We start from the raw sequence: 115799 nt of genomic DNA on the forward strand, positions 1-115799 counted from the left end.
ACATTTTCTAACACACCTTCAAGATTTATACACGACCTATCAGCCAATTGGATCAACACCCTAGTGTTTGACAACTTTACTCACATTTGCCTTTTCCGGTACATGGACTGTAGATGGGAGTTTCCCTGAGTTCCCTTTCATTTCGCCCACCGAGTTAGCGAGCTGGGCCAACTGCCTGTTCATCATATCCATATTTGCCCTATGCTCCTTCTGGGCACTTTGCATTCCTTGCATTGTTTCATTACTGGATTGCAAGTCATTTTTAATGCTTTGCTGCGAGGCAAGCATTTCTCCCATCATGTTCTCCACGGACCTCCTCGACCTGTTTGGGTGATGGAATTGGCTCGAGCTCTGATGCCGGGTTATACTGAGGTGGTGGGTTTGACTGGTAGCCTAAGAAATTTTGTTGGTTTTGGTTCGGTGGGTACTGGTTATATCTGGGCAGGAGGGTTATACTGATCGTGGTTGTGCTGGTACTGACCTTGGTTTTGGTGGTGGGTGTTATGTTGAGGCCCTGGGTTAAATTGGTTCTGGTTTTGGTTTTGATTGTGGTTTTGGTTTTGGTAGTTTCGCTGATGGGGTGGCACATAGGTAGGGTTCGGGTTCTGGTTTTGAGAGTTTTGGTTCTGAGGATGCTGGTTTCTTCCTACCCAGTTAGACTGGTAGTCAAGGTTTGTTGGTCCGCGGTTGGGATATTGGTTCGGTTGGGGGTTGGGTTGATTTGGAGCCTGATTTTGGTTCTGATTCTGATTCCCATCTCCCCATCGGAAATTTGGGTGGTCCCTCCACGGTGCATCTCTTTGTTTCCCCGGAATCCAATTGCCGTTGGAATTGTAGTAACCTGCGGCATTCGCTTGCTCCACATCCGGCGAGTTGTCCGGCTGATCATACGGTAGTGTTGGGGCTTCTTGGCCACCAGTTGGAGAAGGTGGTGGAGTGTTCTGTTTGATTGCAGTCAGCAACTCCTTCTTTAATTCCTCCATCTTCAAGTCCATCCGTTCCTCCTGGTCAGTAGCCGAAGCACTCGCTACCCTTTCTCTGCTGTACCCATCTCTCGCGTTGTCGTACGTCTTCTTCACATTCAACAGCTTGCGTAGCACCTTTTTGGCTTCAACAGGTCGGACAGTGCTGTCGACAGGCCAGCACGAGTGGTAACGAGTATTGTTCCTCTGGGAAGTATCCTTGGTGTCCACTGGCCAGGAGCCGAGCCACTTCTCATAAACTGAAAATAAAAAGAAAAGAAAAATTATAAACAGTATGTACACCAAAAAGATTACACACAATAACAGGTATGAACGCCATCCATCCCCGGCAACGGCGCCATTTTGAAGTCCACGGTTCTTTGTCCTCGATGGTTTCGAATGTGAAATTGGAGTGTATCCAACTGATCAGGAAGAGATTCCCAACCCAGCTGAGTCGTTGATACGACGACCGAGATGTGACTTCAAACAAATTTCCTCAACCCACTTCTACTGATTTGTATAGCGGAGGTAAGGGTCTAATCCCACGAGGATGGACACGTTTAGATAACTGTGGTGACTTTCCTGGGTGTTTGGTTAGCTACCACGCTTGGGTTGAGATTTTACCTAGACAGGAAATAAGGTAGTACTCTACTGACTAGTAGGCGGGAAAATAACAGACATGTGGGAGTGTTCGTGAGAATAGGGGACAAGGTGTATCAGAGACATATGGAAAGTAGACAGTTACTAAAAGAGGAAAGTTAGACAACAAGGTGTATCTGATGGCTGGGGCTTTCTGACAGATCTGGGCAGTACCTCTGAAAAGTAGGGAACAAAAGTAAAAAGTAACTTAAAAGTAAAAGTGGTTCAAACTAAAGTTGATTTTGACGTTTTCTTCTTCACCAAGTATTAACAGAATTCAGATAAACACAAACACCATGACTGAACTTCAGATTCACAAATTCAAACTCAAGATCCATCGATTAAAATGTTTAACTTAAATTAAACGGTAAACTGCAACTTTTACTTCTACTGACTGACATGCAAGGTGGTAATCACGGCGCAGAAAAGAACTCATGCACGAAAACTTGACTAACTTAGCTACAACTTCAAATCAACAACTCCCGATAAGAAAACACTTAGAAATTGAAAGCAATAACTAAATCTAACTTCCCTAGGCAGAATGAAGCAAACTCAAACCAAAGTGACATGCGAAATAGAAACTTCATAATGTAAAAGCTGAAAATTAACAAGGTACTTCAAAAGAGCAACAACGATGAGTGTTTGCAGAATAACTAACGATGCAAACAAGTAAAACTTTAACTAAGAAAGCGATTAAGATTGTTTTTGCCACTCCGGGCGATGATACTACTATACTACTACGATAACTGGCTGGAAAGGCGGACTGATGACTTCTCCGGCAAACTCTTGGACGTCAAGTGACCATGGCTGTGGCGAGGAACGAGAGGTAGGATAATGCTGAAGGATTAATTTTCTAGAGGAAATTCTACTAAGTATGACTGTCGAGCTTGGCTCACTCTGCGAACTCCTTCTCTCTCTCCAAATGGCTTCTTTTATAGGGAGGCTTGCCCTTGCTTTTAGGGTAGACTTCTCCCGCATTTTGACCTTTTTACCCTTGTAAAATAATCATCCCAGCTATCCTCCTTCTCCATCTCGAGCCTTTTCTCTCGGCATGCATTCTGGTCAGTATCGCACCCTTCTAGTGCCCTTTTCACTTGCGTCACACGAATCGTCACCTACCGACTTGGATCCTTCAATCCCGCACACTTAAGCAACTGTTTTGCAGATAATACATGTATTTCACGACATACTGACCAGTAACCAAGGCTTAGAATACGACTTATCAAGTATACCAGAATATCATCAATGAAGACAATTACAAATCTATCTAGATATGAGTGGAAAATCTGATTCATCAAACTCATAAAAATTGCAGGCGCATTGCTAAGTCCAAAAGGCATCACTATAAATTCATAATGTCCATAACGTGTACGAAAAGCAGTTTTTGGTATATCATCCTTCCGAATTTTGAGTTGATGGTACCCAGACCTTAAATCAATCTTGGCGAATACACCTGATCCTTTCAGCTGGTCAACTAAGTCGTCAATTCTGGGCAGTGGATATTTGTTCTTGATAGTTAACTTATTCAACTCTCGATAGTCTATACACATCCGGAGGGTGTCATCCTTCTTCTTAACGAACAACACAGGTGTTCCCCATGGTGAGATACTGGGCTGAATATAACCTTTGTCGAGAAGTTCTTGTAGTTGCACTTTTAACTCTTCTAACTCTTCTAACTCTTGGAGTCATGCGATACAATGCTCTTGATACAGGAGCAGCTCCCGGAAGCAAGTCTATCGTGAATTCAACTTTTCTATCTGGAGGCAAACCTGGTAAATTCTCTGGAAACATATCTTTAAAATCTCGGACCACAGGCACGTCATCTGGTGTCAGCTTCTCTGACTTGCTCATTATCAAACTCACTAAAAAAGATTCATATCCTCCCTTTTTGAGCATTTTCATTGTTTTCATTGCAGAAATTACCTTTACTTTAGTTTCTAACTTTATCCCATGAAAAGTAAACTCTGGTTCCTCTGGTTTTTGAAAAATTAACTCTTTCTCCAAGCACTTGATTGTAATATGGTTAATTTCAAGCCAATCCATCCCTAGAATAATGTCAAAATCTCTTATATCTAAAACATGTAAATCTGCTCTTAGTGATTGAAGCAAGTGCTAGACTAGATTGTGTGCACAGTAAGGAATATCAAGCTTCCTGAGTCCAGTGAATCCACTAGATCACAGGTTCTAGGAACTCACGGAACGTTGGAAGATCTCGGTCATCGGACACACAGAATACCTCTTCAAAACCCTCAACCACGTATACTAAAATTAGCACAGGGAAGTAGGGATCGATCCCACAGAGATGAATGCGCAAAGAAACATGTTCAAAGACTCGGGAACTATTTTTGGGTTGGCTGCTGCCACGCAATTTGGGTTGAGGAAATTAACTAGACTTGGTAATTGAGATATGCTATTCTAACAACTGGATCGAAAGAACTACTTCCTAAATTTAACTAGACCTGGGAAAACATCTGACGGTGGGGACCATTTACTGAAAAGGTAAAATACGGATGAAAAGCTGGAAAACAACTAACTAAAGTACTAACTAACAGCGACATCATCTTCTCCAACAATTGGCATGAAACATCCAGTAAAACAGAGTGAGAACGTAATTCAAAACGAAGCAACAGAAATTAAAGCGACAAAATCGAAGAACAATTAAAACTAAGGCAGATCTAGGGCTACTAGACGAAGTAAAGTAAAAAGAAAGCAGAAAGTTCAAAATCCATGCACAACTCGGTTTCCCCTGTCCAGATCCACACTTCGGATGCTAAATCCACTCCGGATCCAAGCATCCAAAACAAACTCCATCCAAAATTATACCCATAACTACAGATTTGCCGATTCACCACAGATCAACAACAACAGCACAGATCCACAACCTATTTCCCAGATCAAGCACAGAAACATCCAAAACAGAGAATAACATTCAACCTCTAAAATAAAACCTCAAAACACAGAATCAACGTAAATCAACACAAAATAAACACCATCGTGACGTAAACTAAATGCATATATAACGGTAAGTAGCAAACAACCAATCGACTTCAGAAACGTTGAAGTTCGATGGAATAACAACACAAAAACTGAATGTAAATAATTGTATCTTCGCCCTTCGTGAGGACGGTGTTACCACTGACTTTCTCCCCAGAATCCCCATTTTCCCAAGTGTGTGTGAGTGTGTGAGCTGAGAGCTAAAATCATGTATATATCGTGTGTTGCATGCTCCTCTATATATAGGTCTTCCTTGTGTGAATAGTCTTCCTTGCCCTCAGCTTTTGACTCCCTTCGTCCAGCCATTTTTTTTCTCTTTAATTCTGCTCACTTTCCTTCGCTTTTCTTCGCTGGTCCGCTGCCTTCAGCTCTTCCTGGACCTAGTGATTTCCTTCACACACCTGACTTAAAAATTGTGTTAGACCCAATAAAAAGGTGACTTTTCATCACATAACCGATGCATGAAATTAGCCTTATCAGTGATCTACAACCAAGGTCCAAATCTATGGATTTGCATATTTCATCCGCAATTAAGATTCTTCCTAAAGGTATACTTACTTCTAGGGCATCACTAAGTTTTTCCTTAGTCAGTTTTAGCTTAGAGCATAACGTGGCAGATATAAATGAATGTGAAGCTCCAGTGTCAAATAAGGTAAGTACAGGCATGTCTGATATACTAATCATACCTGCTATATTTCCAGAATCATTGGCCGCATCCTGTCGATTAAGAGCAAAGATTCGAGCATTTCTTGCTGGAGGTTTCCCTGGATTGGCTACTTCTGTTCCCTTGCCCACTGGGCAATTGAATGCCATGTGTTCGGGTTGCCAACACCTATAACACACATTTTTCCCCTTCATGCAGTCACCATTATGATTCTTTCCACAAGAGTGACATAATGGTTTTCTTTGTTGTGGTTTAGGATTTGAACCTTCTCCCATCGAAACCTTTTTACTGAAACCACGCCTCTTGTTCATGTTATCATTCCACTTTCTTTTTTCCTTCGGCTCATCTATTCTACTCTCATTTCTGTGAAGTGAGGATTCCACATCTTGAGCTCGTTCGAGAGTTTCAGCATACGTGGTCATGCCCCGACCTGCTATGATGCTGCTAATCTCAGTCCGTAATCCTCTTTTGAACCTATGGGCACTTTTCTCATCAGTATCTGTCAGGTGTGGAGCGTACCTTGATAGTTAGTTGAACTTTCGTTCATAATCATTCACTGTCATGTTTCCTTGAGTCAAATGCAAGAACTCAGTTTCTTTCTGATCCCGATAGCACATAGGCACAAATTTCTGCATGATAGCTTGCTTCAAACCCTCCCAAGTCATATTCGCAAACTGCTCAGGAGTCATTGACCTTCTATGTGTCTCCCACCAATGATCTGCATCACCAATGAGTTGGAAAGTAGTGCAAGCAATACGTTGAGCGTCAGTATACACCATGTACGCAAATGTGCGATCCATCATTCGTAACCATTCTTCAGCCTCAGTCGGTTTGCCCTGACCATTAAAGGTCGGAGGTTGGTACGTTCTGAACTGAGCAATTACACGTGCAGTATCTTCTTGTAGATGATTTTGTGGCTGATTATTTTGTCTTCGTGGCGGCATCCTAGACCTGTATCTTATGTGACTATTTCTATGATAATCAAAGACTCTTAAAAGTTCTAAATAATGATCCAACATGCTTAAATTCCAATAGATCATGGGACCTGGAACTAAAGAAGCTCTAAAGTCTTACAATATACCTATGTGCATTGCTTTCATGTCCAAATCTAGCTAAGTTCTGCTCTCAACTAGCTCACGGAACTTTAGATATGCTTTATAAGATATAACTGTCACAATAATATAAGAAATTCCTTTCACCATACTTTAACTCGTATGTAAAGCTCATCATACTGTTCATAAAAGCAAGTAATTCAAAATCACCACTTTAGTACCTCTCTGGAATCAGCTCGGCATAGACGATAACTGTTGGATTATGGTGACCATTTAAAAACACTCAAAACAATTTAATTTTGACAATATCAGAGGTCAACAATCACGTAGACCCGCTGACATACTTGGATATTACATGGTTTTAGAGGGTGGTTATGTATGAATTTGATCATATTTTGTCTATTATTGGACATGTTTATATCTACTTCTCTATTATGTTGGTATGTTGACCATTTTGTTAAGAGTGTGTAGAAAAGGTACAAAATATGTGGATGTGCAGTAGCCTTGGTTTGAGACAATATTTACTGGAGATTTTGAAGTCCAATCAGCCCCTAATGCATATCAATATCTTCGTCTTCGAAAGATCTTCGCGTGGGTATCTCGCACACCTCAATCGGAGTTCGGTAGAAGAAGTTATGGCCGTTACAAGAATACTGCGCTGTCCAGAAACTTTCACGCGGCCAGGTGAATTTTTACCTATAAATTCACCCGGCCGGGTACAACGATTCTGCGCGAAAAGGGTCAGAAAGTGGTCGAAAATGACCACCCGGCCGGGTGAATTTTGCTCTTTATAATTCCACCCGGCCGGGTACGCTATTTTGGCGTATTCTCTTGCATCATATTATTCTTCACCTACCGCCTCCATCACTCACACACCCCCCCAAGAACACTTGGAGAGAGAGAATTGAAGATTGAAGACTCCAGATCGGAAGATTGAAGACTTCATTCCATAGATTTGTTTCACAGGAGTTCTTAGTATCTATCTTTCATGTTTTTGTTCGGATTCTTTGTGTTAAACTTAGTTGTCTTCATGAACATGAGTAGCTAAACATCTTTTTGTAGAATTCTTGGTGAAGATGCACTAATTTCATAGTTTTTATCCAATTAATTTTGTTCTTGCCTTGCTCTTGCAGTTATTTTTTATTATTCTTGGGTTTATTCCTTTCAATTGCTTGATCACCACTTGATTGTATAGGATTAATTAGATTAATCGGGAGATGAAATAATTAATCTGGAAATAAGAATAATTCACACCTTAATGCAATAAAACTCGGGAGAGTTGAGGTTTTGAGTGAGGTCTTTGACCTAATCGAGCTTTTGGGAGTTAGGGGTTTTAGGATTAGAAGGGGACTTCAATCCTAGCACCTAATCTACAGGTTTCTCACCTCGGGAGGGGGTTTAATCTATAATTGTGGTCGACTTAGTAACTCTAGAGACACCAAAAGGTAAGGCAATTTGATTGGATAAGAGCTTGGAATTGTGCATCGGATCCTTGAGTTCTACAATTTTTCTCCATATTATCTTTTCACTCTGTGTTTACTTGCTTTTAATTGTTTATTTTCTTATTATATGTTTTTCGTAGTGTTAGAAAACAATCAAACTTTTCCCGATTCTCTAGATAGTAGTCAACGTTTGTTCGTGGTAGTTAAGTTGATGCGAATTTATCTCTGTGGGATACTATACTCTTGCTTGCTAATTGCTACACTGGCCCCGTACACTTGCGGGTATCACTTGTGTTAAAATAAGTTGAGTCAAGTTCTTGGCGCCGTTGCCGAGGACAATTTTGTGTCATTATAGCTTAATATCGTGATAATAATTGAGATTACTAGCCTAGATTTTATTTGCTTTATTTTTATTTTTATTTTTATGTTTGTGTTCTCTCTTTGAGTTCTAATCAGTGTTATGTCCATGTTTGCGAGGTACACACCTAGAGGCCGACCCCCAGATAAGATGGATCTATTAAAGGAGCAGATGGCTCGAACTCCCAAACTCATAGGCCAACACAGTGGGATGCAAATAACTGAACCTGAAGATGTGTGTGACGATATGGATTATTTACATCTAAAGGACCAAGGCTGGAGCTACAGTGATTACCACCCTAGTCAAGGTGGTTACAATTACTACACCGAAGGCCACCCACCTTCTATCTTCTTAGATAAGCCGTTATATGGAAATATGAAGCCAACCCTAGAAGAGGCTCTAGCCACCTTGATACGCTCGGATTTTGCACTATTTTAAGGCCATTATTTGGTCCGTTTTTTATGTCAAAGTCACTCTACACGTCCATTATTTGTATATTATGTCTATTTTGGTATTTTTACGTGTTTTGTGATAAAATGTGCATAATTGAGCCGAAAAAGGGAGCCAAAACGCCAAGTTTGGGAATCTGGAGTCAGACGGCGACCGGCGACCGCCGCGGATGTGTGCGGCGACTGCCGGTGCACTGGGGGCAGATCAATGTAGTGGTCCGCCTCGGAAAAATGTGCTTGGAAGAGAAGTCTCATCCGGCGACCGCTAGAAGATGTGCGGCGGTCCGCCGCCGAGGGAACAGACTCTCTGGACTCCAATGCGGCAATCGCCGGCCAAGGTGCGGCGGCCCGCCGGAGAAAGGCTGCGAATCCGAGAAGCCCTAGATTTGCGCCCAGTTTTACCATATTTTGGAGATTTTTTCCTTCTACAACAAGGCATGGCTTTTCCCTATAAATAAGGCCTCAAGAAAGAACTTCTAATTGCAAAATACTTCATAGAGATCAAGGCTTAGAGTACTTCACCGGTGCAAGGAGTTGGAGCAGGATTTCAAGAACATCAAGAACGACAAGGATTCAACCTACGGGTTTTATTTGCTTTAGTTTTATGTTCAAATTGTCTTCCCTTCAATCTATGTTTTTAGCTTATTCAATTATGTGTAACTAAACTCATAGGATTCTAGGGATGTGTTAGTAACGACTTTGGTTATACAAGTTCCGTTTTCTATTTAATATCCGTTTTGTTTGTTCTTTGTTTCTTCCCTAAGTTAATCTTGATGCTTCATGATTGAGTGACACAATCGTGTATGATTTAATATAACTTGCTTCATAAGCTGTGACAGAGTTCTAGCGAGTTAGGTCCACTTAGTAGACACTACAGTTAGCTTCCTTTAAAACGGCATTGTTAATTGAGAGTGGGGACTTTTCAAGGGTCTTAGGAGCTTTTTGGAGTTACCTGTTAGGATTGACAACCGTAATCTTGTAATCAATGTTTGTTTCGCATGAGCATAATCTAGGTGACTCGTTCTATCAAAGTAATAACTGTGCTAGGGTATTGTAGTTGGAATTTTGTATAGCCATAATTGTGAACACACATCCCTGGGATTCCCTTATCTCTATTGTCTTTCTCTTGATTTATTTGCTTTTAGTTGAACTATGCTCTTATTTGCTTTTAGTTTTTCAAAAGTTTACAAAACCCAAATGTTTTTCCAAATAGTAATTGAGTCTCAGTAGAGGATAGACAATTTGTGTTCGTCTTCCCCGTGTTCGATATCCGGTACTGACCTTTAGCTATACTAGATCTACCCTGTATACTTGCAGGTTTATTTAGTGCTAATAAAAAGTGCATCAAGTTTTTGGCGCCGTTGCCGGGGAGGACAATTCACTTTGGAGTGATATCTTCAAACGGATAATTTTGCTACTTTGGATTTTTATTTTACGATGGATTTTCCTGTAGGGATGGAGGATCCATATGGCTACAAACAACAGTGGGGGTTTAGCAATAAATACTATAACTCCGACCATGGGGAATCATACTACGACCCAAACTGCTTTGAATTTTCCTATGATGCACAAGATTACTGCTCTGATAACTCGTCTGAATTATGTGCAGATTACTGCTCTGATAACTTGGGAGAATCTGCTGGAAATCTGCATCGCAGAAGTTTTCGAACATAGAAATGTGACGAACCAGCGGTTGGAAAATCTAGAAAGAAACACAAGCACCTTGGAAAGAGGGTTGGCAACCCTAGTTGCTCAAGTTGAGATGCTGGAAATTAATCTTGGGATCATAGCCACGACCATAGGAAGCAGGAACACCCCAGGTACCCTTCCTAGCCTGCCAGAGGTTAATCCGAAAGGAAGATGCCACGACGTACAGCTGCGCAGCGGAACTACATATCAACCTCCAGAGGAAGGAGATCTAGGAATGAGAAGAAGAGAGGCAGAGAAGCCGCCTGGGAATGCATCTGACGAAGCAGTGCGACTGTCTGCCGCACCCCAACACGGCGGCCCGCCGCCTATACCTCAGCAGGTCGAGGAGAACTTAGGCTTGGCCACTGGCGGAAGTCCGGCAACCGCCACACCTCATCGCGGCAGCCCCCGGCTGGACAGCAGTAGCCAAACAGACCCGCACAGAACAGTATCGCTGTCCCGTATCCTCAGGTTGCCAAATTCTTGGAAGCAATGAGTAAAGTCCACATCAACATTCCACTAGTAGAAGCCCTGCAACAAATTCCCAATTACGCCAAATTTCTGAAAGGTGTGGTGGCAAGAAAAAGGAAATGGGGGAAATACGAGACAGTAGGCCTAACAGAGAATTGCAGTGCTATCATCCAAAGGGATTACCCACTAAGCACAAAGATCCAGGGAGTTTTACTTTATCTTGTGGTTTGGGGAATGATGTAAAGGGTAGGGCGTTATGTGATCTAGGCTCTAGCATTAACTTGATGCCTTTGTCTTTTTACTTGAAACATGATGTTGACAGCATCCGTCCCACCTCAATCACGCTGCAAATGGCAGATCGGAGCACAACAACACCAATGGGGATAGTAGAAGATGTCTTGGTAAGAGTTGGAGAATTTATTTTTCCAGCTGATTTTGTTGTTCTTGACATGCAGGAGGACAAGAAGGTTCCCTTGATACTTGGAAGACCGTTTTTAGCTACTGGGGGAGCCATGATAGATGTACAGAAGGGAGAGCTTACATTAAAGCTACATGATGAGAGAATTACATTCAACATCTACGACGTCCTGAAATTTCATGGAAAAGAAGGGGCAGAAGGCTACCGAGAATGCAATGTCATCCAAGTCGTCACCGATTGTGTTGGAGAAGTGGAAGTCACTTATCACCAAAACCAGGACCCTCTTGAAACTTGTCTCAAAAATTCTTTTACTCCTAACACTGATTTATCTTTTTGTGATGCTAACGTATGTGCCATCATTGCAGAATTGGAAGTGCTACCAGAAAGAATCCCCCAAATGGGGAATGCATTCTTGCCATTACGCACTCCCGAAGAAGAGGCAGAAAGGAGAAGAACAGTGGGAAAGCCACGGGGACCGCCCAAAGTAGAGCTTAAACCTCTTCCCGACCATCTCAGGTACGCTTTCCTAGGGCCGGAAAATACTTACCCTATTGTTGAATCCGCGGCATTAAGTGAGCAAGAGTGTGAGAAGCTTTTATGCATTTTGAACAAGTATAGGTCTGCCATAGGATGGTCTATTAGTGATCTAAAAGGAATTAGCCCTACCACATGCATGCATAGAATTTTACTTGAGGAAGGGCATAAACCTCGTGTGCAAAACCAACGTAGACTTAACCCTATCATGCAAGATGTAGTAAGAAAAGAGGTGATAAAGTTACTAGACGCAGGGATTATTTATGCAATATCTAATAGTGAGTGGGTAAGTCCTACGCAAGTAGTAGCTAAAAAAGGGGGGATGACAGTAGTACCCGGCCAGGATGGAGAGATGATAGCCACTAGGGTAGCCACAGGATGGAGAGTATGCATTGATTATAGGATGTTAAATGCAGCCACTAGGAAAGATCATTTCCCTCTACCTTTTATTGATCAAATGCTTGATAGACTAGGGGGATACGATTATTACTGTTTTCTTGATGGCTATTCTGGGTATAATCAAATTGCAATTGCCCCCGAAGACCAACATAAGTCTGCTTTTACATGTCCTTATGGTATTTATGCTTATAGAAAAATGTCTTTTGGTTTGTGTAATGCCCCTGCCACTTTCCAGAGATGTATGATAGCCATGTTTCATGATTTGATTGAAAAGGTGATGGAAGTTTTTATGGATGATTTTTCTGTGTTTGGTAAATCTTATGATCATTGTCTTGACAATCTAGCTAAGGTTTTGCAGAGATGTGTAGAAACTAACCTTGTTCTTAATTGGGAGAAATGCCATTTTATGGTGAAAGAATGTATAGTTCTAGGGCATAAAGTGTCTTCTGCATGGATAGAGGTAGACAGGGCAAAGATTGCAGCCATCGAGAAACTCCCACCGCCATCCAATGAAAAGGGAGTAAGAAGTTTTCTAGGACATGCAGGCTTCTACCGAAGATTCATCAAGGATTTTTCTAAGATCTCTAAACCTCTTTGTAAATTGCTTGAGAAGGATGTGAAATTTAATTTTACTTCCGATTGTTTGCAGGCTTTTGAGACTTTGAAGAAAGCTCTAGTCAGCGCTCCTATCCTCATCACGCCAGATTGGAGTCAACCATTTGAGATCATGTGCGACGCAAGTGATATTGCAGTCGGCTCAGCTTTAGGGCAGAAGAGGGGAAAGATTTTTAGAGTCATATATTATGCTAGTAGAACTTTAGATTCTGCCCAAGCTAATTACATGACTACTGAAAGGGAGATGCTTGTTATTGTCTATTCCTTTAATAAATTTAGGGCCTATCTTGTTGGAACTAAGACTATTGTTTATACTGACCATGCAGCTATTAGGCATTTGTTTGCAAAGAAGGATGCAAAACCAAGACTTATCCGATGGATCTTGTTACTCCAAGAGTTTGACGTGGAAATCAAGGACAGAAAAGGGTGCGAGAATGTGGTATCAGACCACTTGTCAAGGTTGGAACACCCGGTGGAGGGAGAAGACTTGTCTCAAGGAATCAACGAGGACTTCCCAGATGAGCACCTGTTTTTCACTCAAGCCAATTTTCCTTGGTACGCTGATATTGTCAATTATTTGGTGGCAAAGGTACATCCTCCCGATCTTACTCCTTATCAGAAAAAGAAATTTTATAGAGATGTACGATCTTACTTTTGGGATGAGCCCTACTTGTTCAAAAGATGTGCAGATACTATACTTAGGAGATGTGTCCCTCAAGAAGATTGGGTGGCTATAGTCGAAAGGTGCCATTCGTCTCCCACTGGAGGCCACTTTGGTGTGTAAAGAACCGCGATACAAGTCTTGCAAAGTGGATTCTATTGGCCTACCATTTTTCGCGACTCCGCTAGTTTTGTTCTCCAATGCAATGAATGTCAACGGACGGGTGGAATTTCTAAGAAGAAGGAGATGCCGATAAATACCATCATTGAGGTAGAATTGTTTGATGTATGGGGGATAGATTTTATGGGACCGTTCCCGAAATCAGGAGAGTACCAATATATCTTACTTGCAGTAGAATATGTTTCTAGATGGGTGGAAGCAATTCCAACCAAAAGTAACGATTCTAAAGTTGTCATTGCTTTTGTTAGAAAAAATATATTTTGCAGGTTTGGTACGCCCCGCGCCTTTATTAGTGATGGAGGATCTCACTTCAACAATAGATGGTTGGACAGCGTGTTGGACAAATATGGAGTCAAGCATAGAGTAACTTCGCCCTATCATCCTCAAGCAAATGGGCAAACTAAGTTAGCAAACAGGGAAATCAAGTCAGTCCTTCAAAAGACGGTGAGTGTGAATCGTAAAGATTGGGCACTCCGGTTAGATGACGCATTGTGGGCATATCATACCGCCTACAAAGGCCCCATAGGTATGTCTCCTTATCAACTTGTGTTTGGTAAGACTTGTCATTTGCCTCTTGAGATGGAATACAGGTCATATTGGGCAATCAAAAAGTTGAACCATGACTTCGCAAAGCCGGTGAAGAAAGACGTCTTTTTCTAAATGAGATGGACAAATTTAGGATGGAGGCTTACGACAGTTCATCAATTTATAAGGAACGAATGAAGGCTTACCACGACCGTATGATCAGCCCGCGAGAGCTCACGCTGGGGGATGTAGTTCTGTTGCACAATTCGAGACTTTCTCTATTCCCCGGAAAGTTGAGGTCTAAATGGACCGGCCCGTACATGATCAAGAAGATATATGATAGTGGAACAGTGGAATTGCTAGCTCCGGATGGACAATTATTTCAAGCCAATGGCCATCGTGTGAAAAAGTATTACAGTTCGGACAAGATAGTGGAGGAGGAGGTTGATCTAGAGAAACCACCCAAGGAGTAAAGAAGGGGTAACGCCAAGCTAATGATAAAACAACGCTTATTGGGAGGCAACCCAACCTTGTTTTTGACAATTTTTGTTATAAGTTAAGTGTTTTTGGTGTTAGTTTTAATTTTTGAGTTTTGAAAATTTTCGCAGGTTCTGACCTCTCCGCGGCGACCGCCGCATGTGCTGCGGCGGTCCGCCACATACTCGCTGGAACATTTTGATGTCGCGTGGCGACCGCCGGACAGCCCGCGGCGGGCCGCCACCTGGGCGTATTTCTCCAGCGTAATTTTTTCAAAGATCTTCAACTTTCGCTCGGTCAGGCCTCAAAGCGAGAATTTTCTAGGTACGTTTTTTTTTCAATAGTCCACTCACGTCCCTACCAACTCTGCAAACTTATCTTACACTTTGTTGTACATAAGTTTGGGGGGATGAAGTGGTGGACCGTGAGTTTAGGATTTTTCTTTTTGCTTTAAGTTTTTGTTTTTGTTTTCAATAACCCCGTAGGTGAATTTTGTGTTCTAAAAAATGTTTTCTTGAATCCATGTCGTGAACTTAACATGAAGAATTTAGAAACACGCATGCTTAGGGACACACTTTAGATTGAGTTGTCGATGATATTACATTCCATCTATGTTTAAGTGTGGCTTAACGTTTTGATTTGATGGTTTGGTGAAAAGGTGCATAATTAGTGAATTGCTTGTTCGCCTTGAATCATGCTTATACCTTGTGAGGATTTGAGCCTATTATCTCAATCTTGTGTGATTTATCTGCATTCATGTATTTGTTTCTAGAACTTGCTCCTAGTCTTGCCTAAGTTTACATAGCGATTAAGTTGATTTAGGAGGATGATTGGCCATCTTTTCTTAGCCTACTTTTATCCAAAATTTTGACCCTCTCAAAAATTCAATTTTTTTCCCTTTGGAGCCAAGTTTGAGTATTTAAGCCTTTTCTTTGGAAGCCAAAATAATGGGGACAATTCCTTGGGTTAGTTAGTTTTCGCTATCTTATTTGTAAATGAATTGGAGAGATAAGGGGAAAGTATTAAAGTAGTGTGCTTAATGTAAAGAAAATACAAGTTGTGAAATTGAGAAAGAATGCAAACATGTGCTTGGTCTTAGAAAAAAAAAAAAGAAAGGATGTGTAAGAAAAAAAAAAGAAAAAAAAAAGAAAAAAATGTGAAAGGTTGAAAAAAAAATATAGAAAGAAAATCAAAGGATTGGAAAGTGAGTTGAAGGAGATAAATGAAGTGTTAAAAGTGCCTTGGGTTTAGAAAAGTGGAGTTATCTTTACTCTACTTGGGATATTTTTATTTTTAGTCACTTTTTAACCAAATATTCCTCACCTACCAAAGAGCCTACATTATAACCAAAGATAAAGACATTTCGGACTTTTGAAGCTTAATCACATTTAGTAGAGGTGGGAGTAGACTTTGAGCAAACCTATGGTAAACTTTGCATGATGTATGATTTAAGTGCTTATGTACACATTACCCTTATACACTTTGAGAGTGAGAGAACACTTCCCATCTTTGGAAGTTTGCCACATGTGAGGGCTTGAATTCAAGGTGTTCCACGAGTTAGTAATGAAAGTGCACTAATAAGCCTTGCTAGATTTCATTGCGTTAATACATGTTTAAACTGTTCTTCCATCTTTTGAGGCAATTATGATGTCTAGTCCTTGTGCATTCCGTGCGTCTTTTTGGTGTCTTTATTGTTTTGTTTGAGGACAAACAAAAATGTGAGTTTAGGGGAGTTGATACGCTCGGATTTTGCACTGTTTTAATGTCATTATTTGGTCTGTTTTTTATGTCAAAGTCACTCTACACGTCCATTATTTGCATATTTTGTCTATTTTGGTATTTTGACGTGTTTTGTGAGAAATGTGCATAATTGAGCCGAAAAAGGGAGCCAAAACGCCAAGTTTGGGAATCTGGAGTCAGACGGCGAACGGCGACCGCCGCGGATGTGTGTGGCGACCGCCAGCGCCCGGCGGGTCGATCAATGCAGCGGTTCGCCTCGGAAAAATGTGCTTGGAAGAGAAGTCTTGTAACGACCCGCCCATCTAGGGTATAATAAATGCGGCGATCGTTAACTAGGCGGACTTAAATGCATCAAAGGTCATAGGCTAGGGTTCCATTTAAAAAGGGAATTTTACCAAAGCATTTAATGAACAATTAAATAGGAAAAGAATAATGCCTTAGCAAAGAAATCCAACAAAAGGCTACCACAATAAATGCTTATCAAAGTTTCCCAAAATATTCTCAACTGTTCCATATCCAAAATATTCCCACGAATTTAAAAGTATTCAACCCAACCAAAAGATCACAATTCTTCATAGATAGCGGAAGCGACCAAGAAAGAAGTGAGGCTATGTATGGAGACACAACGACACTTATAGTTCCAACAGATCATGATATTATTTCCTACTCAACACCGCCGCCCGCTCGCCACCGCTCAACCTGCACATAGGGAAAACATATGCAGGGCTGAGTACATATAAACATACTCAGTGGGCTCATTGCCGAAAACAGTTTTATCAACAGTAGTAATTATCATGCCATTTTCAAGTGTCCATCGGGGTTTTAACTTTAGAAAGACCCGAGGCACCAAAATATATTCTTTATCAAATATCACGGTCGCGCAACCATTTTTCACATCGACGTTTACCATATCCTCATTCTACATGACAAGGAATGCGGCCGCAATCCAGGTCACTAGACCGGCCGACCCGTACGCCAGCACTTGGTCTAACATCGGTGTACACTAACCCAAGTAGAGTTTGCGGCTCTACAAGGATCCGAATTCGATTTAATCAATAGTGGCATAGCCACGAGGGATAGGCACGACAAATCAAATCAAGGCATGATAACACAGATTTCATTCTCATCAACATCAGTTTAGGACAATGTCCTTATTTTAAAAGAAAGCCCACCTCGACGGCTTAGATTGCAAGTATTCTCTTCTCCTCGTTTATCACGCTGAGAGCGCGAATTATCACCTTTAAATTAGGCGTATCACAAATCAGTTTCAATCATTGATCTCAAATCATGCATGTCTCCCATATTTCCCTTTTTCCCATCGATTATTTTCAAAATCATCAACCAAAATCAAAGTATGATTATCATATCGTTTTTATTCAAATAACAACTCCAAATTCACCATTAAATCGTGTTACGCATGAGTGTTCCACCCACACAACACACGCACACGATCACAACACATGTGCACTCCTCCCGAGGCGTGCACGCGCACGCATACACGGCCACACACACATCCATGCATCCCAAAATTCATCAATTTATTTCCCCTTCACTCAATCTAAATGCATGTGGACTCAAGAACACCGATTGATCGGTAGAAGAAGAGGAGATCAAAATTAAAGTACCTTTTCCAAAAGAACAAACGGTAGAAACAAGTTATAGCCTTGATTCTTCAATAAAATCTTGAACTTCAACTTGGATTCTTCTCAATTGATGAAGAATTCTTGAAGAAAAGTAGAAGAAAATTTGGAGAGAGTGGGGAGAAGAAGTTTCGAAATTTTTGGAGAAGTGGGGCGCCGGTTTTGTGTGCTAGGGTTTGATCTCTCTCTTATATTTATAGAGTGCCAAATAATAATATCCAATAATTAAATAAATCAAGATTTGGAAGATTTGGTAGAGATATAGTAGAGATTGGCGTTAATTTGGTTGAGAAGCATGGGGATTTCGAAAATTATAGGCTATTTAATTAGCCTATAATTTAAATTCAAATATTTCACGGAGTAGAATAATATATCACGGAGCAAGAAAATAATAAAATCCCCTCCAATAAAAAGGAAAATAGGCGTGTATTTTTCCTCTTCCAACAAGGAATAAATTCAAATCCTAATTTAATTAGGATATGGCAAGATCTTCTTAGATTTGGCAAGATATGGTAAGATATTCTAGCATATTTATATTTATTCATGGAAGAGAATAAATAAGGGATCAAATAATATAATAACAATTTCCTTTTTCCCAATAATATGAGATTTTCGAAAATCTCATGAAGAATAATTCATGGGGGCCGAAAATTATGAAATAATTAGGAATAATTGGACTTTGGATTAAATTCGGATAATTATCCCAAGCAAATAATTAAATCCAAGAAAATATGAGTCTTCTCCAAATATAGAGATGGTCGAAAATTCCACACTAATTAAATAATGCTCCTATCATTTTCTCACTCATCCCTTAGGAAAATAATTCCCCACAATTATATTACTCCGCATCAAATATTCACACCCAATCAATCATTTCTTCACTTCCTCCTCTTTTCTCAACGCATTGACCTTTCAATAGCCACGTCATACTTTCAACAAGTTGCCTATTCAACTAAATCTCTATTCTCATACGCAATTAGGTCACAAAGACACATGTAATTAATTACTCATCAAATAATCCACATATCATAGCATTTAAGGCATTTAATGCAAAAAGTTTATAACCCAAAAATTAGGGTTTGAAAAAGTGGGGCGTTACAAGTCTCGTCCGGCGATCGCCGGAAGATGTGCGGCGGTCCGCCGCCGAGGGAATAGACTCTCTGGACTCCAACGCGGCGACCGTCGGCCAAGGTGCGGCGGTCCGCCGGAGAAAGGCGGCGAATCCGAGAAGCCCTAGATTTGTGCTCAGTTTTACCATATTTTGGAGATTTTTTCCTTCTACAACAAGGCATGGCTTTCCCCTATAAATAAGGCCTCAAGCTTCATAAAAAAGATAGAATTTCTAATTGCAAAATACTTCATAGAGATCAAGGCTTAGAGTACTTCACCGGTGCAAGGAGTTGGAGCAGGATTTCAAGAACATCAAGAACGACAAGGATTCAACCTACGGGTTTATTTGCTTTAGTTTTATGTTCAAATTGTCTTCTTCAATCTATGTTTTTAGCTTATTCAATCATGTGTAACTAAACTCATAGGATTCTAGGGATGTGTTAGTAACGACTTTGGTTATACAAGTTCCGTTTTCTATTTAATATCCGTTTTGTTTTTACTTTGTTTCTTCCCTAAGTTAATCTTGATGCTTCATGATTGAGTGACACAATCGTGTATGATTTAATATAACTTGCTTCATAACTGTGACAGAGTTCTAGCGAGTTAGGTCCACTTAGTAGACACTACAGCTTAGCTTCCTTTAAAACGGCACCGTTAATTGAGAGTGAGGACTTTTCAAGGGTCTTAGGAGCTTTTTGGAGTTACGTGTTAGGATTGACAACCGTAATCTTGTAATCAATGTTTGTTTCGCATTAGCATAATCTAGGTGACTCGTTCTATCAAAGTAATAACTGTGCTAGGTTATTGTAGTTGGAATTTTGTATAACCATAACTGTGAACACAAATCCATAGGATTCCCTTATCTCTATTGTCTTTCTCTTGATTTATCTGGTTTTAGTTGATCTATTCTCTTATTTGCTTTTAGTTTTTCAAAAGTTTTCAAAACCCAAATGTTTTTCCAAATAGTAATTGAGTCTCATTAGAGGATAGACACTTTGTGTTCGTCTTCCCCATGTTCGATATCCGGTACTGACCTTTAGTTATATTATATATACTCTGTATACTTGCAGGTTTATTTAGTGCTAATAAAAAGTGCATCAATCACATGAATACTTTACGGTTACTTATCTAGACATTTAGTCACAAAGTAAACCGTCTATGCTTGAAATTCGGAATTCCTCTTGCCTGAAGTCTCAAATATCCAATCATTTTTTAAAAAATGTTAAAAACACATTTAACACATTTACATGGAAAATTTAAAACATGATTGTGAGTTATAGAAAAACCCACCTTGACAATATCATAGTACATGCAATATGTGTGAAAAGTTCCTATCCTGTTAGCTCGTCTCGACCCACAAAGTTTGTAATTCTAACTTAGGATTCTAATGTAGGTCCATAAATGACTTAAGTTTAGATGGGATCATTTGTAACTAAGCTTGTCTCGAACTGCAGAAGAGAGATTGACAAACTAAGTCAAGCTACTGACTTGATTTGAAAGTTTAGAGTGCTCAAAAAAATCAAAACAAAATAAAAAGGGATTTACTTCTTTATTATAGGACACAGTGAACTCTTAAAAGGGAGTCAAATTCTAAATTTTATTTTGGGCATAACAAAACTATTCCCTTCCCTTTTTTGCAACTTTCGACAGCAAAACGGTAAATCAAACAATATCAAAATGAAGACCCGAGACAAGATTCTCGAAGCCTATCAGAATAGGTTCAACGTGATATAAAAATTACACCAAAAGTCCATGATTTCACATCAGGAAAGGGTCAAACAGGTTGTTGCGTCGCACAGCGGCGAACCGAAACAACAACGACCTTTCCCCTTTCTTTCCCATAATTTTAGACCAAAATTCAGAAATAGAGAATACTTATCTAACCTATACAGCCAGAGGAAAGAATTGTGGCACAATTTTCATGGGATTTAACTAATTTGTTTGGCAAAACGATGACCACTTTGTGAAGAAATTATAATCCATATCTCTTAATCTTTCTTTTTCTTCCCCTTTCCCTTTTCTCCTTCTTTTTCTAATGTTTTGATTCTGATCTCTCTACTAAACACTCACGTCTCTACATATGTACACTCATTACACTAATCTAAGTTAGAGGCCTTCCAAATGTTAAAAACTAATTGGTAGCTTGAGATAAGTTTGAGCAATTTCTAGAATTAATATAAAATTGGGCCTAAGGTTTAGAAGAAATAAGAATTAAACCAAATGGACTTCAGTTGCAACAATATATCAGACCGAATTATCATGAAATAAACTTTAGTCAATCCCAATGAAGCAGGATTTGAAAGATTTTGTAGTCCAAACGATCCCAACAATTCTTCCTTAAATCTAAATTCTACCTTCTAACAAAGATCATCAACTAAGGTCATGACTTTTCTTATGAATGAGGTGTCTCTAAATGCATAGAACTTACCTAAAAAATATATATATACTTTGGTTCTAAGTTCACAAAATTTTCTTACTATATAGTATTTTAAATACTATATTTTCCGGAGTGTTACACGAGGTGAGTCTCGTTTGATAACATCCTCAAGAAGCGCTTGAAATACGGTTTTATTATTCGGAACATAGCTAGTTGGAGTGTGATTACTCTATGAATAATAAACAAGAATTTCTTGTCGAGTCCACTCTTGGAATTAATAAGATATTAATTAATTAAGTCCATAGCAGACAATAATTAATTAATGGATGTTTCTATCTTAAGCGCGAGAAATAAATATCAAGGTGCAATATTAGTACAAAGCAAATTGCAGGAGCCCATATCCAAAACCTTCCATAGATCCCTGTCTAACCCCAATATGTGACTTAATATAAATAGGAGAATAAAGGAGACAGAAAATAGACTTGTTTTCTAATAAAAATTTTCGTCCCCCTCTCCTATACTGTGAGGGACGATTTTTCTCCTCCGTGGGAAAGGTTTTCCGTCTTCTTTATTTAAGTCCTAGTATACTGGTGAGATCAGCCCACCCTGATATCAGTTTACAGTCCGGGAACCAAACAGAAGATCTGTGGTTTAGTACTGAAGATCTTCATGTGGAGAAGACGCTAGCTATCTTCAATTCTTTGGAGGATCATCAAGGTAAAATAGCTAATCCGTAGAAAAATATGTTTTAGGTTTTAATTAATTTAAAGCATGATTTATTTGAGTTATGAGCATCATACATGTGATAATTGCGCGAATAGAATTTGTCTAAATAATCGACTAAATAGACCAGGATTATTATGTAATCGATTTAATGCACGCTTCCGCTGCCAACCCCTTCAGCCCCCTCCGTTGCCTCCGACGTCGCCCCGTTGACTGAAAAAAATAACCATTATCGCCCCAAGCTCAATTGAAATAAAATTTTAAAACTCAACTCAAGCCCAATTAAAAAGGGTTAAAAGCCCAATTTGGTATCTACCTTTTCAATAAAATTAAACTCTAATCATGAATAAACTTGAGCCCTAAATAAATCCCCAAATTCCAGCAATGAAATTTGTCAAGATTGACTTGCGGAATAGGATGGGAGATGAGTGGTTGAATGACAGTTTGATAGTATACAATGAAAGATCCATCTTTGCTAGTGTTTCTAATGAAAGAATCTTGAAACGTTTTCAAGATATGGATATCCGTAGAAATCAGTTGTCTCGGTTAACAGATGCTAGAGCTACTTGAATTGTAATAGACTTTCATTTTGCTAAAAAGATATATTGAAGTATTATATTTAATATTTTGTTATTTTAATATTTTATTATTTTATTCTGCCCTCTCTATTTTTTAATCTTGCCGCTGAATTGAACCGCATAGTATCAAATATTTACAAATTTTTTGAATAGTGTGTAATCACGTATTCATAGTTAAAACTTTACTACATATTTACAAAAGGGAAAAGCTATGTGGCCACATTATGGTTGGCCATAAAATGGCATTTTAGTAAATTAAGATCTCATAGATATTAATTATTTAAATATCTCATTTAATGCTCAATTAACTTTACACTATTACCCTTTTTGTTTAATTGTAGTTATTTTTTTTATTCCGTTTCTCTAATCCAGTTCTAACATTTCTTTTATTTACGTAGGTTTATTTATTTTTTGTTTTCAGCAATTATTATAATATAATTTCATAAATCAATAATTATTATTTTATATACTATGATATAGTGGTGTTTGCATAATTATATGTTTCTGTATTTTAACACAGTATGCCACTTAGTTTCGAACTTTTACTTTAGAAATTATTAAATCTTTAAAGTAGAGTAGCAGATATAATTACCAATAAGAAAAAGTAGAATTTTAATTTATCTACAAATTAATCAACTTAGGACTCAACTTAATTTAGAGATTAACGAGATCTATAATTCTAAAAATTGAATTAAAGGTGAATTGAAATATTCAATTTATCAAATTTGAAAGTAAAATCAATTGAACCAATTTGAGATAGATTAAAGTAATATTTGTTGAATTATATATAGGGATATTGGCATGTAATATCATGAAATTTTCAAAAAATTGGGTTTTTCCCACGAACTTTAAAATTGACAAATAATATCACGAACTTTACCCCTGGTTTGTTTTTTCCCACCAATGAAAAAATTCCCACAAATAATATTATGATATGAATTTGTTTTCGTACTTTCTCGACAAAAATTTTGAGAGCTTCATGTTTTTCAATCTTTGAAGATAGTTTTTCTTGAAGCACACCCTACAAAATTGTTCTTCAATCTATGAAAATAACATGAATTTTTTCATTCGTGGGAAAAAACAAACCGAGGGTAAAGTTCGTGATATTATTTGTCAATTTTAATATTCGTGGAAAAAATCCAACTTTTTAAAAGTTTCGTGATATTACATGCCAATATCCCTTATATATATTAGAATCATATTTTATAAATCAATATGGAATCAAACTATAATATGGTTAATCATTAAAATTTTAACAAAAAAAGAAAATGAAACCGATGCAATTTTACGAACTATGCAGTATAATAAATTAAAAATATATATACAACAACAATGTTTACTTATATTTGCATAAAAGATAGTAGGAGTTGTATATTTTAAGTGAAGGGCACAATAGTCTCAATATGTTTACTATTTTTGAGGTGTATCGATTTTGTTGAATTAGCATTAATTATACAATTTTTTATTAATATTTTAAATTTATGGCTGGCCATATTATGGCCATTTAGCATCACTCTTTACAAAAATTGATTCACAAATTACAATCTAGATTTTGAACTCTCCAGTTCCCAAAACAATTAATGTTATTGTTGATGCTTCCATTCTGCCCATCACTAAATTGAGAAAGATATGTAATTGGGTTGAGAACATGGACTCATACTATTAGATACAAACCAAAACTATCCTAGCCCAACCACTAAAAGTACATGGGAAAGTCCAATAGATATTCATTTTTTTCATTTTAGATCTCCACTCACAAACTCACACTGTCACACACGACAGCATGGCCCACAAGAGTTATGTCGCTGGATAGAATAAATGGGAAAGATAGCTTGGCCCACAGTAGTTATGTCGTTGGATAGAATTAAGGTCAGATGAGGAAATAAATGGTGATTGCTCCTCCTATTTCATTCCTTTGCTTATACTAACATTTTTTTTAGGAATTCATTTCATTTAGTATAATCATTTCATTTCATTCTCCAGGGTAATAAGCATACCTTCCATCTATTATGTAAATGATCATTTCATTCTATTTTTATTCCTTCTTATGTTATATTTTGATAAAATTATACTCCTGCTCCATTCGTGTTGGAATATATATTCCTTTTTGGTTTATTCAATTTTAATTTGTAGTCAGGTCATTTTTTTTTTAGCAAAATACATCATATTTTTCCCTTTTATTTTATTTCCTCTCTTACTTTACTTCTTCAATTTTATTTCTCTCTTACTTTGTTCTCTCACAACTTTCCTATTCCACTTTATCTCCTACTATATTTTTACTACATTCAACTCATCAAATATTTATTTCTTACTCTCCATGTCCAAAAGAAATGCTCCAACATTAATGAAACGGAGGGAGTATTATACTAACTCTATCCAACAAACAAATGACATGTTTTCCATCTTACGTAGTCTCATGAAAAATGACACATTTCCTAAAATGAAAACTATATCATTTATGTTTTATTCTCTCTCCACTTAACTCACAAAATAGCACTTTATTAAATTTCATGCCAAAAAGCAAATACTTCAAATTTAATGGGATAGGGGGAGTAAGTATTATACTCCATCTGTCCATTAAAAATGAAACATTTTCATTTCAAGACAAATTTCCTACCTTTTCTTTCATTTCAGGAGTTGTCCCATTAAAATGAAATATATCTAAAAATAGAAACAACACTTTCTCTATTTTTTTCTTTCTCGTACTTTACTCTATCTTTGTTAACTCACAAAACAACACTACGTAAAATCTTTTGCCGAAAACTAAATGTTTCATATTTAATGGGATGGATGGAGTATTATACTACCTTCGTCCCAAGGTAGATGCCATACTTGGGTGATGATATGATATTTTTGAAGATATCGTTACGTATATTAAGTGGAGTAATTTGATAGAAAACACATCTTTTGTAGAACAAGTTAAAAAGAAAATTGTGACATTTACTTTGTGACAGATGGAGTATTTATATTATATTTTGGACACATCCCAAACAAATTGCACACACACACTTATACACACAATACATGATATGTTACTTGCGCACACTCGTGCACAGTGAACACACAGAAGACACACACACACCATTATACAATATTCACAAACTTGTATACTCTATTTTTTTCGTTACATTTTTTGTGTAGTCAGGTGTGTTATATTACTAACTCACACTTAAATTGCTAACTACAACTAAATTATAGGCATTAGAGCATTAAATTAAAGCACAAGATCATTTAACTACGAGTATCAATACAATGCTAATGCTAAATTTTGTTAACATATTCAATTAATCGTATTGATATGTTTAATATACTATATTGATATTTTGATCCAAAACCCTAATTTTGATAATTTTCTTATATTTTTAAATTTAAATAATAATAAAATAAAATTAAATATAACAATTTATAGACTAATAAATCTCTATAAATCTTGTAGTTTTAAAATAGGTATAATAAATAATTAAAGGTTGAATTAGTAATCCATTATGTACTCAAACTTGAGAGTGATAGTAAACATTTTCCATGAGAATTTACTAAAATTTAAAATTTTAGAAGGTACTGCATGCTGGAATTCGTTGTAGTAATTTATTTATTTATTTAGACATTCATTGTAGGAGTATTAATAACGTTACAAATTCTTCCCAGCCCAACTGTAATGAACTTATACTAGGACCACACTAGGTCTCGAGTTCAATTTTTGTCCATTGCACTAGAATAATGAAATAATTAAGAGTACTCGATTAGGTAGCCAAGGAGTTATTGTAATTAAGAATGAAATTACTAAAATATTTAAATCTTGTGCTAATGTCAAAGAAATAATGCCCCACACGCATAATGAAGAACTTAAAGGAGTCCAATTATAACTAAATACTTCCTCTATCTATGAAAAATAGCCTCATTTTGCCATTTCTGAATATCCTCAGAAAATAATCTCAATTCTATAAATGGAAAGTCTCTCTTATACATTACCTATTTTTCCTTCTTCTTTCTTACTTTATCTACGTTTTCTTCACATCTCTCTTACTTTACCTACTTTTTCTCTTCTCTCTTACTTTACTAAATTTTTCGTTAAAACTCGTACCGTCCACAAATGGGACTATTTTTTGTGGACGGGGGGGGGAGTGCGAGATATTTTTTGTGGACGGAGGGAGTGCGAGATACTTATGATATTGATAGCCATTAGTGATTAGTTATACAAATATAGAATATGGTTAGGGGTGGATCGGTACGGTATACCGTACAGAGAGTGTCATACCGAAAGTAGCGGTATGACAAAATTCTATACTGATACCTTACCGTATTTTCGGTATACCGAAAATTCGGTATGATAATTTTCAATACCATTATCATACCATTAATGCGGTATATCGTAATACGCCGTACCGTATTACGGTATACCATACTTTTACGGTATATTGTAATACCGTTATACATGTTATAAAAAAATATACTATTATAATTTTATATCCAAAACATTTAAAATAACATTTACAAGTGTTCAACTATTTAAAAAAAATCCAAAACAATAAAACTTCAACAATTCAAATCCAAAAACAAAACAACCAAACCTATACCCAAAATATTTAAAATAACAATTAAACTTAAACTCGATGAAACCACCATAATCTAACTATTGATATTAATATTAAATATAAAATGAGACACGGTTTAGGTGACTGTTCAAATATGCGCCAAATGAAACTAAAGTAAAATAATGGCAATATGTGCAAATGAATCTGCGTGAGATGTGGGGGCGGAGGGATTAGCCCTAAAAGTAATGTTTGAGGTCTTTTATATAGTATTTAATTAGATTATGTATATTAAATATTTTAAGTTTATACATATAGCATATATACTGAAGATTCGGCATACCACGGTATACCGCGGTATGGGATATTTGATACCGTTACCGTATCGAAAACTTTCGGTACGGTATGATACCGTATGGAAAACTACGGTATACTGAAAAATCGGTATTTTTGGTATTTTTTCGGTGTGGTAAGTCCGATATTTCGGTATGCCGGTATATTTTCCCACCCCTACATATGGTGTGTGATTATCGTCATAAATAATTGTTGATTAAATGCAGAAAACAGCCACATTTGCCTGCTTTCAAATGGAGGTCTATTGTTGTCTCAATATTAAAAGCATGTTGGGCCCTAAACTTATCCTAACCTTAGCTTTCTGTGGCCCACTATCCCCAGTTACATAAGCAATCGAGTGTCTATATATTATTCATTAAATACTTCAAATTTGGGAGGAATTTAATGTGCAACTCAATTATGTAAAATGTAGGTCGTCCCTTTCATCATTTGGGATAGAATTCCTTAAACACTACAATGTGGGGGTGTGTATATTTTTTTCCGGGTCATTTGAATCACAAAGTTTGGTCAAATTTTGGTATGTTTCATGAATTTTCAAATTGAAATATTAAATCGCAAAGTTCCAATTTTTCTCAATTGTCTTATCCATATGCACAAATCGGCATCTTTTGTGATATGAAAAACGACAATATTTCAATGAAATAAGAAGACTAATGAGAAAATAAAGAAATATAAAAGAAAGAAAAAATATTTATTTTAATGAAACACTTCATTTTGATTATCATTATAAGACGACATTTTGTGTATGATTGATACAATTGAGAAAAACTAAAATTTCATGATTTAGTTATCCATTTCCAAAATTCATAAGACAAGACCAGAATTTGACTGAACTTCATAATTTAAGTAACGATTAATTTTTTTTCCTAGCTAATTACTTGACTAGCAACATGATCATAATTTAGTTTCACACCGACATGCGTGTATAACTACATATGTAAATTGTAATGATAATATAAATGCTTTCCCTCAATGTATCATGATGTTAATATAATCATATCTCGTAGTGCTTGCATACCCACATATTCATATTGTAAATGTGATTAATTTATTATACCAATGTTCTTCAATCAGTATGATATACTATGTCAAATTAAATAATATTTCAAGGGCCCATGCACTAACGTACGCATTTTTCTCTCCATATATGATATGCACAATTCTTCAATTCCTCTCCCAAATACTAGTAAAATCCTTTGGCTAATTTTGAGCTTTACTCCCACACACAAATTCATGGAGAAGAGTAAATCATTCCCTTATTACTCTTCTTCACATGCTGATGCAAGATTTGGCTTTGAAGATGTGGCCAAACCGTACAGCTTCAACGGGCCGCCCGACAACCCGGAGGTGAAGAGGAGGAAGAGGGTGGCTGGATACAACATGTATGCAGTCGAAGGGAAGCTCAAATCATCTCTCAGAAGTAGCTTTAAGTGGATCAAGAGCAAATTCATAGAAAACTACTATGAGTATTGAAGACAAAGAGAATTTACTTTCTACGTAGCTAGAGTTGTACGTTTGAAGATGTTATATTTCAAGTTGTTGTGACAAGGTGTTCTTAATTTCCTTTCCTTCATTGTTAAAAATGGTAAAGAATCTTGCTACTTGTGGTTGGGTTTGAGTATATATCCTATTCTCCTCTTGGCCTTTAATTACATCTATATGAAAGAATTAATGTGTTCTTGACTTATATCACGTGACATGATATTACCACTACTATATGATGAAATTGAATTATAGATCAAAGCACAATACTGGTGGTTAAAATTTGAAGTTACGTGACAAAGATATAAATCGAAGATATACAAATTTTTTGTAAGGTATTCAAAAAGGCAGGGCTGAGCCATAGAAACTTTTATTCTCGTCCAACAGAGTAAAATATAGTGGATGAATACCGCGTATTGGGGGGAGAGGGGGGTGGTCGTCCCCTCCGTGCGACTATTTTCCCCTTATCGGGACGTAAAATTACCATGTCCATCCACCTTCCCCCGTTTGCCTCCGGTGTCGCCCCAAACAATGAAAAAAAATAGCCATATCCGCACTAACTCAAGCTAATACTATATATTCCGCCCCCTCCATTTCCGGATCCTAGATCCGCCAGATTTTAAGTATTTCAAGGCTTTATTTTGGTAATCACAAGTTTTATCAATTGATAGAATACAAAGAATGGATAAAATGTCTCACTACATCTCTACATGTGATTGTTCTCTTTTTAGAGTTGTCTCACTGTAAGTGACTGATTTTCATTTTGAATAAACATTTACTTTTTTTCTCTTTCCTATTTTATTTTTCCTATCCTATAGGAGGATAGATACGGTGAGATAAATAATTTAAAAATGAGCATTAAAATTAAAGATAACAATATTACTGTCGAAATAATTGAAGAATAGATTTTTTCAAATAAAAGCATAACTTCAAATTTTATTTACCAATATTAGTAGCATAAGATATCTATGCATATTTATGGGCTAAATAAATATTTTTTTTCTTAGATTATAACAAACATTATTTTGTGATCTTACAATAAAAATATTTACAATAATAAGAAAATAAACAAAAAAAATATACTACAAAATTGCTAGTTAGAGAAAAAAAAACAATAATTATACTCCCTCCGTCTCTAAAGAATATGCACTTTGGGTTCGGCACAGGTTTTAATATAAAATTGGTAAAGTAAGAAAGAGGTAGAGAGAAAAAAAATAATTAAAGTATTGTTAGTGGAGAATGGGTTCACTTCATTAGAGAGAAAAAAAAATTTTAAATTAAAAAGTGCATATTCTAGTGGGACGGACTAAAAAGGAAAGAGTATATATTGTTGTGAGACGGAGTGAGTACAAAATTACTAGTGTAAGAAAAAAACATAAATGATTAATTATTAACTACCGAATTAACTACGAGAATCAGAAAAATAAATTATAAATTTATCTAGCTATAGAAAAATAAACATAAATAGAAATCCACAAAAATGAACTATGATTTAATCTAGCAGCTAGAAAAACAAAAATCTTACTTATGTAATAAAAAATATAGAAAAATAAACATAAATAGAAATCCAAAAAAATGAACTATGATTTAATCTAGCAGCTAGAAAAACTAAAATCTTACTTACGTAATAAAAGTAGAGTATATAGAAAATCCACAAAAATGATCAAATGAATACATATACCACAAAGGCAAACTAGATCCTAGAATCTCTCACACACTAGTCGCACTTAGAAACCAAATGAACCATATAGGTAAATCTGAAATAGCTGGGGATTCCTTGGAACCTCGTGCCCACTTGCCCAAGTCAAATAGGACTCCTATTATGGAACGGGGGTAGTTTTATTTCATTATTATTTTTTTTAATTTCTCATATTACATCAACATAAGTTGTTTAGCAAAATTAACAGATATGACTTTGAATTTTATCTAATTCACAATATGTCAAAAACGTGTTCCAGCAAACTTTAAACAAACAATCCATATCAGATCAAGCACATCAATTCAATGTCTATTAGATTTCATTATAGGGGGTGTTCGGTTGGGAAGAATAAATCTTATGATTAAATATGTATCATGTTTGGTTCATAAGATTAACCCCATCAACTTAATCCTACATGGATAGTCTCATGATAATTAGTTATAGCCTCCCCCTTCAACTAAAATAATCCTACAACTTAATCCTGGATGGATAGTCTCATGATTATTAGTCATGACAACTGAATACCACCTAATATCAACTTCAAATGTAATCACCTAATATCAACTTCAAATGTAATCATTTATAGAATTCTCATTACCTAAAGGCTAAAACAGCTAAGAATTCAGTAGGTATAAAATCAGTAAACCCATACTTGTTGCACCCAATCTATGAGAAGAAAATTTAAATGAATATATCTATATATTGGATATTTCGACACATTCGATGTTTCAAAAACGCAAGAAACTGAGAATCATCAGGACAATACTAGACAAACATAAACATGGGGAGAAACTATGTCTCCATTCAAACTATTTAATCCTTTTCAACTGGGACCTATGCAGTATGCACTTCCAACACCTTTTTTCACACTTCAATTGGCTTCTTTTACACTTTCCCCTTTTCAATTTGCTTCTTTTAGTACCACCACCGTTGTCACCACCACCACCAAAACCATAATTCCATCGCTTTCTCATCACCAGAGGGGATTCTCCGACTCCATAACATACATTTGACTTCTTCAGTAAGGAGAGTCGTGACCTGGACTGTCAGAATGCATATCCATTGATGTGTCGTTGGAACTTGGGTTGGTGTCTCTGTTTTGATTGGTGCTGTTCTCATTATTCCGTATGGCATTGTTAGAGGAGAAACCGCCCTGTGATAAGTGATAGTGCTGGAGAGTCCGACGCACTGGACTAGAGAGAGCATTTGAAAACACAGAATTCTTACTTTGATCTGAATTTCCTACACGAAGTCCTTGTCCAACAGTTGCAGGACCAAATGAATTAGAAGATATGGGAAGTCCTGTTTGAGGTAACTGCATTAAATTATTAGTCTGTGGTTGCTGCAGGGGAAGCCTTGGGGATGGGGGAGGTTCTTCTGTTCCATAATCAAGTTCGTTCTGCATATGTTAAAAATAATAAAACAGTGTCACAACGTTAGTCTATCCGAATTTGCCATATTAGAACTTTGGCCAATACAGAAATTGCAGTACATATAAAAGAAGGAATCAAAGCTTCATGTGGTTCAATGGAAATTAAATAAACTCTGAGCCATCTACCAGCAATGAGATTCATGGTAAGATCAGTGAGGTCAGTGCCTTCTTTCATGCGGTCATTCATGCCACAATCATATTTATTTCAACCATGAATCTGTGAAAGAAAATGATCGACCAGAGCCAACTATGAACCATGACAGATGTACAACACTATTGACTCTGAATTTGTTTTGCGACCTTTACCATAGACATACTCACATGTGACAAATAAACAATGCATATCGAGTAAATACGCCCATCAACATAGTACAGATCTGTATGTGTTACTCTCTGTGCCATACAACAGAACAGTACCACCACAATTGAAAACAAATGTGTGTATTTAGACTACCAATTCAAAGTATACACCAACACAGAAGAAAATGGTTGACAGTAGACTGCGCCTCGGCAGCAACAAATATCATGAGAAACTTCAATACTCCAGAAACGACCATCCATAGTCCTTAGACAAAACTCAAAACACATGAAGATCAAATTATGATATAATGTTTGAAAACTTATCTCTTTCACAGCGTATTGAATTGCTTAGAACATAAGAATTAGCAAAGTGAAAAAGAAAAGATAAAAAACAATGTAATTGCATATGCACGTGTTTCTAAATTCTAATTGAATTTAAAGTAATCAGCAAACACACAGGCTTTGAACTAAAATAGTATGAAAACCATCCAGATCCAATGCTGATTGCTGAGTAAGAAACTACTATCAAAATCACATTCTACATTTATCCAGCTTTGTTGTGACAGAATTCAACAACAAAGACACAATTACACCTCATATAACTGAATTTAGATACACTATAAAATTCTAATTAAGAATGGAAGTAAAGAAAAAGTAACACAGAGATAAATATTGATAGCAATGCCAAGCCACATATCAATGTGAGAAGAACACAAAGAAAATATTCCATAAGCACCAAGAATTGATGAATAAAGTGCTACACTAGTACTAATTAACTAGTGTTGAACACATTTAGCAATTTATTGAGATGAAGAATAAACCTGCAGATATGCGAGTATGTCGCCACTCGTCACTCTAATTCCGTGCTCTTGCTGTCTTAATATCCAATTGTAAAGCTTATCCTACATCGGTAAAGAACAAGAAATAATAAGCATTCCAACAAGTATATAAACTTATAAAGCAGAAAACCTATTATTACCAGTGCTCAATTACTACTACAACAATCAATAAACCTAAAGACCAATCACATTTGGGGCAATCCCTCCAAACCCTCAAAAAAGTAAAACCAGAACCCCTTGATCAAATTCACATACATCTAAGGCGTACCAGCAATTTTTCTTAACACAATTCACACGGATTCATCAGCCCAAAATTGTAAATGACACAGCCTGTGCATTATGCGAGGCGGTATAACTCTCTATTTGCATATAATCATGAATATGAAAACAGAATACGGAGAGTAGCATCAAAATAAAGCGCAGAGACCATCGAGTGGCGTTCACCGGCTTGGAAGGAGAGGCGCTGCTGGTGCATCGCGTGCGTGTAGAGTTGGGAGAGGGAGTTGGCCGCGCTGCAGAAAGTGGTGTACATCCCTCGATCGACCTCATCGAGGCGCGTGGCTTCGGATTTCCTCTTCTTGGCCATTAATTTGGGGGAATTTAAATTAGGAACAAAAACCCTAGATGGATATACAGAAAAGAGGAGAAATTACGATGACAAAGAAAACACATTTTTATACTGGGGAGATAGATAGAGAGGCTGGAGACAGGGCCTTGGAACTTTTCATGGCCCACGTGGATTCACAGCTGGCATTTTTTTCAATTTATTTTTATAGCTTAAATAATTTAATTAGCTTAACTAAAATACTACTCCCTCCATCCATGATATCCACAATAAGGCCGCGTTTTGCGACCGCTGCAAGCTCTCGGTCTTATTGCATGCCGCCGGAAAAAAGTTGAAGTCGTGGGCGGTCTGCCAGGATTTTGTGGGTGGTTTTACGGTCTTATTGCAAGCCTCCCCGTTGCGTCGCGCGTCGGATTTGTAATTTTTATTATTTCAATTATAATTAATTTATTTACCTATTCATCTATAAATACCACCATTTCACACCTCATTTCACCATCCTTTCATTTTGTCTGTCATTACTTGTCACTAGTTTCCTTTCGGCACATCGATCAATGTTTATCACACTTACTTTTTACTATTTTTGATAATAGACTCACATTCTACTAACTCATTTCACTCACAATTTATTGCTCTCCCTGTCCCATAATAGATGACATACTTAAGTAATGGCATGCGATTTTATGAGATGTTATTTTGTGTGTTAAGTGGAGAAAGAAAATAGTTATATTGATGTGAGAGAGGGTTTTTTCTAAAAAAGAAGATATGACATATTTTTTTGGAGCAAACTAAAAAAACGTGTGACATCTATAATGGGATGAATGGAGTATAAAACAAATACTTCATTCGTCCCATAAAAATAACTCTTTTCATTTTGGTCATTCTCATAAAAGTAGGCCACTTCAATTTTTGATAATTTCTTACTCTCTAATTAGATGGTCTCATTCGCCACTAACATACTCCAATAATTTTTTTTTTATATCTTTCTCCTACTTTACAAATTATTGTGTATTAACACCTGTGTCGTCCCAAATGTTTTTATTTTTATGAGAAGGATGGAGTATATAAATTAAGACTCACATTTCACTCACTTTTTTCACCCACTTAAATTTATATTTCTTAAAACTCAATCCGAGTTAACTTGTGCAAGTTAATGGCGGGTGAAGGGAGTATAATGACTCTTGGTGATCCCCCGATGTATATCGATGGTACGCAAATGAGAGTATGTTAAGGGTGTTTCCCTTAACAAGCATCGTCGGCGAGTTTCGCTCGGCGGTGGAGATAAATTTCCAGCGGCCGACAGGCTCGGCAAACGATAGCAGAGTTTCTGTGCGCGGGAGTCACTTCCGTCGGACAGATAACTCGGCGGCTGATAGAATACTCCGGCTTCCAATTACGATCGACGGAGGGAATCCAAAATTAGGATTAGAATACACACGATATCTTTGGTGAAGAATAATATTTCATTAATTGATTGAATAAAATGATAACACTCTATCCAATTTATAATACTAGAATACCTACTTAATGAACAAGAAACAAATATATGAAAAGATATGCAAAAGCCGAATATATCTAAACTAATTAAATGAAGGCTCGTATCAACTCCCCCACGGTTGAAATCCATCTAGTTCTCAAGGTGGAAACCAAGAAGCAACAAAGAGTTGAAAGAAGAAGCTTTGGCGATTTATCTCCTCCCGGATCAAATGTAAATGTGCACGGCCGTTGTATTCGAGTAAACGCAGATCCATTTCGTACCCCATCCTTTATCTCTAACTCTCATTGTATTGGATCAAGAAGATCACCACTCTTGTCATCAAACACAACACCTAGTGAGTCCTTGGAGAATTTTCTCAATGTCGCACCTCCATTTTCACCCAAACAATTCTCAACAACATCTTGTGATGTCACTCGAGCAGCATAGAGAGATACGACGACCTTCTTCAACCTCCTCTTGTTCTTATATCAATGTCTCACCCTCTTCACTAATATCTGTGGGTTGTATGATTGGGGCCAGTGGGGGTAGACCTGTTGGGACTACCGCAGCGGAAGACACTGAAAACAAACAAATCCTTAACGGGTCTATTTAGGTGATTATGCATTCGATTCCAATTTCATGCAATAAACATAGATCTATAGATTACACATCAAATAATCACATTATCATGCATATTCGACATGTATTAATTTGTTACCTCATGATCCATCGTTGGATTGACGTTGCTTGTTGCACCACCCGGAGATCCTTGGTTTATCGACCACGAATCTTCCTTACTATTCCCTTGTCCTTGATCATCCATCCGTGTGGGCGGATCTTGAATAATCAACAAATAGCTTTTGAAGAGATCTAGAAAAACCAAACACAAAACACGAAATTGCCTTGATCTAATCCTATGAATTAGGATAAATCAAGAACAAAACAAGAACCCTAAATATCTCACGTGCTAGGCACGAAAATCGAGCCAAGAGGGAGAGAGAGAGACGCCAAGAATGGCAGCTAGGGTTAGGGTTCAGTGTGTGTTGTGTATTGTGTGGTGTGCTAGGGTTTTCCATACTCCTCACTATTTATAATAGACTTAATGGGCTAGTAAGGGGATCCATTGGATGATTTAAGTGTTGGGCTCGCTCATTAGATAAATTACTAATTAAATCAAATGACCATGATTTAATATATTATAAATGGAATATTATTTTGTTCCACTAAAGAATAATATTGCACTCCCACTTAAATCACCAAATTACAAATAACTTGGGTCCATTTTATTTTATAATATTTCCCGCGTTTAAGATTATCTTGATCCGTCAATTTAATTCTTTTGTCTGCTATGTGACTAGAATTAAATTAATTCTCCAAAGAGTTTTCTAGTTTGAAACTTTATTTATTATTCGTGGAATAAATTCCAACTGCGCAGATTTCTGAATAATAAATTCATTTTTCAAACACCTCATTGGGGATCACCCTTTTAGGGATTTAATCATACCATATCGGGCACGCAAATTCTATGAAATAATATTCGAATACCTTCATGTTATTCAGTTACTACCGCCCAAGATATCATGGTTGAGTTACGTACAAACTCTCCCATATTGATAAGTCAAAGTGGCGTTTGATTAAATAAACAATATTGATATTAATTTCATAGACTAGAAAATACTGAACTTTCTAAAATATATTCTTACAGTAGATAGCAATAAAGAATACATTTCGTATTAGATCCTTTCAGTGCTTTACCACACCGGTGTTACTAATCTCTTCTTAGGTAAGAGAGAATTATCACAAACACCGCAACCATACCATAGGTAGCCAAAGCCTATCTAGGTTGTGAATCCATTTTTCTTCTTACTAGATCTGGTCAAGTCCCCTACTGGTGAACACATGGAAGCCATCATATTCCCCTACTTTAACCTTCTTAGTAAAAAGCCTTTGACTTGTTTATTATATTTCAATAATAAACCATTATATTATGTTATTTATTCTCATAATTAGGTAAACAAGTGGATGTGGCATTTCTTATATACATGCATGAGCTGATTGTACAAAGGCATGTACGCTCGAAGCATCTTTTAGTATACAAACCCCAACAGGGCCATCATGTAGCATTTCGTCCTCTTCTCCTGGTGGAGTTAAATTCAAAGGCAGGACAACAGCTGCAGCGAGCAGCGGTGCCGCTGAACGGTAGTGGCTCATCGGGCTCCAATAGGAGGACGAGCGCTGTGGTGGTGGTGACGGAATTACAGCAATAGTAGGTAGCGAGGGGCTAGATGGATCGTGACAGAGAGAAGGACGCGAGAGGCGCCTGGATTCCGCATCTTGAGGTGGCGGGTAGCTGAGAGGGATTGGTGGAACATATGCCGATGACGACTCCCAAGATGTAGATGAACGCGGTGGCCGGTATGAGGGCGGTGTGGGCTGATATTCCTTCTGCCCCGGGTGATATCCAGCACAGGGCTTTCGCGGGGACTCGTTCAACGAATATGGCGGTTGCCCAAAATTCAAGGTTGTGTACTGCCTCGGCAGCGCGTAGGAGGGATCCATGTCGGTGTAGGGCGGTTGTCCATATAGTGGTCGGTCCCAGCAGGTAGAGCGTCTTGGTTGATCATAAGCCGAGTATCTTTGGGCTGCACAATGCGCCGGAGAATCCCAACCAAAGGGTTGGCGCATAGGTAGCCGAAGCCTCTCAAGTCTTTCAAGTCTCCGGTCGTTCGCTTCCATACGCGACTCCAATTTGTCCAAAGCAGTCCATAGATACTCCAACTTCGCCAGATTGGGGTCCTGTGGCACCGAGGGCAGCTCTAAGGGTCACGCATACCATAGGGCAGTCCCAGATCGAGTGGGCGCAACTCCTTGAATCGTTGTCGTTGCACCTGCTCCAATGGAGTCTCATCCCATCTCTTCTCCAACTTCGTTGTGGCGGCTAAAATCCGATTACATTGCACCAGCGGGGTTTCGCGCCCGCGAGGCCAGATTTCCTTCAATCTTGGCATTGTATTAATGGAGGGAGAGACTTTTGATGAATGGTAAAATCCCTTTAGAGTGATGTAAAAAATGATATTGGTGGTGAATATGTGTAGTTAATAATGGAGAAAAATGAACATAGGATGTTTGCGACGAAGGAGGGGGGAGCTTCTGTTCGAGGGATTTTTTTTTTTGGATGAAGAGGATCACTTTTTCTTTATTGGTGAGACTTCAACGCAGCATGCGAGAATCCTTCCCGTCAGGTGTTGCAAAAGTAGGGTGGGGCGGCTAGAGCTCGGCGAACAGGCTGGACTCGGCAACCAAAGCAGTTGATGTGCGTGGAATATTTTCCGTCAGCCAGCGGTGTTGCTTAGATTCGAGATGATGGGAGGGTGAGAGCACGATGAAAGCACCAGTTGAAGGGTGTTTCCCTTAACAAGCATCGGCGGTGAGTTTCGCTCGGCGGTACAGATAAATTTCCGGCGGCCAACAGGCTCGGCAAACGATGGCAGAGTTTCTATGCGCGGGAGTCACTCCCGTCGGGCAGATAACTCGGCAGCTGATAGAATACTCCGGCATCCAATTAGGATCGGCAGCGGGATTCCAAAATTAGGATTAGAATATACACGATATCTTTGGTGGGGAATAATATTTCATTAATTGATTAAATAAAATGATAACACTATATCCTATTTATAATACTAGAATACCTACTTAATGAACAAGAAACAAATATATGAAAAGATATGCAAAACCCTAATATATCTAAACTAATTAAATGAAGGCTTGTATCAGAGTATGACTTTGGCAACTAAAAATGCCCTCTACATTTTTTGTCAGTAAGCTAGATGGAATCCCAATGATTGCAGCTCGTGGATACCAATCGACAGTGCAACCGATAGCCCCATAAATCAATACCTAGAACACAGCTTCGGAAGCAACGCAGTTGACAATTTTCTAGTCAACATGACAACTATGAGATTTCGGACATGGAGTCATCAAGCGATATGGCGTTAGCATCCCCTTCGAAGGTCGGTTATGGCTAGTGTGTTAAGGAGGAAGGGCAAAGCCAAAGAAAAAGCATGTCATGGATGGGGTAAGAAGTTTATAATTGAGGAGACGATCATGGTGGCTAAGTGTTACATTAACGAGTGTAAGGATATGGTGTAGGGAACTAGCAGGAAGTTTACAAATTCTAGATGCGGATTTATCAGACATTCAACAAGATCAAGCCCAAATGGGCATGGCCTCGCGAATGGGATCACCTCTGCCAGCATTGTGCCAGATTCAAGCAGAGATGTCCAAATTTTCTGCCATCTACTACAACGTTCAAAAGACATAGGGCAATTTGGACGATAATCCCCACAAGGCTTTCAAGACATTCGTTATGGATCACTTGAAGTTCAAGTCGGGTTATGAGTTTGGCGGCCCGAATAGGACTCAAATCAATGCCGACGAAAATACTTTAGCAACAGGGGTGATTCCTTTGACTTAAACCCCATGTGGAGGAGAGTGTTGCACACAGATGTCAACCGAAAGTCGTGCCATGGACCAAAAAGCTGCCAAGAGAAAGGCCAATGAGAAGGGCGTGTCTGCAAGCGGTACGACCGAGCCTAGCCAAGCGAAGTGCATAGATCCCAACGTGAAGGAGATGGCCTCTATGTTGAAGATGAAGAACTGAAAGTCCACAATGAAACTATGGACAGGGGCACAAAACTAGGAAGAGCGCCAAATGCACTACAACTTGATCCAACTGTTTCACTCCAATTTGGGACTTAGGCGTGTTATTTTCTAGTTTTAGTTTTATTAATCTATGTACTATTCATTTATGTTTTTTTATTTTATATAGTTTTTATTATTGTGTTTTTAATCTGTATATTTTCTTCATATTTTGCAATTTTATTTCTTTTCTGACTCAAAAATTACAAGGAAAACATGAAGAAGGTCAAAAGTAGTGAAATAAGACTAACAAGGGAACTACCTTATTACATGTGTTTTGGCTGAAATAAAAAATGTTGACATAGTAGAGGAAAATTGGATTAATTATTGATAAGGCTCGTTTCATGCGTTGGTTTTGGATTAAAATTATATGCTTTTGGGGGAGATAATGCACAAATTTTGAGCTTAAGTGTGCAGAAATCTATTGGATCCGGGAGTTGTGTAAATTGACCTGGCAGATACAAAATAGTTGAGTTTGAAGTAAAATACCAGAAGTCGTCGCTCGGACCTAGGAGAATCAGGAAGTTGACGACAGGAGTAGAAATGGAGCAAAAGTGCAGAAAAAGTCATCTACCTGGTCAAGGAGACATAATGGCGTGATGGAGGTGAAGCGCAGAAAAAGTCATCTACCTGGTCAAGGAGACAGAATGGTGTGCTGACATGAAGATCCTCAATTATTGCAAGGGTAAAATGGTCAAATACCGACAAGAAGTTGCCTTAAGGTTGAAGTTAAAGCCACTCTATAAATAGAAGCTTTCCACAATGAAGAGGGAGCGCTTAACGCTATCGTAGTTTAGGTAGGAAGCTCTCATAGGCGCTTAACGCCACCGCTCTCTTAGTTTAGTTAGATAGTTTGTTGCTTTCTTAGCTTAGTTCAATGGTTTCATCGGAGTAATTGACGACTTCACCGTTGGATCTCGACTCATTTCCAGTTTTATGAAGCTTTGGTGTTTATTTTCATGTTGATGATGTTTTTACTTATGTTTCTTGGATGCTTTTCGCAATTGGTAGCTTAGATGTTTAGATCCATGTTGTTTACATGATTTCCAGTAGTTTAGAGGTTGAGATTTAGTTGTTCACGTGCTCGATTTCTGAGATCCGATAGTTTAGGTGATGCATGCAAGGTAATCTGTGTTCATTTCGTTTTCTGCTTGACCCAGTAGCGTAGATCTGGTAGTTCTAGCTTGAATTTCGTGTTTACGTCTCGTTTTGAAGCATGCTCTGTTTTATTTCGTCAATGGTGTTGAAGCTCTGTTCTATGCTCTGTTTTTACTTGGTTAGAGAATCAGATCTGCTTTTTGCTTTTGCTTTTTGGTTTTCCAGCTTTTCTGTCAGCCCAACTAGTTTGAGAAAAATGGTCCCCACTTTACTTTTACACTTTGTCTGCCTGTTTTAGGAAAGCCTTTAGCTTGGTTAGTAAGTTTCAATTGTTTTCTTTAGTTGCTTTCATGATTTATTAAAATGATGAAAAATATTTTCGTGTTTTATTTTCCTTCCGTACTTCTCCCGTCTCCTAGGTCAGGTAAATAGAGTCCAGTTTAATTCCGCCAGGTCAAGTAGATTAGAGTTTTAACCCACTCAATGAATGCGTGGCAGCAGCCGACCCCTTTTCCGCTTGTGTCATAGAAACGATCTCGAGTAGGTCCATAGTCCCTGTGGTTCGACCCCGCTCTTGCCGCTTATACTTAGTAATATTTGTTGCATTAGTGGGAAAATTATAAATCTTGTTGAAAGGAGGGACACGTGCACACGACACACGTGCAAAAACCCGATCTTCAAATGGCGCCGTTGCCGGGGAAACCATGCATTGAAACGTGCCTTATTCCTTTTTCTTGTCTTCATACTTGAGGGCAAGTATGGTTTAAGTGTGAGCAGTTTGATATGGCTCGTTTCATGCGTTGGTTTTGGGTTAAAATTATATGCTTTTGGGGGAGATAATGCACAAATTTTGAGCTTAAGTGTGCAGAAATCTGTTGGATCCGGGAGTTTGTGTAAATTGACCTGGCAGATGCAAAATAGTTGATTTTGAAGTAAAATACCAGAAGTCGTCGCTCGGACCTAAGAGAATCAAAAGTTGGCGACAGGAGCAGAATGGAGCGAGAGCAGACTATTTTAAAGAGTCTTACTCAAGGGCAGGAGCGTAAAATCACCAGAGGGGATACCCTAGGGATCAGAGCCTCACATATATAAAGAGCTCAACCTTGAAGAACAAGACAGTCGTGGAATAGCCACTTCTACGCTCTCCTAGCTCTAGCTCTAGTTCACTACTTAAAAATTTTCATCTTGGACTGCTGCGCACTTGGACATGGAGGATTCTGGCCACCGTGGTTCTCATCGTCATCGTTGTTATTTTGCTGTGTAACACCGCCTTGTGGAGGCGAAGAAACAATTTTATTTGCTTTCGTTTAGTACCTTGTTGGTTTTTAAGTTTTGCAACTCTAGTTTCTTGCTTTGATCTACTGGATTCAGACCTATTTCTAGTTATTATGGAAGTTTATGTTTGCTTTTGGTTGAATATCTCTGAGTTTATGTTCATCTCTTGTTTTTAGCTTTCGTTCTTGTTTGTTGTTGGATGTTTGGAGCTGAGATCTGTGTTTGTTGTTGGAGGTTGGGAATTTGCATATGAAGATGTTTGGATTTGTTGAATCTTGGTGTTTCGGAGTTGGAGTTTCGCATATTTGGTGCTTGATGTTTACGTTATGCATGATTATGGGTATTTACTTTCTGTTTCTGCATCCTTTAGGTCCAGTAGCGTAGATCTGTTAGTTTAGGCTTTAATTTCTCGTTTTAAGTCTAGATCTAAAGTTTGCTCTGTTTTCATGGTGTTTAAAACTCTGTTTTCTCTGCTATTCTCGTTTGATTCCTGAAGAAGATGAAGTTGTTGGTAGTTAGAACCAGATCTGCTTTATGTCAGTACTTTTCTGCATGTACTTTACTTTTTCTGCATATCTGCTAGACCTGTCAGTACGATCTACTTTGTCTCTTTTACTTTTCTGCATGCTTTTCCAGACCCTGGTAGTTTGAGGAAACTTGTCTTGCTTTTCGCTTTATGCTTGTCTGTCCAAATTAGGAAAGTCTGTCTAGTTAAGTTTACTCCAGTTGTCTTAGAACTTTAAAATATCTCATTTTCTCTGAGTCATGTATGTTCCGTACGCTTTCGTTTCTTAGACCCAGTAAGTAGAGTAAAGTTTTTCTGATCCTTTAGACCAAGTAGGTAGAGTAAAGTTCTTCTGATCTATTAGACCAAGTAGGTAGAGTAAAGTTCTTCTGATCTATTAGACCGAATAGGTAGAGTAAAGTTTCGCTTATCTCTCAGACCCAGTAGTTTTAAGTTCTCGACCCACAAAAATTGCGTGGCAGCAGCCAACCCCTTTCTTTTCCAAAACATCCTCAAATGCAGTTTCGTAACACCTACTTCCTCGTGGGATCGATCCTTTACTTCCATGTGCTAAGTTATAATATAGTGGGTTGAGGTTTTTGAAGGGACAGAGTGCACCCAACGACCCCTTTCTGATAAGTCTCATGATCTTCTAGCCTTTGAAGTCTAGTCGAATCCTCTGGACCTGTTAGATCGAGTGACACATATCACAAGTACAAACTCGCACTGCATTTATGGGACCTGTCAAAACGGCGCCGTTGCCGGGGACTATGGTGTTATCTACTTGATTTTGTTTCTATGACACTGTAAATAGCTTTCGACTTTCTTCAATTTTCTGTTTTTGATCGTTTTCTTTTGTCTAGGCATGACTTCTTATCCAAGGTGTTTCCAAGGTTGAAAAAAACCAAGGCTGAAGTGAAGAAGGAAAGCTCTCCAGTTACATGTGGATGAAAGAATGCCTATGGGGCCAGGGAGTTTCCTCATTCTTTCCATTTTATGTTTATTGGTTGCATTTATATAGTCCTTGGATACTTTAGAAGCTCATTTTGTAAATACTTTTAGCCGAGTTTTGATTCTTGTGAATACTTTTCTAAGAAAATCCAAAAACATTTTAAAAATCAGAAAATTTCAAAAATATTTTATGTTCTTAAAAAAAAAAAAAAAATTAAATATAAAAAAAAGAGTTTTTAGGGATAATTCGGAGCTATGCGTAGTGGAATCCACTACGATTCCACTACGCATGCACCCTATTATTGCCTAACTGGTCAGTTTGCTAAGTACTCTTCGGGAATCTACTGGGTCAGGTAGATAGGAAGGAATTTGAAAATTTTTGTACTGAACCAGTATACTCCCAAGAATACTTGAGCAAAAGTTGTACATAGTGTGAATATGTTTTTCTGAAATTCCTTATTAAAATCCAAATAAAGAAAAAATTTTAATCCCAAAAAGATTTTCGAAATTCTAAGTAAATCTGGGGAAGAAGTTTATAAATGAAAAAAAAAAAAAAATTCTTTTGGATCTTACATCCACTTGACCAGTTTGCTTAAGAATTTCAAGTTTTAGTTTCGTAGGTCAGGTAAAGAGTACAAGGGACCGATAAGGAATTCCAATGATGAAGTTCCCAATTTAAGAAATAAGGAAGGCGACTACCTGACCCAGCAGAATGGCAAGGCAGAAACATGGGAAACAGAGGATTCTGCCCAGTAGTTAGGCAAGCACCACCAGCACCCCCAGGAAGGCTGACTCCAAAAGGAGCTAGGAGAAGAAGTGACCCCACCCCCCAGTGACCAAGTAATTTTACGTTTCAGTTTTTGATTTTCTTTTCTTTTGTCAAGTATCTATGTTTGCATGTTTTCTCTGTTTTAAGCATGCTTGTCGTGTCTGTGTATATGTGTTTTGTGTGCTTCTCCCACTTAGCCCAATCATTGGTCTAAGTGTGAGAAGTTTATGTTAATACGACATGCTTTGGTATCTGTTAGTTTGTTTATCTTCTCCCACTTACCCGATGCTCGGTCTAAGTGTGAGAAGTTTGCTTTTGTAAATATATGTTTTGTGAGTCTGTGATTGTCGCACTAACTTAGCCATGTTTTCCACTTCACCAGAATTGCTTGGGGACAAGCATGGTGAAGTGGGAGGGGGGAGGGAGTTAGTGCAAGTCAGTGTCAAGCATGTGCGTCTGTTTGCTAGGTCTAGTAGCTAGTAGTGTGTCGTTTAGTAGGAAATTTTGTGTTTGTGCATAACTGGTAAATAGAAAGCAAATGCCCCTTAGTGAGAGTAATTGAAGAGAGAATGCATGTCAACTTTGATGCCCTTTTCCATAATAAATCAAAATCGGTTTGGATGAAGTAAGGACGATAGAATATGCCTCGACTGATCTAGTTGTGAAGCCCTCCATAAAAGAGTTATAAGCCTTAAATACTTCATACTAACACAAAATGAGAGGGCTGCCACGTGATGCTTAGGAAGAGAACTTAGAAGGAGAAAAGTTTTGGTGATAGAAGTAACCTCTCGGGCCTAGGGAAAGGGTACTGGAGGTATAAGCTGGACGAAGTCCATGGCCTAAAAAGGAGGAATAAGTTGGACAAAGTCCAGAAAGTCTGAAAAAAAAAAAACCCTGGAGGTATAAGCTGGACGAAGTCCAGGGAGGTATAAGCTGGACAAAGTCCAGGAAGGAAGGGGAGAAAAAAATTATAATAAGAGTAAAGACAGGGGAACTCTCTGACCCGAGGCATCAGTGGTATGGCAATATAAGAGCGAATGATCCTAACATCCCTGGTGTGGAATGAGTGATCGAGCGAATCCAACAATTAGTAAAGTTAGAGGCTATCTTGACAAACTGACAAGCCGATTAGATAGAAGAAGGGAAGGGAAAGATTCGGAGACTGTAGGTTCATGGATTGACCTTAATCTTGTGGGGATGGCTGCTAGAAAATAAACCAGTTTATGCATTAATGTGTCAATGTGTTTTAGAATGTGTGTTTGTGTCTGTTTTCTTTGTCTAAGTCCTTTAGAGTCTAGGTCTAGTGTTTGTTTCATTTCTTTAAAGTCGGTCAAGTGAAAACCATGCATTGAAACTTGCCTTATTTCTTTTATCTTGTCTTTCATACTTGAGGACAAGTATGGTTTAAGTGTGAGCAATTATGCTTGAAAATGAAGACATTATTTTGGATGCCCTAAAGCCCTAAAGGACCAATTTGATTCAGTACGAATTTTAAGAAATTATTTAACTTTGTGAAGAAAAGTGAATCATAAAATTAATGGAATATGGATCTTACTTTTAGTATTTGTTTTATATAATATATTGTAAGTGGAAAAGGTTAGGGGAATGTAGGTCCATGTATTGAAAGTGAATAGATCTTTTTAATCGCGGACATGCCGAAATTAGAGGGTAGAGTTAAAAAGAATGTGGACATCTGAGTGTTCGGAGGGAGAGTTAGATAGAAAATGTAATTAAAGTATTATTATTGGAGAATGGTTCACACCTCAATAAAGAAAAGAGGATCCAAAATTAGAAAGTACACACTCTTGTGGGACAGACTAAAAAAGAAAGAGTGCATACTCATGTGGAACGGAGAGAATACAATAGAATAAAAGAAATAAAATAAAATGGAAAAAAAAATTATGAACGAAAATAAAATAAACCCTACTAGTGCTTTAATATTGAAATAAACATATTTGTGATGTTTTCTATGATTATTTTCTTAAACAATGATTAACAAATACTCCCTCTGTCCCCGATTAAGAGTCACACTTTTCCATTTCGGTTCGTCCCCAATTAAGAGTCACACTCCACTTTTACCATAAATAGTAAGTAGGTTCCACATTCCACTAACTCAATTCACTCACATTTTATTATAAAACCAATATAAAAAAATGGGTCCCACATTCCACTAACTTTTTCTACAACTTTTCTTTACATTTCTTAAATCTCGTGTCCGGTCAAAATGTGACTCCTAATCGGGGACGGAGGGAATAATAATCAAATACAAATGTAACGAGTAAAGGATTTAGATAAAAACTGAAAGATGTTCAACAAAAAGCCTAAATGTCACAACCCGTTGTTTGTGAACTTAAGTAAAACAATAAATAACATAAAGTAAGAGCATTGACAATGCAGCCCCGTTCGAGGTGGCTGCCCAACGAGACTGTATTTCTCTTCAAGGCTGCCCGAAAAACAGCCCCAAGCCCGACTATATCGTCGGCCGCCCGACGGCGCTTGCAACTACATTGCAGCGCAACCGCACATAATTCCTTTTTTATTATTGATTTGATAAATAATTAAATATTGATATCCACATTTTCTTCTCATTTTTCACATCTCTTACTCTCTCTTTTCTCACTTCCAATTTTTGATCTATCTTCAAATTTGTCGGAAATGAATTGAAGAGCTCAAACATTGTTCGTGCAATATGCATACGCAATAGGATGAGATCCATACAATCTGGAAAATTAGATTATGATAAGGAGAGATTCGACGAAGCCAGTTGTTACGTACACTTCCCATTTCTTCGATGTTAAGCGCCTTCGCTTGATGACCAAGTTGATCGAGGAGCTCGAGAAAAAATTGGAAGTTAAAATATATAGTAATTATTATATTTAAATCTATACAATATATGAAAGGGGAGTTTTGAGGGTTTTTAGGAAAATAAGAGGAATTTTAGGGGTATTTAGGGAAATGGCCATTTGAAATAGATATTGAATGAATTCAACATATATAAAACATGTGATTAGTGTTAGTTGGTTATTTAATTTCCATAGTTAGTGGATTAGTGGTATAGTTAGTGGTAATGTTGCACAACAAATTCTATTTATTTAGTCATTGATAGATACGGATAATATTTAATTTGATTATTTTTGGGTGTTAGTAGAGTGATGAAACCCTAGGGATTTAGGATTTCGTTACTGGATTTGATGGTGGGGTTTGATATTATTATGCTATTCCTTGGGGTTCTGTTTGAGGAATTGCTCTGTTTTTCGAGTGGGGTGGTTTTGATTGGATTATGTTGCTTATGTGTTGTTCTTCTTGAACATTGAGGCTTTGAGAAGCTCGGGATATCGACAGTAAATTGCTTAGTGAAATTTGGAAATTTGGATTGTGTGAGTGGAGGTGCTGGTAATTTCGTACTTTGTAGCAGACGGGGTGGCCCCCTTTGTTGCGGCCGTGCATGAACACGGCCTTTTAAAATTCTTCTTCGTGTTGTTTATGTTGTTCTCTTTGCAGGTCTTTATGGTGGAAGTGATTTATGTTTTGAAGTGTCGAGCTTAATTATGTGATTTTTTTCCTTTTCTTTATGTACTATTGTGAAGTGTCGAATGTATAATTGTTTCATGTAGTGCTCTATATGAATATTAGGTTGGTGGCAGCTCTTATTCATTTGTCTTTCCTGGAGGTGGTATGGGTGGTAGCAGCTACACGGGAAGTAGGCGATGCGGGAATACTATTAGGGTATGCAACCAGTTTTTTTTTTCCGGCTAAATGCATGTATATCGGTTGTATATTCCATGCTATTTTGCTGTATTTTTGTTGATGATTTTGATCGATTTGGCTATCTTCTAATATATATTTACACATTATTTTTATTGACATGTGTTCGTGATTAATCTTTTGTAGTATAGATCTAAAAGTGATTTAAATGATATGTGATTTGTGTGCAATTTTTAGTTTATAAACTTATTTGATTATATTGAGTTTAGAACTTTTTAGTTTCTCATTCGGTATATGTGTTATTTTTTTTTCTTTGTTTGATTTTATATTTTTTAATAATTTTTTTATTTTATATATTTATGATTTCAGATTTCATATAATGATATTTTTATGAATTTATAAAATCATTTCACAGTATAAAATAAGTTTAAATAAAAGAGAATGAGTCGTGCATCGCACGTGGGTGATACTAGTTAGTTTAATTTGAAGTAATATGAAGTAGAAATGTAACATCCCACTTTTTTCGAACCCTAATTTTTGGGACGTGAAAATTTTTGCATTAAATGCTTTTAATGCTATGATATATGTGGATTAAATTATGAGTGATTATTGCATGGCTCTTGTGACCTAATTGCGAATTGGAGTTAAATAGTCAAACTTGTAATATATGACGTGGCTATTAAATAGTAAATATTGTGGAAAATATGACGTGGTCGTGGAATGGTCAAAGTCGTTGGAGAAATGTGAAATGGAGGTGAAATTTGAATGGTAGATTTTGTGATGCGAATATGTGAATATTTTGATGCGGGGTGAAATAATATAGTGGTGAATTATTTTCCTAAAGGATGAGTGAGAATTAAATAGGAGCATTATTTATTCACATGGAATTATCGACCCTCCAATTTATTGGAAAGAAATCCTATTTTTCTTGGATTTAATTATTGCTTGGGATAATTATCCAAATTAAATCCAAGGTCCGATTATTCACATTTATTTCATGAAATTTTCGGCCCTTATGGTTATTTCATGGAGATTTTCGAAATCTCCTATATTATGGGAGAAGGGATTATTTTATTTTATTATTTGATCCCTTGTTTATTCTCTTCCATAAATAAATTCAAATATCCTAGCATATCTTGTCATATCTAAGAAGATCTTGTCATATCCTAATTAAATTAGGATTTTAATTAATTCCTTGTGGAGGGAATTGAAATCTACGCCACTTTCTACTTTTTTTTGGGAGAAATATTATTATTTTGCTCCGTGATATTTTATTCTACTCCGTAAAATATCAAATTAAATAATAGGCTAATTAAATAGCCTAAGATTTCGAAATCCCCTTATTTCTCCTAGCAAATCACGCCAACTATAACCACCATATCTCCTCAAATCTTTTATTTATTTAATTGTTGGATTAAATCTTGCACTCTATAAATATAAGAGTGAGAACCTAACCCTAGCACACCAAAATCATGCCCCCACTCCCAAAATCACGTCTCTCTCTTTCTCCCCACTCTCTCAAAATTTTCTTCTACTTTCTCCAATATTTCTTCATCTTTTGGAGAAGAATTGAAGTTGAAATTCAAGAATCTTTGAAGAATCAAGGCTACTACTTTGTTTCTACCGTTCATTCTACCGAAAAATGTATTTTTATTTTGATCTTTTCTTCATCTACCGATTAATCGGTGTTCTTAAGTCCACATGCATTTAGATTGAGTGATGGGGAAATTAATTGATGAATGGGATGCACATGTGTGTGTGTGTGTGTGAAACCGTGTGTGTGTGTTGGTGTGTGTGTGGGTGTGTTTTGAAAACACTCATGCGTGACACGATTTGATGATAAATCTGGGGTTGTTGTGCGAATGAAAGCGATATGATAATCGTACTTTGATTTTGAATGGTGATATTAAAACTAATCGATGGGAAAAAGGGAAAAAGTGGGAACATGCATGATTTTGATCAATAATTGAGACTTACTTGTAATACATAAATTAAAGGTGACACCTCGCGCTCACGGAGTGATAGCAAGAAGAAGAACATACTTGTGATCTAGGAATCGAGGTGGGCTTTATTCTTAAACTGATTTATGTTGCAAATTTATGAAAGTGAAGAAATAAGGGTGGATTAAACTGTTATGTCATGCCTGTGATTGTTTTAGATATTGTGTGTGCCTGATGCCTAGTTTGCGAGTGCGCTCCATTAGGCTATAGGGCTATATAAACGAATCCGGGTCTGAGTAGGGCTGCAAACCCTATCAGGCTAGTGTACACGGGAAATCGGGAGCCGTCCTTGCTAGTCGGCCGGTCTCGTGGGCGAAAGTGTGGCCATACTTCGTCGCACCATGATATTGTTGATTGATGAGAAAATGGGAGGTATTGTTTGACTGGCCAGTCCATGAAATATTTTTGTGATACTCAATGATATTCTTTAAATAAATGCAAAACCTCAAGTTCACTATAGTAAGGGTGGCATAACTATTAAAACGTTCTGGCATGAGTCTACTGAGTATGTTTAAAATACTCAGCCCTGCATGTGTTTTCCCTATGTGCAGGTTGAGCGATGACGAGCGGGTGGCGGTGTTGAACTAATAAATTGAATAATGATATGATCGTTTGAAACATCAAGTGGAGTTGTGTCTTCATACATGTTCTTCACTTTTCTCTTGGTTGCTTCCGCTAAACATGAAAATTAGTATCATCGTTTTTGAATTATTTCGTTATTGCTTAGAATATTGAGACATAATGTGTTTTGTTGGATTTATATTAAACCCTTGCCTTTTGAGCATATTCCATGATGTCTATCCATTATTATTTTCTTGATTAAGCCGTTGACCTATTGCTTTAATAGTGCATTTAATACTTTGGTCAAATCCCTTTAAGTGGAACCCTAGCCTATGTTGTGTTGTTTTAAGTCTGCCTAGGTAGCAGTCGCCGTATTTATTGTACCCTAGAATGTCGGGTTGTTACAAGAAATCTTTCTTTTTTTTTAAGTACGATTGTGAAATTGAGTTGGGGCTAAAATATAGCTAAAATTGGGGTGGGCTACATTGTAGGTGTGAGGGTTGAAACGAGAAAAGCTGATGTGGCAGCTGAAAAATTAGGTTCAGGCAGAATTTATTGAGGCGCACTGTGAATGCCCTAAGGGTGTCCACTATAGTTGGCCAGGCCAGGCCACAAAACGTGGCCAAGCCATAAAATTGTGGCCGGGCCACCAACGCCCATGTTTTACACTATAGTGGACATGCCCAAGCCACCAAATAATTTATTTTTTTTCATTTCGTGTATGTTTTAATTAAAAATGGGTATATTTATAGAATTTGTGTAGGAATGAGGTAAAAAAATGTGTATACTTATGAATTAAAAAAAAAAAAATTCGAAAATAGAGAGAGCCATGGCTAGCCGCGGCCCGTGGCAAATGCAATAGGAGGGCCGCGGCTCGCGCCCAAGAGCCGCGGCCGGGCCACGATCGTGGCGCTCCCGTGTCCACCCCCCCTCGCCGCGGCTGCCCACCCCAGTCACTATAGGGAGCCGCGGCTCGCGGCTCTCCCGTGGCCCGGCCGCGGCTCCCCTATAGTGGATACTCTAAATATTATTTTGGAGAGGATGTCCTCCACTAGAATTCAAGCTAAACGACAATATAAAAGAACTATGGATTTTTCAAACCAAGATGGATCTGACTAGCTTAAATGTCCGACCACCTTCTCATATACAATTAGCCAAGCTTTCTTACAATGACCGAAAATCATCATTCAACGCACCAATAGATCAAGACGCTGAAATGAAAGTTTTTGTTGGACTAATAAAGAAAATACTACAAAAGCACAACAACTATAAACTGAAAGTGCAACTGAAATTGAGATTGAATAAGCATAGCTAATCATATATAGGTCGCGACAATAAGAGTGTCCACTATAGATGGTCGGGCCAAGCCATAAAGTGTGGCCAGGCCACAAAATCGTGGCCGGGCCACCAATCCCCATGTTTCCCACTATAGTGGACATGGCCAAGCCACCAAAAATTTTATTTTTTCCATTTTGTTTATATTTTATCTTTACTACAATAATAATTGAAAAAATGCATACGAACTAAAATTAAAACAAAATCTTCGTTGTATTATACAAAGGGGTAAAATTATACAACGAAAATTTTCGACTTCTAATAAACTACTTTCCCAACGCATATCACGCTCTACGCCCTCCTCCCCTACGATTCCAAACCTCTTCTACCATATCAGCCTGCAGTGTCGTATGTGATGTTTCCCTCCGCATATCGGCGAACCGTTGGATCAAGTATGCATCACTACGCGGTACACCCATCTGCAGTGGGGCGGTTGCAACACCGTGACTCGGACTTGCACCCTCTTCCGGTGCCCAGTTCTCTGCAAAATATCCTTCATCCTCTATTATCATATTGTGCAATAAGATACATGCATACATGATGGAGGCGACATCATTTTCGTGCCATTGTCGAACCGGGCACCGAAGAATGGCCCATCGCGATTGGAGGACACCAAAAGCACGCTCAACGTCCTTCCTAGCACTCTCTTGTTTGGCCGCAAAATAGGATTGTTTCGGCCCAACCGGCTGCCGGATCGTCTTGACAAACACGGGCCAACGAGGGTATATCCCATCGGCTAAGTAGTATGCCCTGTTGTACTGCGTCCCGTTGGCCATGAATCTGACCGTCGGACCCTCACCCCGACACTCATCATTGAAGAGATGGGACGAATCTAGTACGTTGATGTCGTTGTTCGACCCTGCGACACCAAAATAGGCATGCCAGATTCGCAGTCGGTAGTCAGCAACAACTTCCAATATCATTGTTGGGTGTCTTCCTTTGAATCCAAATGTGAACTGCCCCTTCCAAGCAACCGGGCAGTTCCTCCACTCCCAGTGCATGCAATCGATGCTGCCCATCATCCCCGGAAAATTATGCACTCGCCCGTGCATATCTATCAATCTCTGGCACTCATCGGCATTTGGCTTCCGTAGATACTCAAGACCGAAGATGGCCTGGATACAATTACAAACCGCCTCAGCGCCGTCGGGCAGCTTGTTTCACCCAACTGTAGGTATTCGTCGAACATATCGCTGGGTCCGGCATAGGCAAGCTGCCTAATTGCAGCGGTACACTTCTAATATGTCGACAACCCGGGTCGGCCGGTAGCATCATTGCGCAATGTGAAGCACCTGTACTGCTGCGCCAATGTATTCGTTATATGGATGAATAGCCGTTGCGACATTCTGAAGCGGCGACGGAAAATCTCTGCTGGGTAACGGGGGTTATCGCCAAAGTAGTCTTCTACCAACCGCTGGTGTGCCCCGACATGGTCACGCCAGATGGTCCGCCGATGATAGAACGGGCGAACGAACGCCGCCGCCGCCTCCTCCTCTTCTGCTTCCCGTTGCACCTCTTGAACGAGTTCATCGAACTCCCTATCCACCAATTGTTGGAACTCATCGCCGGAACTCATTTTTCAAAAGTATAATTGGTGATAAAATGAAAAGAGTGGAGATTGGAATGGTGTAAAAAATTGGGGAAAAATGGGTATATTTGTAGAAGAAATTAAAAAAAAAAATTCGGAAAAGGGGAGCCGCGGCTCGTGGCCGGTACTATAGGAGGGCCGCGGCTCGCGCCCAAGCGCCGCGGCCAGGCCACGATCACCACCCACGTCCCCCTCCCCGCGGCTGCCCACCCCTCTCACTATAGGGAGCCGCGGCTCGCGGCTCTCCCGTGGCCCGGCCGCGGCTCGCCTATAGTGGACACTCTAATTCTTCTGTAGATGCTTGATTCCTCAGATCTCCACTCTCAAACTAAACTGAAATATTAATAATCATCTACTGATTCCATCGTTCGAATTTCAAATTATTTGGGTATCATTTTTTTTGGCGATGTTGGCGTGATTATTTTATATAGATTCATTGTATAATAATCAAACATGTTATTATTACAATTTGGTATAATTATATATTTTGACTTTTTTAAGTGCATATACAAATTTTGTTTGTTCATACCTAGATTTTCACATTTTGTATAAAAAATTTGTCAGAACATATACAATTAGGATTTTGTTATAATCCCTTCTAAATTCATTTCTAATTTGATAAATGGTACGTGAAAAAATTACGTAAATCGAAGAAAATCATGAGGATTTTAATATAAGGTATTTTGTGAGAGAAATTAACCCATATGCCTTTGTCTTCTTATATTTGGAACATCAAACATGTGGTGGCCCAAATTCTTAGCCGCACGAATTAAAAAAAAATATACAGTCCAAATAAGTTATTACTATTAAATAACATATACTAACATATAATTACTATTTTAATATACATATATAAAAATTAGTTATATTTATACATACTTCCTCCGTCCCATTATAAGTGAGACGTATTCCTTTTTAGGTCGTCTTACTATAAGTGACACCTTTTCTTTTATGACAAAAAAAAAACAACATTCTATCTCTCTTACTTTATTTTGTCTCCTATTTTTTTCTAACTTCTACTTTATTCTTTCTTCATTTAACCACTAAACACTAATACTCTCTCCGTCCCACAAAAGATGTCACACTTATGGGATGACACGAGATTTTATGAGGTTTTGTGTTGTGTGTTAAATGGAGAGAGAAAATATAATTTTTAATATTTAGTGAGAGAGAACACTTTCCAAAAATGGAAATGTGACATCTTTTGTGGCAAAAATTAAAAAAGAAAGTGTGACATATATTATGGGACGAAGGGAGTACCTGAAAATCTTTGTACAAAATTATGATCAAAATAAAACTAAATCCTATTATACATTTAAATATATATACCCTTCATCCATTATTTATAATCTATTTAGTAGAACGCGGACTCAATTTTTAATTTATTTGAACAATGTGTTGTTCATTTCACTAAAATGGATAAAAAAATAAATTAAATTTAAAATCGTAGAAATCTCGAAATAGCAAAAGGAAATATGTTTTTAACGGATGGATGCAGTATATCACGACAAGTAACCTTGCATTCACAAATGAATAACTAAACTACCTGTCAATGGAGTTTAAAGAGTAAAAGAGCGATGAGTAAAAATTGAATGCGAATGAAAGCATTTAACTAAAGGGCAATAGAATCTTGTACAGAAGTGAGAGTGACCGATCCATCCCATCCAACCATCCCCATACATGCAAACTCATTGACACAGCAACTAACCACCAATACATGTAGAGAGAGAGACAGAGAGAGAGATGTCACATGGCAGCTCTGTATATTTGTCACCCTGTCCACTTCCCTCATAATTATTGAACATATATTTCAGCAAAATCTATCCTCACTCTTAAATCTCTTATCAATGGCGTAGCTACTATCCATAATAAAAATCCAGTCTTGCTGGGAAAAACAAAATGGAGCACCACCCCCACCACCACCCCTATCTCCGCCCACTCCTCTTCCTCATCCTATCTCTCTCCTCCTCCGCCATAGACGGCGACGACGACTCACGCCTCCTCCTCTCCTTTAAGCACTCACTCCCCAACCCCGACCAACTCCCCAACTGGCAGCCCACAATCTCCCCATGCAATTTCAGCGGCGTCTCTTGCAAACACGCCCGCGTCTCCTCAATCCACCTCTCCAACCACCCTCTCCACACCGATTTCTCCACACTCGCTCAATTCCTCCTCCCCCTCCAACACCTTCAATCCCTCCTCCTCAAAAACGCCAACATCTCCGGCACACTCCACCTCCCTTCCAAATTCTCATGCCCCACTTCCTTCACCTCTTTAGACCTCGCCCAAAACCAGATTTCCGGCCCCGTTTCCGACGTTTCAGCTCTCGGTCTCTGCCCCAATTTGGTATCCCTCAATCTCTCTGGCAATTTCATGACGCCTTTTGATGAACAAGCCCCACCGCCAGGGCTAATGTTGCTCCAATTTATCGATCTCTCTTACAACAAAATCTCTGGAGAAAACGCGGTTTCTTGGCTTTTGTCGAGCACTAAGTTTCCGGAGCTTCGACACTTGTCTTTGAAGGGAAACAATTTCTCCACTGGATTTCCCGTTTTGAGCGATTGTGAGAATTTGATTCATCTAGACTTATCTTCCAACAAATTCTACGGCGAAGTTGATTTTTCCATTTGCCAGAAACTCAGATTCCTTAATCTTACCAATAACCAGCTCACTGGTGCAGCTCCTAACCCGATTGGGAGCTTGCAGTTTCTCTACCTTAAACAGAATCATTTCCATGGTGTTTTTCCGTTGTCTTCCTCTAATTCTTGCTCGTCTCTTTTGGAATTGGATTTGTCTGTAAACAATTTCAGCGGCAAACTGCCTGAAAAGCTTGGGGATTGCTCTCTTCTCGAGCTCCTCGACGTCTCTGTCAACAACTTCTCCGGCGAATTTCCGGTGGAGACATTCTTGAAACTCAGCAGATTGAGGGTTTTGAAGATGTCTTTCAATTATTTCGTGGGCCCAGTAGCGGATTCCCTCTCCGGATTGGTAAATTTGGAGACTTTGGATTTGAGCTCCAATAGTCTCTCTGGTTTGATCCCTTCACAGCTCTGTCAAGATCCAAGGAACAGCTTCAAAGTGTTGTACCTTCAGAACAATCTGTTAACTGGTGTTGTACCTGAGAGCTTAAGCAATTGCTCTAACTTGGCCTCCCTTGATCTCAGTTTCAACTATTTGACTGGGACAATCCCACCTAGCTTAGGTTCTCTGTTCCAGCTCAGAGATATGATCTTGCTGTTTAATCAATTAAGGGGTGAAATCCCACAAGAGTTGATGCAGTTGCAGAGCTTGGAGAATCTCATTCTTGATTTCAATTACTTGAGAGGGTCTATTCCTGCTACCCTCAGCAACTGCACCAAGTTGAACTGGATTTCTCTGTCCAACAACCAGTTGAGTGGTGAGATACCGGCCTCTCTGGGGCGTCTCTCGAATCTAGCGATTCTGAAGCTCGGGAACAACTCGTTGTCCGGGATGATCCCGGGTGAGTTGGGGGACTGCAGGAGCTTGATTTGGCTCGACCTCAACACCAACTTTTTGAATGGGACCATTCCACCGCCTCTGTTCAAGCAGTCCGGCTACATTGATGTGGCGTTGCTGACCGGGAAGAGTTACGTGTACATCAAGAACAACGGAAGCAATCACTGCCATGGAGCCGGGAATTTGCTTGAGTTTGGAGGAATTAGGGATGAGGGGTTGAGCAGGGTGTCGAGGAGGCATCCCTGCACCGTTGGCTTCGTCTGGAGGGGCATCACTCAGCCTAATTTCAACCACAATGGTTCCATGATATTTCTTGACCTTTCGTATAATAACTTGGTTGGTAGCATTCCTATAGAGCTTGGTTCCATGTTTTACTTGTTTGTGCTCAACTTGGGGCATAATGGCCTCTCCGGGCCTATTCCCGATGAGCTTGGAGGCCTAAAAAACGTTGCGATTCTTGATTTGTCGTTCAATAAGTTGAATGGAACCATCCCACCGTCGTTAACTAGTCTCAGGCTCGGAGATATTGATCTGTCCAACAACAATCTGAGTGGGAAGATCCCAGAATCTGCTCCACTTGATACATTCCCGGATTATCGATTTGTGAATAACTCTGGACTTTGTGGATACCCTCTTAGCCCGTGCAGCTCCTCAGCATCGGGTGGAGGAAACGGGGCGAGGCCTAAGAGGAGAGAAGCATCCCTTGTAGGGAATGTGGAAATGGGGCTGGCCTTGTCTCTCTTTTGCATATTCGTTGTTATGGTTGTGGTTATGGAGATGAACAAGAGGCGGAGAAGGGATGAGGGGGCAGGTGGGGAGGCCTACCCGGAGAAGCAATCAAGCTCATCGGGTAACATGGTGTGGACACGTGAGGCGCTAAGCGTTAATCTCTCAACTTTTGATGAGAGGCCTATGCAGAGGCTCACATTTGGTGATCTTGTGGAGGCCACAAACGGGTTCCACAGTGGCGCCCTCATTGGTTCGGGAGGGTTTGGAGACGTGTACAAGGCCGTGTTCAAGGATGGGTCTGTGGTGGCAGTGAAGAAACTGAAGCATGTGAGTGGGCAAGGTGATAGGGAATTCGTTGCTGAGATGGAGACGATAGGTAGGATCAAGCATCGGAATCTAGTGCCGTTGTTAGGGTACTGCAAGGTGGGGGAGGAGCGGCTTCTGGTTTACGAGTATATGATGCACGGGAGCCTAGAAGGGGTGCTGAAGAAGCTGAGCTGGCCGATGAGGCGTAGGGTGGCGGTTGGGGCGGCCCGGGGATTGGCCTTCCTCCACAGCTGCAGCCCCAACATCATTCATAGAGACATGAAGTCGAGCAATGTACTGATTGATCAGAATTTTGAGGCGAGGGTGTCGGATTTTGGGATGGCGAGGGTGATGGAGAGTGTGGTCGACACGCACCTAAGTGTGAGCACGCTGGCTGGGACGCCTGGGTACGTGCCCCCAGAGTACTACCAGAGCTTCAGATGCTCGACCAAGGGGGACGTGTATAGCTACGGAGTGGTGATGCTGGAGCTCCTGACGGGGAGGCGCCCCACGGACCAGTCGGATTTTGGGGACGACAATCTGGTGGGGTGGGTGAAGGAGTGTGCGAGGATGAAGCTGGCGCGTGTGTTTGATCATCGGTTAATAGCGGGGCATCCCGAGTTGGAGATGGAGCTGTTGCAGCATTTGAAGATCGCGTGCGCTTGTTTGGATGATCGGCCGTCGAAGCGACCTACGATGATCCAAGTCATAGCCATGCTGAAGGAGATTCAGGCTGGATCGGGGAATCTTGATGCCGACGTTGAAGGTATCGAGATGACCAACTGGTCGTGAAACACTATTTCGGTTCTGATTCCGATTCCGATTCCGATTAAACAGCTGCACCCACACATATAGTACTAGTATTTATGTAGTGATTCGGATGTGGTAGGTTCTTTTGAAATGTGCAGTGTAAATACGTAGTTTTTGAGTTTGCATCAATTAAATATTTGCATAGTATATAATACTATTTGATCGAGAGTGCAGAAAATTCAGAACGATCTTAGATTGTCCATCTTTACAGTAGTATGTGAATTTCATCGAACCACTATAGCACTTTTAAACTTATTTGTGGTTAGAATTTAAATTTAAATTTTAAATAAACTGATTATTTTATATTTGGCCTCTTAATCACAACTTAGATTTGCGGGTATAATAATATGTATAAAATAAGATTAACGATAAAAATTAAAACAAAATCGTCAGATTGAGTGGTGATTGTTACTTTGTAGTACTACTATTTACTATCACAAATCATAGTTTTCATTATCTTTTTAACTCTTTTTTGTGGTTTTACCACCTTTTTTCAAAATTAATATTTATCTCCCGTTTTACATTTTTATTGCAGCCAAGTATGTATTCTCAAAATGTATGTTTGCTTTTATTTACTAATCATATAATGTATTATGTATATAGAGATTTGATATGCAGAGTGTACATGAGCGTCCTTGTTTCCCTTATTTTCTCAATTCCTCACATCTTGCTTGTGGCTGTGTTTCTAACTACAAGAATCGAATTGAAGCAGTTTATTTTTTTCAACAATAATCTATTGAGTAAAGGGCAAATCTAGTCCTGAACGTATGCCCATTTTATAATTTTGGTCAAATACTTTATCTTTTGAATTATTGCATCCTGAACATTTCAGCTCAGATCACAATTGGTTCTACACTAACAATTCCGTCAATTTTTAAACGGTTTTAACCCGATTTTGATGGTTTTAACAGTCTCATTCGGGTTAAAACCGTTAAAAAATCGGTCAAAATCGGGTTAAAACCGTTTAAAAATTGACGGAATTGTTAGTGTATGACCAATTGTGATCCGAGTTGAAATGTTTAGGATGAAAAAATTCAAAAGATAAAGTATTGGACCAAAATCATAAAATGAGCATATATTCAGGACCAGTTTTGACCTTCATCCCCCTTCTTTTCAGTTGTGACAATCCCAATTTTATGATTCCAAAAATTTTCTATCATATCACTTCATTTATGTACAGATTTTCGATCTCGTTCCTTTGTTAGCAGTTTGTTCGACCACCCATGATATTTTCTTTTCTTTTTTTTTTTAATAGCCAGAATATGTATTATACATGTTGTTTACAATAATTGATGTGTATGAAGAGAATGAAAAACATTGATGATAGAACAAGGACTATAATTTTGTGTTTTCCGGTTTGTAGGACCTTCATACAGAACATTCATTGTATCAACAGCTTTATTAGTTTTGTTTTCTTCCACTCATTTTCTATTTGGTAAGCAGTCCCATGTCGTTATCCAATAAATGCATGGAGAAAATTGAAAAAACTTATCGCATTACTTTCATTCTATTTATGCAAAATTTCACTAATACGTACATTAAAATTTTTAGAAGTGAATGGCTTCGAGATCTATGAGTTTATTAAATTTGAGAGATATTTCTTGGTAAATGAAAGGAACAAATATTTAACACGGGTGCTAGCGTTTTGCTTTTGTATTTTGATTTATATTATTGTTTCAATTTTATTCTATTAATTAATTACAAAAGTTTATCTGTTTTTAATAATTGAGTAAATATTGTAAATTTATGGAACTTCTAAACGTAGTAACGTAACTTGGTGTATAAATATTGGCTTTAGTAATCCCGAAATTAAATTTTATTGATAATGAGCGTTAATTAACAAGATCTACAAATTTTCATTTTTATACAAAATATTACAGTGTGAAACTTAAAAAAAATTGATAATTTAACTAAACCGATTATTTTAAATTTGGCCTCTTGATCACAACTTGGATTTGCGAGTATAATAGAAAATAAAATTAACGATAAAAATTAAACAAAATCGTCCGATTTAGTGGGATCAAGTCGAACTATATATACTGATACGAGGGTGATCAATTGCTAACTCATTATTTAATTGCTAACTACAACTAATTTAAGATCATAGGATTTTTTAGAAATCTTGTGGTCTACAATTTGCCATGTGTAATTTCGTTTTTTAATTTTTAATATTAAAAAGATAATAACAACTATCAAATTTATGGTTTAAAAACACAATGTCAATACAGTGTATGAAATACATCAACACAAAGACATGACAATGTCAATACAATTTCATATTGACATTGTGCAAGCATTGTATTGACATATTATGTGTCGTGTATTGATATAAAGCTGTTAACGAAAATTAGGAAAATTTTTGAAATTTTTTCAAATTTTGACATTTGACATCGGAACATATGCAAGTGAGATCTCGTTAGAATCCTTATGAAATTATCTTTAATTTGATATATGTTGTGCGAAAAAATAATTTAAATCGAGAAAGTTATATGCATTTTAAAGTTATGGGATATTTTTTAAAAGTTGGTTATAACTAATTTGATGTAAATTGACTTTAATACCATTATTTATGTTTTTTTTATTGTATTGACATTCCGGGGCTGATAATCTATGCTTTTGATTTGAATATCTAATGGTTATTATTTAATAATAGTTAGTAATTAAGTATTAAGTGGGTGGGTAGTGATCAATTGCTAACTAATTAGCAATAACAAATTAAGACCAAATTTTAGTCATTAGATTAATAGATCTAGTTGTTGAAATAATGTCACATGAATTATACTATAAATTAAAAAATTATTAAATAAACTTAAAGGGTATTAATGTCAATTTTCTCTCATCAGAATCATCTTAAAACTTTAAATTTACGTAACTCTCTCAATTTAAATTATTTTTTCACAAAAAATATATCAAATTAAAGAAAACTTTATAAGGATTCCAACGAGATCTCAATTGCATATGTTCCGACGATGTTCGGGTGATGAAATTTGATAAATTATATTTCAATTTTCGTACATGTTGATAAGCAGATTTTATCAACAAATGCAAAAAAAGTCTCAATATAGTGTATGCAAAATCTCAATATAATGTATGTAAAATATCAATAAAACTGTGACTAGTATTACACTCGTGCGATGCACGATTCAGTATTTTAAAAATATGGATCTATGTTGAAACAACGCAATATTGTATATATCATCACAACTTATTTGTCCACATCTACTCCCGAGACACCTGAATTATATACGGAGCTTATGTTGAAATAACACAACATTAAATGTATCATCACAAGTAACATAATCATCATCACAACTGATGTATAATTTTCGAGTTATATAATCAAGTGCAAGATCACACAAGTTTAATAAAATAACTCTAATATTACAACGATACCGCAAGAATACATCATCGAATGTACTACTTCGTGTCGATCCACAAGGAAGGTAAAGATTATTAAACTCTAAAGCAAACAAAACACGTAACAATAAATACTTTACTTTGAAAATTTGGATCAAAGATCATGCAACAACAATTTAAAAGAAATAAAAAAATGAGCAAGACGAATTAAGAAATGAGATTGTTACTCCATTCATTCATAGATAAAAGGTGATTTATTCTAATATTCAATTACTATATCCCATCCCAATAAATATGAAACGTTTGCTTTTCGGCACAGGATTTTATGTAGTGTTGTTTTGTGAGTTAAAGAAGAGAGAGTAAAGTAAGAGAGAGGGAAAAGTAGAGATAAAGTTATTTCTATTTTAAGAAACGTTTCATTTTTAATGGGACAACCCAAAAAGGAAAACGTTTCATTTCTAGTGGGACAAAGGGAGTATTATTGAACATGTGAATTTTAGAATCGAATCATTATATGCTCCATCCCTCTAATGAAATATTGTCCATATATTCAATCATAGCGTGATGCACTATTTTATTAATTGAATAAGTATGTATTTAAGTGTTGTTAATAACATTAAATTTTGATATCACTATATAGTATTAAGATTGATTTTTATTCCAAAAAAGAAACAACTAATGATTACAATATTATTAGAAAGATAATTTTTTTAGTATTCTTATATAAAATTTGAATTGATTTATATTGTTCCAAGCAAAGTTGCATTTTTTTAGTATTGCTATGTAACATTTGATTTGATTTATATTGCTTCACATTTGCTATAAGTTCGCTACAGATATAGTTTAACTTTAACTAGATTAAGACATAATTAGAGAAAATTGAAATCACTGAAACTTGCACCATTTTTTAAAGTTTATTATTTTGGGAGTGCTGGATTTGACCAAATAGTACAATTTTAGTCACTGAATATTTTTTTAACGTTATTTTGGTTGTTGTTTTAACACTATCTGCATATTTCGTTGTTTGTTTTTATAGAAAAATGCTCGGAAATGCAAATATATTGCTTCTTTCGGTCAGATTTTGGCGATTTTTTCATCCACATATGACAATATTTTTTATAGAGGATTTCTATGGATTTATATCACCATATGATATAGGTTAATAACTCTACTCTATACGATTAGGGTAAAAATTAGAAATATTCTACCCTAAAATTCTCATGAATAAACATCTTTTTCCATTTTTGTCCATTTAAAATCTACAAAATAATTGTAGATCCTAAACGTTTATATAGAGAATATTTAGCTTGCTCTTTAATATATGCAAATATATTTAAAAATTAAATTTCTGATTTTGATATTTTTATATGTTATATTGTACTATGCAGCAATAAATAAAAAATGGAATTAATAAAATTATTTAATAGTTGAATTATTTAGATCTACAAAATGAATTAATTTGTAGGAACCCGTTGCTTTAATTTTTTTCTATTTTCTAAAACAGTGAAGTTATGCTCACATAAATAATTTTTGGCTTTTATTTTTTTTTGTTACTGGGGTGAATACCCCACCCACCTAGTTACATGGAAGACTTTTTCTTTTTGAGAAGTCACCATTTTGTGAATTAATTTTTATCTTTATTTTGCTCCTTATATGACTGTTGTGATTGATTTAACACAACTAGTAGTCAGTTTTTGTTATCAGAATTAGTATTTTTTCTGTTGGGTAATGAGATGAAAGCATTTCTTCAATATCCCCTAAAAATATTTTTTTTCTTACTTTAGAATTTATCCCTTTGATGCAGAAGCTACATCGTTAGAATAGAGAAGAAGTTGAAGTTCATGTCATGATAAAGTTTCATTCAAAAAAGGTAATCTTCATAGAAAAAAAATCATGAAATTGAAAATACATTTTTGTACAGATTACACTCTTCTCTTCATCTATTCTTGTTTTTATGCATTTCCTCTTATGGATCTTCTTTTGTTCTACATTTTCTCGAAATAATCTAGTGTTGGACCTTTTCATCTCTTAACATTCTGAATTTGTACTTCAATTGTTTCTCAGTGCTTGTTAGTATCTGCAAAAGCCCAAAAGATGTTGGGAGCGATTAGATTTAGAAGATGAGTATTGATATATAGAAGGTAATATTGTTGTTGTTGCTGCAACCATATACAATGTACCTGTATTGCTGCTATCTTCTTCTCATTTTGAATTTTCCTTTGTTTTTCTCTATGCAGACAGGAAAAGTTGCAAGAGAATTGTATCTTTTCTGTATTGATTTATGCAATGTATTTGTAATAAGGGAACATTAAGTAAATATAGTAGTAAAACGAAATAACTAAGTAAAAAACAATAAAAGGTAAGCTATGTAAATAAAAATATTAGATAGTTTCACGTACCTTAATTATCTGTCAAATATAAATAGTTAATAGATTGAATATTAAATAAATACAACATTAAAAAAAATAACTAACCAAAAAACAATAAATGATTAGTTAAAAATATTAGATGGTATTTAAATATCTTAATTATCTGTAAAAATATAAATGGTTATTATAAGCATTGAATTATTCGAAACAAAAGAAAATATGAAGATGAATAGAGATATAAAATGAAAAGTAAAAGTGTAGATAGAGAAATAAGAACCTGTAGTTTGTGAATGTGTGCAATTGCAACTGGTATTTATAAAGAATTTTCTAAATAATTCAAAGTCGAAATTGATTCCCCCTCCCCATTTCTATTTCAGGGGGAAATCCTCCACTTTTTTTTGGGAGGGGGGGGGGTTTGAAACCTTCACTATGCAATTTGTTTGGGTTGTATATACATTCAGATGATGTGTATACACATAAATGATTTAATGTAATCTGCTTTACAACTAAGTAGAAGGCTTTTAACCTCTGGATTTAATGCATAATTATTGGTTCCAAGTTTTTACCATGTCAAGCTTGAGAGCCTTAAATGAGATTTGACTACTCACATCCCTTTATTCTATGTATGAAATCAGTGGGCATGAAAATGAATTTTGTTGTATTTTGGCTTTTATGTTTAAGATGTATAGATGTATATAGTACATGATAATTGTTTTTTTTTTATTATATTATTATAAAATTATAACAAATGCAAAATAAAATAAAAATAAATAAACAAAAGTCATAAATTGTAGTAACAATTAAAATACAAATAATTTTAGGAAGGTGTGAAATTTTAGGAATTAGAGAACATATCATTCTCATTATCTACAATGATTTTTTTTTTAAAAAATGAGAAATTGTAAAATAGAAAGAATATTATATATAGAGAAAAGTAGAGTTTTTTTTTTTTTGAATAGATCTATAGTATATGTGATCTCTATTTGTAGAGGATAAAAAAATAAGAATTTTGGTATAATTTTTATATATATAATATATATAAAAGATATTTAAATATTAAATAAAACATTTATTGACCAATGACATTGTGACAAATGATATAATTACATATATTTTTCAACCACTTGGTCTCCTTTTATGCATTGGTCAAGAGAGTTTTTATTGTATTCATTGGATATATATAAGTGTGATTTAATTGATTTGACAACTCTTTATGTGTTATGTATTCATATCCATGTTAATATATGAGTATATTATATGTTAATGGAATAATAAAATTGAAGAAAGATTACATGTAGAGAGAAATAGAGATTTTTTTTGTGAATAGAACTATAGCAAATGTGATCTCAATTTATAGAGGATGAAAAAATATGAATTTTGGTATAATTTATATATATATTTAATTTAATATATTAAAGATATTTGAATATTAAATAAAACATTTATTGACCAATGACATAATCACATATATTGCTCAACCACTTGGTCTCGTTTTATGCATTGGTCAAGAGAGTTTTTATTGTATTCATTAGATATATAAAAGTGTGATTTGACTGATTTGACAACTCTTTATATTCAATATATATTCATATCCATCATATACTAATATAGTACTCCCTCCGTCCCAAGATAAGTGACTTGTATTCCTGGGTGTCCCACTATAAGTGACCTATTTCCATTTTTAGCAAAAAGTCATCTCTCTTACTTTATTCTCCACCTACTTTATTCTCTCTTCTCTCCTCTACTTTTCCCTCTCTCATACTTTACTCTCTCCACTTTAACTTATTTAAATACCATTCCTTAAATCCCGTGCCCAAAAGAAGTAGGCCACTTATCTTGGGACGGAGGGAGTATATTATATGCTAATGAAATAATAAAATTGAAGAAATATTACATGTAGAGAGAAATAAAGATTTGTTTTGTGAATATAACTATACCAAATGTGATCTCAATTTATTGAAGATGAAAAAATATGAATTTTAGTATAATATTTTTATATATTTAATTTAATATATTAAAGATATTTGAATAATAATAAAATATTTATTAACCAATGAGATCGTAACAAATATCATAATTTAATTAGTTAATAACATAAATTGAGAGAGAGACCACTTGATCTTATTTTTATCTAATGATTAAAGAGAGTGAGATTTAACTAATTGACATCCATTTATTCACTTATCAACAATCATATATTAATAATGTATATTACATGCTAATACAATTGTATAATATAGTTATCAATATTTTATGAAAGTGTGCAGAAAAATTTTCTTCGCATGTACTCTGACATTATATATTTATAAATGATAGATTATAGATACCTTTGTTATTATTTAATGTCACAAATCGTCGTTTTCATTTTCTTTCCCTCTTTTCTGTGTGGTTCCACCAATTTTCAAAATTAGTATCTTATCTCCCAATTTACATTTTTATTATTGCCGGCAAGCTCAAAATGTATATTTTCTTATTTTTACGAATAATATAATGCATTTAAACTGTTTTTTACAAAATATAAAATAAAGCTAACTTTACAAGGAATTTAATGATATCTTAATTGCATGTGTTTAAAACAATAAATTTGATGATATTTTATTTCTTGTTCATATATTTTCAAAAAACAGTTAAATTCATAAAGAGAACTAATATGTTTTGCACTTGAAATTGATATGATTTGTTTTATAACTGATATGCTCAGTTATGTCATTACTGTACACATGATGCGTGATTTAGTTATCAGATTCTATATCATATGCTTAGTCAAGTTTAATTCATTAGTCCTAATAGTTGTAGTACTAGTATTAATTAAGAATCGAATATCAGGGAAACATTGAATTGTTTGAACTTTAAAAGAAATGAAAAACATGTAAAATCACTTATGGTTATGATTACGAATGTTTAAACTACAAATTGAAAAAACTAAAAGAAGTTTACGACAAAGATTGAGCAAGACTTAAGAGCATTAGCAATGATGGCTGATCGCTCAAAGTAATAGCGAATCCAGGAATTAAAAATCATGGGTTGAATAATTCCCTTCGTCCATCATTAGGAGTCTCATTTCTTGGCGACATGAGTTTTAGAAAATGTTGAGAAAACTAAGTGGAAAAAAGTTTGTAGAATAGGAATCTCACTTGTATATATTAGTTTTAAATGAAATGTGAGTGAAATGAGTCGGTGGAAGTGTGGGACACGATTACCATTAATGGTAAAAGTGAACCGGAATTCTTATTCGCGGACGGACTAAAATGGAAAAAACGGAACTCCTATTCGTAGAATGAGAAAGTAATAAATATTTAAATGTATTTTTTAATAAAATACATTACAGATGAAATATAAATATCTTAGGTTAAACGCAATACTTGGCTCTTATGAGTACAGTTCAGAATATTTACATCAATAAATTTTCAAAATTTGAGATAGCCATTAATTTCTTTTTCACAATTTCAATCTTGTTTGAATTATTATCAACCATCCCATGATCTTCCAGTCGTGATTTTTGCTCAATATTACCGAGAACAACTAACAGTTATTCGACGTCTTTTTCAAGAAAATTTAATCCATCAATCTAAATAGAAAGGTAATTAAAATCAATAACAAAAACTAAAGATAATGATCATATTAATTAAAATTAGGGAAAAAAATATTACCAAATATAATTTGGTATATTGTTATGTTCGGTTTTAAAAAATCAAATCGGACCCAAAAAAGAAAGTGGAACCAGATTTTAAAAATATTACTTTAAATCTAAAAACATGTTATAAGAAATTATTATAAATAATGCTCACTCAAAATATACTCTCATACTGTATGTACTCCTTTGTAGTGCCTCACATAGCATTATATTTTTAAGATATTCAAGATATTCATGACTAGTAATTTATTTTTATCTCTTTTTGATATATACTCCTCGTCCCCTTATTTTAACGAAACGAAAGTCTAAGCATATTAAGTAGAGCACAAGGCCCAAGCCCAACTGTAATCTTCTTCCTCAATTATCCCCCTCTTATTTGTGTATCACAGATTTACAGAGTCAAAGGGCAGAATTCCAGACACAGATCTACGAAATCAAGGGCAGAATTTCAAACACCGTAGGGTCGGGAACCAATAAGAGGAATTTTCTGGCTGTTCTCCGGGGACGGTGGTGGGGTCGGCCAACCCTACTCGACCCACCTCCATCCGCCGCTAGCTCAAAGCAACTAAAAGAAGTTCACAACAAAGATCGAGCAAGACTTAGAGCATTAGCAATGATTGCCGATCGCAAGGGCTGAGCGATCGGCCACCTCATGGGCTCTCAAAGGCCTCCATTGTGGAGAGGGGGCCTATCTCCATGCCCCATTGCGTCCGCCTTCCAGCCGATGCTCATATCGGCCCTGCGATGGGCCTCCATTGCGGGGGCTCGGTCTGATCGAGGAGCCGATATCCCATTTCGTTTTTAAATTTAATTCAATTTTCAATCCACTATATATACTTCATTCCCCATCAATTCACATTCATCCATTTCCAATCTCAATTTCAATTTTACTTCTCTCCACGGTGATATCAACTTTAGCAACGAGGTGCCCGACATGAAGGGGAAGAAGAAGGAGACAGTCGGGGAGGCGTTTGAGGCTGGGTGGATGAGGGGTACCTACTCCATAGAGGAGTTGATTGCTCTTACTCATTGTTGGATAGAGATCTCTGAGCACCCGATTGTAGCCAACAATCGCGAGGGCTATTGCAAAGAGATAGACTCTGAGATAGGCCTTAGTGCACTATCTAAAAATACCTGCAACTTTACAGGGTAGATCTACTATAGCTAAAGGCCAGTACCGGGATATCGAACACAGGGAATAAGATTGCAATTGACTATCATATACTAAGCATCATATATTATTTAGACTTGAGACACAGAGAATTGGGTTTGATTAATTAAACTAGATAAAAAAATAAACAAATAAAAGAAAGTATAAAAACAAAATAATACTCCCTCCGTCCCAATAAATATGAAACGTTTGCTTTTCGGCACAAGATTTTATGTAATGTTGTTTTGTGAGTTAAAGAAGAGAGAGTAAAGTAAGAGAGAGGAAAAAATAGAGATAAAGTTATTTCTATTTTAAGAAACATTTCATTTTTAATGGGACAACCCACAAAGGAAAACGTTTCATTTCTAGTGGGACAGAGGGAGTACAAAGCAGGCTAAAGAATGTAGAGTTTTAGGATCCAACTACTACGAACCTTGTGATGATTAATCTCACAGAACCTTTACCTTTATGTGTCTTGATGAGGCTCGTTTCATGCATGGTTTTATAAGTGTTTATACACTAATCGGGTTGATAATGTGCGAAAAAGTGGTGAATTTAAGTGTGCATGAGCTAAAAAGTGTTGAAGCGGCAGAATGCAGGAACAACTTGATCAATTCGGAAAAGGAGGAAAAAATGGTCCAATCTGAAGACAAATTAACCAGTTGAAGACACAAGCTGATCAAGGGGAGCACTGAGCTGATCAGCCCACCACATGAAGACATGAGCTGATCAAGTTGATCAAGAGGAATCCACACATGAAGACGTATCTGCTGAATCATCCTAAATTACTGCAAGGGTAAAATGGTCAAATCTGACGAGAAGTTGCCGTAGGGTTGAAGATTGAAGCCACCCTATAAATAGAAGTTTTCCACAATAAAAAAGGGGCGATGAACGCTACGGTAGTGTAGGTAGAATGCTTTCTTAGCTTAGTTTAGTTTAGATATGACTTTCTTAGCGTAGTAGTTCCGACGGAGGAATTGACGATTCCGATGTCGGGATTACATTTTATTGTCATGTATTCTAGATTTTAGTATAGATTTACATGGTGTTGGTCGTTTCAACGTTAGAATTGACGCCTCCATCTTAGAAGCTCATTCACCACCTCGCTTTGTAGTTAGATTTAATGGGTTCGGTAATGGAATTGATGACTCCGGCGTTGGACCTCGCTTATTTCTAATTTATTGAAGCTTTGGTTATTTCATTTCTTGTTTACATTTAATTTCATGTCTTCAGTAAAATTACAGTATGTTGGTCGTTGTGACGGTGGAATTGACGCCTCCATTTTAGCAGCTCCTTTACCACCTTGCTTTCTAGTTAGATTTAAATGGTTTCGGCAGAGGAATTGACGACTCCGATGTTGGATCCCTGCTTTATTATTGCTTTTGAGATGCTGTAGTTAGATCCCAAGTTTCAACGGAGGAATTGACGGCTCCGCCGTTGGATCTCGGTTTATTTACAGTTTTATGAAGCTTTGGTTTAATTTTATGTTTTCAATGCTTTAGTGCAAGTTTACAGTTTGTTGGTTGATTCGACGATGGAATTGACGTCTCCATCTTAGAAGCTCTTTCACACCTCACTTTCTAGTTAGATTTAATGGTTTCGGCGGAGGAATTGACGACTCCGATGTTGGATCCTTGCTTTCTTTACCGCTTTGATTAGAGGTGAGCAAAAAACCCGAAAATCAAATATCCGAACCAATCCAAACCGAAAATTTAAAATTCGGTTCGATTTGTTCGGTTTTTCGGTTCAATTCGGTTTTAAAATTTTGAAAATTTTGGTTTTCCAGTTCGGTTCGGTTCGGATGGAAAAAACTGAATAACCAAATTATATTTTAATATATATATATATATATATATAATATTATTTAATTATAATTAGAAATAAAACCCTAAAACTAAAACATTAACCATCGTGTCTGTGAATACAACGCCGCTCCGCCTCCTCCTTCTCTCAAACCCCAAATCTCTCCCCCTCTCCACCACCAAGCCGTCGCCCCTCCAGCGGCCAACTCCGGCGCGGCGCCCCTCCACGCCGGCACAAAGAGAGAGCTCCCAGCCCGTCGCCCATCAGTCCTCACACTTCACACCGTCGCCCGACTCGCCCCCAACAGCTTCACGGCTCCAGCTCCAGGTAAAACACTACGTCACTACCCAAACCTTCAATTGCACAATTATGTGACCCATTTGCCTCTCTCTACTCTGATGCAGATCCAGATCCAACTCTAGCTCTTATCAATTTCACTTTGCATAGCTTATTCTTCAACCTCTATTCATATATGGATTAAATTTAGTTTTTCAATAGACAACAAAATCTAGTTAAATTCCAGTTTAATTATGAGTTTGTATTGTTTTTGTTTTGCACAATCGATTAATTACCTAACTTATGTTTGTACTATATTAAGATAATTGCTATACTAATTAAATAAAATCAGCCTTCAATTGATAAGTTAGCCTTCAGTTTTTCGGTTTTTTGTATAATTTCGGTTTTTTCGATTTTTCGTATAATTTCGGGTTTTTCGGTTTAGTTCAGTTTTTTAAGTTCGGTTTTCGGTTTTTAGGTTTTTAGGTTCGGTTCGGTTCGGTTCGGTTCGGTTTCAATTTTAGCCTAAATTCGATTTTTCGGGTTCGGTTCGGTTTGGGCAAAAAATCGAACCGAAACCTGAATGCCCACCCCTAGCTTTGATTTACTTTCATGTTGATGATTTATTTACTCCTGTTTCTTGGATGCTTTTCGCAATTGGTAGTTTAGATGTTTAGATCCATGTAGCTTAGCTCTGTAGCCTCGACGGAGGAATTGACAACTCCAACGCTAGGGTTATATTTCATTTCATGCTCGCTTAGTTAGATTAGTTTAAGCTCTCAAACCAAGTTCAGAACTCAAGTTTCCCACTCTAGTAATTAGATCCATACTCCAATACTCAAGGCGTGGTGGCTAACACCAACCCCATCTGAAATAGCCACCCGGCCGGGTACTGCAGTTTGACGCGTCTGAAAGCTGAAAACGCGATTTTTGAAGTGAAAAAAAGAGAAGAAAAGGCTAGGGTTGGATCCCACGAGATTCATTCTGCACATACCGCCTCTATCACTCACACACACCTCCAAGAACACTTTGAGAGAGAGAATTGAAGATTGAAGACTCTAGATCGGAAGATTGAAGACTTCATTCCTAGATTCATTCCACAAGAGTTCTTAGTATCTATCTTTCATGTTTTTGTTCGGATTCTTTGTGTTAAACTTAGTTTTCTCCATGAACATGAGTACCTAAACACCTTTTTGTAGAATTCTTGGCGATGATGCATTAATTTCATAGTTTTTATCCAATTGATTTTGTTCTTACCTTGCTCTTGTAGTTATTTGATTATTCTTGGTTTTATTCCTTTCAATTGCTTGATCACCACTTGATTGTATAGGATTAATTAGATTAATCGGGAGATGAAATAATTAATCTGAAAATAAGAATAATTCACACCTTAATGCAATAAAACTCGGGAGAGTTGAGGTTTTGAGTGAGGTCTTTGACCTAATCGAGCTTTTGGGAGTTAGGGGTTTTAGGATTAGAAGGGAACTTCAATCCTAGCACCTAATCTGCAGGTTTCTCACCTCGGGAGGGGGTTTAATCTATAATTATGGTAGACTTAGTAATTCTAGAGACACCAAAAGGTAAGACAATTTGATTGGATAAGAGCTTGGAATTGTGCATCGGATCCTTGAGTTCTACAATTTTTTCCATATTATCTTTTCACTCCGTGTTTACTTGTTTTTATTTATTTATTTGTTCATTATATGCTTTTCGTAGTGTTAGAACAAAACCAAACCTTTCCCGATTCTCTAGATAGTAGTCAACATTTGTTCGTGGTAGTTAAGTTGATACAAATTAGTCTCTGTGGGATACGATACTCTTGCTTGCTAATTGCTACACTAGCCCCGTACACTTGCGGGTATCACTTGTGTTAAAATAAGTCGAGTCAAGTTTTTGGCGCCGTTGTCGAGGACTATTTTGTGTCGTTAGAGCTTAATATCGTGATAATAATCGAGATTACTAGTCTAGATTTTATTTGATTTATTTTCATTTTTATTTTTGAGTTCTCTAATCTTGGTGTTTCTTTGCTCAGGTTGTATGTGCATTCGTTCTAAAGGTCCACCTTTAGAACCCATCGATCCCGAGATCGAAGCATCCAACAGGAGGAGGAACGCCCAGAGGAGGTTGAACCAGAGGATCCGCGTATCTTCACCGGGTCATAGGCGTCCACCCTCTCCCGTTCAGAGAACTCCAGTACCTATTCCTTCTCCACCTCCGTCACCTATACAGTACGAGCATAATTCTCCAATCCTAATGGAGAGCGAGGAGGAGAACAACAATGAGAACCACGATGAGAACAACAACAATGAGGATCTTGTTATTCGTCAACTCCGTGAGCAGATGGCCAACATGCAGAGGCAGTTGGTTGAGCGGAACGCGAGACCACCAGTTCAGCCCGTGCAGAATCTGTATGCATATAGACGAGTTGCTAATCCACCAATCAATAATGCCGGGATTGCGGCCAACAGCTTTGAGTTAAAGCCGGGATTGATAAACAAGGCAGAAGCACATGCATTTGGTGGAACAGGTTCGGAAGATGCCAACAAGCACTTCACCAAGTTCATACAAATCAGCAACACGGTGAAGGCTAATGGGGTCTCCGATGATCAGATTCGCCTCAGATTGTTCTCTTTTTCTTTGAAGGATGATGTTAGGGATTGGTACGATAGCATGGATCCCAACTCGGTCGAAACTTGGGATGCAATGGTTGAGCTCTTCTTGGATAAATACTGTTAGGTTTGTTATACTGAAAAGCATGTTTCGAGCAAGTTTCGCGCGAATAGAATCTTGCTTGTATACGTAAAACTCTACAATCCACTTTTAACCCGATTCAGTATTATTCGAGCAGTCTCGCACGAATAGAATCACTATTATTATTACATTGTGTTTGCTTGTACATTTATAAGATGTTTTACAAACATTTAAATGCATAAGAAGTATACAAAATCTAAGTCTTTTGCTTAGTAGACCGGTTGTGGGCGTCGTCCACTTTAAGGTAACATGGTCAGATCTATGCAATGCTTCGCAAAAGAAAAAGAAGAATTTCACAACCTAGATAGGCTTTGGCTACCTATCGTGAAAGGTTGCAATGTCACTCCGCATATTTCTAAGCCTTACTGAAATAAGATGACATTGGTGTGGTATAGCACTGAACGGATCTAACAGCAAGACGTGTCTTTATGCTATCTACTGAAAGACTAGGTCTTGATAAAATACTATTTCTTAATTTACATACGTTAGCATTGAGCATACGGTATTGATTATGCACTACTTTGACTTATCAAATGGTGCGGGTTTTTCGCAACCCAATAATCCCGATATATTGGGTAGTGGTGATTAATATCTAGCGGTGCTAGGATTGCTATTATGTTGAAACGTGCGCAAGGTGAGTCTCGTTTGATAATTTCCTCAAGAGGAGCTCGAACAAGGTTTTATTATTCGGAAAACTGGCCAGTTGGAGTTTTATTACTCTATGAATAATAAATAAGTGTTTCTTGCTAAGTCCACTCTTGGAATTAATAAGATGTTAATTAATTAAGTCCATAGCAGACATTAATTAATTAATGGTCATTTATATCTTAAGCTCGGGAAATAAATAATAAACAACGGAAACCCGGATTACTTGTAATTTCGGATTTGGATGGGGAGAGTTCAATATTACTTCTGTAGTGGCTGCTCGTAATATTCCAATATAAGCTTGTATTAAATTGTGGGTTCAATTTAATTAGTAAAAAGCTAATTGGGGGAGCCCATATCCAAAACCTTCCATAGATCCCTGTCTGGGCCCAAAAGGAACTTAATATAAATAGGAGAATAAAGGAGACAGAATAATCACAATTTTCATACTTGAAATTTTCAAAATTTTCGCCCCCCCAGCTGAAGAAGATTTCGATTTCTACTCCTTTTCCCAAAAGGATTTCTTCTGTCTCCTTTATTCGAGTCCTAGTATTTTGATAAGATCAGCCCACCCCGATATCGAGATACAGTTCGGGAACCAGAGAGAAGATCTGTGGTCTACTATTGAAGATCATCACGTGGAGAAGGCGCGAGCAATCGTCGATTCTTTGGAGAATCAAATCGGTAACCCTAAACAGTAGAATTCATGTTTTAGGATTTACTTTCTATGAGCATGAATTATATGCGTTATAGCATGCAATTATCTGTTTAACATGTGAATTGATTAATCGCATAATCGGTCAAATAGATTCTACGTCCGATTTATTTGTTTTGTACAAGTCTTCCGCTGTGCAAGGGGCACCAAACCCCAGCAATTGGTATCAGAGCCAATTTTTGGATATGATTATGTGGATTAATTTCATGTTATGTGAATTTCTTGATCGTTTGTGTTTTCGCGGCTTATTATACGTTTTTGTAATATGCGAACTTCGAAAACCCTTCTAGTGATTGATTGTGGAGAATTTATTCTCCAAGTTATTAATCATTAGTTTGACGAATTATGGTTTCATAATTAAATTCATGTAAGCCATCATTACCTTAATTACATGTATATATGCAATTTGAATCAACTGATGGAGAACGAGGAGGAGAACAACAATGAGAACCACGATGAGAACAACAACAATGAGGATCTTGTTATTCGTCAACTCCGTGAGCAGATGGCCAACATGCAGAGGCAGTTGGTTGAGCGGAACGCGAGACCACCAGTTCAGCCCGTGCAGAATCTGTATGCATATAGACGAGTTGCTAATCCACCAATCAATAATGCCGGGATTGCGGCCAACAGCTTTGAGTTAAAACCGGGATTGATAAACAAGGCAGAAGCACATGCATTTGGTGGAACAGGTTCGGAAGATGCCAACAAGCACTTCACCAAGTTCATACAAATCAGCAACACGGTGAAGGCTAATGGGGTCTCCGATGATCAGATTCGCCTCAGATTGTTCTCTTTTTCTTTGAAGGATGATGTTAGGATTTGTACGATAGCATGGATCCCAACTCGGTCGAAACTTGGGATGCAATGGTTGAGCTCTTCTTGGATAAATACTACCCACCGAGCGAGACACCAAAGCGCCAAGCTGAAGTCATCTCTTATGCAATGCATCATCGGGAGAATATTCACGAGGCATGGAAGAGATTCAAACACCTGATGAAGAGATGCCCCAACTACGGGTTAAGCCCGGGGCAACAGATCGTAACTTTCCACAGGGGAGCCACTCCGGAGGCAATACGCGAGTTGAATATGAGCGCAGGGGGGTCACTCCTTAAGTTGGGAGAAGACGATGCATTAGAGGTGATTGAGAGGGTGGCCTCCAACGATGATGGGTGGAAGAATGAGAGAAGCAAAACCTACAGGGTGGCGTCCGCATCGGACGTTGACAAGATGGACATGATGTCCAAGCAGCTGGATTTCTTAACTAATAAGTTTGGCTATATGGAAACAGAGCCAACCGGGCTCGAAAGTGAAGAGGTGAATTACTTGCACCAAGGCGGTAACAATCGGAATTTCAACAACAACTACTGCCACAATCAAGGGGGTGGTAGCTTCAACAACTTTGGGAATAAGGCACATCCCAACTTGTCTTATGGGAATCCTCACAATGCCATGTAGCCACCTCCGGGGTTTCAAGTGTCGAATGGACAAGTCGTTGAGCCGAAGAAGCATGAGCTTGGAGATGTCTTGATGACGTTTATGAAGCAGACAGGGGAAATTATGGCCAATTCTGATATGAGACTGAAGCAGGTAGAGACACCAAAAGGTAAGGCAATTTGATTGGATAAGAGCTTGGAATTGTGCATCGGATCCTTGAGTTCTACAATTTTCTCCATATTATCTTTTCACTCCGTGTTTACTTGTTTTTATTTATTTATTTGTTCATTATATGCTTTTCGTAGTGTTAGAATAAAACCAAACATTTCCCGATTCTCTAGATAGTATTCAACATTTGTTCGTGGTAGTTAAGTTGATACAAATTAGTCTTTGTGGGATACGATACTATTGCTTGCTAATTGCTACACTAGCCCCGTACACTTGCGGGTATCACTTGTGTTAAAATAAGTCGAGTCGTCAATCCCAAGGACTGCAAGGATTGCAAAGCCATCAATCTGAGGAATGGTAAAAGCTATGAAGGTCCAACCATGCCTGCAGAGAAGGAGAAGATCTCGCAAAAAGAGGTAGTTGTAGAAGATGTAGTGGAAGAAGAGGAAGAGCCAGTGGAGGAAGTACCGCCTCCCAAGGCAAATACTGTGATACCTGCACCCCCAGTCGAAGTTAAAATTTCATTCCCACAGCGTGTGCAGAAGAAGAAGGTAGATGATCAGTTCTCTAGATTTCTTGACATTTTCAGAAAGGTACACATCAATATTCCGTTGGTAGAGGCGTTACAGCAAATGCCTAGCTATGCCAAATTTCTGAAAGATGTTATCTCCAAGAAGAGGAGATGGGTGGAGCACGAGACCGTCAACTTGACGGAGAGCTGTAGTGCCATTATCCAGAAGAAATTGCCCGCTAAGATGAAAGATCATGGAAGCTTCACTATATCGTGCATAGTGGGGGATAGCCAAGTGGGCAAGGCACTATGTGACTTGGGAGCGAGCATTAATCTTATGTCGTTCTCGTTCTTTCAAAAGCTGAAGATTGGGACACTGAGACCCACCACCATCACACTCCAGATGGCCGACCGATCTGTGTCGTATCGGAGAGGGATTGTTGAAGATATACTCGTCAAAGTCAATGACTTCATCTTCCCTGTGGATTTTGTGGTGCTTGATATGGAGGAAGACCGGAATGTTCCTCTTATACTGGGAAGACCTTTCCTAGCTACAGGGAAGGCAATGATCGACGTGCAGAAGGGTGAGCTCACACTCCGACTTAATGATGAGAGCGTCACATTCTCCATCTACAATGCAATGCAGAGGCACGATGATGAAGATGCATGGAGAGTGGAGCACTGTAACATGGTTGAAGTGGTCGATGATTGTGTGAACGAAGTGACCCAAGCCATTTTGCCACAAGATCAATTGGAGCGATGTTTATCACAATCTATCTTCTCTCCTTAATATAATGATATTAATGAGCCTAATACCGATTTGTTAAATTTTGTAGATGCTCTTAATTCAGCGGAGGAGGTCCCTAGATTTCGACAGAAATTCTTACCGTTGAGGGATCCGAATGAAGAGGAGAAGAAGGAGGAAAAGAAAGAGGAACTGAAGCCGTTGCCATCACACCTTAAGTATGCATTTCTCGGGGAGAATGATACTTATCCGGTAATCGTATCATCCTCACTCACTACTAATGAACTTAATAAATTGCTTAGAGTGCTTAGGAAGCATAGGGGTGCAATTGGGTGGTCCATCTCGGACCTTAAGAGGATAAGTCCTACGGTTTGCATGCATAGAATTCTTCTAGAAGAGGGGTCTAAACCCAAAGCTCAAAACCAAAGGAGACTTAACCCGATAATGCAAGACGTGGTGAGGAAGGAAGTGCTTAAGTGGATAGATGTCGGGATCGTCTATGCTATCTCAGATAGTGATTGGGTATGTCCCACCCAAGTGGTAGCTAAGAAGGGTGGGATGACGGTAGTAAAAGGGGGAGAAGATGAGATGATAGCCACTAGGTTGGTAACCGGGTGGAGAGTATGCATAGATTATAGAGCCCTTAATGCTGCAACTAGGAATGACCATTTTCCCCTCCAATTCATTGACCAGATGCTAGATAGGTTGGCAGGGTATGAGTACTATTGCTTTCTAGATGGCTACTCCGGATATAATCAGATCTTAATTGCCCCAGAGGATCAATATAAATCTGCTTTTATTTGTCCTTATGGTGTGTATGCTTTCAGGATGATTTCATTTGGCCTTTGCAATGCCCTAGCCACCTTTCAGAGCTGTATGATATCCATCTTTCACGACATGGTGGAAGATATAATGGAAGTCTTCATGGATGACTTCTCCGTCTTTGGTAGCTCTTTTGATAATTGTTTATGGAATCTAACTCGTGCTTTGCAGAGATGTGAAGAGACAAACTTGGTGCTCAACTGGGAGAAGTGCCATTTTATGGTGAGAGATGGCATTGTGCTTGGACAAAAAATATTTGCAGGAGGACTTGAGGTGGACAGGGCCAAGATAGTGGCGATTGAGCAGTTGCCACCACCATCCAATGCGAAGGCTGTGAGGAGTTTCCTTGGTCACGCCAGGTTTTATAGGCGGTTTATAAAGGATTTCTCTAGAATTGCTAGGCCTTTATGTCATTTACTCGCTAAGGATGTTAAATTTGATTTTTCCCTTGAATGTTTGCAGGCCTTCGAGACTTTGAAGAAAGCGCTTGTGAGTGCACCCGTGCTTATCTCACCGGATTGGTCACAACCGTTCGAGATCATGTCTGACGCAAGTGATGTGGCCGTTGGATCTGCTTTAGGTCAGAAAAGAGACAAGATTTTCAGGGTGATCTACTATGCAAGCCGGACCTTAGATGCGGCGCATGCAAATTATACTACCACCGAGAAAGAGATGTTGGCGGTGGTGTATTCATTCGACAAGTTCCGTCCCTATCTCATTGGGGCGAGGACTATTGTGTTCACAGACCATGCCGCCATCCGCCACCTTTTTGCCAAGGTGGATGCCAAGCCGAGACTGATACGGTGGGTCCTGCTTCTACAGGAATTTGATCTAGAGATTCGAGACAGGAAGGGATGTGAGAACGTGGTAGCTGACCACTTATCGAGATTAGAGCACTGTTTTGAAGGGGAGAATTTGAAGATTCCCATCAATGAAGAATTCCCCGACGAGCATCTCTTATATGCTCAAGGCCCATCTCCATGGTTTGCAGATATTGTGAATTTCTTGGTGGCAAAGATCATTCCGGAGGACTACAAGTCATATCAGAAGAAGAAGTTCTTCCACGACGTCAAGTTCTACTTTTGGAACGAGCCATTCCTGTTTAGGTGATGTGCCGACATGGTGATACGAGATGCGTTCCCGATGATGAATGGGAACATGTGATAAGGAAGTTCCACTCTAGTCCTAGTGGAGGACATTTTGGAGCTAACCGAACAGCGATGAAGGTGCTCCAATGCGGTCTCTATTGGCCGAGTATCTATGGAGATTGTCAAATCTTTTACTCCATTGCAATGAGTGCCAAAGGACCGGGGGAGTTTCGAAGAAGAAAGAGATGTCCATAACTTCCATTGTGGAGGTGCTTTTTGATGTATGGGGGATCGATTTCATGGGTCCCTTTCCACCTTCATCCGGACATCAATACATACTCTTGGCGATCGACTACATCTCGAGGTGGGTAGAGGCTATCCCCACTCACGCCAACTCCTCCAAGGTCGTGATTAGCTTCGTTCAGAAAAATCTCTTCACAAGGTTTGGGGCTCCAAGATTGTTGATTAGTGATGGGGGTCCCATTTCAAGAATAGGTGGCTCGAGCTCGTGTTGTAAAAATTTGGTGTTAAGCACCGAATCACCACCCCCTATCAGCCTCAAGCAAATGGTCAAACAGAGTTGGCTAATAGAGAAATTAAGGGGATACTTGAGAAGACGGTGAATGCTAATAGGAAGGATTGGTCGATGAAGCTTGATGATGCTCTTTGGGCATATAGGACGGCGTACAAGACGCCGATTGGCATGTCACCATATCAATTGGTGTTCGGCAAATCTTGCCATCTTCCGGTGGAGTTAGAGCACAAATTCTATTGGGCGGTGAAGCAATTCAATGCGGAGTACTACATAGCGGGGAATGAGAGACAACTTCATCTCAACCTTCTCGATGAATTCAGAAATGAAGCTTTTGAGAACTCCTCCATCTACAAGGAGCGTCTCAAGACTTATCATGATAAGATGATAGAGAAGTGGGAGTTTGCCCCGGGAGATTCCGTGCTACTCTTTAATGCACGAATGAAGCTTTTCCCCGGAAAGCTCAAGTCTAAGTGGTCCGGGCCGTTCAAGGTGAAGACGGTGATGAAGAATGGAGCCATAGAGCTTCAAGGAGATGATGGAAGGATTTTTACGGCTAATGGCCAAAATGTGAAGAAATTCCATAGCTATGAGCAGAAGGAAGATGTGTTCGAGCATACCACGGTAAAAAATTGCGCTATAGGGGAGGCAACCCCTAGTAGGTAGTTTTATTGTTTTTTTTGTGTGTGGTTGTGTCTTTTTATTTTGGTGTGTTTTTCCTTTTGTTTTCCCCCATAGTTCCTTTGTTTGTGTTATTTTCTACATCTTGGCGGAAGTAAATCTCACTTGGGTATTTTGGAGTTTGGTGTGCTTGTTATTGAGTTTGGTGCAGGGACATAAAAATGGAAGAGATGCAATTTTTGGCAGAAAGTGCCCAGAAACGAGCACCCGGCCGGGTGAATTATTAGTTGTAAAACTCTACCCGACCGAGTCGTGCAAATCATACGTAGAGTCCAGAGAAGGGTCGAAAAAGGGCACCCGGCCGGGTGAATTTTATGTACAAAAATACATACCCGGCCGGGTCATAGGAATGCTGCCGTCGGAGTCCAGAAGGGGGTCTAAAAGTGCCACCCGGCCGGGTGGATTATTAGTTCAAAAATCCTACCCGGCCGGGTCTTCCGTCGCGAGCCCTAGGTTTTAAAAGGTACGAAATTTTTCTAATTTCTTCACTTTCCTCTCACACCCGACGGCGCTTTCCCCCCTCTTTCGAAATTCCTCCTCCAATTCACACACATTTCACTTCACCCACTTCAAATCCATCCCACCCATCACCATTACTTATGATTTAGAAGAGTTTCACCGATTATTTTGGGGGTTTTGCTCAAGAAATCAAAGAGGAAGCAAATTTTCAAAATTTCTCTACTTCTAAACACCAAAGGTATGATTTTCTTCTCTAATCTTCATTATCCATGGATGTATTGTGAAATTTTTTGTGGGTATGAAGTTATTTGCACTCATGAGTTGAATTGTGAAAAACTATGGTGTTAATTCGTGAATTTTTGCTTGAGGTGAAGTTTTGACTATGAATTGATGAATTTTGGTGTTACCATGTTCTTGGACTTAAGTTGATGCTTGATGTTGGGTGTGGAATTCATGTTCTTGTGTGCAATTAAATTGCTTGTGGTATTGTTGATTGAGTATTTGTTACATAATGGGGGGAATGTGACAATTTTGTGAGCTCATAGGGATTGAGTCTATCTCCCTAATTTGATTGAATTGTGATGTATAGGCTTTAGAAATTGAGTCTATCTTTCTAAAATCCTACTTGCTTTCGCCCTATATGTCTTGCTTGGTGTTAGTGCTTCTGATTTTAGGAATTGAGTCTATCTTCCTAATTTCACCTTATTTTGCCTACAATTATAAATCTTTGATTATAGACTAAAGTTTGGGGGAGTTGGCTGTTTGTTGTGGTTTATTTCAGGTACATCTAATATGGTCAACACAGCTAATCCCCAGAATGTGAATGTCACCCTAAGAGGTAAGGAGGAGAAGACAAGATGGGCAGCTCTTGCACTATTGGATAGTATGTCCTCCTGGTACCCGGTCATCGACTTGATCATAGATATGGGCATTCAAACATCTTGGGAAGCTCTCTTGGAAGCGGGCCACCTCAACTTTCTATTTGCACATCGTTATGGATCATACAAGGTCTTAACTTTGGAGTTCATGTCCACTCTCCAATTGAACTATATCAATAAAGCCTTGGCCTCTATCACCTTCCGCTTGGAAAATGTCGAGCACACACTCACGTTGGCAGAATTCAACTCCATCTTCCATTTACTCGACGAAAATGAGGAAAGGTACATTAAAGAGCCCCAAGACTATGACAGGAATGATTTCTGGGGCCATTTACACTGGATGAGGCCACGTCTAGCCAGGGCCCTATTTATACTCCCTCCCGCGCTAAGTTAAACTCCATCCGGAATCCGGTACTGAGGTACATGGCCAAGGCCTTAGTATGCTTCCCGTTCGCTCACAAAGAACTGGGCAACATTTCTTTTGATGTACTATTCATTCTATGGGGCATCTTGGCCCACCGGAGGATCAATACCGGCAATTACATGATTAAGCATCTGGAGAGACAAGCAAAGAAGAAGAGTGGGACACTATGTTGTGGGGGTGTGGTCACCCGCTTGGCCCACCATTTCCAGGTCGATGTGGAAGAACGGGCTCCAGATTCGGGGCCAATGTCCATTGATTGGGATTTTCTGAAGAAGTCGGGTATGATCACGGTGGACAGTAGGGGCGCCGGGTACTTCATCCTAGGCCCGAAGATAGTTTTCCGATTCCCCGACCCTCTGCTTACTGCTGTCGGGGGGTGGACTTATCAGGATAATTGGAAGATGAACTCCGATGCCCATTTGGCAAAAATGGAGAGTGATCCTCCCCAGGGCGAAGGTCAGCGACCTATGCGTGTGGGCGCCCATCTACTCCAACGCCCAGAGATCCCCGATGAACCCTTGCCTACCCGAGCTGAACAAGAAATGGACGAAGATGAAGAAGAGTAGGCTACAGAGCATGAGCCAGAAGGGAGCAGCCGACCGAAGAGAAGCCGCCCTTCTAGGGAAAGCCGAATGGCAGACATTACCTCAGGGATCCAGCGACTGCAGATGGGTCAAGACAACCAATGGGAATTTATGCGACAATGGCGCCAGGAGAACCAACTGTTGATGGCTCGTCAAGAATCCCGTCTTGAGGCTTGTGAGACGCGGATTGAGCACCTTCAAGCTCAGGGGGATGCCCGATGGACTGAGGCGCAAGCCTTCTACCAAGCATATTATGCGAGGTTTCAACCTCCATCTGAGTAGAGGTAACCACACCATCCACTTCTCTTCAAACTTATTCCGTCCTTCGCATTGAATAAGTTTGGGGGGGTCTGACGTGGATTGGTGATGCTCTCCCTCCCCACTATCTTTGGTGATGATGAACTTCTTGATTGGTCGATGTTTCGTGAACTATTTTGATCTGTATTTTGTTTCGATTTGATTTGTGTATGTCCCTCCTGTGGGACTTGAATATGGGGATGTAATGATCGTATACTTATCCATACTGTGAGGTGTTTATTTTTGGGGCGCTTATGATGATTTCTTTTGTTGTCTGAAAAATGCTTTGTGAAAATGGCGGGAATATGCGTAATCGATTATGATTTTCTTTGGAGTGAATTGCTTGGTTGCTTGTTCAATGCCAATTCCCAGTGAGATTTGAGCCTAACATTCGTTTCTGTGTGATTTTATCAAGTACTTGTTGTTGTCTAGAACTTGCTCCTAATCATTTTCAAGTCTACATAGTGAATGTGAATTTAGGAGATGACGTTAGGCATTCTTTGATTTTCCCTTCACAAGTGTATATATTTTGTCTTAATCCTTAGTCAACCCTCCTAGCCTATAAAAAGAGTGTCGATTGTTGATTAATTGTAAATCACTCTTAAAAGTGACAAGCCTACAAAACTTAGAAGTACATATGGGGCGTTGTACGAAAATAAGGGAGGTATAAGCTAGACGAAGTCTAGAGGAAAAAAAAAACATCAAATAAATTGTGGAGGTATAAGCTAGACGAAGTCTAGAGGAGTTTTTGGTTGGGTTTCTAAATAAGTGGGAATCGGATGGGAGGAAGAAGTTCGACAGAGTCTTACTTATCTGAGAATTGTATTGAGAAATGGTCTTTTGTTGGGAGATTCAATATGTGGTACTTGTGCTTCGTATTCTATTCAGCCACTTTAGCCTAAATATTCCCTACCATCCAAAGAGCCACATTAAAACCATAATAAAGCCCTTTCTGATTTTAGATTTACTTTCACATTCTAGTAGAGGAGATGTTTGATTTTGAGCAAGCCTATGGTAAACACTACTTGTATTTTGATTTGAGTGATTATTATTGAGCCTCTATACACTTGAGAGTGAGAGAAGCATAAAAAAATTTACACTTCATGAACTTGTGAGGGCATTGAAACCAAGTGATACACGAGACAGTAACTCAGGGTAATGTTTGATTAACCTTTGCATACTTCCATGCTACTGTTTTTTTAAAATTTATTTATGAAGCAAAGCCCAATTTCACCTCTTGTATGAGTTCATTGTTGTGATCTTCTTCTTATTTGAGGACAAATAAGGTTTCAAGTTTGGGGGAGTTGATAAACTCATGTTTTAGTTGGTTTAATTGGTCTGTTGAGGTACTTAATGTTGAGTTTTGATGCTTGAATTGTCTATTTCCAGCCAATTATCCTATCTTTTGGAGTTTCATGTGTTTGTTGAGTGTTCTAGGATGAATAGATGAAAAAGACGCAAAAATCCGGCCGATTGTGCAAAGGAGGCAGCAGAGCCTTCAAAAGCTACACCCGGTCGGGTGAATTTTACCCTGATAAATTCCACCCGGCCGGGTAGGATGGAATCAGCATATGAGATCAGAAATGGGTCAAAAAACGACACCCGACCGGGTGAATTTCCAGCACAAATATTCCACCCGGCCGGGTACAAAAAAGACAGCGTGATGAGTCCAGAAAGGGGTCTGAAATGGCCACCCGGCCGGGTACTGCAGTTTGACGCGTCTGAAAGCTGAAAACGCAATTTTTGAAGTGAAAAAAAGAGAAGAAAAGGCTAGGGTTGGATCCCACGACATCCATTCTGCACCTACCGCATCCATCACTCACACACACCTCCAAGAACACTTTGAGAGAGAGAATTGAAGATTGAAGACTCTAGATCGGAAGATTGAAGAATTCATTCCTAGATTCATTCCACAAGAGTTCTTAGTATCTATCTTTCATGTTTTTGTTCGGATTCTTTGTGTTAAACTTAGTTTTCTCCATGAACATGAGTAGCTAAACACCTTTTTATCCAATTGATTTTGCTCTTACCTTGCTCTTGTAGTTATTTGATTATTCTTGGGTTTATTCATTTCAATTGTTTGACCACCACTTGATTGTGTAGGATTAATTAGATTAATCGGGAGATGAAATAATTAATCTGGAAATAAGAATAATTCACACCTTAATGCAATAAAACTCGGGAGAGTTGAGGTTTTGAGTGAGGTCTTTAATCTAATCGAGCTTTTGGAAGTTAGGGGTTTTAGGATTAGAAGGGGACTTCAATCCTAGCACCTAATCTGCAGGTTTCTCACCTCGGGAGGGGGTTTAATCTATAATTATGGTCGACTTAGTAATTCTAGAGACACCAAATGTAAGACAATTTGATTGGATAAGAGCTTGGAATTGTGCATCGGATCCTTGAGTTCTACAATTTTCTCCATATTATATTTTCACTCCGTGTTTACTTATTTTTATTATTTATTTGTTCATTATATGCTTTTCGTAGTGTTAGAACAAAACCAAACCTTTCCCGATTCTCTAAATAGTAGTCAACATTTGTTCGTGGTAGTTAAGTTGATACAAATTAGTCTCTGTGGGATGCGATACTCTTGCTTGCTAATTGCTACACTAGCCCCGTACACTTGCGGGTATCACTTGTGTTAAAATAAGTCGAGTCACCTTCATGTCTCCGGGATTATTAAGGGAAGTCACGATTTTCAGATAAGCCCTCTCTCAAGTGCACCTATCCAGTAGATTAGACTCTAACTATCAAAGTCTCAATCTAATAGATTAGATTCTAATTCCTTAAGTTCCTAAGACTCAAGTCCTCACAAAGGGTCCCCTCTCTCGAGTGCCGATAAACCTATGTGTTGTACTCGTTCCTTTTACCACGTAAAACTAGCTATCTCTCGATTAATCTAGTTAAACAGACATAGTTCTAAAGTTGGCCAGACAAAAAAACAACAAAAGCACAAGAACAAACAAAACAATCACAAGAGCTAGGAAAAGGTTCAATTCATTAAATCAAAACACGTTCATAATATGCTTCACCAAAAATTTCACGAAAGATGTTTAACTACTCATAGACAAGTAGTAAAAACAATAAAAGTATCAAGACGTGAAAGAAATTGATAAAACTCAAAGTTGAATCTTCAATATTCAGTGAAATTGATAAAACTACGGTTGAATCTTCAATCTTCATTCTTCTCTTGCCTGGATCTGCAAAGCTCCGCTCCAATGGAAGATGGATGAATTATTTGCGGAAGATGGAATGGAAGAATGTGTAGAGGAGAGAAGGATTGGAGGCTCTGAGATGATGATTATGAATTAGGTTTGCGTATTTATAGGCGGATAAATGTTTATTTTTAATGATGTTCGTGCCCTACAATGACTGGGAGAGATTTGGGCAACAATTTATTTTATTCATTGAATTTCCGTCTATATTTCCGTCAGCTTTGACTGCACCGTGCAATGTTCGTAGAATGGTCATAACTTTCTCTACATAACTCTGATTGAGATGTTCAACATATCTACGCGAAGCTCTTTCGAAGACAAAGAGCATTGCATGTAGTAAGCACTGATTGAACTTCAAAATTGCTGGCAGAATGGGCTCGAATAGAGACTGCTGCACCTTGACCTTTTTGTACCTTTTTTCTATCTTTTCTCTATCATTTATCAACAAACACATCAAAATTAAAAAAAATGTATAACATATGCAATTTAAGAACATAATTTGCATGATTGACATTTAAAACTAGTCAAATCTAGCCATTAAAAACATGCAAAATCCGTGTTTGTCAGGCATGTAGACGTGGCAAAAGAAATAGAAATAGGCCCTGAGATGGGTAAATAATTATTTTGATTTGGTAATTTTTTATTTTAATATGTAATATCATGTTTAAATCGTATAATAACATCATGTTTTAGTCGTTATCGTGTCGTGTCAAACTAACTTACTATCATTAACAGAGAGTTGACTTTTTTTTGAGTACACGATAAAACACACGAAGCCGTTGGATTGGGACACGATAAGAACCCAATGATTTCGAGTTGGCCTGGGTTGGGTCGATAATTAGTTGATACGATAATGACTCAACCCGCATAATTTGACAGTCCTACGAAAATGGGACACCATTGTTAATACCTTTAGAGAATATTATTTCCCCTATTAATAGTTAAGCTTAACGGATGAATCCATAATCAATCAAAAGATTCAAGACTTATGAGACGAGGTAAGTTTATTAACATTGAACATGATAATTAATTGGCTAACTATTGGATAGTGGAACATAGATACTAAAAGATTGGTTGAATTTTGAAGCGTCAAGTTCCTAAATTGTTTATCGACCTATCAGATCAAAAAATTCTAGATTCACCATTGTTTTGTACTCCATCCGTTCTACTTTAAGAGTCCGGGTTTACCATTTTTAGATGTCCCATTTTAGGAGTCTCAGTTGGAATATTGCATAAAAGGTAATAAGTCATCCCTTCCACTAACTCTTTTTCACTCACATTTTACTATAAAAATAATACTCCATATAAAAGTATAACTCACATTCCACTATATTTTTTTATCAACTTTCCTTTATATTTCTTAAAATATGTGTCGAACTCAAATGAGACTACTAAAATGGGACAACGGAAATCTTATTCTTATTAATTAATAACTTCAGAATATTAGCCAAAAAACGATCAAGTTAAGGGTCGCAAAACAACTCCAATTTAAAGAGATAAACATGGGACGATTTAGTTACGGTTAGAAATTGGGTTTCCAACGAAAAACTTGGTACAATTAGGTCAGCTATGTTGATATTAACAAATAGTACGATAAATTTATAAATTATAATTGAAGATTAATATAGTTATTAACAAGATTAATTTTAATGAACTGAAATCATCAGTTGTCTAAAATTTGTCAAATTATATTTAAATTAGCAGGCTTAGCATGGTTGGGTTAATTGTAATTAGTTCAACCATAATGCAACAAGTCGTATATAATAATTAGTATCTAGACCGGAAAAAACAGTGATAAGTTTGGTAAACTTGTACATCGAAAATTTGGTACGCACCACGCAGCAATTGACAATTATTACGTGTACTTATTTAACAAGATTTAATTTGAACATAGCTTCAAGTATTCTTTTGCGGGTAGTAAAATTAAAGTACTATAACACAAAAGTGAATCACATCTTCATATACCCTTTGATAATAACAGAATTACCAATTCATTAATCATGTATCATAGTATATGTATCTTCTCACTATTATATGGAGTACTAATGTTTATAAGTACAATTTTACCATTTCAATGCCAATGTCTCTCTATTCAGTATGTCAATTTTATTTAATTAATCAACATTTCTTAGCTCACTGTCATATTTCATTGTAAACTATGACCATATTAACATTAAAACTTTCTCCAAAGCCAAGATCAAGATGAGACAAACATTTATTAAATTAATGAAGCCGGTGTATATAGTTATACTTTAAGAAAATTAAAGTCAAGATTCCTAGAATTAGCTAGGACGTAAATAATAGTAATTAATTACTCACTCAATTCTTTTTATAGATAAATAAATATAAATTTAAAATAACATTACAATAGATTCAAACTCAAAATCTTTATAAAAAAAATCCAATTTTTAATTGCTCTGACGGTATGTTCACCACAACATCGTATCGTTGACAATAAGAAATGATGACGATGCGAGGTTTAAAATAAGATCAATTAATTAAACGTTTACTATTATTTTTATTCTGCATATAGCAAACGAAACGTAGCAATTTTCCAACAACTAATTAGCATCCACTTGTCATCCAAAACTTTCAGAAATCATCTTTATTTGCAAATAAAGACCCACAGGAAACAAGAAAACAAAAGAATACAATGGGAATCACAAATAAAAAATAATTAATCATAAAAATTGAACATATACAACAATAATCCAAAAAGACCATAATTTCAACTAGTCCATCTCCTGTTAACCTTAACCTTGAACCCATGCTTCATGTAGAGAATAACAGACACATTAGGGCTAACAGGGTGACCCTTCACCACCTCCACCTCGTAGTTATGGATGATAGCCGCAGCCACCGATTTCAACTGCGTCATAGCAATTTCTTTCCCTAGACAAGTCCTCGGCCCCGCGTTGAAAGCCAAGAACTTGTACGAGGGCTCGTATCTCACCGTGCCCCGCTCCGTTATCCACCTCTCCGGCTTAAACTCTCCAGCATCTGGCCCCCATATGTACTCCATCCGCCCCATCGCGTAGAGCGAGAACATCACCTATTGTTGATATATTTAGAAACAACTATACAAGTTCCATGGGCAGTGATAAAATGCTAACTGGATCTCAACAAACTCCAAACTATGATGTAGATTGTTAGATTTCAAGATTTGATGTCAATAGTAAATGTCAACACAACGTCAATCGATTGATAATGTTGACTTTGTGTTCACTTTCTGTTGATGTTATTTATAGTATGGAGTTTGTACAATATAAAGAGTTTGTATTTGATTTGATTACATCCCTAAGTTTCATTATGACTAATTGGTTTTAGGATGGAACCATATGGATTTCTATCATTACCTTCATACTCGGGTTGACATGGTGCCCACTCGGAAGCACCACGGGCTCCATGGGGGCCTTGTGCTGGAACGGAACCGGTGGGTACAGCCTCAGAGTCTCTAGTAGCGCGCAGTGCAGGTACACCAAGCTCCGAACCTCCTCGGCCCCAAATAGTCGCCACTTCCCGCCCCCGGGCACCCCGTCCAGCTCCTCCCGAATCCTCCTCTCCGCCTCCGGGTGCGTCACCACAAGCCACGTGAACCACGTGAGCGCGGAGCTGGTGGTGTCCCGGCCCGCGATCATCAGGTTCAGTATCGTGTCTCTCAGGAACCCGTCATCGTTGCAATCCATCCCCGCCTCCGCCTCCGATCCATTGATGTACGACGTCAGCAGATCAATCCCCTCTTCACCTCTGTCTCCACCATGTTTCAACAACTCATCCCGCTTCATCGATATGTATTTGTTTATGACTCGGTCGAGCACCCCCCGCGCCCGAGTCATCTGCTTCTCGTGTCCAATCCCGAGAAACCGCTGAAGCCTCCACACCGTCTCCGGCAAGCAATGGCGCATAAATATGGCCTCCTCCGCCTCGTCCATGGCCTGCGAGAACGGGACATCGGGCAGCTCAACCGACAAACATCCCGGGTCGAAACCTGTCACCAATCTACACGTGGTGTCGAATGTGAGCCTTTGGTACAAATCTTGCAAATCGAACAAGATACCGTTGCTCGAAAAGTGGTCAAGCACGGGGACGAGGCCGGACTCGATTTTCTCCTTTGTCGTCTTGATCAGGAATTTTCGGAAGCAGTGGTGGCCGATGAGGAAGCGGGCGTGCTTCCTCTGGGCGCTCCAGGCCTCGGAGTCGGAATTGAAAATTCCGTCTCCGAGGACGTCGAAGATTTTTTTAAATTCGGGGCCTTTAGGGAAGTTGGCGAAGTTTGAACTCATGACAAAGTGGACGTTGGCGGGATCGGCCGTGAGGACGATGTCCATATCAGCGAGCCAGTGGCCTCGGAGGAGGAAGGTCCCGCCAACGGCGCCCAGAAGGTCCACGCAGCGGTCGTGGACCCTGTGGACGTGGCAGAATAGGCTCGGGAGCATCCCGAGCAAGGGCCAGTTCCAAGGCAGGCCATTCATGTTTTTCCAGCACCAAATTAAAAAAAGGCATGCCAATGATAACAATATTTCTGGATAGCCTATTGAAACCATCTTGATTGATTGATAGTAGATTAGTAGTAGTATATGGTTTGTGATAAAATTGGTGTATAAGAGGAACAAAAGTAGAGTGGCTGTATTTATGGCTTAGGGAAGGGAATGCATTGATGAATATATAAAGATCGAAATTGGGTTAAAAAAAAATTAATAATGTGATGGTTGCTATGATTTAGTTGGTTCTAGATTAGCAAGGTAGCTTATCCGTTAGTTAACATCGTGCTCCACTAATTCAAGCTACTTTAAACAAACGGTTTTTTAGTAACACAAGTACGCGGTCATGGGGATTTAATTAGGTATGAGTAGTTGAAACCGATCATCCTATATGGGCATTGAAAACACCCGCAACACTCCATATGTATATGTAAATAATGTAATGAATTGGATTTTTTTCTGGTAATTGATAATTACGTGGAAAACTCAAATATTACATTCATGGCACAAAGGCATTGTTGTCCGTTTTTGTTTGAACAACCATGTTCTGCACGGCACATTATATTTTTTCCAAAATTTATATAATTCCAAATAATTATGTAGCACGAATATTAAATGTAATATCATTTATTATAATTAATCCATAAATATTAGTAATAAAAATCTTTTACATATCTAACAATATAAAAAACTAAACTGCAAACACACATCAACAATATATAATTAAAAATATATTTAATTCAATAATGAAACACTATTAAGAATAAATGAAAAAAACTATTAAAAACTTATAATGAAAATTATCAAATGTTGAATAATATACTTTGTATAAACACACACACACGTAAACTGACATTACAAAATTAATTAAAACAGTCATAAATTTAAAAACATTAATTATACTCTCAATCTGTTAAATTTTATAATTGAATGATTACATAGAAAATTGTAAGGTTGGCAGATTTTAGAAATATTTTTCTTATATATTTATTTAATTATATCTATTTTATTTGATTCCATTCTGAATATGTACTTTAATTAATTTTATACTCCTTATTTACTAATACTATTAGTACAAAATATAAAGAATGGGATGAGATAGAAATGATATGAGGTGAGGTGAGTCCTCTTGGGATCTGAATATTTAAAATGTGATAAAGATTAACTTTGAAATGTATATCATCAATTGATTTATTATTTGATGCATAATATTTTTCATGTAAATATTTAAATCATTTGACTGTATTTTGCATGATATATCTTCACTCAACTTATTATGGGATGTTTTATTACTTTGTATAATGCAAAGTATATCATTAATTGATTTATTATTTGATGCACAAATATTTTTCATGTAAATTCTGAGGGTTTAACTTTTGATAACTTTATTAGCCGATATAACCAAACAAAAAATTGCTTCCATTCTCATCTTCTTCGCCAAAAATGTGTGTGGTTTTTTTTTCTGGACAACAAACATCTTCCTGCTCAAGCTTTACTCGTCGGCCAGCTCAATCAGGTATTTCTCTCTCTTTCTCTATTCAACAAACAAAGAAGCAATAGTGTAAATGAAATTTGCAACATTAGAAAAAAAAAACATACTACTCATTTGAGATTAGTGCTATAGTTCAACATAATAAAACATAGATATTGTATAAAAATAGCAAAAAAAAAAAATGAAATAGGATCCCTTTTGTAGAATGGTTGGAGCTAGTTCAATCTCGACAGTGAATTGAAATATTGTTGAAGTTGCCCCTAGCAAGAATGAATTTCTCTCAGTTCTTCAAGCTTCTTTGCATTTAAAATTGAAAAATAGATCATTTAAACTCTCTATATATTACTTCATTTTTTTTTTCAGAAAACATGGTTGTTTTTAGTTTAAGTTTTAATATGACCCGCTTAGTAAAAACAAACGAAGGAAGTTAGGATTCAACTAAAATATAAATACGTGGAATATAATATTGTACATTATTTTTGTAAAATGGAAAAATGACTTTGACCGTGAGACTAAAAAATAAACAAATTTACATCACACAAACCTAAAAACCTAAAGAATGTATAATTACCACTTCTCCTAATGAGATTTAAGATATTGTTTATCAAAAGCTATAATTTAAGATTGCACTGGTGAGACACTTCCTAGTCGAGCTTCATTTCATTGCAATATAGTGATGACCCTATACACTAAAAACTCAAACCTTGAAACCTAAATCCTAAACCCTTAACTTTAAAATATACACATCATGACCAACAAATGAGCCAAATATCAATAAAATTCTCCCTCCGTCCCAGCTCAAAAATTTAGCATGGTACTACAAAATAATTTAAAAATTGAATAAATTCACAAATAATACCGTACACTACTATTTGTGATGATAAATCTAAAAATTAAAATTAAAATATTTATATAAATATTAGAAATGTTTATAATGAAAATAACATTCACGTAAACGTGTAAAAGTGAGTAGACAATTAAACTATAATTTATAGTAATTTACATTGTTCATTTATAGACAATTTAAAATACTATAAATTATAGTTCAATTGTCTACTCACTTTTACATGTTTACGTGAATGTTATTTTAACATTTATCCACTTTAACTACTCCCTTCGTCTGCCATTAGAAGTCCCGGTCACTTTTGCGCACTCGTTTTGTAAAAATAATAATAAATAGTTAAAGTGTAGAAATGATAAAGTAAGAGGGAGAATAATGTTGAGAAGACTCTTATTAATATTATTCCCCCTCTTACTTTACATTTCTCAATTTTAACTATTTATTATCATTTTTATAAAACGAGTGCACAAAAGTGACCGGGACTCCTAATGGCGGACAGAGGGAGTATTTATTACTATCATTTTTATAAAACGATTGCGCAAAAGTGACCGAGACTCCTAATGACGGACGAAGGTAGTAAGTAGGAATGAGTTAGTGGAATATAAGGTTCACTACCAAAAATGGTAAAAAGTGAAATGAGACAAATTTTCAGGGACGTGCCGAAATGGTAAACTGAAACAAACTTTTAGGGATGGAGGTAGTATTAAATTTATAATAAAATGTGAATGGAATGCGTGAGTGGAATATGAGATCGATTACAAAATATAGTAAAAAAAATATGAGTACTAATTAATTGGGGACAGACAAGAAGGAAATCTGTGCTAATTAATGATGGAAAAGATGGATTAACATGAGAACTAGTAGCGTAGGGTCTGTAATGCCTTAGATCTCGAGTTTGACAGTCCCTAGTCTCATTTCTGACTGGGTGCATATTTTAAAAATTACTCCCTCCGTCCCACTTAAAATGAAATATTTGGAAATCGGTTCGGGATTTAATGTAATATTGTTTTGTGAGTTCTTGAAGAGAGAGTAAAGTAAGAGAGATGGAAAAATAGAGATATATTTATTTCTATTTTAGGCAACGTTTCATTCTTAATGGGACAATAAAAAAAGGAAAACATTTCATTTTTAATGGGACAGAGAGAGTATTTGCCATGTATTAAATGAGAAATGTATAGTCTCAATTTAGTTATTGTGTTATTTTAATTGTTTATTTTAATGTTTTCATAGTGGCATGTAATGTAATAAGGATGAAAATGAAGGATAAAGTTTATTAATATTTCTAGTAAATTCTAAATGGGACTTGGGTCTGGAAGAGAATGATACTTCCTCCATCCACTATTAGGAGTCTCATTCATGGGCGGCATGAGTTTTAAGAAATGTTAAGAAAAATGGATGGAAAAAGTTAGTGGAATAGGGGTTCTACTTGTATATATATTAGTTTTAAATGAAATATGAGTGAAATGAGTTAGTGGAATGTGAGATCCTATGACCATTTATCGTAAAAGTAAACCTGCACTTATTCGCGGATGGACTAAAATGATAAAACGAGATTTCTATTCGCGGACGGAGGGAGTATAATAAGTCTTCTAACGAGAACCGGAGGGAAGGGAGTAAAATATTTTCTCTTTACCTTTTTCTTGTTTCTTATAATAGAACTAACGGTAGTAATATGAATTTTAAAATCTTATTTTTTTTCTTAAATTTATAGTATGTTTTATGCAAATACAGTAAAATAGTTAGAATATAAATTCTAACTTTTATTTCGTTTTTTTTGCTATAATGCCCATTAATTGGAAGAATAATTTCTATTTTTTTTTATTTCACTTAAACTTAACCCATCTACTTTTACTTCAAGATAAACCGTTCTTTCGATATTGATGTTGCTTTTTTCGACAATCTAGCTTTTATCAACTAATATTCGAATTCATTTTCTCTTATACTCATCTCTTTCTTAACCCCCCACCCCCACCCCCCATCCCCTACTAATACTACAAATATTTTCAGTAACATTGATATAATTAAAAAATTACTTTTTTTTTCCTAAAAAATTATCACTTATTTCTATTTCCATCAGTCCCTAAAAATTTGTCATCTTTCACTTTTACCGTTTTTGGTAATGGACTCTACACTCCACTAACTAGTTTTGACTCATATTTTATTATAAAATTAAATATATAAAACACAAATATAGTACTTCTTCCGTTCCATAATAGTAGAGTCATTTCATTTTCTGCACTTATTTTGAAAAAATAATACTCCCTCCGTCCACATTTATAGTCACATTTAGTTAGGGCACGGGTTTTAAAGAATTGGTGGAGTGTGTAATTAATTAAGTGAGATGGTGTGGTGTGTAATAAATGAAGTGAGATGATGAAGTGTGTAATAAATGAAGTGAGATGAAGGAGTGTGTAATAAATTAAGTAAGTTGGTTGAAGGTGGATCCCTTGTTGACTTTTTGGTTTTTTATTTTTGTTTTGGTTTATTTTTGTGTTGATAATGGCATTTGAGTGTAATTTTAGTGAATAATGGGGTAAAATTGTATGTCCAAATATGGAAAATTCTAAATGTGACTATAAATGTGGGACAGACTTTTATGGCAAAATGTGCCTATAAAACTGGGACGGAGGGAGTAATAAATAGTTAAAGTGGAGAGATAGTAAAGTAAGAGATATAATAATGTAGACAAGAGTCTTATCTACAATATTATCTCTCTTATTTTACTTATTCTTCATTTTAACTATTTATAATTATTTTTTTAAAATGAGTGCGCAAAATGAAATGACTCTACTATTATGGAACGGAGGGAGTACTACTTTTTTTAACACATTTTTTATATATTTCTTAAAACTCGTATCGGATCAAATGATGACAAATTATATGATCGAGAAAAAATATCATACAATTTTTGATTGTGTAGAGTAGGCCAGCCACAATATTAAATTTCTAGCTTCACTCGGCTAGTTCATCATGAATTTGGTGGCGGTTTAAACACTTACTGACTTTTTAAATTAATTTTTGAAAAAAATCAAATATATATTTATTAAATAAAAATAAACTAAATTTTATTATGGTACGTACGAGTTGGACCCATGAACTAATTAAAACCTATATTTTAAATTTTTCCTAAAAATTTCCTTGTTATACAACAAATAAGATTAATACAGTCATATAATCGTGCTATTACATATGCACTCCCTCCTCATAAAATAGATCATTTATGATTAGCATGGATTTTATTGCGTAATCGAAATGTGAGGTCTATTATTAGTACTTAGAGCATTATTAATGTCGCGGGCCGAACTGCACCTGGTGTCAGCCCGTGGCCTGCAATGTTGGAGGGGAGGGATTTGCGGCTCAGGCCACGCTTGAGGACCAGGGAGAGTCCCGGCTTGGCGTGTGAGGCTCCCAGACGTGCCTGGTTGCGGCTCGGCCTAGGGTTATGGGGTATTCGGGCCGACCTGGAACCCCTATCCAATTTTTTTAAATTTATTTCAACTTCTTTTTGCCTATTTATATCTCATATCTTTAACATTTTTCCAACAATTTCTAGTTCTTTATCCTCTTTATTTTTTTATTTTTTTTTTGGATTTGTAATTTTTAATTTTTAGGGTTTGTAATTTTTTACAAACACGCAGAACAATAAATTTTTCGTGTTTTAATTGTTCAATATTTTCTATTTTATGAGTAAAATATATTGTAGTTATGAATAATGCAATTTAATAATTGGAAGATAATAGTAGTTGTGGTCTGATGTAAAAAATTAAGAAAATAATAATATGGAGGGAACCTCTTAGTAAAAAGAAATAAGGATGTGCGGACAGAAAAAAAAATATTTAGTGTCAATTAAAACATTAAAATTAAATTTTCGCGAACTCCCCAAAACTTACTCTCCTCTATCGCGCCGCCACCGTTCCGCCCGACGTCTGCTTCGCCACCACGCTCAACAACTTGACGACTTCTTTCTTTTTACAAGAAGCTCCTGTGAGTGTTAAAATATTCTGAGTTCATTCTTAGCTTCGAAATTGAGGTTTGTCAAGCATGTTTTCGATTAAGTAGAGAGAGATGTCTGGTTGTTTTTCCTTGTTCATTTCTTTTCCCGTTCCAATATTTTGTGAATTAAGTACACTGCCAGATGAATGTTGTCTGTTCTTTACCAATCACTTCTTCAAATTGTGTTGATATATTGAAATTGAGTTGATTGTCTGAGATATCAGTAATTGTGGAGTGCTAAAATTATTAGAATTATGCTTCTTCAAAAAAATCAGTTTGTAATTTGGTCATAAATTGAAGTTTGATGTTCCAGAGTGGAGCTGAGATGCTGTGCATCATTGTTTTTAGTCTGTTGTTAAACTATTGAATGATCTGGCAAATATTTCTCATCAAATTCATGATCTTTTATTATTGATCCAGAAACAAACATGGATGGAGTCATTTTAGGCATGCCTGGGCCATGGGCTGAGAGTAATTATGAAGAAGCTGATATATATACTACGAAAATCGGAGGCATTCCTGTATGTTACTCAAATCTTGTTTGAGAGTTATATATTTTACTTTCAGAATGTGCTGCTTCCTGAATTTTGGTTTAATATACCCGTTGATCAGGATTTTCCTATTCCACTTTTTGATGAGAAGCCGGATCTGCTTAAGTGCGTTACGTGTAGGAGCAATCTTTCTCTCGTTGCCCAGGTTTAGATCATGAGTCCTTGGTGTTTCCAGTTATCAGATTTGTGAACACTAAAATTGCTTCTCTTGTTTTATGGTTTTTGTTTCTAGGTCCATGCTCCTGTTTCGAGTGTGTCTTTGACAATAGACGAGCGACTAATCTTCGTTTTTGCCTGTATGGTTCCAAGGTGTGAGAGCCCCATGTAAGGTCCTTTTTCCAAAATTTTTGTTAAAACTGTACGCGCATTGCATAAATGATAGATCAAGTGGTAGACCATCATATACCAGACAGTTTTATTATTTGATATTATCACTATTTTGACTGTTGCAGCTGGAAAGCACTTCGAGTACAGAAACTTTTAAGCAACAAAGGGGGCGAATCACCTAAGTCTTCTTCTTGTTGTTCAAAAACTAATTGGTTGGACGACCTATGTTCGTTTGACGTTGGAGAAGAGGATGATGACATGGATATAGAGGAGTTGAGTAGAGCACTTTCGGAAGCCGCTAGTTTAAATTCTACTGACGAAAAGCAGAATAACGTCGCTAAGTCCAGGAATGAATATATGTCCACTGGTCAATCAACTAGGTCTATTGATAGTAGTATTCCAGGTGAGCTTCATCATTTTGTTAAGGCAATCCTTATTTATGAATTTTGAACTCCATTAACCTCTATTATGTATGTAAATGATGTGATTCTCTTTTTATCTAAAGTGTGATAGTTATAAACTTAAGTATTTGATTTAGCATAATCTAACCAAATAGTAGATTATAGTACTTCAAAACTATTCATGTATAATGTGGCATATATTTTGTAGTAGAGTTGTGGATGAGAGGCTATGTTAGTGAATAATTTCTGGCTTTCTCCACTGTTACCAAATGGCATTATATCCCCACCTCCTATAAATTTACTGATTGTATGATTGTGTCGCTTATTATAGTTTTCCCGTGCTTCTACACATATGCTCAAGAAGAGAAGCTATCCAAAAAAGCTATTTCCGAAAGCTCTAAGCTCCAAATCTCCATTGAAGAGTATGAGAAAAATCGTAAAGATGACTCTGATGGAGAAACTTACGGAGAGGAGAAATATGAATATGATACAGCACTAAATGCTGATAGAACTTACCTCAAGTTCATGAAAAGAAAGGATGTCTACCCAGAGCAATGCTTCAGGTAAAAGCTTCTGTTAAAGCGGGGCTGTGATTAGACATTGATGCCAATTCCATGTACACATATCTCAGTAACTAAGGCCACCATTCTTTGTTTTGTGTATGTTAGCCGCCAAATTCTGTTTCATCCTACTCTTGATGTTTGTCTTTCTGCATTAGGTACTCTTACGCTGGCAAACCCCTATTGGCTTCTGGAGAGATAGGGAATCCTGGGTCCTGCAAGCTCTGTGGTGGGGCAAGGCATTTCGAAATGCAGCTGATGCCGACATTGATATTCTTCTTGTTGGAGAGAAGCGATGATCAACAAAGGATACCTTTGGAAAAGTTCGATTGGTTGACTGTGTTTGTATACACTTGTTCCACGGTGAGTATCCTCATATCGTACAAGTGCAACTGAGATAATAGTAACTATAAAAGGGTAGTGACGATATAATATGTAAGGTTACAGAATGTTCAATTGCTACAATATCTATAATGGCTCTGTACCACATTCTTATACTGCCTTTAGCTAAAGAGATTTGCGGTTTGCCAACACTAGTTATCTCTGTCTCTTGTAGTCTCTATAACATGAATAACTCGTTTTCGTCTCCTCTTTTTTAGAACTGTGCAGGTGCAGAGTTTCAAGTTAGATCTGGTGATGACGAATGGATAGTAGCTGAGGAGGCACTTATATTCCAGCACGAGTGAAGAGTTGAAGTGCAGTTTAAGTGTTTTTTCTCTCTTTCATTCTTTCTTTTTTTGTAGTTTTAATATTTTGACAATATTTGTATCTTGAGAAATTTATTTAACTACAGAGATTTAAACCGAACATAAAAATGCAGTGTATACGAATTGAGCTATCATTCTTTTAGAAGCTCATATCCTTTTGATACTTCCTAGCTTCCCATATCCATATGCATGTTTCTAAACTTCTCAATTCAAATGAACATAATCAAAGTAGTTTCCAACATACCCCTGTCAGTTTCAACAACTGATCAAGGAAAACCCTATCATGGGATATGATCACCCTTGCCACAAGGTAATTTGTAGGTTCATCGAAGAGCAACTAATCTCACACACGATCAACATCCGCAACAAGAGTTAAATGGGTCGCCCTAAAGAGAGAACAAAAACCATTATATACGTGAGAACTGATAATGGTTTGGAGTATTTATCAAAGGAGTTTGACGAGTATTGTAAATCTAAAGGTATCAAAAGGCACCGCACTATACCTACGAACCCTCAATAAAAATGGTATGATAGATAGGGTAAATAGAACGATTTTGGAAATGGTGAGATGCATGCTTTTGGCAACTCAGATGGAGAACATCTATTGTAGTGAAGCTATTGAACAAATGTCCTTCATCTAGCATTGATGGAGATACTCTGATTATAGGTGGTTTGGGAGACACATCAGTTATTCAAATTTGAGAACTTTTGGTTGTAAAGCCTTTGCACATGTGAGGCAAGGCAAATTGGAGACTTGGGCATTAAAATTTATTGTGCTAGGTTATCAGTCAGGAGTTAAAGGCTATAGACTATGGTGTGTTGAGTCTGGTAATGCTATGATTATCATCAGCAGAGGTGTTATAGAAGGAGCTATGTTTCTATAAAGTAACAATGCTAGCTTTTATCGAACAATGACGTGATATTGTTTGCAAAAAATCTGCACGCATTAATAAATAATGTAGCATATGACCAACACACAAACAAAATGTGTCTAACCATGTGTAGGAAGTGAATGAAGTTGCATTTTATGCATATACCGTGTAACTGTAAGTAAGGTTATAGCCATATCTGAGTTGGAAGCATACGCGTGAAATAATAAATGTTGTGATTGTTATTCAATCGAAAAGGCAATCACAGATAAGCAATTAGAATACCAGAAAAGGTAAAGTTGCCAGAGAAGCCAAAACCGTGTTAAATACCAGGGGCGATTTTGTAATTATCCCACGACAATTATCTCATATTATTATATTCAATTAATTTTCCCACACACACCACACTTCCATTGCTCAAATAAAAGGCACACGCATTTCTCTTCATCCCACCACAATTCCACTCTTTCTTATTTTCATTTCCAGATAATTTTCTCTACTTGTTTCCAGTCGCAATTGTATTTCCGAATAAGTTTATCTGAATTGTCAAGAAAATCCGGTGATTTTAGTTTTATCAGATGGAAGATCGCAAGGAGGTATGTGGATTTCGACTTTTCAGCTATACAAATTGCTAATTTCTTTCCTCAATTGTGCAATTCGAGTGTGTTTTTTGTTGTGCTAAATCAAAATTATGGTGTTTTCAATGTTTATGAAGGTGTGATTGTGTTTGATGTTTATGGGAATCTGAATTAGCACTGAGATTTTTTGCTTTCATTTAACTTTTCCTTGTTTGTCGTTACCTAGTTGTTGATTTGCAGTTGTTGCATGCACAGCTCTACAGATGTATGATACTATTATTTTAATTATTCTTTGCAAAGGCTTGAATTTTGTAGATTTTTTTAATAGTGAATTAAACTGAGATATATAGTTGAAATAATGCTTTCTAAATAAAGGTTTCGTGTTTCAGCTGAAGTGATGAAATTCAGTTTGTTGATTTTTCTTTGGTAATATTATTCTTGATGAAGTCAGGGGAAAAGGAGATATAGGAATAAGTCAAGAATTAAAAAATATAGTAACTGTTTTGTATTTCTACCTATTTTTTAATTTTGGATAGAAGAGTCCTAGTTGTGAATGTTCATGTTATGCTTCTCTGTCATTTTGATTTGTCTCCATTGAAAATAGTGATGGTGCTTTAGTTTTCTGCAATAATGATAAAGTTCTATTTTATGAGCTGTCTTCATCAAGATCAAAAGCACATGCTTAAGAAAGGCAGGAGTCAATTATAGAGATTAGTGTATCTTGCAGTCATTATATTCTACGAACATGGTAAAAAAATTGTGAAATCAACAATGATATCTTGTGGATGCAATTAGGATGAGATCGATGCAATTAGATGAGATCGGGATTGTCAATGCTAGTAATAATGAAACAAAAATTGGCCTTTGATTGTTTCCTAATCACAAGCTTTTGGTGACTGTGTAGAGGAATGCGCCATGGCTATCCGTCCCACAGTTTGGGGACTGGGACCAAAAGGGACCATTACCTGACTATTCCATGGATTTCTCGAAAATAAGAGAGATGAGGAAGCAAAACAAGAGGGACCCTTCAAGAGCTAGTCTTGGGAACGAGGAAGAACTAATCCCTTCTTCGACCACAAGAGACACCACCGCTGCTCGTCACAATGATCAGCACGACTATCACCAGAACAACTCCCCAACGGTATGCTTCAGCTGTTAATATATTTATGTGTTAATGGTCCATTTGATTTCATGATGTGTATTTAGAAGGGTTTAAGAAGATACATGGTATCTCTTTTGCTTAGGTCCACAAATGATTCAATATCTTAAGATCATGTGGTGGTCCTTGGTGGTGTCATATTGATATAGCATTGAAATAATGTAGGTCAAATTAGATGGGAACGGGTCCTTGATGTGTAAATCCGAAACATTTAGCCAGAAATGGGAAGTGACATTCTATATTTGTGTAGTTGGAAATATTTCATGAATCTCGTTTTAATTGATAAGAAGTGTGACTTCTTGTTGGTATGCGTTCGCATAGCTAGCTTGCTGATATTGTTGTGTGGTGCAGGGGAGGCGGAGCATCTTCAGCTACTTTAACTGTTGCGTCAAGGCGTGATTCGTGATAGGGTGCTCCATTTCTTGTTGTATGTTTGATGGTGTAATCGAATGTTGTAATTTACCTAGGGCTTTGACGATTGGTTGTGGCTAGAGTTGAATAATTGATTTTCGACTCTGGAGTCCTTCTCAATTTCACCTAATTAACCTATCCTTTTTAAGCTGATACTACTTTATTTGCTTATAACTTGGAACATATGGATTTGCATATTTGAGTACCCAGAAATATGAAGATTGGATAGAAATTGTTAAAAACAATCATGATATTTGCCAATTGCATAATACTCCTCCGTCCCACTTAAAATGCAACATTTGAGAATCGGCACGGGATTTTATGTAGTGTTGTTTTGTGAGTTAATGAAGAGAGATTAAAGTAAGAGAGATAAAAAGTAGAGATAGAGTTGTTTCCATTTAAGAAAATGTTTCATTTTTAATGGAACAACCAAAAAAAGAAAACGTTACATTTTTAATGAGACAGAGTGAGTATACATTTATCTATGGAAGAATTTACGAAAAGACTTCAGTCATGGTTATACAAGTTTGAGAATGACTTATACCTATTTCGGATCAACAACAACCACCACAACCGTTCACAATAGATTATCCACATCTATCTAGGTTAATAATGATTTATACTTATTTCTACAAGATACTGACTAAAAATCTTCTGTAATCATAATCCTACCATTATGTCTGTGAGTAAAATATTTAGTAAAGAGAAAGTTACTTGTTGTTTCCAAAAAGAGAAGGTCAAAATTAATCCTGAACATATGTTCATTTACGTTTTTGGTTCTAAACATTATCTTTTGGATTTTTTGGTCCTGAATATATGGAAATTTGATCATTTTGGTCATCCGTCAACATTTTCGTTAAAAACTAACGATCAACGGGTTTAATCCCGATTTTGACCAAATTAAACTTTTAATTCTGATTTTTTTACTTCCTAATTAATTCTCTAATTATTTTAATAAATAATATGAAAAAATAAAAAGAAAATAGTTGACCAAAATAATAACAGTAAATAATTATTTTTTACCCCTTCCTTAGCCTCAATCTCCAGCAGCAACAATCACCTCCGATTTCCATGGCGGCAACTCAATCCGCCGCCTTCTCCACCACCGCATTCCTCATCGACGCCGACTCCGGCGACCGCCTCACCTACTCCGCCTTCCTCCAGCGCGTCACCTCTCTCTCCTCCTCCTTCACTTCACTCATCTCCAAAAATGACGTCACTTTCGTCCTCTCCCCGTCCTCTACTTCTCCCTCCTCTTCCTCGGCGTTGCAATCTCGCCTTCTGTTGAAAATGTAGAAGAAATTGGATGAAGAAACCTCCATCAATGGAGGATGAAGAAATTGTGAAATTGGGGAAAACTATCGATAGAGAGAGTGAAGAAAGAAAAAGGAAAAATTCACTATGGACTACATTTTTATTAATTGGTGATTACAAAATACAATGAGATGCCTTATATAGGCTGAAAACTAAATGCTACTCCCTCCGTCCCAAGGTATTAGACCAACTTTCCTTTTTGGGATGTCCCAACATATTAGACTCATTTCCTTTTTTAGCAAAAAGCATCTATCTTATTTTATTTTCCACCTACTTTTTTCTCTCTTCTCTCCCCTACTTTTTCCCTCTCTCATACTTTACTCTCTCCACTTTAACTATTTAAATATTAATTCCTTAAATCATGTGCCCAAAAGAAGTGAGTCTAATACTCCGGGACGAAGGGAGTAACAAACTAATTAATCCTAACTAACTATACTAATCAACCTAACTAATTACATTTTATTTTCAATTTCAACACCTTCCAACCTGCTCGCCTCCGCGCACGAGCTCGCGCAGCAAATCCAACTCAGCAAACCCTCGATCGCCTTCACCACCTAAGCATTAGCTCACAAAAAACCCCCAAATCTCCTTGTTATCCTCCTCGATCCCCCTGAATTCCTCTCCATGCTCCAATTTAGGTCTCCAATCACCACCACCGCCACGGCGGCAGTGAAACAGTTCAATCCCGCCGCCGTCCTCTACTCATCCGATTAGAGGACTCATCCAATTAGGGAATTAATTATTTTGACCAAATTAAAATAATTAAGAAATTAATTAGGGAGTAAAAAATCAAAATTAAAAGTTTAATTTGGTCAAAATCGAGATTAAACCCGTTGACCGTTAGTTTTTAACAAAAATGTTGATGGAGGACCAAAATGATCAAATTTTCATATGTTCAGGACCAAAAAATCCAAAAGATAATGTTTAAGACCAAAAACGATAATTTGTTCAGGATCAATTTTGGCCTTTACTCTTCCAAAAATAAAAATGTATCATCGTATTTGGATATATTAAAAAGGAAACTTTGTCATTTTAACAAACCATGTGATAAATAATTTTCTTTTGAAAATTAGATTTACAATACGACACAACATAAAATACTCCCTCTGTCCCCGATTAATTGTCACTCTTTGACCGGGCACAGATTTTTAAAAATGTAAATAAAAGTTAGTTGAAAAAATTAATGGAATGTGAGACCTACTTTTTTATATTAGTTTTATAATAAAATGTGAGTGAAGTAACTTAGTGGAATGTGGGACCTACTTACCATTTATGGTAAAAATGAGGAGTAATTACAATTTACATCCAAAATGTTTCACCAATGTTTCAATTAAGTACAAAATGTTTTAAGTTAACAAATATTATACAATAAGTTTGATTAGTGTTACGAATTAGTGTTATGAAAAAGAGTGACACTTAATCAGGGGCGGAGGGAGCATGTTTTTAAGTATATACCCTTGACATTACTTTAAGGTGTTGAAGTTCATTACTTGGAAGAAAAGAATTCTGAAGAAAAAACAAAGAAAAAACTAGAGAAAGAAAAGGAATAAATGATTCGGAGAAAAAATAAATTTGACAAAACAATCTTCTATAATTTAAGCTGTTACGGTCGGGTATTATGATTGATTTATGTAATACAGATTGGCCTCCACCTTTTGTTGTATTATAGCGATATTTATACCACATAGCCTAAATTTCTCCATCATAAAAAACCTACTGTACTTTATAACCAAATGAATATAAATAAACATTTATGATTTTAAGATTACATTCATAAAGATTGCATGATACTAATAAACATTTATGATTTTAAGATTACATTCATAAAGATTGCATGATACTTTGATTTCACAGTATGCATTTTGCTTTATAAACTTAAACGGTGAGAGAGAAATTCATGCCATATATAATTGTGAGAGAGAATCTTGACAATGTGATTCACGCATAATTAAACCATCGGATTTGCTCAGGCACGAAATTTTAATTAAACAAAGATGTGATTACACGAGTTACATTCTACAGAAAACTAGTAGAAAGAGTTCTAGCTTCCCATATTTTTGTGTGCCAAGGCTTGAATAACGAGATACCTGGCTCAACGGGCTTCTTTTTACGATAAATTATGTCGTCACGGAAGAGGAGTTTACTGACGTTCACTAGTTTTGAAGCTGTTGTGGCAGATATAGAATCGGCAACCACCTGGAATGAAAGACACGAAAAGCAGGTCGGATGAAAGAATTTCAAGAAGGTAACATTTACTGGATTATGAATTCCTTGCATTGTAAGGTGAACTATGAAATGCTTACCTGTCTTCAATCTATACAGTTTTACATCCGCCCGTACAACAAAAGCATCTCTCTAAGTCTCTTTGCTTCAGACGACATGCTATCAAAGCTCGTGGACTGTGGTACCCTCCAACTCCAGTTTCCAAACTGCACATTGAAAGCGAAGTCATATCATTCATGCGTCTCAAAGGTAATGTATAATCCTCAATTGTTGATTTCGTTCCTATTTTCCCTTGTCGAGTTAAACTGCTCCTCTTAGTGATGCAACATTTCCCGTAAACCAATTTCTATTCCTCCTTCAAGGTACAGGAACCATCCTAATACTGAAACAAGGGTACGGTATATACAAATTTTCGGTCCGGATCACCTACAACTTTTCCTACAACATCCCCTACTCCACCTCTCACAAACATAAGTAATGGGCACACCATCATATTTTATGTTTATGAGGGGTGGAGTAGGGGATGTTGTAGGAAAAGTTGTAGGTGATCCGGAGTGACAAATTTTACCCTTATAGCCCTATTAACGGAAAGTTTTCCACTCGAAAATCACACTTCTACAAGCATAGAGAGTTTGCAGCACGGTCTCTATGACCCTAGCCCATGAAATCTCTATCTGTTTGTTCATAGTCCATGTTTTAATAAATTCTGTGGAACGTATATTGAAAATAGATGCATGCATATGATGATGAAGCATCCTTTACCTGAGTGGCTGGAGTATTCATTCTAGCTGAACTACCCAATTTCAGTATATCCTGCATTGGTATAATAGTAGTTTGTGAAACTGAAGAAAGTGCTGCCTTGATTATCCCCCATGAGACATCTTCTTCAACTATATTACCAAGATACTTGACCACCTAAATCACACAAGTATGTAAGAACAAGATCTGATTTTATCAACTTTCCACATTCAAAGTTTTGGTTGACAGGATTCATCCATTTGCTCACATTAGATTTCTCTTCTTCTGGCAAGACATCCCACCATCCTTGAATCTGTGAAAATAACAAATGATCACTATGAACATATTCCATCAATTCCACACCTCCATGAACTTCCCATCAGAATTAAGAAATTAGTGAAAACAAAAATGTTATGTAAAACGAAAACTCGAAGGAATAATTGTTTCGACACAATATCTTTTGGTCATTTTGAAACATGACATTTTACACACAAACTTAAAAAGAACCCCAGCACCCCTCCCCCACCTCAAAAAGAGAAACCTCTCCTGGTGCTAGAAACTTAGAAATAAAAATTAAGGCTTCTATCCAAAGAAAACAGTCAACTTGTGCAAAGACCAAATACTTGTAAATCAATTGTTATGATGATATGGGGCGATTTGAATCACAAATAAAGCTACCGTGTCATTGTCATGAGTGCCAGTGTACACCACTTGATTTTCTTCATGATTGTGAGGTAAATGGGGATTTTCAGCATCACTTCCAAAGCCTGGAATCCAACCACAGAAATCAAACCAAGATATAAATCAGGGATAACTATGGCATGCTCAAAAATAAAATAGAAAATAAGAATGAAGAGACATATTACCAAACTGGAGAACAGCCATGCCAGGTGCTCTGATGGATCTCCTAAGCGCAACCACATCTTCAGTAATCACACCCTGCAGAAATACACGCAAAATATGAACCAAGGGTAAGTTCTCAAGGGAGACAAAATATGTATTTCAAATAAATTTTTAAAAATTCCTAAGTTCACAGCTAATTCATGAAAAGGCCACAGAAACACCAGTAGTGCCTCGTACGAATAAGCCTTCAAATCTTCAATGAGGCTGAGCAAGGAGATGATAAATATCTTGTGACGGGGGCTTTGCTTACAGCAATATACAGCTCAAGTAACATGTGCCTTCAAATAAGATAGGGCTAAACAGAAAATTGAAAAGAAAAGAAGAAGAAGATACAAAGAAAATAAATTAATAGAATTATTGAATTGACTCGCAATTATCAGGGACACTTCACAGTCAAAACCATGATACATTTAAAATTCTTATTGGTCAAACTTACCAAGTCTTCTGCTATAATATTGATCTCTCCAACCTCTCTGAAGATGGCCTCAAAGAGAGACTTTCCAGGTCCAACCTACTGTCAATCAAAGCATTATTTAATTTTCCATATATTGATAGTCAAAGATGCTGGAAAAATAGTGAAATGACGAATCTCACCTTCCATCGGCCTACTGTAGCAACTTTCGCTTCTGAACAAAGAAGTAATGAAATGTTATTCATTGTTTTAACAATAGGATCATGTAATTTTTTACAATTATAGTCATCTCACCAGAAGGAACAGCCCAAAATCCAGAAAATCCTCTGAAGTGATCAATCCGGAATTCATCAAACAAATTCTGAGCCCGTCTTAAACGCCTTGTCCACCATGAAAATCCATCTCTTTCCATAGCTTGCCAATCATATAAAGGGCTTTTAACAAAACAAGGGTTCAATCAATATGTCATTACAAGATATGCTTCACCTTTACTTATCAAGTTCTGATATAAAGTTCAACTGTGCAAGTGTTTGTTTTCCAATGACATTGATAATTTGATTACGATCAAATCAGATCCTAGTGCAGATAACTTTACAGTAAATGACATATAATTTTTCCCCCAGGATAATTATTCAGTGAAGATTGCATCTTCAGGCTATCAGCTCTACCAGTATGAAACGTACTTAAACACAAGATCCTTTTCTTCAGATTCTGATCAGCAACTTGCGGTCATTATAGCTTAGGTGTACAAACATTAATTCAAGTAGGTAAGAGCACAAAAACTGTTTGATTGAGTTTTAAATCAAAAGAAGTTTTCAATTACGTAAGTTAGCAAAATATGACTGGTATTGAGCGTAAAAAAATAGCAGCGGTGTTACCAGAGCACTCACTCACAATTACATGCAAAGGATAAAAATAATGAGAGTTATATGTATATTAATCTCTAGAAGAGCATCGACCTGTTCCAAAGCTGACCCGTTTCGCTGAAAGCATCAGGGGGAACACCACTAACAAGAAGAGGAAAGCCACTTCGATTCTGGTGGAACCATAGATGGTAAGTTATAGAAGCACTGAAGCATAAGTTATTCTATGGCAATAAAGGGTAATCTCACCAGCAAAAATTGTTTCTTGTTAGCCCATACATCTGCACTATGATAACCTACATATATGGGCATATCTCCCATTATACTTATTCCTTTCATCTGAGCATAATCACGGACTTTCTGCCATTGCCTTTGGAACAAGAATTGTTGAGCAATGAAAATGTCTATCTGCAGAAGAGAAGCATATTTCAAAAAAAGCAAAGAAGCATTCCAAAAGAGCCAAAGGGTCAAGAGATCTTACAAATTCCTTTTTGCTTTGATAGATTTCTTCCAGAGCTGCCACATGCCGTTGTTTTAAGGGTTCAGGCCACTCATACCAACTAGATGTGTTCATAGCATCATCCACAGCAGCAAAGTATGCTGCATCCTCAAGCCAACCTGCACAATCAGACAACCGTTAGGGCAATGAGACTCTCTCGGAACAAGACACAAAAGTCAGTGTTTTTACTTGAGACTTACAGCATGTTGAAAGAGTAAAACGAGGTATCTTTCTAACATTTAGTAAGATGAAAACAAATATGAACCGAGGATGGATGGAAAAGATTAAGCAAAATGTACGTCCAGATGATAAACATGTCCTTTCTTAACTGAATAGAAGAGATCCATCAATTAAAGAAAGGACATTTATATCCAACCATGACCAGTGTTTTCAACTTGTCAAGGCTCTTGAAGTAATAAGCAGGCAACATAACAACCATGGAGAAAACTAGAAAAGGTGGTGAGTGCATATTCGAATAAGGCTCCTTACTAGAGTGACTATTCTCACCTGCAATACTCGGATCTTTGCGGAATTCATTAAGTTGATTCTTTAGCTCTCCCTCACTTGATATAAGCCTCTTTGCAGCCTACAACGTAATGAAACAATAGTCTACTCATATGATAATGAATGGCTTTAAAAGATAATTATTGAAAACCAGCCATGATTTACTAACAAAATTGACATTGTTTGAGAAAGAATTAAGGAATATTCATCATCTTCAAGTAGATTAAACACTCAGGCATATCAGCTGCGAAATCCGAAAACTCAGAAACTATCCCTGGCATTGTCCAATTAACGATGTATACAAGATTCAATCAACAACAGATGATCAATTTCTTCAACATTTTCATCTAAACTATAAACATCTGTGACTAACTATGTATTAAATTATTGCATTGTTGCACAAAGTTGTGAATGGGAGGACCAACTTTCAGGAAAGCCTTATTCAAAAATTACTTGAACTAACATAGATAACTAAGAATTCCATATAATTAACTTTAAAAATTCAAATATATCATCAGATAAAAAGATGAGAGTCAATGCTCTACCTCAGCCACCAAAGGATCCTTGACATCAGCCACAGCTGTGTAATTTACACGATACGTATCTCTGCAAAAATTATGACAAAAATTACAGAAGAAATTCAGAGTATAAACAATGTCGATATAACTTAATTCTCACAATGGTTTGGGTAGATCTTCCTTTGACAGTAGACCATCTTTCACAAGCTCCTCGAGGGAAATCAGAAGTGTGTTACCACAATTAGCATCCTGAAACAATACGAGCATGACTAAATGTGAGAACATGAGTTTGCACATGGATAAATGAAGTTGAACACCAGCGTCTTAGCACAATCGTAGTTCATAATTTACCCCTTCAATTGTGAAAATTTCAAACACTAATATTGTAATGAAAGTGTGAAACCTGTCCTGAGTATGGAGATCCCTCTTCATTAGCCCGCCTCCCAGGAGGAACAAGAGGCAGAACCTGTTAAAACACCAAAAAACAAGTCTTTTACCAAGTAAGCCATCATTAGACGCAAACACATAAACCTGTTGACACTCAAGTTTATTCGTATTGATGCAATGTTGCTCTACAATCCTAAAATCGGTATCAGTCTGAAGCAATTCCAACTAAAATTAACAAATTTAAAGTTAAACACAAATGACGAATGTGAATCACTAAAACCTGCCAAACAGAGCAGCCGGCGTGGTGAAGCCAGTCGAGGAAGTGGAATGCTTGGGGGCCGAGATCGCCAATGCCGAAAGGGCCGGGAAACGACGTCGGGTGGAGCAGAATGCCTGCCCTCCGGCGAGTCTTGGCATCGCGCTTGGGCATCCAGGTCTCGTAGTCGGATGGTAAATCCTGGCCGGGCGATAAGCTCACCCCATTTTGAAATTGAGCCCTAATGCGATTGGGAGTGGGAGGATTGTGATTGTGATTGTGAAGAAGGGGCTTCGGATGAATAGAGAGGGAAACGGGGAGAAGGGAAAGAGAGGTCGGAATTGCCATGTGGATGAGTCAAACAATGCACAGAATTGCATCAAAAGTGGTGTTAGTGTTATAGTAACATGAGTGTTGCGTGAGAGATAAGAGCGGATGAGAGAGTTGGGTGGAGATGATTATGGCGTCGGAGAAGCACCAAAGCATGTGACTCAGTGACTCTCCTTTCTCCTTTTTAAGAAATTCCTTTTTACTCTGTAACGTTAGAATTGCATTTTGATCTACAAACACTTTTATCAACACGACTATGTATTAATAAAAAATGGACTAAAAAAGAAAAAAGTTCATATTTTTCAAGGACGAATAGAGTATGCATTTGAAATGGAACGAGAATTCATGCACAAATCATTAAGTAAAAAAATTATCAAAAAAGTATTTAAAATAGTGTTAAGTGCATGGTGACATCCACATTATTATTAAGGCTTAAAATGAGTTGTAGTGGCAGGTCATAGTAGTATAAGTTATAAATAAATTAATGTATATGTGTAATGAGTTGAGACAATTTTCCATAAATGAAAATGACCATATTTTATACAACGGAGAAGTAATTCATTTTGTGTTCAAATCAATGTTTTAAAAATTGGACTAGTGAGTCAAGAAACAAAATGGTTGGTTCATAATTCAATTAGTTAGACCAGTTAAATCACTTGCCGAACCTAGCACATATATAAAATTAAATAGTATATAAATGAACATAAATTTAACAAATGATATATACTTCATTATTTACATTCCATATAAAAAGAACATTAAACCATACTCCCTCCATCTTCAAAGAATATGTACTTTGGATTCAGCACGGGGTTTAATGTAAAATTAGTAAAATAAGAGAGAGGTAGAGAGAAAAAAGAAATTAAAGTCTTATTAGTGGAAAATGAGTCTCATCATATTAGTGAGAAAAGACTTTCTAAAATTAGAAAATACATATTCTTGTGGGACGGACTAAAAAGAAAAGAATGCATTTTATTGTGGGTTATAAATATAACATAAATATAAAAAATATTCAAATATTAAAATTTAAAAATAATAAACTTTAATTAAAACATTTTCTCAAATAAATATGATACTACCTCCGTTTACAGAAAATAGATTATCATTTTGGACAGTCCACCGAAACTAAACCAATTTCTAAATATAGAAAGTTTTAAATAATTAAATATTATTAATAATATGGAGTTATGGACTACACAATTCTCTAACAGTACTTTCATCATATTTTCCTTCTCTCTCTCTTACTTTACGAACTATACATTAAAACTCTTGTCATTTACGACTTATTTTATTTTAGAAATAATTAGTTAGTTTAAATAAAAATATATCATCACATACGCATAAAAATAAATAAAGTTCATGCTATTTCAAAAAATTACACGTGACAGAAGCAATATTACAAAAATATAACTAAACAAGAATTACTAATAAGTTTAGATAAAATATATACTAAAAATTATTAAGTGGTGAACTATAATTAATAATATGTCAAAATATACTAATTATACTATATAAAAGTAAGAATAAAATTTGCTAATACAATATACTTAAAAATTAGGAGATAATAATAATAATAATAATAATAATAATAATAATAATAATAATAATAATAATAATAATAATAATAATAATAATATACTCCCTCTATCCACTTTAGATGACACATTTTTTTCGCACCGTGTTCTGAAAAAATGATACTCGCTCCGTCCATGAAAATTAGTTATATTTGGGAAGTCCATAAGAAATAGTCTCATTTCTAAAGATGGAAAGTTTATCTTTGATACTTTACTTATTTTTTTCTCCTTTTTATCATACGTTACCTATGTTTTCTCTCAGTTCTCTTATTTTATCAATTTCTTATTAAAACTTGTGCTGCCTGTAAATGAGATTATTTTTTTTGTGGATTGAGTGAGTAATAAATGGTTAAAATGGAGAAAAACAAATTAAGAAGTAAGCAATTTTGGTTGGGCACAGATTTAATGGACAATTGGTAAAGTAAGAAATAGATAAAAATAATTAAAGTATTGTTGTAGAGAGTGAGTCTCTACTCAATAAAGAGAAAAGAGTTTCAAAAGTAGAAAGTGCATATTCGTGTATGACGGATTAAAAAAGAAAGAGTGCATACTCTTGTGGAATAGAAGGAGACATCATTTTTCCAAAATACATGCGAAAAAGAAATGTGTCATCCAAGATGAGCCTCATAATCAACAATACTCAAAGAATATGTAACTAAACGAAATTCTTTTGATGAAGAGCAAATGCTCAAGCCACAAAACGGTGAGCTACAAAAAAGATAAGTCAAAAGGCAAGATCAATAACAAATTCGAAATCCCCTACCTTCGAGAATAAGTGATCCAAACAAAGCAGCCCAACAAAGTAACAAACCAATCACCCTCAGCAAGCCTAAATCACAATAGTGCCACAAGAGAATTGTAAAATTAATAATAGCCCAGAGCTCAACAAAAGTCAGCACTCAACAACCACAAGAGAAGGTAAAACTAAAACGAATTATTAGATTGGGACGTTGGGTGGATAAAAATTTCATACATGTATATTCTTAAGAATAGATAATGGTCACAATATTTCAAAAAAGCTTTTGGTAGTTCTGAAAATCTTACTAGGAACAAGTTCTGAAAATGAAAAAACCTGCTTTTGATTCCCGATCGAACCAATTCACGACAGCCAAACATGTTAGGGCGTTTAGGGGTAAATTGGACTACACTACGTCGGTTCGCGATTCGACCAGACAAACCGGTCTAC

The 115799-nt window shown here is 37.1% G+C and overlaps 8 protein-coding genes and 1 long non-coding RNA gene across 10 annotated transcripts; 5 read left to right on the forward strand and 4 right to left on the reverse strand.

The window, feature by feature from the left end:
• The first annotated feature begins 14192 nt into the window (after positions 1-14192).
• LOC125195706 lies at positions 14193-14525 on the forward strand. The gene has a single exon (XM_048093880.1). It carries the CDS (start codon positions 14193-14195, stop codon positions 14523-14525), a length of 333 nt encoding a protein of 110 aa, XP_047949837.1.
• A 16905-nt stretch (positions 14526-31430) lies between these two features.
• Positions 31431-33989, reverse strand: LOC125202593. Its single transcript, XM_048101026.1, has 3 exons — positions 33760-33989; positions 33315-33395; positions 31431-32160 (listed from the first exon to the last, which is right to left on the reverse strand). The coding sequence occupies exons 1-3, from the start codon at positions 33916-33918 to the stop codon at positions 31780-31782; spliced, it is 621 nt and encodes a 206-aa protein (XP_047956983.1). The 5' UTR covers positions 33919-33989; the 3' UTR covers positions 31431-31779.
• An 18566-nt stretch (positions 33990-52555) lies between these two features.
• Positions 52556-53290, reverse strand: LOC125195714. Its single transcript, XM_048093890.1, has one exon. It carries the CDS (start codon positions 53288-53290, stop codon positions 52556-52558), a length of 735 nt encoding a protein of 244 aa, XP_047949847.1.
• A 2291-nt stretch (positions 53291-55581) lies between these two features.
• Positions 55582-59338, forward strand: LOC125201760 (brassinosteroid LRR receptor kinase-like). The gene has a single exon (XM_048100001.1). The coding sequence runs from the start codon at positions 55759-55761 to the stop codon at positions 59161-59163; it is 3405 nt and encodes a 1134-aa protein (XP_047955958.1). The 5' UTR covers positions 55582-55758; the 3' UTR covers positions 59164-59338.
• Positions 59339-64341: 5003 nt separating this feature from the next.
• Positions 64342-64750, forward strand: LOC125210585. Its single transcript, XR_007174379.1, has 2 exons — positions 64342-64408; positions 64603-64750. It is a non-coding gene; the product is annotated as an uncharacterized LOC125210585 (long non-coding RNA).
• Positions 64751-90298: 25548 nt separating this feature from the next.
• On the reverse strand, positions 90299-92346 carry LOC125218416 (alkane hydroxylase MAH1-like). Its single transcript, XM_048120081.1, has 2 exons — positions 91079-92346; positions 90299-90774 (listed from the first exon to the last, which is right to left on the reverse strand). The coding sequence occupies exons 1-2, from the start codon at positions 92264-92266 to the stop codon at positions 90451-90453; spliced, it is 1512 nt and encodes a 503-aa protein (XP_047976038.1). The 5' UTR covers positions 92267-92346; the 3' UTR covers positions 90299-90450.
• Positions 92347-98384: 6038 nt separating this feature from the next.
• LOC125210572 (programmed cell death protein 2-like) lies at positions 98385-101238 on the forward strand. Of its 2 annotated transcripts, none has more exons than XM_048110111.1 (8): positions 98385-98520; positions 98950-99050; positions 99142-99225; positions 99313-99404; positions 99533-99810; positions 100140-100371; positions 100527-100731; positions 100968-101238. In XM_048110111.1, the coding sequence occupies exons 2-8, from the start codon at positions 98958-98960 to the stop codon at positions 101052-101054; spliced, it is 1071 nt and encodes a 356-aa protein (XP_047966068.1). In that variant the 5' UTR covers positions 98385-98520; positions 98950-98957; the 3' UTR covers positions 101055-101238. The 2 variants fall into 2 exon arrangements, with proteins under 2 accessions (XP_047966068.1, XP_047966072.1); XM_048110115.1 differs by lacking the exon at positions 98385-98520 and adding an exon at positions 98548-98566.
• A 1116-nt stretch (positions 101239-102354) lies between these two features.
• LOC125201135 lies at positions 102355-104247 on the forward strand. The gene is made up of 3 exons (XM_048099085.1): positions 102355-102540; positions 103427-103663; positions 104033-104247. The coding sequence occupies exons 1-3, from the start codon at positions 102523-102525 to the stop codon at positions 104078-104080; spliced, it is 303 nt and encodes a 100-aa protein (XP_047955042.1). The 5' UTR covers positions 102355-102522; the 3' UTR covers positions 104081-104247.
• Positions 104248-107289: 3042 nt separating this feature from the next.
• Positions 107290-113221, reverse strand: LOC125219102 (4-alpha-glucanotransferase, chloroplastic/amyloplastic). The gene is made up of 17 exons (XM_048121013.1): positions 112734-113221; positions 112470-112532; positions 112227-112315; positions 112094-112154; positions 111552-111630; positions 111027-111163; positions 110795-110953; positions 110642-110718; positions 109977-110116; positions 109865-109896; positions 109707-109781; positions 109234-109306; positions 109046-109134; positions 108636-108680; positions 108392-108544; positions 107710-107835; positions 107290-107602 (listed from the first exon to the last, which is right to left on the reverse strand). Exons 1-16 carry the CDS (start codon positions 113055-113057, stop codon positions 107731-107733), a joined length of 1701 nt encoding a protein of 566 aa, XP_047976970.1. The 5' UTR covers positions 113058-113221; the 3' UTR covers positions 107290-107602; positions 107710-107730.
• Positions 113222-115799: the final 2578 nt, after the last annotated feature.

Source organism: Salvia hispanica, chromosome 1, assembly GCF_023119035.1.
Source record: "Salvia hispanica cultivar TCC Black 2014 chromosome 1, UniMelb_Shisp_WGS_1.0, whole genome shotgun sequence".
Taxonomy (NCBI): domain Eukaryota; kingdom Viridiplantae; phylum Streptophyta; class Magnoliopsida; order Lamiales; family Lamiaceae; genus Salvia; species Salvia hispanica.

Excerpts from the sequence above, each read along its gene's own strand:
- LOC125218416 (XM_048120081.1), bottom strand. The coding sequence starts at position 92,266 with ATGGTTTCAATAGGCTATCCAGAAATATTGTTATCATTGGCATGCCTT. Across the intron at positions 90,775-91,078 it reads ATGTCAACCCGAGTATGAAG|GTGATGTTCTCGCTCTACGC; the intron begins GTAATGATAGAA and ends TATCAACAATAG.
- LOC125195714 (XM_048093890.1), bottom strand. The coding sequence starts at position 53,290 with ATGGGCAGCATCGATTGCATGCACTGGGAGTGGAGGAACTGCCCGGTT.
- LOC125195706 (XM_048093880.1), top strand. The coding sequence starts at position 14,193 with ATGGACAAATTTAGGATGGAGGCTTACGACAGTTCATCAATTTATAAG.
- LOC125201760 (XM_048100001.1), top strand. The coding sequence starts at position 55,759 with ATGGAGCACCACCCCCACCACCACCCCTATCTCCGCCCACTCCTCTTC.
- LOC125210572 (XM_048110111.1), top strand. The coding sequence starts at position 98,958 with ATGGATGGAGTCATTTTAGGCATGCCTGGGCCATGGGCTGAGAGTAAT. Across the intron at positions 99,811-100,139 it reads TATTGATAGTAGTATTCCAG|TTTTCCCGTGCTTCTACACA; the intron begins GTGAGCTTCATC and ends CGCTTATTATAG. Across the intron at positions 100,732-100,967 it reads TTGTATACACTTGTTCCACG|AACTGTGCAGGTGCAGAGTT; the intron begins GTGAGTATCCTC and ends CCTCTTTTTTAG.
- LOC125219102 (XM_048121013.1), bottom strand. The coding sequence starts at position 113,057 with ATGGCAATTCCGACCTCTCTTTCCCTTCTCCCCGTTTCCCTCTCTATT. Across the intron at positions 109,897-109,976 it reads ATTTTGGGCTGTTCCTTCTG|AAGCGAAAGTTGCTACAGTA; the intron begins GTGAGATGACTA and ends TTCTTTGTTCAG. Across the intron at positions 109,307-109,706 it reads ATATTATAGCAGAAGACTTG|GGTGTGATTACTGAAGATGT; the intron begins GTAAGTTTGACC and ends GTATTTCTGCAG.
- LOC125201135 (XM_048099085.1), top strand. Across the intron at positions 103,664-104,032 it reads ACCAGAACAACTCCCCAACG|GGGAGGCGGAGCATCTTCAG; the intron begins GTATGCTTCAGC and ends TGTGTGGTGCAG.
- LOC125202593 (XM_048101026.1), bottom strand. The coding sequence starts at position 33,918 with ATGGCCAAGAAGAGGAAATCCGAAGCCACGCGCCTCGATGAGGTCGAT. Across the intron at positions 33,396-33,759 it reads CCGGTGAACGCCACTCGATG|GATAAGCTTTACAATTGGAT; the intron begins GTCTCTGCGCTT and ends TTACCGATGTAG. Across the intron at positions 32,161-33,314 it reads ACATACTCGCATATCTGCAG|AACGAACTTGATTATGGAAC; the intron begins GTTTATTCTTCA and ends TAACATATGCAG.